The 127,459-nt window shown below is 36.7% G+C and overlaps 1 protein-coding gene across 1 annotated transcript; it reads left to right on the top strand.

Annotated features, from left to right (window-relative positions):
* Positions 1-51,960: 51,960 nt before the first annotated feature.
* On the top strand, positions 51,961-85,776 carry LOC140141807 (uncharacterized). The gene is made up of 3 exons (XM_072163670.1): positions 51,961-52,734; positions 72,156-72,354; positions 83,253-85,776. Exons 1-3 carry the CDS (start codon positions 52,188-52,190, stop codon positions 83,521-83,523), a joined length of 1,017 nt encoding a protein of 338 aa, XP_072019771.1. The 5' UTR covers positions 51,961-52,187; the 3' UTR covers positions 83,524-85,776.
* Positions 85,777-127,459: the final 41,683 nt, after the last annotated feature.

Below are 127,459 nucleotides of genomic sequence, written 5' to 3'. Positions count from 1 at the left end.
AAGAGTTAAAAAATATCAGACGATTAGTGACAATAAAAGTACGGTAATTGAATGCAACATTATCTTGCATAATTATAACGGCTCACTTTAATACTGAACAATTCTGATTTTGGAATGTACCAGTTTATTGATAGCGAACCCCGAAATTTCACTTGGGAAGCTGAGTAGGGTGACTGATCAGATGTGAAAATCTATCAATTGTGCACACATTAATTAAATCAGAGTTTTAAGCTTAAATACAATATCCAGAGCAGGTGGTGTATGACGTGCAGTCCCTAAATTCAGTAAATTTTCATCGTCAACCGTGTAATTGAATGGGATTATTTTGAAATTTTAAAACGCTTGAAATATCACAAACAAATAGGCCTATGTTGATAAATAATATAAATACAAGCTAAAACCGTTGGGGTTCGATAATGAACCCCACAAAACTAACCGAATATATGGAAAATGCCATACGGCCGGGCGGTTTCACGAGTTGCCGGCTCGATCATGTCATCCGCCGCCTGATCCAGAGTATGCACAATGGCATGGACTACGGGGTAGTCGGGGGGGGGCAGTGGGCACACTCCAACGTTGGAGGTGACGCGTATGTAGGGCTATTAAGACCCCCTTTTCAGCGTCGCTGTCACCCAAAGACCCCATATTTTTTACGAACACATGTTCTGTCACCCAAGGTCTACGGTATAGGCCCTCAAGTTCAATTTAACAAAACTCATTTATCACTGTTTTTTTACTTATTTTGAACAATCTGAATTTTGAAGCCATTTAGAACTAGAAATTCGATTTCGAGGTTTCTGTGGCACTGTTTCGGCTCTCACCATCACCCCATACCCGATTTTTTTACATTTTGTCTCACCGCAATGCCAAAAATCATGCTCTCACCCAATGACCCCATATTTTTTACATTTTGCTCTCACCGAATGCCCCTTAGTGCGAAAGTTCCAACCCTACACCTATATCCGTTTCTTATTGAAGTGCCCCCCCCCCCCGGGGGTATGTTCATGGGAGTTTCCACTTTTCTGCGGAATACCCGAGCGGAATAGGCCTACTACATGTAGGCCTATTTGACTAATATATGTCATCGGGTAGGCCTACACGACATGCCAATTATTCAGCAAATTCCTTCAGCGGTGTCCAGGGTTAAGACCAACCTTAACGCAAAAAACGTCTTAAAACATTTTAGAAGGGTATATTTTGGGGTTTGGTCATGAAAAGGTTTTGAAACGTTTTGTATGAAAATACACTACAAACACATTAATTTTTTGTTAAATGTTTTCAAAATGTTTATAGTTTAGCCTAATAGTTTACTGTTTAAGATTTCTAAAAAAAGGCACGAGGTAGGCCTATACGGTAACTTTTGATTATTAATTATTAATTACTTATTTTCTTTATTTTGAAACTAGTAGTGCAGGGCAACATCAATGAAACATTTTGGCACTGGTTGATTTCATACATTGATATACATTGATAATAATGCAGGGGTGTTCTTTGTTTGTTCATCATCATAGTTAGGATGATCAAAGTAAGAAAGTAGCAAATTAATGTAATTAAAATGTCATTTAGGAAAGAAAATGTAAAAATATCAAATAATATATTTTGCAATTCTCAATTTTGGATGCGAGAGAGAAACAGTAAACTCAAAATCAATTGTGAAGGGCCTTATGAAACATTTTTATACCCTTAAGATGGTACTACACCCCGTGATAAATGTTGTGACTCTTTTGCATTTTTCTCAAAAAGTAACTACACACTTTTTTAAAGCTTTTTTGGTCAAAAAAGGTCTAAATTTGGGGGAAAAAATCCTGGCTACGGACCTGCACTGGCAATAAAAGTTATGTATATTCTCGCTGAATTACTTCACGGAAATTTCAGTGATTCAAGACAAGTGGTTCATTATATAATTATGTTAAGAAATATAAATGAAGCTAAATGAGGTACATTCTAGCGGTAGTAGGCCTGTACCTCTTTTCTTATCATAAATAACGTAACGCTTGTCTTGACAAATTATAACTTCGAAGTCCTATACTCTATCTACTTCATAACACACACAAAATAGATCAGAGAGGCCAGCTATATCCCGGGGGGCACTTCAATATGAAATAGATATATGTAGGGCTGGCACTTTCGCACTAAGGGGCATTCGGTGAGAGCAAAATGTAAAAAATATGGGGTCATTGGGTGAGAGCATGATTTTTGGCATTCGGTGAGAGCAAAATGTAAAAAATATGGGGTCATTAGGTGAGAACATGACCTTTTTTTTTAAATGGAATCTTTGGGTGAGAGCCGAAACAGCGCCGAAAATCGAATTTCTCGTTCTAAATGGCTTAAAATGTCATTGTTTTTTCAAAATAAGTAACAAAACCAGTGATAAATGATAGTTACTGTTCAAATTGAACTTTGGGTGACAGATCAAATGGCAAAATAGGGGGTCTTCGGGTGACAGTGCATGTGTTCGTAAAAAAATATGGGGTCTTTGGGTGACAGCGATGATGAAAAAGGGGTCTTAACAGCCCTACATACGCGTCACCTCCAAAGTTGAGTGCCCCCCCTTAACGTGGGACTACTTTTCGGCGTAGTGGTAAATAAAGCCTAACAATTCCCGCCGATTACGAGCTGATCAAATTATAAACTGGTAAATATTAATATTAAATATGCGCCAAAACATTATTCTGGACATGGATATGGACTTTAGCCTCTAAGCATAAAATTAACTTTGACCCGGACGGCGTATGCGAGTCATACTAATACTGGTAGTATCTATAGCTTCAGCTCTCTTGGCGAAAAAGACCAGTTTTAAAAGACTTTATCGTAATCCTGATGTGTTCGGTCGTGGCAGTAGGCCTTTTAAATGTCAGTTCTATGTCAACCTGTAATCTATAATAAATTACTGAGTTTTTCGAGTTGGTAAGGCTAAAAACGTCTACGTTTTACATTATTTCGGAAAACGGATTTTTGCGTTGCGTAGAGTAAAGTTATCCGCACCCCAATAAAACGTCCAATTTTGTTTTTGTTTATGTTAAGGGTGTCAAATTATGTTAATTAGTTTCAAAGGCACTATCAAGCAACCTGCGAGCTATGCACTGAGTAAACACTGAGTAAACAGTCACAATACATTACAATACAGTCATGCTGTTTAACATGAACACCTGCAAATCCTATGTCTGATCTGATCCAATGCTGAGATTGGGTCACTCATACCATTACACAGGAGAATCTGACTTGAGTAATTAACATGCATTGTTTATTCAACTAATTTGTCAACATTATCATGTCAGTGTTCAAATAGTAGCCCAAATGGGGATGGGTGACTTTTGAAGGTCCCCCCAACTTTTGACAATTTCCTGTCCCTTATAGCGTGTTTCTATAAAGCATCCGAAATTTTTCCAGTGAAATTGTTCACCAGATAATAGCGAAGAATGACAGCTCTGTGCAAAATATTTAGGCCTATGTTGAACGTAAGTGTCCTACAAAATTGTAAATTTATATTGATTGTTCTGAGACTGCACTTCAAATTGCGCTGCATCAGGTGCAAATTGCACCACAACTTTCAAAATGGGTTGCACCCACCCCAAGATAACAAAATTAACTCAAACATTGAAATTGCACCTGACCTTCTTAATTGTAATATGACAATATCCTCCAGCGGGGTAGCTGGGATTTTTTCCGGGGGGGGGGGTGTGTCAAGCCTGTATGGGGCTGGTGCCCGAATCCATCAAACCTTTCTCTTTTTTCCCTGCACTAGGGGGGCAGGGCCCAAATAGACAATTTTTGCCAGAGGGTAATTGCCCCCTGCCCCCCCCCCCCCCCCGGGGGCAGCTACGCCACTGATATCCTCTCACCTCACTGATCACATTAGATAGAACATTAAAAAAATTATGTAATATATCAGTACCACAAAAGACAGTGACCGCGAAAGACTGCGACCGTGAAAGACGGGTGACTGCTAGTATCAGATAATTTCTCGGGCCGCTATCGTCCGTTCACATAAAGAGATTTGTAGTTCTTACAGCGTCGCTTGATCATAAAGCTACACTTTATTTGATACCGTTTCTGGGTTCAAATAATATGTGCACGTACCAAATTGAGTTACGGACTCTTTAATTTTGTCTCTGCTGTTCTTTAACAGAATAGATTCATATTATGGCCACTTCAAATCCTCAGTGCATGGGTGATGGTGCACAGAAGGTGGCAACAGCTAATAACACTTTTGGATTGAAGTTGTACCAGGTTCTTGGTTCAGAGAGAGATGACAACTTGGTGTTTGCTCCTCTAAGTATCACTACATCACTTGCCATGACTTACATGGGAGCAAGAGGTAATTACCCAGCGAACTATGCATATAATTGCCTAGACCCTCCCTCGGGTCCGTGGAGAACGACTGGTAATGTAGATTACATAGCATTAAAAATCAACCCAATCAGCGCTCAATGGACTTTCGCGTTCACTTATAATACGAGTATATTTCTATATTGCTGCATGGTTGACTGTGGTGGGTGTAATTAGTGGCGTCGATTTGTGGATGAAGAGGAATGGGTTTTGGCATTGAAGAAAATAAGGGGGGAGTTGGCATTTTTTTCATAGGGCATTACGTAATTATTTATTGTTACATTATCCAGAGATGGAACCGAACCGAGACTGGGGGCCAGTCTAATAATTGCCAGAAAATGTATTGAGCATGTTGAGTTAAATATAAAGGTAAATGCACTGTTCAAGTGTACTAGTGTACTTCCCCTCATATTCGAAGAGTATTCAGTATCGAAGTTACGTAATGTTACTATGTCAACGGGATCACGCGCTAGAGTAATGAACCACGATCGAAATGATCACCACATAAAGTATATGGCACTCGAAGGCATACCAAAGTAGCGTGATCCGGTAACCAAGAGAATTACGTAACCACTTCGATGCTGAATAGTAGGGCACTGGTGTGTATTTAAGCTGGGATTTAGAGCTATTTAGGATTAACCGGTTGGGGTGCACTCCAACTACTTCAGTGTAGTAGTTGTAGTCATTGCTCCTACAATATACATATCTTACTTGTCACCAATGCGCTATAATTTTTGGAAAAAAAAACAGGCCCAAAATTGGCCAGGGGTGTACCGGTGTAGTACCCCCTTAAGCATGAGACATGCCTGGCCGCTAATTCAGGTGAATACGATAGTTATTTTGTGTGATGTGTCTATAGCAAAGGCAATTAGTATTAATATGTTACAGCTTGTTACTAAAATGATGGTGACCAGTTAAATGTGTCAGGATAATGACATGCTACTCCATTACATCTTTTTTTTAGGAAAAACTGCAGATCAAATGGAGGAAGTCATGGCTTTGGAACCACAAGCGGATCGCCACTCTGGACGGGTGAGAGCCTGACTCTCCCAAGATGCAGTAGGTATGTCACAAGCTTTCAGACTGGATTTAAGCAGGAATAATAGACAAAGGGATAGGCATCCTAGTCTGCTGCCCTCTTTCGAAATATGTATCCTAGGTCTCACAATAGGCGGATTAGCGGCCATTTTGTCTTCGACATCACGTGTCCTTATATTTTAGTACACAAATATATAAGTTAACAGGTTTACTATTTTAAAATTATATTTTGAGTATACAATATATTCTGTGAGTAAATAGATCAAATGACGATGATTGTTTAGGTATTATATGCTTGATAGAATTAAACTGTTTGACCAGCTAGTATTCTCCTCCGCCGTCAGTGTGATTCCAGTCACTCCACGTACCGTGTTGCGAAGGTGGAGGAGTCTAAAGCTGTATTGACGAACACGCATGCGTTAAAAATATGTAGCCTAGGTCGAACAATAGCGTGACGTAGTTTCCGGCATTGTTCCTATGCACTTTCACCCTCCTGATTTAAGGACATCCTTGAATCTCTTGTGTTGACCTCCTCGTGAACGCTGACCATTGACTAGCTCGCCATAAAACAGGGCCTTTGGTATTCTGCTATCATCCATGCGAACAAGATGTCCAGCCCACTGGAGTTGACCTTTGATGAGGATTGCCTCGATACCTTCCGATTCACAGCGCTCAAGTACTGAGGTGTTTGGTACTCTGTCCTTCCATGAGATACCACAGATTTTACGAAGGCACCTTAGATGGAATTGGTCAAGGTTTCTCACATGCCGGCGATACCAGGTCCAAGAGACACTTCCATAAAGGAGGGTGGATAGCACAACTGTTCTATATACACCGAGCTTAGTACTGAGTCGGATGCCATGATCAGACCAGAGTCTGTGCTGCAACCGTCCGAAACTGGCACTTGCGTTGCTAATTCGTGAAGTGATCTCGTCATCAATGCAGGCATTCTGTGAGAGGAAGCCACCTAGATAGCAGAACTTCTGCACAACCTTTAGTTGATCGTCGCCGATCTTGATGACTGGGTCTATAGGTGGGCTGCCTGGCTTTGGCTGGAACATCACTTCTGTTTTCTTAATGCTTATGGTAAGACCATAGCGTGTGGCTGCTCTAGCAAAGTCATTGAGAATGCTCTGTAGATCCTCTTCGGTATAGGCAATCAGGGCGCAATCATCAGCAAATAGTAGCTCACGCAGAAGTGATAGAGACACCTTTGTCTTGCCTTTCAGGCGTTGAAGGTTGAAGATTCCACCATCGCTTCTAAACCTGATCATGACTCCTTCGTTACAGTCCTTGAAGGCATCTTGAAGCATTGCAGAGAAGATGATGCTAAACAATAAAGGGGCCATAACACATCCCTGCTTGGTACCATTTGACACTGGAAATGCTTCCGATGTTGTCCCCAGGTCATATATGCGGGCCATCATGCCATCATGAAATGAGCGGATTATCTTAACTACTCTTGGTGGGCATCCTATCTTCACAGGCCTACACGACTGACAGAGTCGAAGGCTTTGGTGAGATCAACAAACACCATATACAGGTCTAGATTGTGTTCCCTGCATTTCTCCTGGACTTGTCTAGCTGCAAATAGCATGTCTGTTGTGCCTCTGCCAGCTCTAAAGCCACATTGACTCTCTGGAAAGGTGCTCTCAAGATGGGTAGTAAGACGATTGATGATCACTCTGGCGAAGATCTTACCAGCGATGCTTAACAGCGATATACCACGATGGTTGTCACAAATGCGTCTATCCCCTTTGTTCTTGTAGAGGTGTATTATCAGAGCATCCTTGAAATCCTGTGGAACCTCACCTTCTGCCCAGAGTTCTTTGAAGAGCCACGTTAGCTCAGACACAAGCTTATCTCCACCATATTTGTAAACTTCTGGGGGAATGCCATCCTCGCCTGGAGCTTTGTCACTAGAAAGCTGTTTGATCGCCTTTACTGTTTCTTCAACAGTAGGTGGTTGGTCGAGCTCTTCAATTACAGGGCTTTGTGGTATTTCTGCAATTGCCTCCTCAGAGATTGTTGACTGGCGGTTGAGCAGCTGGTTGAAGTGCTGAGCCCATCTCTCTGTGATGAGTGACGGTTCCTTGATCACAGTATGTCCATCAAGGTCAAGTAGTGGACTGGTAATTACATTCTGTTTAGTTTTAAAATTAGGACGGTATACGCTGCACTGAAATCGAACACGCACGATTCCCACTTATTCCCACTATACTACTATACGCAGGTATACGGCCTTTTCGAATAGTGCCCTCTTATGTGACCCGGTACTATGAAATTACCTTGCTCGATTTAAGCTATACGCGTGCACCTACAAAACGTGCACCGTATACCCGAATAGTATACTTCTATGTGATCGGGGCCTTATGTGACCCGGTACTATGAAATTGCCTTGCTCGATTTAAGCTATACGTTTTCACATAGTATACTCCTATATGAACTCAGCCTGATCGAATGAGCGTATTTCGTATAGCGAATACCGTATACCGTATACTTCTATGTGATCGCAGCCTAAGACGACGAAAAAAACCCTGTTCTACGGGCGGACGGACCTTTCAAGTAGGGTCGGTCGGTCGGCCTTTTTTTCTTTTTTTTTAAATGACCCCAAAAATCACCCCAATCTGTAAATAATTTGCAATTTGAGAAAATACAAAATTGTTCCTGAAATTTTCGAAATTTGGGTCGGTATTCATTTGTACAGGAACATTTTTTTCCCAATTGGTTCAAAATCTGGACCGGTCGGGCCCGCAGAACAGGGTTTTCTTTTTTCGTCGCCTAATGGCTGGGGTATGAACGTTTGCACAGTATTTTTTGTGGGACAAGATAGCATACATTTGGAATTACATTCTGAATACGAAGAATATCCTTCTGATATCAAATAAATTTGATTTCTTGAAATTCGCGATATAATACAAACTTTGTGGCAAATTATTAAAAATTGATATTTTTGACATTTAACAGTCCTCGAAGTAAAATTTATGAATCTAATGAAATTTACTTAAAGTGTATGTAGCTGTGAGGAAAAGTCGACGATCATTTGGAAAGTTTGATCTTTCGTATTGAAGATCTTAATTTTTTTCCCAAAACACCTGAAAAATTGAGGCCTTTTGGGGAAAGAATGTGCATCTTCAATACGAAATGTCAAAATTTCAAATGATCGTCGGCTTTTCCTCCCAGCTAGATACACGTTAAGAACATATCATATATAAATTTTACTTCGAGGACTGTTAAATATGAAAAAGAACAAAAAATATCGATTTTTAGTAATTTGCCATAAAATTTGTATTATATTGCGAATTCAAAAAAAAAATCAAAATTATTTGATATCAGAAGGACATTCCTTGTATTCAGAATACAGTTCGATATGTCCCACAAAAATACTGTGCAAACGTTGTTGCCAGAGCCCTTAAGAGGGGTGTTGTCTTTCTTTAAGTTACACATTTTCACGTTGATAGCTCAACACGATTAACATCAATAGTTGACTACATGATTATAGGGTTGTGCGTTGTTAATTTCCGTTAAAATGTGCCTCAATTACAAAACATTCGACTCAAATACCGTAGAAACCCGTCTATAAGGAATAGAAGCGACTGTGATGATAGCATATTTCACGCTAGCGCCCTCCACAATATTATATCATTATGGAATTTGAGCAAATCATTTACCGACACAAGCAGGTATACAATGTATTATTTTATCTTTATTTCGCATCTCACGAGCATAGCTCACTTGGCAAGGCATAAGACTTTGGTTCTTCAGATCGGAAGATGGTGAGTTCGAGCCTCATCACGGTCACACAAACTTTTATAAACAAAATATTGTTCAAACTTTTCATTTATATTTTCTTGCATTTTCTAAAGACTCCTTTCGTGATCATTTTTTTTTTCATATTTAGTTTAATTTATTCTATTGTTTTTCTTTTATTGTTTCTTTTCTTTGTCTTTTTTTCTTGTTTAATTTTATTTTTTCTTTATTTTTCTTTGATTCATATAATATTGGCAGGATAAGGAGAGGAGGGAACTAAAGACCCATTCAGTGATTTGCTCATCCGGACGATCGTAAAAATCATCAAAATTCACCTTTGTCATTGTCATAGATGTGGTAACATAGCCTGCTAGTGGTTCAGCAGAAAACCGTGTGACACATAATATACATTTGGCTACATTTTTTATTATACGATAAATACGAATTTATTAAACATGGTAACAAATATTCTCTGGCAGATCGGTTATACGATGGAACTGGTAGGCATAGGCCTATTATAAATTCGGGATATTAAATATCTTCCTGACGAGACAGATCTGCGCATGTGGTCAAAGACGATTCCTTACTAGCCACAGACCGTCCGCTGGAATTAGTTGAACATGAACCATTCGCTATGGCTGTTGGTCGGACCTCTCATCTCTCCACATCGATTGTGACCTATAATCCCCGACATTGCCCTTATGAACTCACATCCTCCTGTTTTATTCAATACGCTGGCGAAGTTACGTAATAATCGGATTAACTACCATAGCAATAGGTGAAAACAATTTTGAATATACCGCGTTATACACTGATACGTTCAGGCGGTACCTCTTCATTGAACCATATCATGCTGCACCTGTAAGATCTTTGAAAAGACCAGTATTGTATTCAATCTATGATTGCAGACATACACAGTACAGGTGATGAGTGTAACCTGCTTGTAGCGCAGCGCGATATGTTCAAAATTGTTTTCACCTATTGCTATGGTAATTAATCCGATTAATTACGCAACTTCACCAGCGTATAATGGCCGAATAAATTCTGACCATCACTTGGCTTGTTGGATTCGTCTATACTACAATTCGCTGTCGAAGTGACGTAATAATCGCAATAACTACCATCAAGCAGATTGCACTAATCACCCGCGTATGTCACCAAACATAGATTGAATACCACTCTTTTCATAAATACTAATCTTACATGGCGAGTGATTAGCATTTCTTTGACAACTATGGTTTAATGCATAGGTGCCACGTGAACGATGAAGTGCAGGGCTATATATTCGAAATTGTATTCATCAATTGCTATGGTAGTTAATCCGATTAATTACGTCACATCGACAGCGAATAGCCTATAGTATGGGTTCAAGTGGAACAAAAATAGTGTATGTCCATTGCTAGCTATGGTAATTAATCATGTTAGTGTTTACATCACTACTTCGGTGAAGACAAGAGAAGTGTGCTTTCTCTACCAACGCCTGTGATATAACAGGTGCAAGCGAAACAAAATTGAATGACCAGAATAGTTTCCTTTGTCAGATGAATTGATTGAAGTTTTTGAAGACACTCTATTCTTGATGGGACAATAAATTCAAATATGGAATAATTATTATTCCTCATCTATTTTTTTTTATTGAAAAAACTGCAATTGTGGCAACAGAACAATATTTATTTTGATTTCATTTCAAGTAGAAACAAAATCGTGCTTAAGCCAAAAACGCACCCTACCTACCATTCCTCAAGAATTGGGATGGCACAAAGGTGCAACATAGGTTTTTATTGCAAAGACGAGGACAGACAAGTAGTTACAACACATCTGTCTAACCGTGGGTTTCGCTATTATTTAGAATAAATGCTTTTACTAGTTTCTATAAAACCACAAAATTACTAAAAAAAACTATAAAAAAACTAAAAAACACAAAAAAAAACACAAAAAAAACACACCTAAAATTAAAAAGTAGAAAGGTAGATTTGAAGAAAGATAAAAAGAACATGTCAAAAGTTAAAATTAAACGAGAATGAAAAAACGGAACCGGTGCCCGGACCATGCTCTCTTCAGCATGTCTTCAGTTCCAAAGTCTGACGCTCTATCAATTGAGCTATACGATCCTGATATACGAAACAGTCGTTATTATGTCAATACAATTGATTGGTGTTACAACATACTTAGATGGAATGCATAGCCACCCAGTGCCAGTATATATTTGCTCAAACTCCAAATACAACAAGCAACCAATTTTATTGAGGGCGTTTCTTAGGTATATCCTTGTAGACGGGGTTTTACGGTATACAACGTGAAAATGTGTAACTTAAAGAAAGACAACTATTGGAACCCCAAAATAAGTCAATGTTGATCACAAATGCTGGACCCTTTTAAAATAATTTGAAATTATATAAAAAAAAGTTGAACAACATTTGAAAAGAGGACACAAACTTTTCACCGAACTCATTTAAAAAAAAAAAGGCCACCCGAACGACCCTTCTTGAAAAGTCCGTCCGTCCGGGTTTTTTTTCCGTCGCCTGAACAGCGCTGTTTTTAAAAAACAGCGTTTTAACAGTGTGACTTGGGCAAACTATTGTGGAATAAATTGATAATGCAATATTTCATGCAGGGATGGTAACTTGAATTAAAAGTTTCAGTGTCGATTCAAAACTTTATTTCTATATATCTGCGACTCACACAATCCTAGCAAGTATATATACGTTCACCGTAAATCTTACCTATCCTTTGATACTGCATGTGGCTATAGCCAAAATGCTGGTAGACTTGGTAAGTGTTATATTTCCTCCACCCCAAATACCAAATCAATTGTTACTCGATACGTCCTTGTCATTTCCCAGCTCAATTTCCTAACGACAAAATGAAACATCACATCGCTTGTTGTTTTTGTTACGACCAAAACCAATTCCGTTTTAATCCTTTATTAATCGAATCGGTATCAAAATTCCTGAACACAAGATTCATATTATTGGAATAAACCCGAACAAACTCTCCCTAAAGCAAAACCGACATGGAAATAAGAGAACCCAATGCCAAAACTCCCCATCAGCAAGATAAATCCAATCATTGAAGTTTATTAAAAACCAGAAAAAAGGGAATTTCGAAAAACAGTGCATACTTCATTCTAAAACAATTAGATCATTTGATAGCTTTGGAAGAAGAACGAAGTTATAGGAGCCCCTTGTTATGCTGTAGGGGTGGACTTTTTGAATGCAGAGGTGATAGCGTCCCAAACTAGGGAGGTAATTTCATCCCGTTGTATCGCTTTATTACGCGACGCTTAGATCAACATTGGCGAAGAAGACGAGACCAAAATGGATGAATTTGTTAATGTCACTATGTCTGGGTGATGGATGCAGTCTGGTTGGATGTAGGCGTGGTTTACAATTAAGTAATGAATCCTCAAAGTTTTTCTTTTCTTCTTTTAATAAACCGATTGGTGGTTTTCATTAAAGTATGTTCGTAAAGCTTATTACATTATTTTATAAACTTCAACTTGCATGGCTTATTTGAAGATTGTATTTGGATCAGTTTAATCATTTCAGGTATTGTTAGAAGTAAACACATTTCTACTCCCATTTTTTGAAGAAAAAATACATTTTTTGACAAAAAAAATATAAACAGTTTTCAGATTTAAGTTTTCAGGTCAGAATTTTAGATTATGACTATTTTATTTATCAACATTAAATTGCGAGAAAAGTGCCAGCTTGAGACAGTTAAAAAAATCAATCTTGTATAATCTTGATATTTTGTTCATTTTAGGACCTTATCATAAATTTTGTTGTTGTTGTCGTTGCTGTTGTTGTTGTATGTTGTTATGGGAAAACAGAAATAAATATCATCAGACTATTGATTTATGTCAAATTAATCATGTAATTCCCCAAACACAATGCTTCCGTAACATTTTATAAACAGTGGCTGCCAGATAAAGCTTATAAAGTAGACCTATGCTATGATAACAATTTCATAACATTTTTAAAATTAAAAGGTGCCACAAAACATTACAGGTAAAATGATGCTATAAGGGTTGACAAAAGAGTTTGCTTTTTAAACTTGCAACAAATACACATTATTACAAGAACATTTTGACTACATTATAAAAACATTTTTTGATACAGAATGTTTTAAAACTTTTAATAATCTTAAAATCTTCAAAAAAATCTTTTAATAATCCGACATTGCGCTATTCCAGTTGAAATCCATAACCCCCTATGGAAGACATGTCCTTAACCTCCCACACAGGGAGTGTGAATTTCAAATGGGACTACCTGAATGGGTGACTCCATTTGCAAATGGAATATCCTATTTAATGTTAAAACGTTTTGAAATTTTTGAAAAACAAACTTGTATTTGTTACAGGTACGGCAAGTGCCCTTGTGCCCAAACAGAATGACATCAATCTGTTTAAACGAAGTATCGTCTCTACGCTCTTCCTGATAAGCAGAACTTGAATAATAGTTTTTATTGAGAACATCCTGCCTTAAAACGTGCATAGCTATGGTAACACTATCGGGGGTTCATCGCCCCGTCTACCGTAGATAGCACGAATCTGCCATCCTCAGATCGCGCTGGTTGTGCATTGATAATCCCATGGTACACGGCCAGATCCATGTGAAAAAACAAGCTTCAGAAAATGTCCCATTAAGATGAGAGATAAATTTCTCTTAAGAGATTCTTAACTCACGCTATGTTGACACGATTGATTATGTGTTACAAAAGGACTGTTCAGTACAGTGAATTGACTATTATGGTGTTTTGATGAAATTGAAGAGTATAGGAGACGTGAAGCATAATTCATAGTACAAGTTTAAGAAGAATTATACAATAGATAGAGAACTATAATAGTGTTCAGTCGCTCACACTGCCGGTTGGCCCAGTATAAGGTAGTTTTGCCAGAAACTGGAGATTCGTCAATGACAGCCATCGTCAAAATATATGCGTGTAAAAGGACTCGGTTATATCAAAGTTATGAGCAGGAACAGGTGAAGAGGATAAGGAAATGGAAAAGGAAAAGGAAATCACGAAGAGAAAATAAAAGTTTAATGTCCCTTTCCGAGTCTTGTCTCGTTTATACAGGCTGTAACAAAATGTTTTTTATCCATCCGTTTTTGGTGTTTTGGAAACGTCTGCTTCTTCCAACTGCATCATTAGATCCACTATGTAAAATATAATCTGGTCATTTTAAGGGGGTACTACACCCCTGCCCAATTTTGTGCCTATTTTGCATTTTTCTCAAAAATTATAGCGCATTGGTGACAAGTAAGATATGTATATTATAGGGCAAGGACTACAACTACTGCACTGGAAATTTTATTTCAGCACAGACAACAGTTGTGGAGTTACAGTCAAAAATGAGGGAAAACAAAGATTTGATCAATAAATCAATAACTACTTGCCTTAAGTTGCTGAATTTTCAGTGCAGTAGTTGTAGTCCTTGCCCCTATAATATAAATATCTTACTTGTCACCAATGCGCTACAATTTTTGAGAAAAATGCAAAAATATGCACAAAATTGGCCAGGGGTGTAGTACCCCCTTAAGTAGATCCAATGCTGGGATTGGAAGGAGCTGGCTTTTCAAAACACCAAAACGGAAACGATCAATTTGATACCCATATATGGGTTTCTCTTCTCTTCGCTGTCTTTGCCTGCTGTTTCGTCTGTATGTATGTTGGTTTTTTATCTGTTTCTCTTTGTCTTTGTGTGTATCTGCCTGGACTCTGTCCCTGTCTGTATCTAAATCTCTCTTAGGCTCGTAACCAGGTGTGGGTTTTTTTGGGGGGAGGGGGGTGGGGGGAAGGGGGCTAATTTAGTGGACTTGGGCGGATTTTGAAAAGTGGACCTTTTTTCAAAATGTGGACCTTTTTGACACCCCCCAAAGATAAAAAAAACCCCACATTTTCTCGCTCGCTGCACTCGCAAAGGGGCTTTTTGGCGATAATTGAATGTCGTGCAAGGCGTCCACCCCTCCCCCTCCCTGGTTACGGATCCGATCTCTCTCCCTCTCTCCACTACCACTGACTAACCATGCATGCTAACTGTAGTTTTCTGTTTACTTCAGATGTGTAACTCGTTTAAGACACACTGTTTTTGTATATTTATATATTTTCATTATAAATACCATACTAAGTTGAAAGACCTATAGGTCAATAAGTTCTCAACCCTAGTATTATATCAATATATAGCGGTCAATTAAAGCAAGCAATCAATACCGTACCCTTGACCCTATAGATAAATCGTGATGCTCTTATCCAGCAAACTTGACTATTAAATATCTAATAATGGTTATTAATAGAGAATTAATCACAGGTGCAACTAATTTATATGGATTTGAAGTTTATATCAAATGTGAATTTTTATAGTTGAATTATTATATATTATATAATTGAATTTTTCATTCGCATTGATGGTAAAACAATTTGTTTTGTTTTCATTCAATAAGGACACAAAAACATGTACTGCGCCAAGAAAGTATCCTTACACTTGGAAAAATAATCACAATTTCCAAACTGGACAATATCGGGGTAAATTTGTTTTTTTAATAGATGCACTACCTAATCCGACACATTTTGACACCCCATTGAATCCAATGTGACTTCAAGAAGCAAAGTTACAAGCATTTGATTAGACGAAGGTCCAGTTTTAAAAGTGACACACTGGTCTATTCAAAACTCAACCGACTATAGACATCTGGTTTGAGAGTGGTAAATGGTTAATTTGTGTGTGCCTTTAATTTGAAACAAAAGAAAACGGAAACAAAAGAGCTGACAAATAAAAGGCAAGTTATGAAAAGTACAGAGAAGTAAAAACTAAATAAATACTGCTTTAAATAAAGCTCCATTGAAGAAACTGTGTAGTCTCTTTGTTGCGCTTGTTGGAATCTTTTTGCGCCTTGTATGGACCAGTTTGTCACTTTTAAAACTGGACCTTCGTCTATTCAATTGCTTGTAACTTTACTTCTTGAGGTCACATTGGATTCAATGTGGTGTCATAATTTACAGGATTAGATAGTGCATCTATTACAAAAACAAATTTACCCCAATATGGTTCAGTTTTGAAACTGTGATTATTTTTCCAAGTGTAAGGATACTTTCTTGGCGCAGTATATTTACAAGATAGGTAAAACAAACGTCATCACTATATCACCTGACCTTCATTCTCTTGAAGCATCTTTTATATAATATCAAATCGAGTGTTTTGATATTTTGGTCGCTTTGTCATTGATTTTTGTTTTAAACCCAAGTCTACTTTAACAGATTTCGATTATTTGTTTTGCTATCTACAGTGCAAAGTTCACATTATTTATCGAGAATATTGAATATTGAATTTGTTTTATTTATTTTATTTGTTTTACTTGTTTTCTTTCTTTCTTTTATTCGTTCATTCTTTCACTTCTTTCTTTCTTTCTTTCTTTCTTTCTTTCTTTCTTTCTTTCTTTCTTTCTTTCTTTTCTTTCTTTCTTTCTTTCTTTCTAGGTGTCGTGCAAGTCAACTGCAGAAATGGTTTTGCTTAACATTGTATACTGGGAGGGGAAACAATTGACATCAATACGTTGAAACAGTGTCAAAATGTTGTCATCGATTGCAGAACGTTAAAGCAGGTCTCTATAATCTACTGCAGATATCATGGTAAACCGATTCCAGTGAAATATGCAAGTAACGGAAGATATGGGATTGCAGCACGTTAAACCAGATCTACTAATCTACTAAAGATATCACGGTAAACCGACTTTAGTGAAAGATAATATGGGATAAGCTTCATGTTGCCCTTTTATGCTATCTACTGAAGATAGCACGCTAAAATATCGGCAGTTTCTGTAATCTAAGCTTAGCCTGCTGCGGAAATCGCGTTAATATTGTGACATTTACCAATTTTGTTAATTGTTGAGTGAATGTTTTGCTTCATAATATGGTACAATATATATTTCCTAACTTAACAAAAACACCGAATGAAAGTTGCAACAACATGGTTATATCGTTAAAATTATCAGATTTGAGTTTGTAATCCTAGAGTTAATTACATGAAAGTCACTTGCATGCTTCAACTGAGGAAATCACGGCAAGCTGCTGTTACCTGCATATGCATACGTAAACTATAATCAACACTATTGTCTGTGTCGTGCTATCTTCTGAAGATAGCAGCTGAGACTAGTATATACTAGTCTCAGATAGCAGTAAATAGCCCAAACGTAGTTATTGCCTGTCACTGATATCGACAGTTTTTCAATGTGATAACGCCAACCCGGAACATAATTTTACCAGTTAAATTGTTTCCAAAATGCTATCTTCCGAAGATAGCGAGATATTAAAACTGCCGGCTTTTTATGCTACATGTATATTACCAACCTGATAAAATTACGAATAGGATCTTATCTGAAAAATATGTGTACCTTAGATATCAGAGCTTTTTAAAATTGTAATCTGCAGAAATTCTATACACACTGCAATAATGACTAAAGCATTATCAGAAAAACAATTTCGATTTCATAAAAAAAGTAGACAAACCGACTGGTTCCATATTGTGCAATTGTTATTACACGCGGTCATATTACTCAAACTCATCTCATTTTCAACAGCTTTTTTGATGTAAATGAAGATGTCGGTATCAGTAAAGCTAATTAGGGTTGACAAAAGTACAACTTAGCAAGTGAAATGTGATCAATGGTTCACACATTCAATACTCATCATCACCCGACGAAAAAGACAGAATCAGTAACCTATTTTAGCATCATACCAATCTCATTATTTCAATTTAACTGGTAATTTAAAGCCAAATTTCTAGAGGGTTTATTTATACAGTCCATACTAATAATTTTATCATTACAATGTTTGTCAATGTGCTTCAACGCAACATTACGTCCTTCATTAACCTGAACAAATGAGTCGTGGTATCCACTTACTACTTTGCCGCAAGTATTTGCACATATACTTTTTCAAATTTCATGCTCACATAACACATTCAATAATGTTATTTAATGAAACACAGAGTATAAAGATAAAATTGTATAAGCAAATTTTGCTAATCCCTATTGTGATTATTTGTCGTGTGTGAAAAGCTGCAGCGATGGAGTCAAGTTTAGATCAACGGCTTGGAGCGGGGGACGTACTCACCGTCGTCTTGCGCAGTTATTCTGCCGCGGGGGCTACGCTCCAAGTTTGTTACATGAAGGGTTGGATTACATGAAATCCGTAATAACGTCCTGTTAAGTAATAAGTAGCGAATTTTGATAAGCTGTATATGGTATAGTTGAGACCTCAAGCATCATTTGCCGAGTAAAATTACATGTCAATCCTTCACGTTTATGACGGAATATGAGAGTACAAAAATAATACAAGTTCAATATGCTTATTGCGTTTCCCTATAGAGACAAACATTCCCTGCACAATTTCATACAAAAAGCTAATGTTAACTACTATAATGAACTGTAATAAGCACAATTTGTTCCAATCAATCAATTTTACTTTTAAAAACACCATCATTTCATCATTTTACACTACTTTGTTGTTATCCATAAAACCGCTGTATATTATACGCGTGTTTAGGTCGATATTGATGTTGATCCAGCTTCAGTGTTAAGCTTATGCTTAATTGAATGCATTCACGTGCCTCTGTGCTGGGTGGGACTGCTCAACACGCGTCACTATATAGAACTTTTCCACCACCCGGTACAGGTGGATCGAGTTATTAAACAGCATCTTTAAGTGGGTGCTTTTCTTGTTTTGTTTGATTATTCTGTTATATATTACACAGAACAATACGTTGATTTGTTGGTATTAAATTAATAAAAGTGAACGATATGAATATGTGAAATGACAAAAAGAAACTGTTAATATACACTTTGGGGGTCCTCTTTGACATGGAATTTTCTTTATTAATAGTAGACTTTATGAAAACCGATCCATTTAATGTCTTCCTTTTCGCTATGATAAATCCATTCTTATATAAAATCATATGGCTAAGGTTGATGCTATACAAGTACATTATTAATGTATGGAAGTTGATACTTTATGTGCTATCTTCAGTAGATAGCATGACAATTGATATCTTACCGTCAATAACAAACATATGAGTCGAGAGTTCACTCTACTCATTTCAGTAGATAACGTAACAGTGCAATTTGCTATCTTCAGTAGATAACACTAACACATCTAATTTACTATCTTCAGTAGAAACTATATCATGTATTTATGATAGTTGTTGATAATTTAATTTGCTTTCTGTAGATAACATGGCAGCTTAATTTTCTATCTTCATTATAATATGACAAGAAGGTCTTTTTTGCTATCATTAATAATAAATGACAGATAGCAGTCTAATTGGTTAGTATACTAGTATGTCAGGTAACAGTGTCATTTGCTATCTTCTGTAGATAGCATGACAGTGCATGCAATTTACTACATAATGTCAATTAACAGTCTAATATGCTATCTTCAGTAGATAACATAATGTCTATTAACAGTCTAATATACTATCTTCAGAAGATAACATGTGTCGAATAACAGTCTACTTTGCTAAGATAACATAATATCAATTAACAGTCTAATTTGCTATCTTCAGTTGATAACATAATGTCAATATGCTATCTTCAGTAGATAACATAATGTCAATTAACAGTCTAATATGCTATCTTCAGTTGATAACATAATGTCAATTAACAGTCTAATATGGTATCTTCAGTTGGTAACATGTGTCGAATAACAGTCTATTTGCTATCTTCCGTAGATAACATAATATCAATTAACAGTCTAATATGCTATCTTCAGTAGATAACATAATATCAATTAACAGTCTAATATGCTATCTTCAGTAGATAACATAAAGTCAATTAACAGTCTAATATGCTATCTTCAGTAGATGACATAATGTCAATTAACAGTATAATTGCTCTCTTCCGTAGATAACATAATGTCTATTAACAGTCTAATATGCTATCTTCAGTAGATAACATAATGCCAATTAACAGTCTAATATGCTATCTTCAGTAAATAACATAATGCCAATTAACAATCTAATATGCTATCTTCAGAAGATAACATAATGTCAATTAACAGCCTAATATGATATCTTCAGTTGATAACATGTGTCGAATAACAGTCTAATATGATTTCTTCAGTAGATAACATAATGTCAATTAACAGTCTAATATGCTATCTTCAGTAGATAACATGTGTCGAATAACAGTCTAATATGCTATCTTCAGTAGATAACATAATGTCTATTAACAGTCTAATATGCTATCTTCAGTAGATGACATAATGTCAATTAACAGTATAATTGCTCTCTTCCGTAGATAACATAATGTCTATTAACAGTCTAATATGCTATCTTCAGTAGATAACATAATGCCAATTAACAGTCTAATATGCTATCTTCAGTAAATAACATAATGCCAATTAACAATCTAATATGCTATCTTCAGAAGATAACATAATGTCAATTAACAGCCTAATATGATATCTTCAGTTGATAACATGTGTCGAATAACAGTCTAATATGATTTCTTCAGTAGATAACATAATGTCAATTAACAGTCTAATATGCTATCTTCAGTTGATAACATGTGTCGAATAACAGTCTAATATGCTATCTTCAGTAGATAACATAATGTCTATTAACAGTCTAATATGCTATCTTCAGTAGATAACATAATGTCTATTAACAGTCTAATATACTATCTTCAGAAGATAACATGTGTCGAATAACAGTCTACTTTGCTAAGATAACATAATATCAATTAACAGTCTAATTTGCTATCTTCAGTTGATAACATAATGTCAATATGCTATCTTCAGTAGATAACATAATGTCAATTAACAGTCTAATATGCTATCTTCAGTAGATAACATAATGTCTATTAACAGTCTAATATACTATCTTCAGAAGATAACATGTGTCGAATAACAGTCTACTTTGCTAAGATAACATAATATCAATTAACAGTCTAATTTGCTATCTTCAGTTGATAACATAATGTCAATATGCTATCTTCAGTAGATAACATAATGTCAATTAACAGTCTAATATGCTATCTTCAGTTGATAACATAATGTCAATTAACAGTCTAATATGGTATCTTCAGTTGGTAACATGTGTCGAATAACAGTCTATTTGCTATCTTCCGTAGATAACATAATATCAATTAACAGTCTAATATGCTATCTTCAGTAGATAACATAATATCAATTAACAGTCTAATATGCTATCTTCAGTAGATAACATAAAGTCAATTAACAGTCTAATATGCTATCTTCAGTAGATGACATAATGTCAATTAACAGTATAATTGCTCTCTTCCGTAGATAACATAATGTCTATTAACAGTCTAATATGCTATCTTCAGTAGATAACATAATGCCAATTAACAGTCTAATATGCTATCTTCAGTAAATAACATAATGCCAATTAACAATCTAATATGCTATCTTCAGAAGATAACATAATGTCAATTAACAGCCTAATATGATATCTTCAGTTGATAACATGTGTCGAATAACAGTCTAATATGATTTCTTCAGTAAATAACATAATGCCAATTAACAATCTAATATGCTATCTTCAGAAGATAACATAATGTCAATTAACAGCCTAATATGATATCTTCAGTTGATAACATGTGTCGAATAACAGTCTAATATGATTTCTTCAGTAGATAACATAATGTCAATTAACAGTCTAATATGATTTCTTCAGTAGATAACATAATGTCAATTAACAGTCTAATATGCTATCTTCAGTAGATGACATAATGTCAATTAACAGTATAATTGCTCTCTTCCGTAGATAACATAATGTCTATTAACAGTCTAATATGCTATCTTCAGTAGATAACATAATGCCAATTAACAGTCTAATATGCTATCTTCAGTAAATAACATAATGCCAATTAACAATCTAATATGCTATCTTCAGAAGATAACATAATGTCAATTAACAGCCTAATATGATATCTTCAGTTGATAACATGTGTCGAATAACAGTCTAATATGATTTCTTCAGTAGATAACATAAAGTCAATTAACAGTCTAATATGCTATCTTCAGTAGATGACATAATGTCAATTAACAGTATAATTGCTCTCTTCCGTAGATAACATAATGTCTATTAACAGTCTAATATGCTATCTTCAGTAGATAACATAATGCCAATTAACAGTCTAATATGCTATCTTCAGTAAATAACATAAAGTCAATTAACAGTCTAATATGCTATCTTCAGTAGATGACATAATGTCAATTAACAGTATAATATGCTATCTTCAGTAGATAACATAATGCCAATTAACAGTCTAATATGCTATCTTCAGTAAATAACATAATGCCAATTAACAATCTAATATGCTATCTTCAGAAGATAACATAATGTCAATTAACAGTCTAATATGCTATCTTCAGTAGATAACATAATGTCAATTAACAGTCTAATATGCTATCTTCAGTAGATAACATAATGCCAATTAACAGTCTAATATGCTATCTTCAGTAAATAACATAATGCCAATTAACAATCTAATATGCTATCTTCAGAAGATAACATAATGTCAATTAACAGCCTAATATGCTATCTTCAGTTGATAACATGTGTCGAATAACAGTCTAATATGCTATCTTCAGTAGATAACATAATGTCTATTAACAGTCTAATATGCTATCTTCAGTTGATAACATAATGTCTATTAACAGTCTAATATACTATCTTCAGAAAATAACATATGTCGAATAACAGTCTACTTTGCTAAGATAACATAATGTCTATTAACAGTCTAATATGGTATCTTCAGTTGGTAACATAATGTCAATTAACAGTCTAATATGCTATCTTCAGTAGATAATATAATGTAAAGTAACTGCCTAATTTGATATCTTCAGTAGATAGCATAAAAATGTCGGGTAACAGTCTAATTGTCTATCTTCCGTAGATAGATAACATATGACAGTTAATAGAATAATTTGCTATCTTCAGTAGATAACAATTAATGACAATTTAACACTTTCAATTGATGCATTCGGCAGACAACATAATGACAGGGAAAAGTCTTATCTCTCTCTCTCATAATGACTGCGATTCGACTCTATAGAAGATGCTGTTTCGAGCCGCAAAGAAATGTTCACTTAAAATGCCAATAGCAAATGGCTTTGACAAAATAGTAACAAAAACGTTTTACTCAAAATGAATTATGATTGGCTCAATAAGACCTACTGTAATTAAATACTAAAATGACAACGAGATCAATAATTCATTTCATAAGACCATGCACACTAAACCTAAGCCATAATACACAATCGTCTATAACCATGCATGCAGCAATATAAAATGTAACCTTTTCAAGTTACACTCAGTCCACACGACCAACTACAAAAAATCGAGCGAGAATATAACCTTTTTAAGTTACGACACTCGCTTCTTTAATAGCCACACAGTTGTCACACTAAAGTTGTATTAAACTGCCAACTTAACACATACGGTATAGTATTTCTTTCCATTAACCCACCATAAATCTATCGGCAAAACCGTAGAGATTACTAATCGAAACGTCAAGATAGGCACTGTGATGGTAGTGTCCATATAACGGGCACCTGATTCAACAGTGCGTCTGTTTTTACTCTCTCTCTCCTTTCTCTCTCTTTGCAACAAACGAAGTTATTCTTAATGGAGTGCTTTTCAAGGGGAATAGCTTGCTCGTACTATTGATCAGAACTGGGAATTTAAACCACCACTTCAAGTAGTAATACTCGCTAGTCAACGCTGACATTTGCTTTATGTTTGCCATAATCATTGTATCTTTTCAATATCACTCTTAAATCTAAATTATAGGCTTATATATACAATTATTTATCTCATTGTCTTATATGAAATTTGATTTTTAAAATGCATACTGGATATTCGAATTTACATAATTGTTATTTCAAAAAAAGTTTCAAATATGATCATTGATCAAGTAGACAGGCAGGATGCAAACAACATGAACAACATTTCTGACAAAATCGGTTAACGCATACATCGGGATAAAAAAAAACTAAACGGAAAACCGATAAAAATCTCAGTCCATGCAAGATCATGTTTGGTCTAGCTATTTAAGATTCAAGTGTGTCATGCGTCTACTATTTTCTATTTCGCATTTAAAACACTTACACACGAGCTATATACATAACAATTTTCGACGTACATTTTAACAATTTTCTGCATTACTTCAAATTGCCTATAATCTAAACCAGTATACTCAGTTTGTCCACATTTCTACATTATATTTCATGCTGACTTCAAATATAATCACGAAAATGCAAAGCTAGGATATTTTACATCTCTGATTTTATTTTTCAATCAACTGTCAACTTCGCCTCGCAAGTTACGGGCTAATACATCAATAATCGTCCCAAGTTGACGAGTAGGATCGCATCCAGCTACTTGTAAATGATCCTACTTCATCCAAATGGCTTATTAGTCATGTCTTTAAAGACTTAGGTGATAGTTTTACACTTGAAGATGCGTAAACGATTTTTCTAAAGATTTACTAACTTTGATGGGTCGGTTTACCATGGCAACCGATGGTTTTAGGGTGTTTTTTAACGGTTTTTAACGATGATATAAAAAGATGTTACGTAGAGGTGATGATCTCTGCTCTTCTCTTTTGCAGGCTATTAGTTACAGGTCGAAGGAATTTGATTATGTGAAAATGTCACAGGCTGTTTACTCAAAACCTAGCTCATGTCTTTCGTTTTAAATATAGTAATCCACCACCAATGTGGCTGTCCCACAAATGGGGGGTTATGAGCATCGAGTCAGAATTGTTTCTTATACCTCCCATATGCATCCTGCAGCAAAACTACTATAACACTCAGTCATAAAGGTGTTCAGAAGGAAAGTCTGCATTTCGTCTCTCCAGAAACACGTTCGTTCCCATTAATTGTCTCTCAATTAACAAATTATTATACTCTCTCACTAGGGTCCACAACATCAGGGCAAAGTTCTTTAACCACAATACATTTTTACATTCATTGAATGACCATAGAAAATTTGGGTACAAATAACGGTTATTGAACAATGCCATTGAGGCCAATGTGGTCCATAGTGTCCAAATATAAAAGAGTGAAAATACCTCTTCAAGAGCCATGATGAGTGACCAGTCCGTTTTGGTGAGAAAACCTCACTCTTACAAAATGAAATGTTATTAAGGTGGTACTACACCCCTTGATAAATTTGTGACTATTTTGGCATTTTTCTCAAAAAATAATAACACACTGGTAATAAAGGTTATGTACCGGTATATGGCAAGGAATACGGTACACTGGAATTGTACAGTGACTCGAGACAAGCGGTACGTTATTTATGATCAGAAAAGAGGTACCGCTATTATATAATGTACCTCATTTCTTAACATATATAATGAATGTCTTGAATCACTGAAATTTCAGTGAAGCTTAATAGGATTCCTTGCCCCTATAATATACATAACTTTTGTTACCGGTGTGTAATACTTTTTAAGGAAAATGCAAAATTAGTCACAAAATTTATCAGGGGGTGTAGTACCACCTTAGGCCTAAAGTTATGAAGTCAGAAACACATCTGACGATTGCTCGACATGCACTCAGCGGCAGCATACTATGACGGCATACTATAATTTCTTATGAATTCCCGTGTTATTTGACGTAATTTACTTTAGGACTGAATTTCCACCTCAAGGATTGTGACTTTACAGTCAATTTTATTATAAAAAGTGAAATATCTCCCTAGTTTGGTACTTGTTTGTTTTGGTGTTCGTTTGTATGTTTATTTATTTGTTTGCTAGTTTATTTGTTTGTTAGTCTATTTATTTCCATGGATGTTTATTGTTAGTAAAGTTAGTTCATTTTTGTCATACTCGTATCTTAAAATTCCCAAATTGACTTTTAAGTCACAAGCAAGCAAATAAACTAACTTCATGAATGAACTAACAATAATTAAACTAACAATCAACAATAGAGAAACAAAAAACTTACAAACAAATAAATAACATATAAACACGCTAATAAACACCGCAACAAACAGACAAACCTCAAAACACCAATTTACTATCTGCATAAGGGTTCATACAACTAAATCAGATCTGTGAAGCGGATTCCATCACAAGTTCATCACGGGATGGGGTGGGTGGGCACCCGTCACTTAGGAGATCCGTTACTCTGAAGGCCCGATATTAAAAAAAAAAAAATCCGTCAAATTCTGAATAGCGCGCGGACTTGTTTTCATTTAAAATGACCCGCTAACCAGAAAACCCACTAATCAGAAATCCCGTGAATCAGAAGGCCCGCTACTCAGAAAATATTTTCTGAGTAGTGGGTATTTTCTGAGTAGCGGTCCTTCTGATTAACGGGCCCTTTGCAGGGTTAGGGTTAAGGTTAGAGTTAGGGTTAGGGATTAGGGTTGGGGTTAGGGCTTAGGGTTAGGATTAAGGTTAGGGTTTAGGGTTAGGATTGGATACAGCCCGCTAGTCAGAAAAAATTCTGAGTAGCGGGACTTTTACATAAAATTCAACAAAAAGCCCACTATTCAGAAAGTCCGTTATTCAGAAGGCCCGCTATACTCAGAAAATTCTGACTAGCGGGCCTTCTGAATAATGGGCTTTCTAAATAGCGGGTCTTCTAACTACCGGATCTCCTGAGTGACAGGCTGCACCCGTTTGTCACGCCTATTATAGTGCCATTGAACTTTGCACAACAATTGAAAATCATGTTTTAATAGAACTCGTGTGATATTTAAACATTTGAAAAGAAAACGCGAATTTTTGAGTGATATACGATTATGTGCGCATGAACACACGAGGTCAAAACGCGGTTAGAAGTCGGGTGTAAACATGCAAAAATCAGACCTTAATATATAGCCCTAATTTTCTCAAAAAGAAGACATAGGCCTAATATGTTTACAGACTTCTTTTCTAATTAAGATGGTAACATGTATATTTCAAAGTTGAAGGTAACTCGACTTATGACCAAAACGCTACCCATATAAAATGGAAAGCTATTTTGTGGTGTGAACCCATGCATAAGACACAATAATTCACCCATGCCAACCGCTATGAATAATCAAAGTTGAAAAACAATAATTATTCGGTTTGTTTTTTATTTATTTTTTATGTTAAGTTATTTTCTGTTTCAACATAAAAGTAAAATAATACATTGTAGATCATTATAGATATATATGTATAGCATACTTATTGTAAACAATAACGATATATGAATAGTATTTCATGTGATAATATTATGTAGCCTAATAAATGTTCATGCACAAAATATCCTGATTAAATTTACCAGTCACAAATTATCTGTTTAAGGAAAACTGTTAGACCATGTACCGGCCCGTGGATGGTGTTGGTGCCCGGCTGGTTTAAGACCATGTGCCGGTCCGTGGATGATGTTGGTGCCCGGCTGGTTTTAGACCATGGGCCGGGTCCATGGATGTATTGGTGCCCGGCTGGTTTTAGACCATTGCTGATCATGCAAGTGACCATGCATATTTTTCTCAAAAAGATAACAGTTCCATTCATACACATATTGTGCCTTCCAAACTTGAGCTTTACCACCTCCCCGCCGGTCAGAACAAACAAAAATCGCCGATAATCCCCCTATTTTGGGCAAAAATGCAACATTTTCGAATTTCCGATTCCCTCTGATTCTCCACTTTGCACTCCCATTGCCCACTCCCGAAAAAAACAACAACAACAACAAAAAAAACCATCCTGGTGCCGTTCGATGAATCTTTATGTGTTTGCATATCAGGCTAGCCAACTTTCACAATATATTCCAATCTCCCAACCAACCCAACAGCGATTCACTTCAATATTAGGCTGCACACACTATGTTTGCATGTAGGCCTAGGAATGACAAATTAAGAATATTATACAATCAATATTATAAAACTCTTAAAAATCTTACGAACGTGCGTGTTTGTTTGGTTTTAAAATTGAATTATTCACTTTGTTATTCCTGTTGGGTATGTATGTATATAATGTGTAGGGCTGTATGTGTGACGGCAATATGGGCAGTTTTATGAAACATAACTTTCCAACCGTGGACGTTACTGCAACCGAGGACCGTCCCAGTATAACCGAGATGTGCAATTGACAGCAAACAGCCTAATAATGCATAAGTCTATGAGAGTGGGTCTCCTATTGTTGAAATAGTTCCCGGTCGTTAAGTTAACTCCCAAAATATTGTGCATATTAGGCCTAGGTTGTCTTAAACGGGTCAATGTCCCCGGTTAGGCGCTGAAAAAAAAACACGTCCGCGTTTGGATAGGTAAGTGTATACAGGGCTCCGCTTGCCGGCAGAAACCTTTATAGGGGTGTGTGTTTGAATTGCTATTACTTCCGAGGACTTGGCAACACACCTGCATAATGAGGATCTCGTGTACAACGAGGACATATGGACACGAGTCCTCAAGACGCAAATATTGTAAACGGGCCCTATACTCAGCTACCCAATCTTTACCTAACGGTTTCTTATGGTGACTATATTTCGACATTACCGATTTTATATCAGGCCTTGACATGATAACACAGAGCGACAAAAAGAGGACTTTTGGGAAGTGTTGTCATTTTCAGATCCTCGGAAATACACGTAATACATGGTGGTGGTGGTGGTGGTGGTGGTGGTAGGTGGTGGTGGTAGGGGGGACGCAAGGTCATGGGTGACAGGTGAATTTGTCTTTATATGTGTGTTACTCATGTTACTCTGGGTCACCTGTATTTTGTTTTAATTTTTTGTGCTTTTGCCTGAAAAATCAATAGGAAAGTGTGTAGTTTGGGTGGGTGGGGTGTGTGAGATGTAGGGGTGTGTGTGTTGGAGTGTCGATAGGGATTTATGGCATTGGAGGGAGAGTGGGATGTGTGGAGAGGATGTTGGGGTATGATATGTGGGATGTAGAGTGTGTTGGCATTGGAGGATGATGGTAGGGGTGAGTGGAAAGGATGATGGGATGGGGTGTGTGGGCATTGGAGAGGGGGTGGGTATGTGGAGGGGATGTTGAAGTGAGGGTATGTGGGTGTAGAGGGTGTGTAAGCTGGGGTGTGTGTAACTGGGTGTACATTTGTTATAAATGTGTTTTTGTTATTCTCATGTAAAGGTAGGAATTTGTTAATGTGTTTTTGCCATGTAAGTTGAGGGAATAGAACAGGGTGATTTGTACGGAACGTTTTAAGTGCCATCAGATAGCAAGATAATTATCTTGACAAGATGACATAATATTAGTATTATGTCGTCATTTACATATATTATTTGTAATCATGTCGACTTAATTATGATTTTAAGTCATGTTGGAAAGATAGAATATAATTATTAGCAAGTCGACTTCTCAAAAAGTGTATATCGTCATGGCGAGATAAATTATATTGCCAAGCCGTCTTCACAAATATATATGTCGTCATGGCGAGATAAATTATCTTAATATAATAAATTATCTCTTGAAAATAAATTATCTCTTGATAATAAATAATCTCTTGATACTAAATTATCTCTTGATATTAAATTATCTAGAGATAATGAATTATCTTGAGATAATAAATTATCTTGAGATGATAAATTATCTTGAGATAATAAATTAGAGATAATTTATTATCAAGAGATAAACAGCCACACAACTGCCGAATTCAAGAATTAGACAGCCGCAACTGCCGAATTCAAGAATTAGACAGTCGCAACTGCCGAATTCAAGAATTAGACAGCCATAACTACCGGTATCGAATTCAAGAATTAAACAGCCACAACTGCCGAATTCAAGAATTAAACAGCCATAACTGTGTAATTCAAGAATTAAACAGCCCAAACTGCCGAATTCAAGAATTAGACAGCCGCAACTGCCGAATTCAAGAATTAGACAGCCGCAACTGCCGAATTCAAGAATTAGACGGCCGCAACTGCCGAATTCAAAAATTAGACAGCCATAACTATCGAATTCAAGAATTAAACAGCCACAACTGCCGAATTCAAGAATTAAACAGCCATAACTGTGTAATTCAAGAATTAAACAGCCCAAACTGCCGAATTCAAGAATTAGACAGCCCCAACTGCCGAATTCAAGAATTAGACAGCCGCAACTGCCGAATTAAAGAATTAGACAGCCATAACTATCGAATTCAAGAATTAAACAGCCACAACTGCCGAATTCAAGAATTAAACCGCCCTAACTGTTGAATTCAAGAGATAATTTATTATCAAGAGATAATTTATTATCAAGAAATAATTTATTATCAAGAGATAATTTATTATCAAGAGATAATTTATTATCAAGAGATAAACAGCCACACAACTACCGAATTCAAGAATTAGACAGCCGCAACTGCCGAATTCAAGAATTAGACAGCCATAACTGCTGAATACTTTAAGAGATAATTTATTATCAAGAGATAAACAGCCACACATCTGCCGAATTCAAGAATTAGACAGCCGCAACTGCCGAATTCAAGAATTACACAGTCGCAACTGCCGAATTCAAGAATTAGACAGCCGCAACTGCCGAATTCAAGAATTAGACAGCTGTAATTGCCGAATTCAAGAATTAGACAGCTGTTAGACAGCCGCAACTGCCGAATTCAAGAATTAGACAGCCGCAACTGCAGAATTCAAGAATTAGACAGCCGCAACTGCCGAATTAAAAAATTAGACAGCCGCAACTGCCGAATTCAAGAATTAGACAGCTGCAACTGCCGAATTCAAGAATTAGACAGCCATAACTGTTAGACAGCCGCGACTGCCGAATTCAAAAATTAGACACCCATAACTGCCGAATTCAAGAATTAGACAGCGCAACTGCCGAATTCAAGAATTAGACAGCCATAACTGTTAGACAGCCGCAACTGCCGAATTCAAGAATTAGACAGCCGCAACTGCCGAATTCAAGAATTAGACAGCCGCAACTGCCGAATTCAAGAATTAGACAGCCGCAACTGCCGAATTCAAGAATTAGACAGCCGCAACTGCCGAATTCAAGAATTAGACAGCCGCAACTGCCGAATTCAAGAATTAGACAGCCGCAACTGCCGAATTCAAGAATTAGACAGCCACAACTGCCGAATTCAAGAATTAAACAGCCATAACTGTGTAATTCAAGAATTAGACAGCCGCAACTGCCGAATTCAAGAATTAGACAGCCGCAACTGCCGAATTCAAGAATTAGACAGCCGCAACTGCCGAATTTAAGAATTAGACAGCCGCAACTGCTGAATTCAAGAATTAGACAGCCGCAACTGCCGAATTCAAGAATTAGACAGCCGCAACTGCCGAATTCAAGAATTAGACAGCCGCAACTGCCGAATTCAAGAATTAGACAGCCACAACTGCCGAATTCAAGAATTAAACAGCCATAACTGTGTAATTCAAGAATTAAACAGCCCAAACTGCCGAATTTAACAATTAAACAGCCCTAACTGCTGAATTCAAGAATTAAACTATCTTTCCGACATAAATGACGACATAATACTAATATTATGCCATCTTGTCAAGATAAATACTGAGTATCTTGCTATCTGAAGATTTGGTTGGTGGGTATGAGGTATTGTATGTGAGGTGTGAGTTGGGGAAATGCCTTTTGTGTGTGGATGTATGCAAAGCAGGTGGGGTGGGTTGGTGTGGGGTGCGTGTTGGGGTGAGTTGGGGTGAATGTGTTTTTGTGTGAATGTATGCAAGGCGGGTGGGGAGTGTTGTGTGGGGTGTGTGTTCTAGAGGTGTGTTGGCATTGGATGGAGGGTGGGAGGATGGAGGGGGTGTTAGGGTAAGGAGGTGGGTGTGGGGGTAGGGGTGGGAGTGTGTGTGCAAATTTAGAGTATTAATGAGAGGGTGGTTTGATTGGTGGGTATAAGGTATTGTATATGAGGGTGAATGTATTTCTGTGTATGGAGCGCGGTGGTGGGTGTGTGGGTGGGGTGTTTGTGTGTTTAAGGGGTGTGTGTAGGCATGATGGGAGTGTGGGGTGGTGTGAATGTTCTACGGGATTGTTCGCATGGGAGGTGGGGATGTGTGGGCGTATGGAGGTGAAGGTGTACGTTTATTATTTTGTGTGTTCTATGTGCGTTTTTGTACGTTGTTATCGGCCTGCAATCGAGGACGTTGGCCAGGACACGCTTCACAAAAATGCGGACACATTCCAACCGAGGACGTGTAATTGCCGGAAGCAACCACAAGACATATAAGTACGTAGAAATCCATTTTTAAAAGACCATCCTTGAAAGACCATTTGTTTTTTAATTGCAGGTATGGGGTAGAATCCTCCCATCCCTTGAATAGTAAAAATATGAGACGTCCTCGATTAGACGGAATTTGGAACATGTTAGTACATGGATGTCCTCGTTTGACAGTGTGATCATCACATACGTCCTCGTTTGCCGGAAGATAGGCCTACATGTTTGGTTCAGGGTGTCTTGGTATGTATTTGTGCATATACATGTATGAAAGTTGGTGGGTGCAGGCATGCGTAAGGGGCTGTGCAAAAATTACATTATGAGTAGGGGGGTAAAATTTCCGAACGGCCCGCCAAAAATCGCTTGCTCCCACCCCTCGGCCTGACAAAAACCGCTCACCCCCCCCCCCCGCTCCGGCCTGCCAAAAATATTTACCCCCCCCTTAAACATGCTAAATTTTTGGAATCCCAATTTCATGCCCCTCCCCCATTTTACCCTCCCCCGGGTTCATAATTATTGCACAGTCCCTAAAAAGTAGTGTTTCGTTTACTAGGCCTACATGCAATCAAACTGGCTGCCCTTTTTACAAAATATCTGAAGTAAAATAAAAAACAAATAAGTAATTACATATCCAACTCTATACCTTAAATTAAAAAAATTTCCAACTTGCACAATCATTTTTATCGTGCACAAATCCCCACCCATCCCTATCCGTTTACTTCAACCCGCTCCCCTCCCATCTTCCACTTCCCCTTCTTTCTCGTTCACCGCTTCCTCCTCTTCAGTTTCTTCTTCCATCTCTTCAGCAATGCAATCCATCCTATGCACCACCGACTTGCTTTTCAATCTCCGCAGTCTAACGGTGCCATCCTCTGCCTCGTATGTATCCAAGTACTGCTCCGCCAACACCCGTGGGGATTTGGAAACTTTCTGTTGTGGCAGTATACCTCTGCCATTTTTGGTGCCCCGATCACGTGATCCTGTTTCTTGCTTGACCATAAAGCGGCGCTGGGTTTCTTCCGTTTTCTCCATAGCATCGAAGAGCTTATAGTACTGCATGAAAAGACCACTGAGTTCATCCCTAAACCAGGACGTCTTTGCCACCACACGTTTTGTCAAGAAATCGATAACAGCTTTCTTACTCATGTTTGGGATACTTGGAAATGGTTTGTCGCAGAGATTTGCCCATTTACGTAGCGCTCTATCCGATTGGTTAATTGTACATCTGGCGACAGACCTGATGGCTCGGAGATCTGAAAGAACATCGGTCTCAGTGATACGGTCAAGCAAGTCCTCCAAGTCTTCTTCTTCATCACTTGAACTTTGATCTTTACCTTCGTAATCCGAGAGGTCACTTTCGGATGAAGAGTAAAATTCATCATCGTCATATCTGTTATTGTACATGGCTTGACGCGATGTTGCCCCGTCCCTATCAGACAAAGATCCGCTGTCGTCCTCCGAAAGCAGGTCTTGCTTCAAAGCACCCCGGGTCTTATCATCGACTGCAGTGGTAGTATCAGAAAAGGCATCACTCACGTGACCCTCGTCATCCTCTACAGAAGGTAATGTGATGCTGTCTGATGGGGAGGATACACCTTTCTTGGTAGAAAAATCAGGCGATTCGAGTTCTTTCAATAGCTTGGAAATATCGATATTATCGGACCCTTTTACTGAATCCGCAGAAGGGATTGCGACACTATCTGAGGTGGAGAGGCCATTCTTGGCAGAACTATCAGGAGATTCGCGTTCTTTTATCAAACCGGTGATGTCAGACCCGTTTACCGAATCCACAGAAGGGATTATGACGCTATCTAAGGAGGATGTGCTGCCATTCTTGCGAGAAGAGCCATGAGATTCGAGTTCTTTCGTTGCCATCATATCGGTACTGCCTGATGTTTTTATTGAATCAGGTCGAGTCTCTCCTTCGATTGGAGCACCAACATTATCGTCATTTTCATCATTTGAAAATGGGATTGCGACATTGTATAAGGAGGAGAGGCCATTCTTGCGAGAAGAGATATGAGGAGATTCGAGTTCTTTCGTTGCCATCAATTCGGTATTGACTGGTGTTTTTACCGAATCAGGTCGAGTCTCTCCTTCGATTGGAGCACCAACATCATCGTCATCTTCATCATTTGCGACATTGTATGAGAAGAGGCCATTCTTGCGAGAAGAGATATGAGGAGATTCGAGTTCTTTCGTTACCATCAATTCGGTATTTTCTGTTGTTTTTACTGAATCAGGTCGAGTCTCTTCATTGATTGGAGCACCAGCATTTGAATATACATCATCTTCGTCTTCATTCGCAGATATAATGACGATACTATCCGAGGAGGAGGGGCCATTCTTGCGAGAAGAGGTTTGAGGAGGTTCGAGTTCTTTCATTGCAATCAAATCGGTATTGACTGGTGTTTTTACTAAACCAGGTCGAGTATCGTCATCGATTGGAGCGCCAGCATTTGAAAAGCCATCGTCATCAGCCTTTTCATTCGAAAATGAGAATGAAGAGATATGAGGAGATTCGAGTTCTTTCGTTACCATCAGTTCGGTATTGTCTGTTGTTTTTACCGAATCAGGTCGAGTCTCTCCTTCGATTGGAGCACCAACATCATCGTCATCTTCATCATTTGCGACATTGTATGAGAAGAGGCCATTCTTGCGAGAAGAGATATGAGGAGATTCGAGTTCTTTCGTTACCAACAATTCGGTATTGACTGTTGTTTTTACCGAATCAGGTCGAGTCTCTCCTTCGATTGGAGCACCAACATCATCGTCATCTTCATCATTTGCGACATTGTATGAGAAGAGGCCATTCTTGCGAGAAGAGATATGAGGAGATTCGAGTTCTTTCGTTGCCATCAATTCGGTATTGTCTGTTGTTTTTACCGAATCAGGTCGAGTCTCTCCTTCGATTGGAGCGCCAACATCATCGTCATCTTCATCATTTGCGACATTGTATGAGAAGAGGCCATTCTTGCGAGAAGAGATATGAGGAGATTCGAGTTCTTTCGTTGCCATCAATTCGGTATTGTCTGTTGTTTTTACCGAATCAGGTCGAGTCTCTCCTTCGATTGGAGCACCAACATCATCGTCATCTTCATCATTTGCGACATTGTATGAGAAGAGGCCATTCTTGCGAGAAGAGATATGAGGAGATTCGAGTTCTTTCGTTACCATCAATTCGGTATTGTCTGTTGTTTTTACCGAATCAGGTCGAGTCTCTTCATTGATTGGAGCACCAGCATTTGAATATACATCATCTTCGTCTTCATTCGCAGATGCAATGACGACACTATCCGAGGAGGAGGGGCCATTCTTGCGAGAAGAGGTTTGAGGAGGTTCGAGTTCTTTCATTGCAATCAAATCGGTATTGACTGGTGTTTTTACTGAATCAGGTCGAGTATCGTCATCGATTGGAGTACAAGCATTTGAAAAGCCATCGTCATCAACCTCATCATTCGAAAATGAGAATGAAGAGATCTGAGGAGATTCGAGTTCTTTCATTGCCACCAAATCGGTATCACTCTCTTCATCTAGAGCATCAACATTATCGTCATCATTCGCAGTGGCAGGAGGAACTACGACACTTGAGGTAGATGAGAGGTTTTTCGTGGAAGAGGTCAGATGTGGAGATCCGCTTTCTCTCGTTAATTTCTGGACTGGGTGTCCAGCTGCTGATGCCAAATCAACAAGAGTATCAAGTGTACCAGACTCGCATTCTTCTTCAGGCATCACATCGATATTTGCACCTGCTCCTGTCGAAGGCATGTGAGTATCACAGCAGAGAGGCTTGTATTCCTCCTCTGGCATCACATCGATATTTGCAGCTGCTCCTGTCGAAGGCATGTGAGTATCACAGCAGAGAGGCTTGTATTCATCCTCAGGCATCAGATCGGTGTTTGCAGCTGCTCCTGTCGAAGGCATGTGAGTATCACAGCAGAGAGGCTTGTATTCCTCCTCTGGCATCAGATCGGTGTTTGCAGCTGCTCCTGTCGAAGGCATGAGGGTGTCACAGCAGAGAGGCTTGTATTCATCCTCTGGCATCAGATCGGTGTTTGCAGCTGCTCCTGTCGAAGGCATGTGAGTATCACAGCAGAGAGGCTTGTATTCATCCTCTGGCATCAGATCGGTGTTTGCAGCTGCTCCTGTCGAAGGCATGAGGGTGTCACAGCAGAGAGGCTTGTATTCCTTCTCTGCCATCACATCGATATTTGCAGCTGCTCCTGTCGAAGGCATGTGAGTATCACAGCAGAGAGGCTCGTATTCCTCCTCTGGCATCAGATCGGTGTTTCCAGCTGTTGTCTTTACAGAAGCGAGTGGCATCACCTTGGATGATCGGCGCTTAAACATGTTAAATCTACGAAGACAACTGCGGTTGACCTGCAAGGACTTGGTGGAACTATCTTCAGACGTTTCATCATCATCTGGAATTTGAAAAGGCTGTAATGGAAGAAAAAAATGAAAATCGCAATGTTCGTATACTAGTTCAATGTAACAGAAAGGTGCATTGGGAAAAGAATGCAGTGCACTTCTAAATATTAATACATTGATCTTCCAGGAAATGAGTCAAGGAAGCCAATGATTACATAAACCTATATTTCCATGGGTAATGTGGTTCTTGAATTAAGGCCAATGATATATCAAAACAGTGTCGGGCATTTCCTCCTTCTCAAGCATGTCAAGCAAAATCGTGCACATGATGCAAAATGACACCCTTATATCAAACATTAGGATCTCCTTTAGAACCCATACCATCCCTCCTGTGTGTCAGCTTTATTTGTCTCAATATTTGAGTGCAAACACTGCTAGGTTACGCTCCCCTCTGACCCGCCTTAATGAAGATAAAAGAAAACTATGGGATGGGTGCAAAATACAGAGTTTGCTGCATGTATACGTTACCCATCTTTTAAGAGGGGGTTCGAAACGATGTTTCTGGAAAACAGAAACTGAATTTAGAACCATTTGAATAGATTGAATAAGTTAAGCTAAATACACTGAGCAAAATAGTTTTTGTTTGAAGGAAATCGGACATACGGTTGTCAAGATATACATGTTTTTAGTTTCTTTGTATTCTATTGTTTTTGCCAATATATTGATGAAGTTAATGAGGAAAATTGGCATAATGTGCTCATGAATATTCATGTTTGCCAATATTATACCAATATCTTATGAATAAACCTTCATACTACTTTTATTTTATATGATTTTGACATGAAACTTTGCCAATGTGTTTCTATGGCCTAAAACATAATTAATAAGCATTATACTTAAAGCTAATTAATTATGCAAATATGCAAATTAGATGGGCGGGAAAATCACATGTTAAAGGTTTAGGTCATAGAGACACATTGGCAAAGTTTCAGGTCAAAATTCTTAAAGGTCAAAGTAGTATGAAGGTTTATTCATAAAATATTGGCAAAATATTGGCAAAAATTAATATTAATGAGCACATTTTGCCAATTTTCCTCATTAACTTCATCAATATATTGGCAAAAACAATAGAATACAAAGAATCTTTCAACAGCAATATCTCAAAAACCGTTTGTCCGATTTGGCTCAAATTTTGGAATTAAGATTATTTTGCATATCTCTCTGCAACAAATCAGTGCTGTGGTGATTTATCGGGATTGCTTTTTATTTGATTTTTCATGCAATAGGCCTCTTGGTTTTATTGCTCTCCTTTCATATTTAACTGCAACCCTGATTTACCTCCGCACTGTGTTATATCTTGCTGTTATATTGTTATTTGTTTCCACTACCTGGATATTCAACTCTTAAAACATCCAGTTATACTTGGTCTATTTTATCAAATTTTGCAAAATTACTTTCCAACATTTATGCTCCACAAGCAGTGCTTGTTTATTCTTGCTTTAAATAGTAAGTTTGTAAAATCATTCTCAGTTGTAACTTAAGTTGTAAGTTTAATTTTTGTAGTTTATTTAAGATCTTTGATCAATCGCTGTTCCATCGTGTATTTGATACACATTGATGTGCTCAATTGTAATTTTACTTAACTTTGTATAACTTTGTTATACAAAGTTATACTTGTGTTATTATCTGTTTTGTGTTTTATGTTTAATTTGTCTAACGGACCCAGATTTGACCCATTTAAATTCAATAGTACCCTCAACCCCCGCATACCTCGACCTCTGATGATAACTGTAATATTGACTCTATTCAAAGCCCCCATTCAGGGATATAAAGGGATAGGCATCGTAGCTATTACGTAACACACCGAATGATGTAGTTTAACTCTAGACAATAGGCGCCATATTGCAGGAGGGTTAGAGTTCATAGAGGAAACGTTAAAGGTTAGTAGATTAGGTCACCCAGGCACATCACTAATGTGTTTCACGAGTTGTAATACCGACAGGTAAAAACATTGATTTTGTAAAATTCTCCCGATTTTTAAAATTACTAAATAAGGTTAGTACTTCAAACCATTCTTTGATGAATCTATGCAATATGACGGTAATTTTGAAACATCTAAGAATCAATCTTAAACATCTTCATGATATTCATTTTTTGCGCATGGTCAAAGCATGCTCTTGCGCTATCCACAGACTATCCGGTGGAAACTTCAAAGCAACGATCATGCGTTAATATTTACAAAATGGCGAATGATGTAGTTTAAGTCGAACAATAGCGTGACCGGCGTGACGTAGTTTGTGGCATTGTTCCTATATGCACTTTCACCCTCCTGCCCCATTGTAGCTACTACCTTTGTGACGATCTCAATGACAAACTAAAAACCGCGCGCAACAGGTGTGAAGCGTACGTGTTCTCCCCCGTTTGGCTGAAGCGGACTATATCATGCTCTCATCATACAACGTGAAGGACAAAATACGTTTCCGAGCAAAACGTTTTTGAAGGATATGCTACTAGTAACGGAGTCGATACTCCTCCACTGTTATCCCTCAATAGCCCGATTCCATTTGAAATTGAAGTTAAAGGTTCAAACTATTAAACTGTATCTTTAATAGTTAAGAAGGAATAACTATTATAGGATAATAGCTGCTCTAATCCCATACGCCACTATGTGAAACGGACAATTTGGAAAATCACTCTACGCCACTATGTGTTGCGACCGACGAATTATTACATTACAAGTTCACACTTGTTGCAATTTTTTTGTGCGTATTTCTCCTGAAAAAGGAGAAATGGTGTGGGTAAAGTTCAGCCTCGTAGGCCTACGTGTTCTTCCCCCGTTTGAAGCGTACGTGTTCTCCCCCGTTTGGCTGATGACGTAGGTAAATGAAGCGGGCACTACCCAGCAAACACAAAAACGTTTTAAAAACGTTTTAAATAAGTTATATTTTGGCTTTTGGTTTAGGTAAAAACGTTTTAATAACATTAAAATGTCGGGTTATATAAAGGTCATGATAACGTTTTAAAACGTTTTGTATGAAAACACACTACAACAATATTTTTAAATGTTTTCAAAAAATGTTATTGTAAACTATTTTTGCAAACATTTTTGCCAAATATTGTGTCAATACTTAAATAACATTATGTTAAAATGTTTGAACCCAGCAAACACAGAAATGTTCTTAAAATGTTTTTTTCAAAACCTTTTAATAACATTTAAATGTCGGGTTATATAAAGGTCATGAAAACGTTTTTAAAACGTTATTGAAAATATTTTGGGCAAACATTTTTCGCAAAATATTTTTTCAACCCCAAAATAACATTCTGTTTAGAATGTTTTGTATCAAGTTTTCAAGAATGTTTTTGGAATGTTATTAAAACATTTTATACCCTTTATATAACCCGACATTTAAACGTTTTCTGTAAAACATTTTTGTTTCCTGAGCACTATATTATCAAAAAATGTTTTTTTAATGTTATAAAAACGTTTTATACTCTTAATATACCCTTTATATAACTCGACATTTAAACGTTTTCTGACAACCTTTTATAACCTTTTGCGAATGATGTCGAAAATGTTTTGTGTTTGCTGGGTATATCATGCTCTCATCATACAATCACAATCACTTTTGACAAGTTTGACATTAGCAACAATGAGTTGTACTATCACTTACCATAACAATGCTGCATAACAATATGCACACTAATGTTCTCATTTCGGGAACAAAGTATTGTTACTATGCGTTTGCTTTGTAATATTTCATCCAACTGAAACTATAGCATTGCAATATACAGGGAAATCAGATACATGAGTTTGTGGACTTAACACGGTTTATATGCTCGTCTCAGATGAAATTCTAAGCTCAAATTATGTATTTATTTTTTAGGCCTAATATTTCCCATGATATTGAAATACATATGAATTGTAATATTATAATTGTCTAACATATAAAAAAAGAAGCGGCTGATTTTATCCATAAGTTTAAAAACCGTTAAATTTGTAATACTTAATTTGACATTTTTTTCTGTGAACATCAACAGTATAGGCCCTACGTTCTGTCCATTGAGAGCGTTATAGAGTCCCTTTTCTCAAAACGGGCACATCTCATTTCATGACGTCACCGTTTTTCTACGCCAAATCTGTCTCGTTCGAAGGAACTCACTGCTTAAGTTGGTTTTTGCGGAATATCAATTTTAAACGTCTTATTTTCTCAAAAAAGGAGTCATTTTCATTGTCCTCATAGTATTAGCTTGCCAATGATATGATGTTGTTTTTGCAATAGACCTGCCCTTTAAGAACTTAATTGTCACATTTTTGGCATGGTACAAAGTCGTCCGTTAATGTTGTTATAATAATTTGTTTAATGTTCACATCTTAGCAGAAAGCTTTCAAGCAGTCCTAATCAGGAATGTAATGCTGGTTTCATACTTTCCTACCGCTTGCCGCTTTGCCGCTCTGAAGATGATTTTACTTCACTGCGCAGTCGCACCAGAAACGCTAGCGGTGTCCAGCGGCAAGCCGATATATCGATCACTCCATCGCTTTGCCGCGGCGGCTGCACCGCTGTGAGTTGAATTCAAGTCAACTCGAAGCGGTGCCGCTCTGACGTTTGAGAACAAAAAACGATTTTGGAGCGATGCTGAGCGGCAAGAGTGGCTTTCAGAGTCATGCCGCTGCCACTCAGCATGCTCAGTGGTGTGCCACTCCGCTTGCAGACAAGTGCAAGCGGCATGATGAAGCGTCACGCCGATCAGCGGCAAGCGGCAGAAAGTATGAAACCAGCATAAGGTGGGTTGCGTCTTTTGAAAGTTCACTATTTTTGGCTGCTAGTTTTCAAAGCGGCTGGAATTATCTTTATTTTACCAAAAACAAAACCAGTTATTTGGACTAATGATATTCCGGTTGATACAAAGGTCCATGCCTTTCATTAAAGTAAAAGTCCAGGGGCTAAAGCTGGTTTCATACTTTCTGCCGCTTGCCGCTGAGCGGCATGACGCTTCATCATGCCGCTTGTACTTTTCTGCAAGCGGAGCGGCACACCGCTAAGCGGCAGCGGCATGACTCTGAAAGCTACTCTTGCCGCTCAGCACCGCTCCAAAATCGTATTTTGTTCTCATACGTCAGAGCAGCACCGCTCTCGAGTTGATTTGAATCCAACTCCCAGCGGTGCTGCCGCCGCGGCAAAGCGGTGGAGTGATCGATATATCGGCTTGCCGCTGGTCACCGCTAGCGTTTCTGGCGAGATTGCGCAGTGAAGTAAAATCATCTTCACAGCGGCAAAGCGGCAAGCGGCAGGAAAGTATGAAACCAGCATAATGCTGTTTTCATAATTTCCTGCCGCTTTGCCGCTTTGAAGATGATTTCACTTCACTACGCAGTCGCACCAGAAACGCTAGCGGTGACCAGCGGCAAGCCGATATATCGATCACTCCACCGCTTTGCCGCGGCGGCAGCACCGCTGGGAGTTGAATTCAAGTCAACTCGGAGCGGTGCCGCTCTGATGTATCTTACTATAAATAGGGAAATGTTGTATGTATGTATCTATCTATGTATCTATCTATGTATCTATGTATCGTGTATAAAGGCTCCGTCAGTTTCGATCCAAATGTCGCCAAATTCATACGGGAGATCGAGGAACTTACCGAGACGGTTATGCGAAAATTTGGTTGAAAATGATCAAGAATTGGCTGCAAAAACAGTGAAAATATGGGTAACAACGGGGTTTTTGTTATGAAAATCGGTTACCAGCCTACGCGTCACTGCAGCTGACCGGCAGCGCGTCGGCGACGCGTGCGTAATGCGCATTGCGCAAATGCGCGCGTAAACGGCGCAGAGCCACACGACTTGCGAGCCAGAGCCTGTCCAGTGAACATGATAATATGGAAAGAAGGAAAAATAAAGGACAAAAAGGTACATGGACGGGTCACGGGATACCGGGTGAACACGTCCGCAGACACGCTATGAGAGGACGTAATAAATAAGGGAAAATATGTGTGTTGTATAAACAACATGAAGCGGTACTATAAAGAAAAATAAAATGAAAATGGGGACAAAAAGGTACGAGTAATTAGGCCAACGGGTTAAAGTAACTAAATGAAACGGGAACGAAACAAAGAAGGAAAGAAACTAATCAGGAATTGTAAGAAAAAAATAAGCTAAAATAATGAGAACAGAATTAAGTAAAAAACATGGAAACGGGAAAGCACAAGCAGCAAATAAAATAAAAAAGATGCTAAAAGGAAATGTAAGAAAGAACAGATTTAGAAAATAATGATTCAATGATTCTACCTGTTCAGTATTTCTCCTGTGAACGCTCCCATTTACTCATCTAGCGGGGACCCGCGCGAAGCGCGGGTATCCCGCTAGTGAGAACAAAATACGATTTTGGAGCGGTGCTGAGCGGCAAGAATGGCTTTCAGAGTCATGCCGCTGCCATGCACTCAGCGGTGTGCCGCTCCGCTTGCAGACAAGTGCAGGCGGCATGATGAAGCCTCACGCCGCTCGACAGCGGCAAGCGGCAGAAAGTATGAAACCAGCAAAAATCTGATCTCTTGAGATATGAGTCACATGACTATATGATGAAATTTTAGTGTAAAATGAAGCATGTAAGGTAGAAACAGTGGCGGCACCAGGATTTTAAAAAGAGTGGAAATGTGGACCCAAAGAAAACGAGGGGTGCAAAAATGTATACGATTTGGCATTGTTTGCCCCAAATGGTCGGATTTCGGTAATTTTGTTTTGTTCTGACTAGGGCAGGTAACGGAGATGGAAGCCCAAATGTTGGAAAATACCCTTCCCTCCGTCGGCACTGGATAGAAATGATTGAACTCGGGAAGGAGGTGTCTGTAATCTTAAATGGCATTTTACAGATATCTGATCTGATTCACCAAAACGCAAAATCATGATACCGTTCAGCAAATTACTTCAGCGGTGTCTGTCTCTGTCTGTTAACAATTGGCATTGTGTCTGTCTCTGTCTGTTAACAATTGGCATTGTTTGCCCCAAATGGTCGGATTTCGGTAATTTTGTTTTGTTCTGACTAGGGCAGGTAACGGAGATGGAAGCCCAAATGTTGGAAAATACCCTTCCCTCCGTCGGCACTGGATAGAAATGATTGAACTCGGGAAGGAGGTGTCTGTAATCTTAAATGGCATTTTACAGATATCTGATCTGATTCACCAAAACGCAAAATCATGATACCGTTCAGCAAATTACTTCAGCGGTGTCTGTCTCTGTCTGTTAACAATTGGCATTGTGTCTGTCTCTGTCTGTTAACAATTGGCATTGTTTGCCCCAAATGGTCGGATTTCGGTAATTTTGTTTTGTTCTGACTAGGGCAGGTAACGGAGATGGAAGCCCAAATGTTGGAAAATACCCTTCCCTCCGTCGGCACTGGATAGAAATGATTGAACTCGGGAAGGAGGTGTCTGTAATCTTAAATGGCATTTTACAGATATCTGATCTGATTCACCAAAACGCAAAATCATGATACCGTTCAGCAAATTACTTCAGCGGTGTCTGTCTGTTATCCTAAAGGTCTAAATCAAAATCATGAAACAAATTTCTTTCTGGTAAGGACCCGAAAAGATGGACTCTCGGTCTTTTCGTAATTTTTTTATCTCCCGCAAATGGGTCATATTCAATTTTGACGATGATTTATGAAAGTCCCGTTTCGGAGCATATTAAATTAGGCACTGCTGGCACGCTGGCAACCCAGCAAAATCCACGAATACTCTCTCTTGTAATTCAGTGAACCATTGAAAAATATTTCCCTTTTTTCTTACCTCCACACGACATTCTGTACGACGCTGGAAGAGCTTTCTTACTCTTACTGCCATCCTCCGTATCCATGCAAAGCCGGGTCCAAAGCATCCCTTAGACTCTTGATCTGTCACACACTCATCTACTCCCTCTATCTCTTTCCAGGCCTTCCTGGCACACACTTCGTCAACCTGATAAAATTAATGTTTGTGAACACCGAGGTATGAAATTTGTTCATTGTATTTCTACAATTCTGGGTTCTGGCTACTTAAAAACACGTCCAGGTGTGGGAAGAATGAATTGATGGACATGATAAAGCATTTCCAAACATATTTCGCGTTATAGGCCTAGGTCTAATAATAAATTGAAGCAAACAATGATTGTACAAATCTTCTACATCCAACAATTCCGTTATTTCATGTGTAAGTAATAGTCTTATCGCCGAAGACTCATCTGCATTATACCATAAAATTAAAATTAGCATAAGCAATTTTAAAATTTAAAACTCTTCTTGGAGTGTTTAGGAGGATTACCAACCAAGATAAGCAGCAAGTTAGACAAAATAGTGACTTCTAGACCGCCCAACTGCAAGGAATATTCCAGATGGAACTTATCAGATACCGAACCGTGACAGTGAAACCGTCTTCAACATGAATGTATTCATTAAAGTTAAAAAGTAAGGATGATTAATTTATCATTTTACAAATTATGATGATCAATAAAAGTTTGCAACTATTTCCTTTTTCCAAACATTTTGCTAATAATTATCTTATAAACTAAAATCGAAAAAAGAAAGAAAGGAAATCATACTTACGTAATCACTCATGCTTCTTATTATTTGTAAAAATGCACTAACTTAGGCTATATAAACTGAAATATCAGCAAACAATAGTTGTAAGTTGAGAGACACCTATGCAAAATCCACAAAGTGAATTTACATACTGAAGTGGTGTTTACAGATGGTATCCAGCGGCGATAATTGCGATTGCGATGCGCGTCCTGCTGCTGGGAGATGCGTAATTTTTACGCAAAATACGGGAGAAGACGCATCGCTTTACGCGCATGAAGACGCGTCGTTATTTGATGTTAATTGCTGACGTTACTTTTCACACTATTTGGTAAAACATTTTGCAGGCAATTTTTCTTAATAACAACTTTTTAAAACTACGAATTAATTTAACATTTTGGTAAATCTGTGCTTATTATAGCTGGTCCATTTTTGGAGGCACATCTAAAACAGTGCAAGCATATATCTCACGATTCAAGATTATTTTGTCTTATTTTAATTTGATGTAGGCCTAACTGTTTTAAAATAAGTAGGCATCATACATCAAAGTTGTATCTTAAATTACGTTAATATGGACGTTTCAAAACCACAATTTCCAAATTTATTTTTACAGCTTTCTAATCCTTGATGACCACACCCACGAGCGCACGTACGCACGCACCCCACGCTTGGCGTAACACACTACACCCCAAAGGCTCTGGTGTAAGATAAGTCGGTGTGCAATTATTATTCCTCAATACCACCTTGGCTATTGTGTTATTACATCTTTTATTGAACAATGATGACCATAAATTTGACCGGAAGGCTAAAATTTAGTAAAGTGTTCAGAATCAAAAGTGAAAAGGCTATCCTATCATGTATTTTCAATTAAAAATTGAGGGCTGTGACAACGTTGGTTAACCAATGCCTTAAACTATGAAAGTGGATACCATGCAGAGGTGGACATGAGTAATTTGCAAGTTTTGTTTGACACTTATTAATGGTATAATATTACAAGTGATGTGATTTACATGTAAATTACGTGATTATCTTGAAGTTAATGAATGATATTAAAATATTAAAACGAAATCCGATATTCGTGAAATTTGTCATTAATGTATGAGGAGGAAATAATTAACCGCTTTAAAGATATTTTTATTTTAATTACGCAGCAAACACAAAACGTTATATAGAAAACGTTTTTAAACCCTTTTAAAAGGGTATAAAAAGGGTATAAAACGTTTTAATAACATTCAGAAAACATTTGCTGCAACTTGCTGCAAAACATTCTAACATAATATTATTAAGTGTTGACAAAATATTTTGCAAAATATTTGCCAAAAATATATTGCAATAACATTTTGACAACATTTTAAAAATGTTGTTGTAGTGTTTTATTTTCATATAAAACGTTTTAATGGCGCCTTCATAATAGTATAAACCGGCATTTAAATGTTATTAATGTTATTAAAACGTTTAGACCATAACCAAAACGCGTTAAATACATGTTTAAAAAAACCTGTACATTCAAACAATTATTAACAAAAGGCTAACTTTTGTTATATACACATTTTCTTTATTCATTATTATACCTTAAATCAGCTTGTTGCATGTCACCCTTGACTTTAGCCGATGGTAAGACGATCGTCGCAGGCTAGCTATACCAAAAAAATGCGTGCATTTTCAAACGCACGTCTACCGTAGATAGCAGTGAGGAATTCAACGGAGCAGTGAGTGCTCTATGGACGTAAAACTGGACGCGTTGGCAATAACTCTCCAATGTGCTTTTAGAATATAATGATGACAGCGATGACAACCTTGATGGTGATAATGATGATGACAGTGATGGTAATGGTGAGGATGATGATGCCGATCATCATCATCATCGTCGTCATCGTCATCGTTGTCAGCATCGTCGTCGTCACCAGAATCATCATCATAATCATCATCGTCATTCTCATTGAACTAGAGGGAAGTGTATAGTGATTTAACAAGTTGACTTTCCATGACCAGCAACTCTTTTTTAATTGACCTCTTTAATAATATGTTGAATGATTGCAACCGGAGAATTCGATCAGGGCCAGTTGTTAAGGAGGGCCAAAATGTCAAATAATAAGACAGGGGAACAAAGAGGAAGAATTTAAGACCACCAAAAGGGGTTATCCTTAGTGTAAGAGAGCACGAAATAAATTACTAATAGGATTAGAGTTAGGGTTAACATTAGGGTTAGGATTTAGGGTTAGGGTTAGGGTAATGGTTAGGGTTAGGGTTAGGATAAAGGTTAGGGTTAGGATAGAGTTGGGATTTGTTTGGTATTCTCTTACACGAAGGATACACCGAATGGTATCGCGGAAACCATAAGTTCAAGTCTATGCGTCTTTAGGTATTCCACCAGTTACCAGACACGCAACATGTATGTATTCATGCCTACGGGGCCCGTATGGTTACCTTGTTATTACTTAAGAAAAATAATAATTATCTGTAACATTCATGGGACAAATTTGGGTCGTCCCAACATGCATTGCGAAATATGGTATGATGTGCGATGTAATATTTGGAGAACATTTCGGCAAAAACAAACACTATTTCAGTCCAAAATCAAGGTAAAATTGTGTGTTTAAGATGAAGAAGAAGAAAAAAAACGAGATTCACTTGGCATTCTGGTCACTTCTACCGATAGATGGAAATGGACAGTCCGGTAAACAAAACCGTCTGGTGGGCACTCCTGACACACTGTCACCCGCCTGATACGTTACTCTCGTAAAAAGCCGATGGATGATTAACCCTAATGCACGGGGCTATATGGAGAAACTGGTTTTTAGGGCTCTCATCCAAATGCTTTTGTGGGTGAAGATGTTTGGGAGAAGAAAAGAAGACGAAGAACAAAGTTCTTGTTGTCCTTTCTGCTCGGTTTTGACCCCTCGGCTTTGAAGCACCTTGCCCGTGATAGCCAGTGATAGCGAGCCACGTGTGGTGATCTTTTCGTGCCCATATTATTGTATGGTCTAGTCCGACGAGTAGGACCTTTTTTTCTTAAAATTCTTATTAATACCAGACTATGTTCAGCCCAGACTATGAATGACCACATATCTCATATGGCGCAAGCAAGACGAGTCGCGAAAGTCCAGTGACTGCACCACCCGGGTTTTTTTTTTTCGGGTGGGCGGTTAGTGGACTTTCGCGGTCAATCTTTCTTGGGCAGAACCTGCATGAGCAGTGATGAGTACTAGTTGGTAACTGATAACTGAAGAAAGGAGGAAAAAGAATTAAAGATGAAGGAAGGAGAAGATCAAACTAGAACAAAGACAGAGGAAGAGGACAGGAAAGAATAGTTCCAAATATTATCGCAATTATCCTTTTTCCACCAAACCTATACTTCGATGCCTCAGCACACTTTGATCTGTGGTTCAACATACCTGATCATCGCAAAGCATCATGGTATAAATAAGCCACTCCTAATGGCAATAACGCGTGCTACAAGCTTACCAGAGCCAACGACTCCTATTTCCTGCCGTCTCCTATTGTATTATATTCAACCATTATGGAAAATGGTAGTTTTAGTATGTAGTACAAAGCGATTTGACAAGAGTAAAATTTCAATTTTACCTATCACGTAACGCGCAACTTAGCGAGAATAAGATTGGATTGATTGAGAACTTAACACCAAGATGTGCTCGTGTTTGACAGTAAACTGTGTCATGTTAACACATGAGCTGTTTGCATGTGTCTCCATCATCATCATTATATCATCAAAATTAAAACTTTCTATCATCTGATCAAGTACTTGTCATTAAAATCACACAAGTAACTCGTATTAAATTGATATTAGTCAGTGTATTTAATTACTGTATATGATGTATTAATGGAAGAAAATAAAGCCAGGAGGCGATGTTAAGCTTACGACTTGAAAATGAGGTTTGTGTGTCTGAGACAGCTGATATAAGTGGCTCCCGAGGCGTATTTTAGTGATAGTAAGTGCGGGTATACAAAATATTACTCCTTAAATGGGTATAGCATAGCATTCTCTATACTGAGTGCAATTTACACAACTCTTAAACCTGCTTAAAACACCAATTTTGAAAGAACCACTGAACTAATACTTTGAATGTTAGTACTAATGACGTATTTTATTACTTATTTTATATATAATAATCAAATTTCAAAATTATGTGATTTTGATAATATTTTCAAATAATTGACAATGTGTTAAAGACAGCGTGATATGGGTTAAATATAGCTGTATAGTGGTGGAAAACGCTTTTAGTTTTAGGGTGTGTCTATTAGCGGAACACAGTTGACTGTGTCATGTCTGTACAACAATTTTTATAATAAAAGCCTGATATGATGGAGTTACTAACACAAGAAATAAATCGTGTGAACCGCTTCAAGGACCCAGGTGCTAGATTTTTCGGTGAAGAATAAAGACAATCAAATTATCAAGTAAGAAGAATCGCTTGACAAAGATGACAAAACATCAAAAATGACTTGGTGTCTTTTAACTTCAAGTCACGTCACCGCTGATGAAAGTTGATCACAAATGATATTTTAAGCCTCAGAGAAAATCTGTTCTAGGCACTATGGATTGATTTATTTTATAAATACTGCTCTTAATTAAGTAGTTTGCTTAACAATAACTAACAGCGACTAAGTAAATGATATAAAGCTCTAATAAACATTGAGTTTTATAGAGTAAACTTACTTCAGAAATTAATTGGAAATTATAAAACTTCAATAATTTAAAAACTTTTTTTTGTAGATGATCAAGATTATTATCATTCAAGACAGAAATTAGCTGAACAAAGTTAATCTGATACCAGAATTAATTAGAATAACTATTGTATGATATTTTATACCCCTTAACATTCTGCGTTTGCTATAATTAAAGCTTCAGGTATACATCTTAGAAATATCTTCACAGTATAGTACGCGCCCTCTCTCTCTCTCTCTCTCGTCTTCAGTAGATAGCATTGTATGAGTGGTTAAAACCACTCATACGCGTACAATGAAATCCCCATGGGGAGATTTACACCTACAATTTGAATATGCTATATTATGTATTATGTATTATCGATATTACATATTTGCTATTATTTTACCCCTTCTTACATTATGGTATATTACACTACCATAATGACGGTCCCATAGAGATAATGTTCAAAATTTGTTTTAGGAAACGTTTTTTTTTTCTCAGGAGCGATTCAGTTCTTTAGCGACAGTTATAATGGTTGCCCGATCTCTCTGGCCAGGGAAAACAGTAGGTTGACCGTCATTATATTTAGGACATGCTTCTCGAAGTAAATTATGTCTGGGACTCGCATACTATCTATGCAAAATAATGCTAGAGTTTCTTGACAAAAACAGAAGTAAAGGGTGTTTAAAACCATTTGATTGAAGACACGGTTATTATGCTATTCAAATTTGAGCCAAAATAGCGCAAACTCTGCTTATTTTTATCTTTGATTTTAATTAATTGGACAGCCTTTTGTTTCTATAAAACAAAACAGGCATTAACTCTCTTCACGCGGGTGTCGACTGCAGACGACAAGTTTAAAAAAACCAAATTAAAATTCAAAAATTTCAGTAATGTAAATTTTCATGACCATATTTGGATTAATCATGCAAAATGCATTAAAATGAGTACAAGCAAACCTAGTATTGGTCCAGTAGTTTTTAAGATAGCCCTTGATATTTTGAGAAAATATTTTAAAACTTCAACTTTTTCCGTTGAAGCGCATAGCTAGCACGCAGAGCATTAATATAGATTGCGATCATCATGATCATGCAGACTTCAAGTTGGTGGTGTGAAATCACTCCACATTTATAAAGACTGTTTTCTTGGTTAATAACGTTAACAAAACTGACGGACTATACGCTTATAGTTATCTGGCAAAATATATTTATCATACAAAAGTACCAGGGATTTTATACATTTTACGTTGATTAAACATACTGTATGCTCAAAATGAACATCAAATAATCTTTAAAGGAGAGCCGATGTTCATCTAACCATATCTGATTTGAAAATAATTTCAATTTGTAGGGTGTAATAATCAAATTCAAAAAATAAATTTATTAAGCGAATCTTGCGACCCCAAAATAATACATTTCTTCAACTTCAATTTGACACAAATTTCCATTGCAGAAAGGGTGTTTTAATGTGTTTATGTTCGTATTTATATCACCCATATAACAACTAATGTAATAATATAGTCATTCAACATACTCAAATTTAATTTTCCTCCTCAAAACGCCACAAATGTTGACGTTATGGCTATAATTATGACAACCGCAACTCATGCAAGAATTATGAAGGTCTTTATTGCATCATAAAGAGAATCTCTTTCGGATTAGTGACAATTTGTTCCACCAAATTAAGTTGATATAACAAAAATCCTACTAATAATCCATAAAATACACCTTTTTCATGACTCGATTGAGCGCACACAGAGGCCTCTTGCGATTTCGATTTAGCGAAGCAATGGTTTGACACTAATTTGGTGTAGTCCTGCCGACTCGACTAAACATGGTGCGCGTAACACCCATTTTCTCATGCGCCAATGTTAACATACACACCTTATAATTAGTGCAAATTGGCATCAATTTATATCTATTAATGCATGTACGTTGCGTTGTATCCTCTTCATCTCTCCAAAAGCTTCTGCTCCATGTCACCAGCATCATCATATGCCCCGAGACGAAGGTATTGATTTTTCGTCCCAAGCACACTCATCAGCGCTGGTTGGTCGGGTGGGGTGGTTAAGGCATGCATATTTGTTACAGTGACAATTTGTTGTATAGCTAGTTATTGGGTGGTGGTGCACTGTATTGAGGCGCGTGGTGTATTTGATCATTATCATTATTGGCTTACTTACTTAATCATCATTGCCCATAAGCTTTCTTAAAGACAAGTGGATATTCAGATGGTGGCATTTGGCAGTTGGTAGCCGATTGAAGTGGTAGTCTCTTGAATGCTGGATTGATTGCAGATTTATATACTTATTTGACGTCGAGGGAAACTTTGTTTTGTTTCATGTTGTTAAATAGAAGTTCAGAGTGTGCGCCGGATTGCACCTGTGGAGCTGGAATGGATCCGAATGGGGATTGCCGAGATCAGGATTTGGACGCTAAATCATGCGATAGCTGCGCAGATATGACCCCAACACACTCCCCTTCACCGTGTGCTTCACCATCCCCATCAGAACATGCTGTATCATCCGCAAGTCACATCAAAGCATCTTTTTCAATAGCAGATATTTTAAGTCCTGGACATTCAAGTTCGTCAGACAGTTTGAAAGATAGGGAAAGGGATGAAATTGAACGATTAGAAGCTATTGAACATGAACTTCCATTGCAAAGATTGCCTATTGAAGGGGCATCATCACCACTGGGACATGTCGTAAGACCCACCGCAGTTAGGGATGGTTCTGTAGCCGTTCCTACCGCGGTATCACCTGCACAGTGGTGTGCGGCAGGTGCATCAGCAGCTGCAGCCTATCAGTACTGTTACGGTGGACAAGGTTTAGCAGGTTGGCCTTCTGCTTGGTGTCATCCAGGATTCGGCAGACCTCCAATCCCAGGTAGGTACTATATGGGTTCCCAGGTTCGATTCCTGAATGTATGGTTTGTGGGTCGTTTCATAAAGTTGTCGTCATAAACTAACTGCAAAAACTGTGTTTAGCCACTGAACACATTCTTGCCTTCACTTTGTAAACATGTTTAGAAACTAAACATTACGTATCAAATTCCTAAACATCAGTGTTCAATGACTAAATATTATCCATCATATCAATACTCTAAACATGTTTAATATTATATTAAACACATTTACAAAGTGAAGGCATGAATGTGTTTAGAAAAGTGTTTAAATGCTATAAACACTGTTTTTGCAGTGCATATTATGTGGTCTTTGTTGGGTTTGAAGGTCGTAATTTTATAATTATGTGTGAGCTTGCGATTTGCCGAAAAGTTTTACGCTTTGCGACTTTCGCCTTAAAATACCGTTGATAGCATGTCACGGAAGAGTGATTTTCAAAAGAGGAATACGGCGAAAATCGTAAGGCACACGGTATATAAGGAAAAATCGCAACCCATTATAGGCTAAACTATAACTTCCACTACACCCCTCGATAAATTTGTGTTTTGCATTTTTCTCAAAAACTAATAACACACTGGTAACAAAGTTATGTATATTATAGGGGCAAGGAATCCAATTACTACACTGGAATTTCAGTGACCCAAGACAAGCGCAAGCGGTTCGTTATTTATGATAAGAAATAAGGTACCGCTAGCATGTACCTCATTTCCTATCATATATACTGAACCGCATTGGATTCCTTGCCCCAATAATATACATAACTTTGGTTACCAGTGTGTTATTATTTTTTGAGAAAAATGCAAAAAAAGTCACAAATTTACCACATGGGTGTAGTACCCCCTTAAACTTTCTCAAAACGTATTCAAAGTTTGATTAGGACAATATTTTTGTCAATATACATCTAAAACATATTTTAAAAGGTTACATTTCGTTATTTGATGTCGCTTAATAAGATAAAGAGATCATATTATTCATGTTAAAAATCTCCGTATAACGACATCAAACCGAATAATATCATATTTTCATCAGAATTTAAATGTTTCATGAATTAGAAAATTTTTATCTCATCAAATTTCATTCTCTCAAATTAACAAAAAGTTTCGAATCTGCTTTGTATTAATGCTTCTTGACTGAAAATGTTCATTTATTCAGCTGAAGCAGGGGTTATTTGTGACGTGTCATGTCAGAAGGAGACACTTTTGGGCAGGATCGTAAATGCATAGCCAAAAATCTGCCCGGGGTGATTTTTTCACAATTTGGGTTTGTTGCGAATTTGTGATGATATTAATGTTAACAATGTTGCCTGATAGTTTCAGACCGGAATATAACTGGAATCTTGTATTTTTTGAGACATTTTTCAAGGTAATTCCTACTCTCAACATTGTCAATAATATTTTTAAAGGTCGATATCTCAATTTCCAATTTTATAATATCATAACTTTTCAAGCATTTCCAAGCCTTTTCCAGTAACATTCACAACTAGAATTCCAGTCATTTTCAGGAAGCAAACCTGGAAATCCAGACATTTCTTTATTGGAAATTTACTCCTAGCTCTATAATAAGGAATGTACACTTATTTTTTGGAACAGCTCAATCGAGCTATTAGGGGAAGCAAGGAGGTTGGGGTTAAGGGTAGAGTTGTAGATTCGAGTTATGCGATTTGGACTCGAGTCAGACTCGAGTCGCTATATTTGTGACTTGTGACTTGACTTGTACTTACTAGCATTGACTTGCGACTTGGCTTGGACTTGCAAGAAATGGCTTGTGACTTCTTCACTTGGACTTGCAAAAATGACTTGTTACCAATGCAAGTCAGAAGCTAGTCTAGTGGCCCCATAATTTGTGTTAAAGACTGAACTAAATGACCTGAGACTTGGCTTGGACCAAATGACTTGTAACTTGACTTTGACTTGCAAAAAATGACTTGTTACCATCTCTGTAATTAAGGGGAGAGTATATGTTTCTCAGTGAGTTCATTGTACATTATATTTTAAAATCAGAAAAAGGACAGGGACGCATATCACGCATTCGAAGTAAGAGCCCTGTCTGCATGGGTATGACTTGAGCACTTTTCATCTATCGAACTTTTTTGTTCATATTTATCTAATAGAAGCACACTATTCAATTTGCACACATTTTAAGCACCATGATGAGACGAATTGAACTGTAAACGCTGTATCTTTGCAAAATACTTTTAAAAATAATTAACTTGTCAAAATAAGAAAAATGTCTCCTCGATGACTAAATGGCCAAATAATTTACTTATCATAGAAATATCTGGATTTCCAAGTCTGCTTTCTGAAAATGTCACTTGATAAAGCCTGGAAATCCAATTTAAATGAAGGAAAAATCATGAAATGTCCCAAATGAGCTCTCAAATTGAGGAATTCTGATTTTGAACTATTTTTCTGTATGGATTTTTTTCGCATTTGGACACTTTAAAAGTCTGGATTTCCAACAATCATGACTGGACAAAAAGTCCAGAAATCCGAACTCCTCTATAGGGGGTGTGTATCTATTTTCTGGAATAGCCCATTTTTTGGAATCGTATAAATATAGGACAGAAAATAAATTCCAGCTGTTAAAGTACTATGAACCATGAGTTATACTTTATAAAGTGTTATATAGGTTGATCAATAATCATTAATTTAATCATTCATTTCGAGAAGTAAAGTAAGATATGGATTCTACATAAATTATCATATCCTTGAATTATGGTGAAATGTTTATTGGTATTACATTTCAACATGATGTTGAATTGATTTTCAATTTTGGAATTTATTGGCGAAAAAAAGCATTGAGCATGGCGAAGTTGAATATTTTACGATCGTATTTTGTTGAATTATTGAGCCTTTTCCAAGGAAAGGATAGCTTTGATTTGAAATCACTCCAAGGATATAGGCAGATGGTAGAGGGCATATTTTACAAAAATAACAAATATGGGAGAATCGTACAATTTTTGGTAGGCTATATGTGACGGTTTTTTTGAGGAAAAATAAATAAATAAATAAATAAATAAATAAATAAATAAATAAATAAATAAATAAATAAATAAATAAATAAATAAATAAATAAATAAATAAAATATAAACACAGATTTTATAACATTTCACACTACACGGTGTTTCACGCAAAGGCGATCTTCCGTGTAGTGAAATGTTATAAAATCTGTGTTTATATTTTAAAATAGCTCTACCATTTATTGGTAGGCCTATCTAGCACTGTATAGCTGTCTCTGATACATCTACTTTTTAAATAAATAAATAAATAAATAAATAAATAAATAAATAAATAAATAAACATATATATAAATAGCAAAAAAGAAATTAAATTAAAAATTAAAAAAACAATGCCTATACAATGTACTTTAATGTTGTAACTATTTCCTCAACAGATTTTGTTTGTTTCTAGGAAGCACAACTTCCATCACAAATGCTGATTAAAAGTGCATTCCAATCAATATTAGAAGTTAACATGAGTGTAAAGTGTAAATGCTAAAATCGTTTAATTAAAATGCACATTGATTGTTTACATAAGACTAGGCAGATAGATAATTAACAATAATGCTTTAAAACTGACATATTGACTAATTACGTTTTGTTTCCTGATTCAATTCGTATACTAGGCCTACATTATAATAACCCATTAAAATCTGACAACGTCAAATGGCCACCTATAGCCTATATAAAGGTTCTATTTGATCCACACAGCTATTACAAAAAAATGGGCACACCAGTCTTCATTGCTTCATTCCAAACTTTGTTTCCCATTTAGATCAGCCAGATGTTGTTCTGTGAATAAAAACGCTGTTGTTATTTTGCCAGTCACATAGGTTGGACTCGATTTGGACCCCGCTGGGGTGGGGTGAGAGGGGGGAGGGCATTTAAATGACCATACGGGTGCGCTCCCCGGAAAGACCACGTGTTTTTGAACCGCGCAGTTCCGAAAGACACCTGAATTGTGCCAAAAAAGAGCGCTGAAAGATCCCTGGTTTTGATAATGTCAGCTCCAAAAAGACTTCTTCGCTCATTCCTCAAATGTCTGGTGCTTTTTCTTTTCAGGCGATTTTCAACCAGAAAGCCAAGAAGGACCCTTAATTTTGACCGTTCGCAGCTCCGAAAGACCCCTTTTACCGGTACGCCATCAACTCCCAAAGACTCACCATCTCCTAATCCCCCGGTGCCCGAAGATCGCGTTAAATGGTAAAACCATTAAGGGTTCTGTGAGGATCAGCGAAGAATCCGTTTGACACTTTTTGTCTTGCTCTCAGTGTCAATTCTAAATCATCCTCCCCACCCACCAACTAGCTGAACCAATACATTTAGGTTAAAAGAACCTCCCCACCACCCCTCCCCTTTCTTCAGCCCCAATCTTCCAAATTAGGGAATCAGACCAATACATTGGCGTGGTTGTTTAATAGCTTTATTAATAGTGTATTTCCAAATAGATGTTTAAATCCATCATGACATGTTCGACCCAATCCCTGGTCTATGCACTATTATTAACCTTTCCACTGCGGAAGTAATGATACTATTATTTCGATTGATATGTAGGATCAATACCTGTTTTGGACAAATCAAGTAAGATGATAAATGAAGACAAATAATCATAATAGTATAGTTTTGGCTCATTTGAATCAATGTATTTATACATGAAATTTTGACAGAAGTTAAAGTGGTGTGGTCCGATTATTTCATGTTCTGTTTTCTATCTTAGATTGAGGAAAACAACATGTTTCCAAATTTTGAATTGTATCGCTCAAGCGATTATGAACCAAAAACGTATAGTATATTAGAATGCCCCACTTGAGTGAATTGTGGTATAGTACACCCACTTCCGATGTGTTGCCACAATTCACCACGTTTTGTACACACTATCTAAACTTAAACGAAACATAGAGCTTTTATCTGATACCAAAATTTCAGTTTTGATGGAAAACAAATGGGATACGAGGCTGTCGATCGGGTCACATCCCTTTAATGCTCTAGTCTATGTGTGCAACACAATGGAACCATCGGGGTTCGAACCCGCAACCTGCCAGGCAATGATGAGTCGAAGTCCACTGCGCCACCGTGCCCTCTGGACTGATGGGTTATGTCAGTTTCATTGTTCCTTACCAATCTTGTCTCGCATGCGTAATTATTGGTTTTACCAAACTAATGTCAAAAAGTTATACCATGCAGCATGCTAGCAGTAATATGGTTAGCCTGGGTCTGGGCGAATCGATTTACTTCGCCCTCGTGTCGGGACATCACACAGAATGTCCAGATCACTTCGTCACACTCTACCGGTGACCTGTGAGAGATCGAACATTTTTACACGCATTCAGAGTCCAGTCACTTTGGTCAGAATGTACTTTTGAAGAGTCAAATATTGTCTTCATGCGGCCTTGAAAATGTATGGATAACATTAATGTTATGAGATAGCATTATGAGATTTAGGCCTAATTTTCAAAATCAAAATACCCATAAATGTAAAATAGTCCAACAAGTTTTATTAATAGTGTATTTCTATAACTAGATGTTTAAATCCACCATGACGTGTTGGACTTAATCTCTGGTCTATGTACTATTATTAAGGGGGTACTACACCCCTGTGGTAAATTTGTGACTATTTTTGCATTTTTCTCAAATAATAATAACACACTGGTAACAAAAGTTATGTATATTATTGGGGCAGGGAATCCAATTACTACACTGAAATTTCAGTGACTCAAGACAAGCGGTTCAGTATATGATAGGAAATGAGGTACATCCTAGCGGTACCTTATTTTTTATCATAAATAACGAACCGCTTGTCTTGGGTCACTGAAATTCCAGTGTAGGAATTGGATTCCTTGCCCCTATCATATACATAACTTTTGTTACCACTGTGTTATTATTTTTTTTTTTTTTGCAAAAATAGACACAAATTTATCGAGTGGTGTAGTACCCCCTTAACTGCACTTTGAACCAAATAATTCAGCTCGTCCACTACATTGTTAGTGTCTTGACTATATAGCTAATTTTGGTATTCATCTTATAGCACAATGTTCGTTATTTATACATATAGGTAATTGAAAAATGCTATATGTTGGTAATTGATCAAATGAAAACTTCCAAAAGTTTATTGATACAAACATTTCTCTTAAATTTAAATGCTTTCTGAAGAAAGACCGCGAAATTGATTTTTTTTTGGGCTTTATCATCATACAAACGGATTATGTTTCTAAAAGCCGAACACATATTAAGTTCAGGCATTGTTTCGATTATACCATCATTTTATGCACACTGTCGTTCACCCATAGTTTCACCTATAAAATATATATCATAAATTAATATTTTGATATATTTTGCAATCAATTGACGATACTTTCAGTACAATTCTGAATAGATTAAAATTAACGGTCCAACTCCATGATGAGTTAGTTGAACATTGGACAGGGAGGACGAAGGTCCTTGGTTCAAACCCTGCATTTACTATAATTATGTAATTCATGTCCCGCGCAGTTCATAATGATAAACTGGGTTATAGACATGGGACCGGTAGAACGAAGGTCCTAGATTCAAATCCAGCATTCATCATCATCAGTCGGCTGCGGAGCAGACGACTACAAGCTTTCTCCAACTATTGCGATCTTGGGCAAGTGAAACAATTTTGTTTGGCTGCAGCATCCCTTCAGTATCTCCCAAGAGGTATACGGACATACTGTATTATGATTGTTTATCTTATAGATCCATCATACATGTTGTGTTATTTGTAGGCATGAGTTTGCATCATGGGATAGTTGTTATTTAAAATATTTATTTTATATAAAGTCTTTACGATTCATTAATTTAAGACCTAATCAATCTGTTAAGATAGCATTACATTGCATATGCCATTCGTTATATCAAGGACCTGTACTTTTAGGCAACACAACAACAGATAATTAATGATTTTATATGACTTAATTGTCACAAACCAATATCTCAATTGCTAATCCTCTATTTCACACGCTTCTCGCTTCACCAGTTGTCCTTGCAGAGACAAATAAGAAATGAAATAAAATAAATAGCTATAAAGTATTATTTATTAGTTTTGATCGGTCCAAATCTGACATATGGCATGACTGCTCATGAATAACGCAAATCCATTTTTTTTCTACCAGAAGAAAAACTTATCGACTTGGAACATACTAATAGTCATAATTCTTTAGATGCTATACAAATTCTTTTGTAAACGCTTTAGATAATTTAATTGGCGATCGTTATACACAATTCGATAATATGGTTTCGGCGTGAACTTTTCCTACACTTATTATATCATATGCGATAAAGTATAAGGACTTTTCACACTGCCCACCCTATATATTCTGATTGGCCCGATAGCATACCATGAGCTATTGGAGAACTATATTTCCACCTTGAAATAATTGATTGGATGATCTTTACCCTTAATCCCAACTTTGTGTGTATTTTTTATTTTTTGCATTATAAAAAATTTGTTTTAGTATATTATGCACCTGGGTTATTATAGATTTATTCAAATCAAAATCAGAAGATCCGCTATTCAGAAAACCCATTATACTCAGAACATTCTGACTATATAGCGGGCCTTCTGAATAACGGACTTTCTGAATAGTGGGCTTTTTGTTGTATTATATGTAAAAGTCCGGGGTAAAAGTCTGACTAGCGGGTTTTCTGTCTAGCGGGCTGTATCCGTAACTCAGACCCGCTACTCAGAATGTCCACTATTCAGAATTCTGACTTGTTTTAATCATTTTAAAGAACTAAGTTAGCCCTAGCCCTAACCCTAACCATAACCCCTAACCCTAACCCTCACCCTCGCCCTTACCCCTTATCCTAACATAATCCTAACCCTGAGAACTGGGTTTTTGGAGTGGCGGGTTGTCTGAATAGAGGGTGTGATTCTGCAAAGGGATCGTTAATCAGAAGGCCCGCTACTCAGAAAATATTTTCTGAGTAGCGGGCCTTCTGATTAACGGGTTTTCTGATTAGCAGGTCTTCTGGTTAACGGGTCATTTCAAATGAAAACAAGCCCGCTATTCAGAATTCTGAATAGCGGACCTTCTGGGTGACGGGTTTTCTGAATAGTGGGCCTTCTGAGTAACGGGTCTTTTGAGTGACGGTTGCCCCCGTGCAAAAGACGTACTATATACATGGTGTCCCAAAATGATCAGTGTTCTACACTCTCGTGAATGCATGATATTTTGAAGCTTTAACATCAATATATCGAGGGGGGTAGTGCAAAAGGGTACCATCTACAATAGCTGGCAGGTACGTGTCATATTTTAGATGTGTGCAATATAAAATATAGAAATCGTCAAAAGTCTATGGGACAGATATTGCAGATAGTTTCTATCATGCCGTACTATTTGTTCTGACAAAAACCTTATTATTTTGGCGTCCATCAAATGGTAAGACAGTTTCATACAAACTAAACAATTAAAGTGTTTCATTCACAATCGTTGATTAAGCACCTATTTACAAAGTATCCAATAAAACGATCTGATGTAATCAAAAGGCACACCTTGCGCTATTCATCATTTTTAGCATTTTAACAGCTTATTATAAGCAACCCATGAAAGTTAAATACCTATTCTTTCCTTCACACAATTAAGAAAAGAAATAGCCTTAATTTGTTGCCTTTCTCGACACCTCAAACTATATGCATGTTTTAAGCCCAGTTGGACTCCTCGAAAAGGTGGCAAATATTAAAAATGTCAATATATATGATCTAAGAATAGTATTCCTAGTCATCAATACTTAGATAGAGATTGAAAGAATTGAAAAGAATGTTAGAAAATAGATTACTAAAATGTAACAAAACAGTGGCAGTGCTATGCGGGGGATCATGTGCCGATACGAACGCTCAATGTAGATAACATAAAATCAATGAAATGAAATGCTGCCGTTACATTTTCAAATTTGTGGACGACCTTCAATTTTTGCTTTTACCGACATCAACTTTTTAAAATTTTAACTAAAAATTAAGGTTGGTCTTTACGCCAATTTAATAAAATGTTTTAGAGCCGCTGATATCTTTTGCTTAACTAGTGATGGGCCAGCATTTTAAATCCAAGTTTATTCTTGCCGTTATACCAGATAAGGAAGTTGCAAGAAACCACTTAGGCTATTATAAAATGCAACGCTCATTTTTGTGAGGTTTATGAACTGACGACAATAACATTTTATGCAATCAACTGCCTTTGAACGATCCAGGCTATAGTAAGTTGATTTTGAAAGGGAAATCTTTTTTGTTTTTCTTCTTCTTCCTTTTCATTCAAATTAGTTGTGAGCTCTAAAATTATACGCTTTCAAAAAACTTTAAAATGATAATGTGTATGAGCCCCGAGAACGTTACCCCTTGCCAGTGTTTCACGCTTAAAATGAACATATATAATACATTTAGTTCCATATATTTCGGAGGCTGCATACGTCAAGAAAAATCTGTTCAAATATTAGGCATGTGCAAAACTTGTTTATAACACGTGCCCTTAAGTTGCCTATAAAATGGACTAAGAAACGCGATAAACGCATCCTTTTTCTTGTTACAAAATGAAACACGTGGCCCAAGAAACTCGATAGCATTACCCTGTTTCTTGTAACAAAGGGAAGCACCTGTTTCTTGTAACAAAAGAAAACGCGTGTCATATTCAGAACCATTTCATCATAAAAAAATCATAATTAATAGGCAGTGAAAGGGGTGAAAAGCAACGAGCGTTCTTGGTGGAAATATTTGGCGCAAGACGTCACTGCTTCAATTGGCGAAAAAAAGCTGTTGACGTCGACGTGCAAAATAATTAATAACATTTGAAAGCAATTTTAGACTTCTACGCTACTCAAATTTTACTCACCGGAGCTCGGAGCGCTTTCACCGGGTCAACCGGCGTCTTCATCGGATGTTATAGCGTTTGGGTTTAGTGAAAGGTTTTATGGCGTCCATACTTTTAAACTTGCTGCTAAAACGTACAAATTTTACCAAAATGCTCGGATCTGAAGTTGAACATGAAAAATGTAATAATAGTGAGAGGTCAATATCTAAAGTCTGTCCATTGGCATAACCAGGACACTTTTAGAGGGTGCAAAGTCGGGCAAAGTGAGCCAAAGGGAGCAGTATAAGGAGGAAAATTTAACGAAAATGTTCAAAAATGGAAAAAGTACAAGAACACCTCAAATAGTAAATCTCAGGGCGGCCAGCACCCCACAGACATGACAGTGGGGGAATGGGTGAGATGGGGGAACTTCTCACAGGGACAGGAATTAAGATGCCTCTTTCAAAAGGGCCTTTGCCACCTGGTTACGCCACTAAGTCTAGCTACAGATCATAGAATTGATGAAGAACGTTATATTGCTGGTGAACTTCGACTACTGCTATTCAGTGTTTTTGAAACCGCGCTCAGTGACAGTTGATTTACCTCTATACTGTTTAAAATCTATTCTCATCACTAAAACAAACGTGTTAGGACATTAAAATACAACTGTATAAATTTTAATTCCTGAGTGATTACTCTCAAATGGGTAACAAATATCAATATAGATTAATAAAGCACACATTAGGCGGCAGTTTTATTTGCTAAATTTATCAAAATAAGTAAGAATATAACTTATACTGAGGGAAAATGAATGGAGCATCGATCAGGGCTTCATCGGCAAAGAGCTTCTGAAACAGCTGTATAACTTACGCTACTTGGCTTCACACAGTCGATACCGGGCCCGTGTTTGCTTATAATTGCAAGATCAACATTGCTAGTCAGCTTAATTCCCCACTAACTTTTTGGAAGTAGATGGATGTAATATTAATGATGCAACAATGAAGGAAGGAGACCAATATTCTGAATTCAAATTTTGTTATAATTATTCCTACGTTCTTCTTTGTTTCTTATGCCCGTCATCCACTGATGGGAGGTTTGGATAAGTTGGGTCGGTTTTGCTCTCTCTTATCACCCTCTATATTTTTCTTTCTTTCTGTTGATTTACCTTTTGTCTTTTTGTCTGTGTGTCTGTCTGTCTGTCGGTCGGTCTCTCTCTCTCACTAGGCTATATGTGTCTTTCTGTCTTGGTGTTGTTTTACAACTGTATTTCTATATTGTCTCTCTTTCTATGTCTATATGCTAGATCTCCCCTCCCCCTCTCCCCTCTCCCCTCTCCCTCCCCTCTCCCTCCCTTCCATCCCCTCCCTACCCCCCTCTTTCTCCCTCTCTTCCTCTCTCTCTCTTTCTCCCTCTCTTTCTCCCTCCCCTCTCTCACCCTCTCTATCCCATTTCCTCCCCTCTCTCGCCCTTTCTATCCCACTCCCTCCCCCTCACTCTTCTTCTTTCTGAATCAGCTGATGCATGACAGTGGCTGTACTCGTTGCCATTGCATACCCCGTTTTTGTTTTTGCTTAGCATATATATTTGGGAATTTTCATACCGAACTTAATCCATTTGCAATATTACATTAAGTAATCAATAAGTTTATTTTTGTAGCTATTGTTTCTCTCATTATTTGTTGTAATGCTTCAGATAGACAGTTTGACTGAGGAAGATACAATCGAAAAACATAACATAAGAAACTGGATGAACATTTTTGTACAAACAATGTACCAGATCTAATTGAGTGATATACCATTCTAAAATTGAGATTTCATTGAATGACATCAATATTAGTAGCTTGTTACAATCACAATTGATACTTTTAACTCTAATAGCCTCATGTAACATATGTCTATTCATCAAAATTCTACAACCTTTTCTGCAACTGCACTATCTAGAATTGAAATCGATCAAATTTCATTAAATGCGCGAATCGGGCAATTTAGTGTTAATGCTGCATTCAAATTTTCATCTAACCCTATTAGTCAACTACACATCAGATATAGCATTTAATAGTATTCACAAAATACTAATACGGGCTTGGTATAACAAATCATACTATCTTTTCAGGCTATTCCACGTGTATGAGTATGCATAAAATCTATATGGCTCGCATTGAATCTGTCTATTCAAACTTCTACATTAATGGATCTATTGGTACTGACTGTGTCATATCTGGAGGGGATGAAAATACTATGGCCACTGTAAAATAAACTTCATTACTGCTATTTTGTAGCCCAAATCCGCCCACGGAGAAACCTTCATGTTTGACTAGCTGGTCGCTGGCTATTATATTATATTCAATTAAGGGTATTATAATTGAAGTAGTAGTTGACAACAGCAAACTCCATTACGCAGGGTTTAGATGATTTGTCTGTGTAACGTGTCTTAAGGGCAACGTTAAGTGTAATTGATAAGGAATAATATGCAGAGAGTAAGCGGAAGAATCAGCGCATATGAACAAACAATGACAATATTTTAAATCAATACGTTATTGTAATTCCATGGTGCTTTAATTATATCTGATTAATTAACATCTCTTTAACTTACATCATCAATCAGTTTTGTTTGTGATCTTTTGTTCTCTGTGTTGGATCAGATTTTTTCTCGAAAGAAATGAACTGCCTGCGGGTGTTATTTTAAGATAAGTGTGTTAGATCACCTTTCGATGATGAAACAGTTTAATATTATCATTGATCACAAGTGAGGAATATATGATTAATTACTAATTAGAACGTCCGAGAATTAATTAATTCATTCTTTCTTTCTTTCTTTTTTTTTTTTATTACTTATAATCTTTATTCAGGGTAGGCCCGAATCAGCTAACCGCTGGTCTTACCGGGGCCCTGCAATAATACATATATACAAATTTAAAACAACATAGCATAAAATATTTAACTTCAACCACCATATCAACATAACATATCAACCATATTATAACAACAATATAATAAACTCAATACAGTGAGGCCACCTGCATAAGCACCACACAAAATATTAATTAGTGCTGTTTAAAGTGATGTCTTTTATACATCTCCTTAAAAGAAAGCAAATTTAGAGAATTTCTAACACATAGATCAATATGGTTCCATACTTTAACACCACTATAACTAAAAGAATGTTTAAAACACTCGATATCATAACCATTATTGAGTGGTGGAAGAGCTAGCTGACCAGAAGTAGCTTGTCTAGTATTACGATCATGGTTATCACTTACAAAATTGAACTTCTTAGATAAGTACTGCGGTGCTAGATTATGCAGAGATTTATATACCATAAGAGCTTTAAAATACTGATTGCGGACTGAGAGCCGCTCCCATCTAAGTTCATTAAACATGTAATCCGAAGGAGTGAAAAAGTCAACACCTAAAATAATTCGCGCACACCGTTTCTGTAATACATCAAGTTTAGCAGTGTCATTTTTAAAGCGACCATACCAAGCTATGTTACAGTAATCAAAATGTGGCTGGACTAAAGCTTTGTAAAGAACATTAAGAGTGTTTATATCCAAGTAAGGTTTTACACGACGTAAAAGAGCAATCTTACAAAAACCTTTTGGATAACGTTCTTAACTTGCTTATGCCAATTCAATTCATTGTCAATTAAAACACCCAAACATTTCATATTATGTACACTTTCAAGTTCACAACCATTAATCATAACAGAAAAATCATTTCTTTGCACATTCTTAAGTTTAGCACCTGTACCAAGTAACATAATCTTAGTTTTGTCAGTGTTGAGAATTAATTTATTATTGTGCAACCACACCATAAGGGCATCAATATCAGAACTTAATTTGTTAGAAATGTCACTGACATTATCACCATCAACAGACAAAGTGGTGTCATCAGCGTACATAGAAATGCTACCATGCTTAATTACATCACACATATTATTGATAAAAATTATAAACAACAAAGGACCGAGTATACTGCCCTGAGGAACACCAGTATTGACAGCGAGTGACTCAGAAATGGACCCTTTAAAAGAAACTTGTTGCGTCCTATCCGTTAAATAGGACCTAAACCACTTAACAGTGTTCTCGGTAGAACCAATGCCGTGCAATTTATTTAACAAAATATCGTGATTGACCGTGTCGAAAGCCTTACGAAGATCTATAAAGGCGACTCCAGTCAGTTTACCTGAGTTCATATTACCAAGCCAACCATCAATCATATCAGTGAGAGAAGTTTCAGTGGAGTGAAATGGTCTAAAACCTGATTGATGCTGATTAATTAGGTTATGCTCACTGAGATAAGAGTAAACATGCTTATGAACTGCCTTTTCAATTATCTTACTAACACATGATAAAATGGAAATTGGCCGATAGTTGTTGGTGTTATTCAAATCGCCCCCTTTATGAAGAGGCACAACTTTAGCAGCCTTCCAAGCATTTGGAAAAATACCTGTACACAAAGACATATTCATTATGTAGGTTAGACTGTCTACAATGACAGGCCTGGCAAGTTTAAGTAATTTACAACTAATATCATCAAGACCAGTTGCCTTCTTAGTATTCATACTAAGAATTTCATTGTTAACAAACTCACGAGTAATATATGGTAAATTGAGTTTAGGTATTATTACCTCAATGTCATCCCCACAGTCTGAAATATCATCAATATTATCAACACAATTTGTATTTACATCATGGACTTCAACATTATCTTCAACATTATCAATCAATTCATTAGCAATATTGGCAAAGTAAGTATTAAAACCATTACACATGTCATCATTAGAAGACAAAACTTTACCATCTACAACAATAGATGACGGGTTTGCAGATGATTTAGATGGAAGGATATCATTCAATGCTTTCCACAGTTTATTAGAATTACCAGCACCTTGACTTACAGTATGATTAAAATACTGCTTTTAGAAGATCTTAACATTGCAGTTACTTTATTACGGCAAGCCTTGTATGCATCCCAGTCTGATTTTTCACCAGACCGTACAGCTTTTCGATGCAAAAAGTCACGGGTTGACATGTTCTTTTTAATATTACTGTTAAGCCACGGCGAGGGAGTAGCTCGAACCGCTTAGTTTTCTTTGGCATGTGTTTGTCAACAACCTCATTAAACATATATTGCCACAAATCAAAAGCATCATTAACATTATCACAATTCTCAATATCATACCATGGAACATTTAATAGATCATTAATGAAAACATTCTCCTCAAAACATTTGTAGGAACGATACTCCATTGTTCTGTGAACACCTTTTATCGGCTTGGCTTTTCTAATTCCATATATCATAAAATGATCACTTATAGCTGTTTGGATTACGCCACAATTAGTAAACAATTCAGGTTTGGAAGTGAATAACAGATCAATTATTGTACTACTATGATCCGTAACCCTGGTTGGAAGATCGATCATCTGCTGCAATTGATGCATATCAGAAACAAATTTCAACTCATTTACTTCTCTAGAATTAACATTAATAGTAAAATCACAGTTAAAATCACCAAGGAGAACAATTTCATTGTCTCCTGAAGAAACATTAGATAACATAACAGATAACTTATTAATAAACTCAATATCTTTCCCATTTGGATTATATACGGCACAAATAAATATACTTCGTCTATTAGGAGGTGATAATTCAACACAAATACATTCAATATCTTTATCAACACATAAATCATCTCTCCTTGTAAAATTAAAAACATCATTAATATACAAAGCGACGCCTCCTCCACCTCTGTACCTGTCTCGCCTCAGCAAATTATAACCAGGAAGGTGTAATTCATTGTCACTTATTGTGTTATCACACAAGGTTTCATTGACACAAATTATATCAAAAACATTTGTACACATGTGACGAAATTCGTCAATCTTACCAATCAGGCTATTGATGTTGATATGCCCAAATTTGATACCTTTAGAATGAAAATGTGGTATTTTGCCATGATTGAGTTGAACATAGGCAGACGAATTAGTAATATTACTGGCAACTTCAGTAACAAGGTCAGTATTATTTTCTTTAGTTGTTACAGAACATGAATTGACATAAAGATTATCATCATCAATATACATAGTATTATTATTGTCAGAAGAACTCAGGCTAACATGATCATTAGTGTCGGCACCCTGGTCATGGCCTACACTTCAATTTGAAAATACACTATTTGTCTTACAGTAATTTGCTTTGTGACCAAATTTGTGACATTTGTGACACTGCAGTCTTTCACGATGGAAGCAAGTATCAGCGTTATGATTTTTCAACCCACATTTGTGGCATCCTGAGTACATTGCGTGACTCCCAACTTGACCATATTGAACATTAATGTCGCGATTGGCATGTCTTATATTGTCCCGTTTCAATGCCGCCGAATAAGTTTGCCGACCGTGGCGAGTTATTGAGAGGTTTTCATCCTGACTATAGCGTATATCATTGTTTTCACCTTGTCTTATATTGTCACGTTTCAATGCCGCCGGAAAGGGTTGCCGACGAGTCATTGAATGACTTTCATCATGTCTGTAACGGACATCCGTGTCGCGATTTGCATTGTTTACACCGCGTCTTTGATTGTCTCGTTTCAATGCCGACGAATACGACGTTTGCCGACGAGTTTTTGGGATTACCGGTTCCCAGCGCAATGTCTTTTGCAGGCTTGGAACTGCATCAGCAAGGACATCAATTAACAACTTGTCTCCGCTATCGCTAAGATGGAGTCCATCACAAAGTCTAGTTTTATCAACAGTGCCGTTTTTGTAAGTCATATCAGGTCCAATGTCCACAAACCCACAACCAAGCCGTGTGGCAAGATCTTTGAGTCCGGTGTTATGCTCATCAATCGCTGTAGGTTTCTTAATACGAGGACAAACGGCCGAAATATGCACTTTGGTGGTTGGCGCTTTAACCATGAGGGAAGTTACGATTGCCTCCATGGCAGCTGATGATTCTTCGACACTCATTCCTCGAGACACGTCGTTGGTTCCGGCGTGAACAACAACATCAGTATAAGTTGCGATGTTGTCTAAGGAGTCAATTTCTTTGAATATATCTGAAATTGTTGCACCACTCAAACTTGTTACTTGGGCATTTGAGAAGTCCGAGTCCTTGATATTACGGAGGATTGAATCACCGATTATCAGTGTCTTATGTGGACTCTTGGGTTCCGCAGTTTGTTTTGTTTGGGTGGTCTGTATTTCTTTCATTAGCTCTTTCAGTTCACCGTTTTCTTTGGTAAGTGAAGTTTGAGTCTTCTTAAGCTCCGCATTCTCCCTCTGCAGCACATTCTGAGTTTCCAAAAGGGATTGCTGATTAGATTGCAACTTGGAAACTGCGTGCTGAAGGGTGTTGACAGTCTGGTTAAGCTTTTTTAAGATTACATTAATGTTGCTTTTACATTCTGGGCATGTCCATTTGGTTGATTTTGCCGGCTGTTTTTTCAAACCAACACAACTTGTGTGGAAGTCTTTGCAACAAGCAATGCAGGTACACTTTGGTTGGTCTTTCTTTCTTTCTTTCTTTCTTTCTTTCTTTCTTTCTTTCTTTCTTTCTTTCTTTCTTTCTTTCTTTCTTTCGTTCGTTTTTTCTTTCTTTCTTTCTTTCTTTCTTTCTTTCTTTCTTTCTTTCTTTCTTTCTTTCTTTCTTTCTTTCTTTCTTTCTTTCTTTCTTTCCTTCTTTCTTTCTTTCTTTCTTTCTTTTTTTTTTTTCTTTTTTTCTTTCCTCCTTTCTTCTTTTTTTTTTTTTCTTTCTTTCTTTCTTTTTTCTTTTTTCTTTCTTTCTTTCTTTTTTTCTTTTTTCTTTCTTTCTTTCTTTCTTTCTTTCTTTCTCTCTTTCTTTCTTTCTTTCTTTCTTCTTTAATGCAAAGCTTGCTTGCTTCCTATATATTTTATGTTTTTTTTTCTTTCATGCTTTATATCTTCTTTAACTTATTTTCCTTCATTTTTATACGCACATGCGCACATCTCCTAGCAAGACCCATCGTATCTAATTTCTAATTTTCTTTCTTTCTTTCCTCCTTTCTTCTTTTTTTCTTTTTTCTTTCTTTCTTTCTTTCTTTCTTTCTTTCTTTCTTTCTTTCTTTCTTTCTTTCTTTCTTTCTTTCTTTCTTTCTTTCTTTCTTTCTTTCTTTCTTCTTTAATGCAAAGCTTGCTTGCTTCCTATATATTTTATGTTTTTTTTCTTTCATGCTTTATATCTTCTTTAACTTATTTTCCTTCATTTTTATACGCACATGCGCACATCTCCTAGCAAGACCCATCGTATCTACTTGGCCTCTAGCCATTAACTAAAGCCATTGCCCCTGAAATAAACCAACTCGGCAATTTAGTTAACTATAGCAAAATTATCCGTGTAAAATGAGACTTAATATATCTACACTACCCCCTATTTGAATAATATCCCCCTGGGGTACGAACTGGCCGGCCAAATACCTCCACTCAAACCATTCAATCGCCACCACAAAATCGTGAATAATTTTCATTAATAGATACAACTCATGGAATGGCTATTGATCTCTGTATTTGAGTTCAAGACATTACGATGTAGTCATTTGATTAGCTACAAGCAACGAACAAGCATAAGGTTAGGAGGGAGTTGAATTCAACTACTATACGTCAATAAGAAAGGGCCTAGAAGCACCGTTTATTAGGATTTTATTGCGCTCTTAGGTAAAACAAAACCTATAGTAACTTTATCTCTTAGGCGGTATTCGTGTCATAAATACACATATCTATTGAAAGACAAATCGATTTGAAATAAATGTCAATTTTGATACCTCACGGTTAATTACGATATAAAAGGAGATTATTCAACTACGCACAAGTTGTATCTATCAAAAGTATCTCCATTTTCTATCATTATGAAACTTTTTATCAGTGCTTAAACTTGTAATCAGTGTACGCTTACCGTTCCCTGCATCACCGAGTAAGACGGAATTCGTTTTGCGTGGTAACGCGGTGTACGGTAAGCTTACTTCTTACACGCTGCTTGCTTGCTTAAGGATGGAGAGTAACATACGTCGTGTAACAATCTAATAATTTGTTGCATTTTCAGACATGTATATAGTAAAGGAACAACCTTTTGTAAATTAGGATTTTTAATTTTGATTAATTCTAATACCTGTAGTTTCAAATCAGTTAAAAAGTAATGTGAGAAATGATTAGCAAATGGAAAAACATTTCCAAACATCCACTGCTGATCTGCTGTGGTTAATATATTATTACCTTAGTTAATTTACTGTTACCTAGTTATTACTGCACAACTAAATAGGGGCCTACGTACAACAATATTACAATAATGGTACCCTATTATTTAATATCAGTTATATCTTGTATATAACTCATAATACTGTCTGCCTTTTGTAGAACTATGTACGGTACCTTGTATGCGGCAATGCTATCCTGTTTTGATATTGACCTTTCAGCTTTGCATCAATACTTATATATCTATCTATTATCTCTATAGATAATTACTGACTTGATGTTATATTTAATATAACATGGAAAGAATAAAGAATAACATAAAAGAATAATCCCGTGGAAAGAATATATTAAGAACAGATTAACTTACTCTCTGAATTTCCAACTTATTTTTATAACATTTCAGGCCCTAAACCAATCGGTAGAAGACCTCGTAAACCAGGAGTAGACCGTAAACCAAGGCAGGCATACTCTTCTAAGCAGTTGGAACGACTTGAAGATGAATTCAAAGCCGACAAGTATCTAAGTGTGAGCAAGCGATTAGAACTATCATTGGCCCTTAACCTTACTGAGACGCAGATTAAAACATGGTTCCAAAATAGAAGGTAGGTTTGAGTTTTAACCCCGTAACATTGCTTCTGATTGGTCAATTATGTGATATTTTCACTTTAATCACCAATCAGAATGGAGCTTTGCAAACAATTCACCCCAATTTTTTGGGTGATGGTGAAATTATTCTAACAATGTTGCTGATTGGTTAAATTGATACTGAAAACCTCTGTTTGACCAATAGGCAGATAGTTCTCATGGGGTTAAAATTTATCATTGCACACAACCTCACTCACACCAACCAAGCCAACATATACCCACAAACACCCGCTCGAAACACACTTGCACATCCAACCACATAGCCATTAAAAATACCTCACCCACACCGCCACCCCCATGCATCCCACCCACACATCCACAGCCCTCCACACCCACCCGTTACTTATTAGGCCTACACAAAGTTATGCACATTTGTTTTATTGAGATAAGCGATGGAAAATGATTACATTGTTTAACATGTTTAACGCATAGTGAAATGGAGGACAACCCCTTTTTGAGTGTAGAATTTTCACTCTAAAAGGATTGAAAAAAAGTAGTCTGTATACTCTCAAAAGAGTAAATATTGCCTAAAGAATATACTTTCTTTCATTTTGGAGTGTTTTCCACTCAAAAACGGGCTGTCCTTCGTTCAACTCCTTGAAAGAGTGGAAATTCACTCTTTTACATTTGGAGAGTATCTTTACCAGCTAAGTTGGGTAACGTATAAGGCTAACAATTCTGCATAATTATGACCAAATATTTAAAAAGTCGTGTCAAAGAATTCAATCCCGCACGATATATCTCTATGAAACGCAACGGCACACCACACATCACACGATTGACTCTGATATAGTCAAACTCACTCCATCGATTTCCCGCGTAAATCATATGAGCAAAATCGCGCGGGAAAATGCTACTCTCAGTAACATTATTTGACAATGCTATTACTATACAGCCTGTATAATCCGTCACAGTAGCAGTTAATCAATTACCGGATGATATTAGGAAATGGCTTATTAATTATGTCATTATTCTAAAACAAACTTTGAGCGGGAAAAGAACGATGCAATGTAATGGAGGGAAAAAACAGACGAGCGCTGAGACTATTTACACGAGTGCGCTGAGGAGATTTTATTGATTATTACTGCAGGGGAATAGCCTTCATTTGGAGGAGCTAAAGCGATACAAATTAAGCTCTTCTTGCTGTAACCCATCCCTTGACATCTTTTATTAGGTAAAGAGGGTTCAATCTTCCATTTTGATGACCAGAAACATCTGTAAAAGTCTTTGCACACACAACCCCCTCCCCGACAAAGATTACCTCTGATCGAAAGTCTACGCCTTTGTATACAACAACGTCCCAACTTTACGAAGAATTTTTGAGAGGATTAATTTTAGGTATTTTATCTCTCATAATTATATTATGCTCTTATCTCGTTTTCATTTAATCTATCACGAAAATGCAGATTTTATTCAACCTTTTTACACCGAGACTGAAACAGTTCTAATTGTGGTGTTTGAGTTAACTTGATATGTCATATCACAGAGACCTTTTTCATTTTATATACGTGGAAACCTATTTACTACCTGAAATTTTACCACGTATTTTGAACAGATTATTCACTATAATGTAGACATAAACATACAATATGTTCAGTGGCAGCAGTTTTTGTACTTCAATACTTACAGGCCGTTAGGGACAATGATGTCATGGGTATGTGAGTATCTGCGCTGTAAAGCAATCTTAATCGATCTCGCCCAACACTAATTACTATATGATGGTATTTTGCCTAAAACCCGATGATGTTAATTTAAACGGCAGTAAGTGTACCCGACTAACACAGAATTCAGCCCCAGGAATCAGCACATGGAGCCAATTGAAAACGAATTACATGGCAGGCATATGATCATTAAACCGGGTGGATTTGATGGGGTAAAATGATGCACTAATTTACTTAAAATGCTCTTGGATGTTCTCATTGATTTCTCTCGACAAAGCTGGGTTTTATGTTCTACCAACCACTCCTCTTACAGCCCATCTAATCACATGAATTAGCCTATAGATGTTCTTACGATGGTATAATGGAAATATTGGGTACATACAGGAAGTAACTTTTGAAGCAAATGATTGGAAACTGTCTTAAAACATGATTCTGTAATAAACTTCTTAAAGGCAAATGTCTATATGGAAACACAGAATTCTAATGTATTATGTTCGGTCAACGATGAACGCAATGGAATTTATTATGTGGAAGACCAAATTACGTTGTCATGGTTGTTAGAAAACAAAGCAAATGTATTGTAATTGGTCTCACTTAACCCCATGAGTATACCACTTGCTGATTGGTTAAACGAATACTATTATGATTTATTGAGCCAATCAGCAACATGGTAAAAAATGATGGTAGGGTTGAGGAGGCTTATACTTTAATATTAATTATATTTTAATTGGTCACTCAGGTGAGTATACCGTGTAACTAACTAATCAGAAATGCTGTACTAAAAGCAGTAGTTCTCAGGGAGTTAATGGTTGATTGTAGGAGTATAGTCTTATAATGAAAGACAGAGATAAAAAAAAAAGACAGGGCAAAGGCGCGCCGTGATTGGTTACCGACCTGCGCAGTACGGCATTTTCTGTCTAGTTGTCAGAATTTCAGTTGCGATTTAGTTTTTTTTTATCTCTGTCTTTTATTATACCATAATTGTTATTTCTCAATGCCAAAACTATCCGTTGCTGTAATCTCAGGGACACGATTATGGGGGAGGGGGTGGACCAAAAGCCAATGAGGCCAGCATTGACCATCCCCTTTAGAATATGAAGCCTAAGAAGGCTATCAACAAGACAAAACACTAAACAATTATACCAAACAGCTGTAATATTTCAGCTAAAATTAGCACAAAAATATTATCTTAAGGAAGCGCTGCCGTCATGTATAAAAACAGCACATAATTAGGGCAATTAAATCTTCAAACTGTTGATCATCGCTTATACTGAATTCAAGTACCTCACGAAATCGAGCTTTTAACCTCCCCGCGACAAATAATCGATGCGATAACTATTGGTCGCCGACGGCTGCTTTCGCCTTGCGTGCTTGTAGGGCTCGTCTCAGTTTGTTAAATTTCATCAACAGTGCTGTAATTTGGTTTACCCTTAAACTACCAGGATGCATTCGTTTGATCTTACCATTTATAAGCGTGATGATGATTTAGATGGGTTTGGAATGTGTCCTCTTTTTAAAAAAAAATCAAGTAATTATTGTTTACTGTTAAGCGCGCACCATGTATGTCATTTACAGACATCATTATTGTCATTATCACCCAGATGCAAAGGAGTCAACAGCGTAGTTTTACCACACGCCGGGTGCCCAAAATTGGGACAAAATGTAAACATAATTCGATAATGTTTTGCTTGACTTTTTATTTCTTGTAGGCCTATATTATATCTATGGAAACAGTAAGGTCAACGCGAAGTCCTAATATACTTTTTAAGAATCATTTTTCTTTATTTTCGAGTACAATTATAGAACTTTATTATTTCAAAATGTTCGAATATAGCATAAGTGTTTCGCTGGTCGTCAGTACGCGCGTTAAAAAGGCTAAACCAACGCAAATGAACAAATAAGAACTGTTAATGATGGTTGAAACCCATCAGCTAAAAGGAAGAGGATCTTTTACCAAATAAGCAGCTACATAGATGTAGTTTTCATAGCTCAGATGAAGAGGAATATGGTCTTGCAGAGCTTGGAAGTATAAAAAAAACCGTAGTCCCCAAAGGCACTAGTGAAATCTATACGAAATGTGGCTTAAAATGTGTCTAACTGTTTAAGAGTTGGTGGATGTTGCAAATAAACCGATCTCAACATATGTTTGATGGGTAATTATACAGGGCTTCAAGGAGGGATACGTGAGACGACTAAACTATATTACTGCATCAGTAGTCATCTCACTAGGACCCACAACATGCTCATCTATCAATGCACAGTTCTTTGACCCCAATACATCTAGTACATTCATTGCACGACCTTTGAAATTTTGAGTACAAAAACTCATACTCTAGAAATTGAGCTCAAATGTTGCACTGTGATTGTTTAATTGAGGTTATTGGACTATACCATTGGGATGAGGCTATCGTGGTCCATAGTGTCTGCGCTTTAAGACAAACCATGTATAGTAGCCACCAAATTTTAAATTGCTATATCAGATATTCAATTTCAATATTGAAAATTGTGAGATAACAATGTGCCACTCATTATGTTTAGATTTGGACCAATGTTAGCCACAATTGTAATCATTTACATATACAATGTATGTTTCATTATATATTTCAAATTTGGTACAGAAATACGAATTTCTTTGAAAACTCAGATTTGCTGAAATTGGAGAATATTAAGAACATGCTTTAAACAAAATCTATAATGCATTTCAAGTTTAGAATCATCAACTCTAAAAGAGTATTTGAGTTGAATAATTAATTGATCTATAGTGGAGTTCTTTTGGATAAAGAGAAATATGTGATTGCTCAGAATTAATGATTGTGATGAAAACTTTTTCAAAGTAATTGGTGAGAACGCTCCATAGGCTATTCCCGTTGAAATACATATACCCCTATGGAAGACATGACCTTAATCTCCCACACAGGGAGTGTGGATTTCAAATGGAGTCAGTTGTTCAGGCATGGAAAAAGTAGATCTTACTATTTCCATGGTTTAGGTAACCCCATGTGAAATTCACACTCCCTGCGTGGAAGATATCTTCCATAGAGGTGTATGGATTTCAACGGGAATAGCCCAAACGGTGAATATAGGGGTGAATGATTCAAAGAATTCACGCATATTAATTGAAAGTAAATTTTGCTTTATTCCGTTTTAACTTATAAAAACGGAATAAAGCAAAATTTACACAAATTGATGTACGACCATAATGTCGCTTGGGCTGGCGGAAAAACCCCGTGTAATTGTGAGATTTTACACTATCGCATCTGTAGAACCATGCAACAGTATATCTTTCCGTATTCTATATGCAGAATAAATAAAAATTGTTTATTGTATTCCAGAGGACAGAATTACCAGCTCCCAATGGATATATTTAGAAGTGACCATGTGAAACATCTTTCCATAATTTTAAGGGTCAAAATAATATAGCGCAATCAATACTTGCACAATACAATATTATTTTATGAAATAGACGAATTAACCACGATTGTTTAAACAAAATCACGTACAATACACTCTCAAATATACCTATTTAAACATGAAGAGAATCTGTTATGAGGGACATTTATAGGAATCTATTCAAAATGAAGAAACTTTAGGCGGACATTGGAGATGAAAAAAGAGTGGGTGCATGCATATTTGGGTGACAAGATAATGCCACCCAGAGCCCCACTTTTTTCATTTTAAATGACCTCCTAAATTTGCTTAATTTCGAACAGTCAGGTGTCCCTCGCCCGCGTAATAGATTAATTTTGAATAGGTAATTGTGAGTGTACTCTATGCAATAATATGCAAGTGCATATACAAACATTAAGTTTCATAATTTATTTATTTGCATTTTTTTACAAATTGAATGCAACTCGTTAAATCATATTAATAAACTTCAAACTTTATGTTAAATTAATAGTTGTTTGTGGTATTGAAACAGGCATCACGTTAATGACATCAGTCGTGCAATGTGTCACGTAGGATATAGTATTGACTACGTTCATTACTGGTCATGTTGTCCATCTCAGTAAATAGAACATGGACCCACGGGCATTAAATAGCCTTTATCGTGCCCTTAATGTACTTCAAAACTCCATCCAGACATGCCATAAACATCTTTATACACAGTATCCCAATAGTGGGATATAAAGTAAGTAGCCATTTGGTTAAGCGATAAGTAAATGGTAGCTGATCGAGCCAATGGGGCTAAATTCCTATTGGGTATAAGTCTGGAGCCTACCAGCCTGAAGCCAAGTAAACGGACATGGAATGGCTGCAGAGGTTGGGTAAATTGGCTTCTCTGAAACTATATATAACCAAAGTATTTCCAAATTAACTTGCCCACACTGATGTAATACCGTAGGCCACAGGATGACTAAATACATTCCCACAGCACATTGAGAACATGTATAGTGTGCACCAAATCGGAGGAGCCAATACTGAAATGGTATTTCAATTGCAGCAGAAGACCTCAAAAAGTTTACTAAGAGGCATGCTATACTTTGATCAGCTCGTAATCGGCGGGAATTATTAGGCTTTTACCACTACGCCGAAAAGTAGACCCACGTTAAGAGTGATATAGTTGATCTGCCTGGTCTATATTTTGCGTGCAAAGTAGACAGAGTATAGGACTTAAGTTAATAATTTGCAATACTTCTGACGAGATGTCACAAGAAAATTCATATTAATCCGCGATGTTATAAGGCCCGCCGATTACGAGCTGATCAAACTATAGTTGAAGATAACGGTGTGTCTCTACATGGAAAGGTATCGAACAGGTGGGAAGGAAGTAATGTATTGTCGAGGATGATTGGTTATGAAGAATCTGATATACCATTAACATTGTTAAAGGGGCATTTCGTAATCCCATCTACTATTTCCATGGTAATCCACAGCCTCGTCCTCTCACTTTTATTATAACATGTCTTAAAAGATCTTTATACCATCGGAAACCGCTTAGCCGGCTATATGATATATTTGTGTGCAAAAACAATTCTTGCTGATTTATGCGCTTGGTAAAAATAATCGTCAAATTTGTATTTAAGTTCTGTTAACAGAACACATAATCCTGCAAAACTCGCAAACGCAAATTCGAATCAACTGAAAATTTTAGAATGAACTTTATTTTGTGGATATCTACTGAAACATACCATAAAACGAGGATGCTATAATCAAGAAATACTCCTTAAGCTTATGGAACAAAATGAAACGATTTCAGAATTAACTTATTACCAGATGGATTTACCAAAATTCAAATGTTGTGCCTGTTGCAATGCATCTTGGGATTAAAACATTTCTCTGCCATGACACGAATGCATGTGGGTTTCATCTGCAGATAAACCCGTGTGCACGGGATAGAGGCAATGCAACTGGTTGAAAATTTGGCGGTGATTTGGCGATGAAACTTTTTCTTGGCGTTTTCCTCCCGACCCATAGGAAGACAACGCAAGGAGCCTGTTGGTCTCTACCACAGAGATGTATTATAAGAAATATATCAGTTCCATGGTCGCTACTAATCAAACGGCGATTGTCGTGGAGTGTCATCTTTCCAAAAATCCCTCGAGGTATCATCTTAATTCACGATATTTTCTGTTTTTGCAGAAGTGGAAATTGCTACACGATCGCTCTTTTTGCCCATCCTTGTTGTTGTTACATTTGGGTTTCATTGCTCTGTGCGCGTATGCAACAATTTGGTTTGATGATTTTGAAATAAGATGATTTTTGAAGCCCGCAGGTTAGAGAAAGGTTGATTAAAAACGAGAAAGGGGAAAGAATACATAATTTGAGTAATTAGATAATTTGTCGAAACACGGTACAGAGGCGTTTTGATTGACAAGCGTTAAAAGAAGAAAAATGTTATCATGGTTATTGCGAATTTTTAACTTCTTGCCTTACGCTATCATGCATATTGTTTATTCGCTGTGCGAGGTACAACTATAATAATATGTATCATATATTTTTACGCTCAGGTATACGTTGACGTGCACTTCAGAAAAATAATTGAAATATAACTTGGGAAACCTACATTTGAACGGTTGTAATGTATTACAATGTTTGGCTTATAAGAAGGAGTGTCATTACATTTGTTGTAAATGGCGACACAAGATGCACAATTTTATTGCATTTCTAGAAAGGGTCTCGAGTCTGCATGTGCTCTTCCGCTATTCGTAGATGATACACCAGCAGTTCTTGTCACATTCATTGAGGTAAACAACTCACACACACCCCGTCCACATCACAGACTCGCACCCATGATGTCCCCATACACCCCACACTCAGCACCCACTGCGCACACCCCACACTGAGAGTCGCACCTTAGCCCTCCACACAACCCCACATGTATTGCAACATCCCCCATACAACATAATACGGCATACGCTCCGTAAATACCCCACAGCTCACCCGCTTCATATCCCTACACCCTACCCCATTACACACAACATGCATTACACGTCACGTGCGCACTTCAACAATTCCTTCAACCTTATTTAATCATCTCTTTTGCAACCATGCATGTAAAGTGTTGCAAATGTTGCACCTCTTTACGCAAGCACCTCGTTTCAATTAACTACTCATAATAGTCCTTTACAAACATTCACGGCATTAAATTTATAGACATACAAAACCACTTTCAAATCGAGTAAACTACTAAAAGTATTGACAACCTAGTAAAAATAACCTTATTATTCCAACTTACACCTGGACCGATCCTATACCAATGTTCATCATTGGAGCCTATTTTACACATTCAGTTCGTCTCATCGCTCAATTTCCATCCGAGTTAATTGAAAAAAGAAAGCCCCTCGTCTACTGCTTATCTTATCACCGGATATCCCCGTACCCGTAAGGTCGCTCCTTAAGGCAGAGTTAATCAAAGATCTTTCAATTTCAAATTAATATGTATTTGATACACAACACCAAATTCAATCTGTGTATCGGCGTAGTTTGCTCGATGTTTGCCGGCTTTTGATGCGGTGTAATTGGGCATTCGCACCGTTAGCAAATCGCTACGGACTGCGGGGATGATTTAGTTACCTCAAATTCTTGTGTAGTACTTTGATGAGCCTATGCATGAATATGGGTCTTGGTTTCTGAAAGAGATGAGCTCAAAACAAGTCTATCATTACCATTTACATAAGTTTAGTTTCTCAGTATCTCCCATGTTTATTTGCACCTAATGTAGTACTAGTTTTCTTCATATTTGAACAGTGATGCAATAGATTAATCTCTTGAACATTAAAATAACATACAATATGTTTTATTTTGAAAGCACCATAGACTGCATGAAATGTGATAACGTTCCCAAATTCATTTGAATTTCCCCAACCAATTTCTTGCGAGGATATTTCTGCAATCTTCAGTAGATAGCATTGCCGTCAACACAATTATCTTGACTCATATATATATCTTCATTATGAATCATCATTACATTATAGAAAATTAAAGAGAATACGACAGTTCTGCTATCTTCAGTAGATAGCAATGTCGTTAACACACTAATTATCATGGCACAGATATACATCCATAATATCATTACATTAGAGTAAATTAAAGAAAATACGGTAGTTCTGCTATCTTCAGTAGATAGCAGCGTCATCAACTCAATTATCGTGACACAGACAAACATTCATAATACAGTACAGTAATTTAAACTGAATACGACAGTTCTGCTATCTTCAGTAGATTGCAATGTCGTTAACACACTAATTATCATGGCACAGATATACATCCATAATATCATTACATTAGAGTAAATTAAAGAAAATACGGTAGTTCTGCTATCTTCAGTAGATAGCAGCGTCATCAACAAATTTGATCATAAAATAAACTCACAATGTACTACCTTATACTATTGCATTTAGTCAAGTTTAAAGAATATTCTGCTATCTTCAGTAGATAGCACCATCATCAATCAAATTTATCATAACATACCTTCACAATGAATGACTATACTTACAAAGAATACGGTGGTTCTGCTATCTTCAGTAGACAGCAGCGTCATCAACACATTTGATCCTAAAATAAATTCATAATGAACTTCCTTATACTATAATGGTCAAGTGTAAATAATATTCTGCTATCTTCAGTAGATAGCACCATCATCAACCAAATTTATCGTAACATACCTTCACAATGAATGACTATACATACAGAGAATATATATGGTGGTTCTGCTATCTTCAGTAGACAGCATCGTCATCAACAAATCTGATCATAAAATAAATTAATAATGAACTACCTTATACTATTACATTTGGTCAAGTTTAAACAATATTCTACTATCTTCAGTAGATAGCACCATCATCAACCAAATTTATGATAACATACCTTCACAATGAATGACTATACATGTGGTAGTAAAGTAAAGAGAATATATCTGTTATCTTCAGTAGATAGCACTGTAATCGACACAATTATCATAACACAAACATGTACCTTCATGGTCATGATAATGCCATTATATTATAGTAAATTAAAAGAATACGGTAGTTCTGCTATCTTCAGTAGATAGCACCACCATCAACCAAATTTATCATAACATACTTTCACAATAAATAACTCTATACATGTATTATCATTTAGTAAAGAGAATACTTTTGTTATCTTCAGTAGATAGCATTGTCGTCAACTCAATTATCATGGCACAGATATACATTCATAATACCATTACATTAGAGTAAATTAAAGAAAAAACGGTAGTTCTGCTATCTTCAGTAGATAGCACTGTCGTCAACTCAATTATCATCACACTGCCACACCTTCATAATCACGATAATACCATAAATTAAAGAGAATACGGTAGTTCTGCTATCTTTAGTAGATAGCAGCGTCATCAACAAATTTGATCATAAAATACATTCATAATGAACTACCTTGTACTATTGCATTTGGTCAAGTTAGAGAAAATTCTGCTATCTTCAGTAGATAGCACCACCATCAACCAAATTTATCATAACATACCTTCGCAATAAAAAACAACAACTATACATGTATTATCATTTAGTAAAGAGAATATTTCCGTTATCTTCAGTAGATAACATCGTCATCAATTACTAATATTATCATGACATACGCTTGTATGAGTTATCTTTCATTATGATTATAGTTATAAGTAAATGTCACCAAATGCAAACTGTGTATCAAGTCATCTAATTAATTAATTAATTAATTAATTCATCCTCTTCTTTTGTCTCTTGTTTCTTTCTTAACTACAGAACCAAATGGAAGAAGCAGATGATGGCAAGACTGAAGATCGCTCAACGCCAAGGTTTATGGGCCTCTCCGTTCCTTCCACCTTGGTACGCTACTCCTCTCGGCCCATATCCCGGTGCTGCCTACCCAGGTGTGCCAGGATCATACATCGCTGCAGCTGCTCCCCCACCTGGATTCCCCCACCATGAGCCAGGTAGCCCTCCAAGCGGACCCCCTCATCATGCACCGCCGCCGATGATAGCCCGCCCAACAGCTATTGTATCTACTCCATGACTCGAAAGTGACAAAATATTATTTCCAGGTGATTTTAATCACTGTTGATTTTACCAATGGTGTTGGATCACTTTATTAATACTCGATTCATCAACTGAATATTTTGCAGACTAATACACTTACGTCAGTATTTTGTATAATAAATTCTTGTATATGACGGGATTGAATGGCGTACATTTCACCTCGTAGAAGAATTAACTACAGCAATTTTTGTGAGCTCGAAAGAAAAAAATCAACTTCACCAACATTTGCGCAACACCTTCTTCCAGTTGCGGGATCAATTGCCGTCAAACAATTAATGAGTATTGAACAGTACTTGCATCAGTTTCGGTTTCAGACCCGTTTGAAACACTATAGTGGACTTTGATTTTATCCCCTTGCCTCTGGACACAGTTGAATTAAGGTGACCACAGGCGTGGTCAGTTAGTTTGGACCTTAAGGGGTTACACGTGGACTCGAAAATTGGCTTATATAAATAGTGCCAGTGGAGTTGGTTAAAATACAACAAAGTCGATATTTTTTGTTCTTTAAGATCTGGTTACCTATTTAATGTACGTGGTTTAAGTGGAATGGCTAGTGGTCATCGGCCACTAAATGATTTAGACCACTAATGTATACAACTAACATGTAAATTAACGTTGCTGGTCAGTTTTTATTCCAATTAGGAAGCTGACCACCGAGTGACCAGTAACCATTGCCAGGGTGATTGCTAACGTAATATATCACAACTTGCAACAGAATAAGTGGTATATTTACACCAATTCAAAATCACGACGTACAATATAAGATTGTTTGTAAGCATGATTTGCATACATTTAGCATGCTGTTGGTATTATGGGTAAACAACATATCTATACGGTTACAGCTCGCCAGTCCTATTAAGGGTCATTAGTCCAAAAACCTAATAAGGTTCACTAAATGAACCCTAATCCTTATCCTAACCCTAACTCTAACCCTCACCCTAACCATGACATATATAACGCTAGCCTTAACGCAAGTTAATAACTCTCAACCCCTAACTCTAACCATATAACCCTATTCATAACACTGTCCCTAACATAACCCTAAACCTTAACATAGTCACAACATTTACCTTGATGTAAACCCTTATCCTAAAGCTAAAATGCCCTAAACCCTAACTATAACCATTTTTAATTCGGACTAATGACCCTTCGAACCAATGGGGTGCTCCCCAATTTAAAAGGAATTTTAAATCATAAATAACGTTGTCATAATTTAGTTTGGAATCCATCTACAATTATTTTGTGTGCTTCGTGTATGTAGTACGATATCCTATGAAGCAATCAAAGATATAATAAATCAATTCGAATAGTGTTGTGATATCCCTATAATTTTATCAATCTACGCAAAAATATTTTATACAGAATAACTTGTTTAATGTATATTTCAAAAAAGTACTATATCATAACGTGTAAATTGGGTTCATTTAATTTCAGTAGGCAAACCATATGTTCACTAATCCTGATTTTCTTTACTAATGCTTTGCAATAACGTCATCAAAAATACACAATATTTTCAAAATTGGTCTTATTTAACTTTACCCCGATGTACGACATTCATGCAAAATTATAACCCAAAATAGAATGATTTTAGTACAGAATATTTAACCCAATTATTATGAATGCCCTATGTTAAAGCAAATAATTTTAAAGAAGAAAAAAACAAAGCATTTCAGTCCTATGCTTGAGTCAATTGCGCTATTCCAGAAAATAGATGCACACCCCCCTGTAGAGGAGTTCGGATTTCCGGATTTTTTGACCAATTATGACTGCTGAAAATCCAGACTTTCAAAGTGTCTACGAACAAATTCAACAAAAATATTTCTCAATCGAAAATCCTAAATTTGAGGACAATTCTGTGATTTTATAGACATTTTATTGCATTTCCAAACTTTTTCCAGTAACAATGGCAACTGGAATTCCAGTCGTTTTCAGGAAGCAATCCTGGAAATTCAGACATTTCTTTTATTGAAAATTTACTCCTCTATCGGGGTGTGCACTAAGTATTTGGAATAGTACATTTCAATCTACATTCCGGCAAAAATCGGCCCATGTAGCTGAAAACCAAAGACAGGTGTGTCTTTATACATAACAATAATAATAACAATAAAAACAATATGTAAATATTGACAAATATTTTGATAAAACGATTTCACCAAATCTTAGTATTTTCTCCTATGTGCAATGTAGTGTCAAGTAATGTATATGATGTTGAATGTCAAATTTTCTGATGTATAGTTATATCAAATGTACGAAAAATAAAATATAGAACCAATAATATTCCATGTAAAATGATCGAATGAAAATATCTTAAAAATTTTTGGATACTTTTATAGCTGTAATCCTTTTGTTTTGGAGTGAATAATTGTTTCACTTCACATAATTCATTTCTCAAATCTGACAAGAGTGATTTTTAAACACTTCTGGATGACATTAAGACGAATATCTTAAGTTATGAAGCAAACCTTTTTAACATTTCGTTTGATTTCATTTGATTTCAGTTAATTTATACACTTTTCTGTTTGAATGATTCAGTTTGAAAATATAAAGTTAATTATATCGAGAGGGTTGAGAGCCAGAAAGCCATAACTCACAGAAAATACAGTCCATTAATCATGAAAAAAAAAAAACAAGAAAAAACAAAAGAAATTTTGGAGGAAATATTGATTTTTGAAGACCAAAGCAAAGAGAGATCCTAACTTGTTTGGTATGAAGTTTAAGGGTATAAAACAAGAATTTCAAATCTGGAATATCTCAAATAGTTACCGGTACTTTGCCAACGTTATGCTCATTTTGTGAGAGCTGGTCATAGTGAGTTACGGCTTTCTGGTTCTGAACCCTCAATATGCTATTACCGTATGGTATCAAAATTCTATTTTCCCGTAGTTGTTGAATTGTGCAATAAATATTCTATTGTTTTGTTCGAAACAAAGTATCAAACTGCTTTTAAAATGTACTTTGTATAATTATAGGATACAATGTAAAAACGTCTATATACTATAACTTCATCAAAAAACAAATAAACTGTCAAAAATAAATGTAGTTTTACAGAGCTCATAAAGGAAAATAACGAAGACAAATCCCTTTGAAAATAGCAGCTATAGGTGATTAACTGGGAATCCGTAGAATTAAGGATTTTAGCCATATGGTTATTTTCGTGTTATTTTCCTTCACGGGCTCTGTAAAATTAACATAGTAGGCTATCTACTTCAGCCTAGCACTGCCCATGACCAATATTAAGTAATTTAATTTCTCGTTGCACATTTAAACACTGAGTGAATTACAGTAGACTACTGTAAAGCTAAGCAACTTGAGAATTATCAATATTCTTTAATACCAAAATGTCAAATCTTTATACAGTTTACCGAACAGCGCTGGCATGTATACTGCCAGATATTTCCATACAGTTTACCGAACAGCGCTGGCATACTGCCAGATACTTCCATAAAATGACGGTAATCTGGTTAAATTGTAAAACTGACCATTTAAAATAAAGAATTCAATTCATTAAAAAGAGCGAGTTGTATCTTCAACACTATACTTTAAATAAGAAAGTTAATTGCAAAAATTAACATTAATGCAGCTTATGCCACAATTGAATGTGAAATAGTCGACCATTTCTATCACTTTCATTTGCAATCAAAATCGCGTTACTTGATCATGTTGATTATATTCAGTTTCAATGTACACTAATTACATGAAAATTAAACCCATCGTCATATCTGTATTATGTAATATATATTCTCTTTTAAAAGAGGAACCTATTGTAATCTTTTTGTATAATGTTGTATATAAATCTCTATTATAAAAAATAAACTATAGATATCACGTAAAAATGAGCTTTGTGTTGTATTTTGTCTGAGTCGTTAAGGCGTTTCACTCATTAGGGTCCCCATAAAATTACCTTTTTGTCTAATATCCACTCGGTCTAATATCATTTAGTCTAATGACCATTTACGTCTAACACTCATTTAATAACCAAATTGGTCTAATAACCATTTAGTCTAATAAACATTTAGTCTAATAAACAGTTGGTCTAATAATCAGTCTAATAACCATTTTGTCTAATTTTGTTCAGTTGCCATTTCGTCCAGTTGCCATTTTGCCTAAAAATGAAGGTATACTAGTAGCAAGACATACCATAGCATAGTCTTGGTCAATGCGGGAGGGCTACGTTGGTCTGCAAGAACATGTGATGAGAAATTGAACCTTCAAGTCAATTAGTTTAATTAATTCAATAAATGAGCAACTGATGATATAAAATCTAAAATGGCATGTGTTTTGATCAGAGTGCACATAACAACCGGGATAACAACCAGCATACAAATGTGCTGAAAACTAAACATAGACCATCACCATGTCCCACACATCAGCGGTAACAGTTGATACACCACATCTTCCTTCATGTTATACCATTCATTGGTTAGAGGACCAATTGATTAGTAGACTAAATGGTGTTTGTAGACCAGATGGGTATAAGACCAAATGGAGATAATTGGTGTCAGATCAAATGGTTATTAGACTAAAATGGTTTTAGACTTCATGGTTATTAGACTAAATGGTTCTTAGACTAAATGGTTATTGGATCTCATGGTTATTAGACTAAATGATATGTGGACATACTGGTTATAGTCTAGATCACATGTGTTGAGACTAATTGCATTTAGAATGGTATTAGACCAAAATGTAATTGTATATTTGATCAAGTCATCGGGCATCTTTGTGACTCCGTGGAGCAAAATTAGTCTTTTTCCCCAATGGCTGTAAATTTATGTTTATCAAAAAACTGCTCAAAAGTCGAGAGTTTGTGTTTGAGTAACCGATCAAAATATAAAAATGTCAATTTTGATCTCCGGTCATGAAGCTATATGACCAGGCCTAATGACCTTTTCGGTAAATCCCACAAGCCTTTGCGAATACACCTGAGAACTCGTCATTTTACGCCACGCCGATTTGCAATGCGCAGTAACGATGCTCGATAAACGATGTGCGCATCGGCGCAGATCGGCGTGACGTTAAATGACGCAAGTTCTCAGGTATCACAAAGGCTTGGATTTACCGAAAAGGTCAATTGATTTTCTTCCTTCAAAATTCATAAAAGTTAATTTTTAGCTTAAATGCCGATAGCACTGGTAGAAAGGTTAAGGTATTTGACTCTTGTGGGAGAGGTTCCTAGTTGATCCTGGGCGAAGCCACAATTCATAATCAATTATCCACTCTCTCATAAACCATTGAAATACGTGACAGATACAGTGGGTGACAAAGACCTCGCAGTCAGTTCTAATCAGGGTAACGCCTGACTGTTCTTACACCATGCTCTGGGCATCAGAACGTTTGAATGCTGAATGTTTTTATCCAAGAACTAAAAAACTAATTAAAAATACGAATATCTATAGAAATCCAGTCAAGTATGAAAAATCCGCTGGATCGGAGCTTCTTTTCCTTTGTATGAATAAAAAATAATCCGATGTAAGTTCAACTGCTAAATAAAAGCTAAACAAATTATAAAACTTGATTACTTTTGGATGTAGGCTATACCTGAAAATGCTTTTATCTTTCAAAGTTAAACTTCATGTACAATTAAATCAAAATTCCCAAGTTTTTACGCTTATGATACAATCAACAATACCCTACAAAAAGCGTACAATACCAAAACTAAAAGCTCTTAGTTGTAAAACCTTTCAACCTACTTGAATGTACAAGTATTCAAACTGATAAACTGAAAGAATAGACTTAAACTTCACCATTTATAGCGCACAGATTAACCCTGGGTTGTAGACTATGTAATAATGAGTATAGAAATTCACGATGGTTGCTTGTCTTTTTCTAAAACACTCAAATATCCGTTAGGGATAGACAAAGTCGATGGTCTTTTCTGAGAGATAGAGAGAGATGAAAAGGTATACTTGCCGACATAAAAACGCGTCATTCATGGACACATCGCACAAGCTATGTGTGTTCTAGAGAACTCAAGTGACGCATTAACTTTTAAGTCCTTCTCTCCTCCTCTCCCAGTCGGTGGCGTAGCGTCATAGGGACACGGGGTGGGGGTGGGGGTTTTGGGGCACGTGTCACCCACTCGCACGTGTCACCCCCCATCATGGTCGGTGCCCACCCTCCCCCATATGATGATCCACACTACGCCACTGCTCACAGTCTCTCTCCCCGTCTCCCTCCCACCCAGGGGTGGACCCAGATTATTGAAACGGGACCACTCCTAAAATAAATTCCGGCTCGCTTCGCACACCTAAAATTTACGCAAATTGTGACTCGATTTGACCTGGGAGTTGAATAAATTTGCCCATTTTCAAATTCGCCTAAAAATCACGAAAGGTTTCACCCATTTTTTCTTTTCTCTATATCCACCGCTCTCGCCTCCTCTCTCATCTTTCCTTTTTCAGAGATATTTAACAATTTGTGTGAATTTCAATTTTTTTTATTGAAAAGTTGCTTTATAAGAACAAAAAACGTTTCAACATTTGAGGTAAAAAAAAAGGGGTAGTGTGGATTTTAAATGGAACAGCCCAATGTGACCCAGATATATGCCCACATGTTGTTAAAATTTCTTCCATAGGCCTATAGATTATTGGTTCACGTACGATTCAAAGAGCTCACGGTTCATGTCTGAAACAGGTGTGTCTCGTTCTTTGAGCCTCTTTTTATGTATTTGAGGAACTAGAAACGACAAAATAGTTCGCTCAACATCAACTTAGCGAAAGATAATTGAAATGCCTAAAGCCCGTGTAATTATATTGGTAGATTCACTGGATGCAAAAACGGGCGGCGTTAAAAGGTGGGTGGTAAGCCAAACTAAATGGATTTCTTTGCCTGTTTTCTAAACAGTTATAGATAGGGGAACGATATGCATGGCCTAAACGGCTACTTTTCAGCAACTTTTAAGTGATCTTACCGACGAAGCTATTGTTGAAATTACACGCTGAGCTCAGGGCAAAAAATGTGTTCAGCACTAATGGGAGGATTGCGGCTATACAGCACTTGACTTGACGCGTGCCTATACGGACAAATTTACCCTGGTACAAAAGCAAGCAAACAGGTGAATCAATGATCACTTATTGCATTCTACGCCACTATATATTCCACCACATAAAAAGTCATCAAATAATTACGATTTTACCAAATTCAACAGATCTATATACCAAGAACCACTGTACTGAGACTAGGGTTGTTTGGACTCGTTTGGAAGCATTTTTCTTGTGTATTCCAAATATGGCGATGAAAATTTAACAATCTGAAATTTTTGAAATTTTGTAATTTTTTACAAATCTTGTGAATTCGACACACGATGAGGGAGGGTTTATGCTCGGCATCACAAGCGCTTTTAAACCAATATTTTTGGAATAACATTTTTTGGATCAGGAAGAAGTGGCTCCGTAATGGTTTGGATAGCTGCCAGTGTCTTTCTTATTGATAAAATTATTGGTTTTGACAAATAATAAACAAAAGAAAACATTCGGCAAACTCTACATTTAAGTGCAAGAATAGCTGGAATTAAAGTGTATAACTTAATTTTAGAATATTATTCAAGAACATAATTGAAAAAAGATATTATTTTAGCCCGATTAGGTTAGCATTATATTGATTTGAACCGCGCCTAGTTGTATCGTATCGAGCCGACATGACACGGCAACAATATGGGATTTATACGTCATGGCGGTCCTGGTGATGGAAAACGCACTTTGCAATCGCACACTTTACAAGTGGTGCACACTTCGTACGGTTGGTCTTAACCCTGGAATTATTATATAGAAACCTTTGGACCTCATAGCTGCTAAACTGCTGGTATAAAGTATATAAAAGTTTTAGAATGACAAGGTCACAATTTGCCCAAAATGCTCAGTTTTGGAGAAAATCTATTTAGAAAAACGTGTTTTTTACCCTTCGGGCAACATAACAAAGTCATTTGTAAGTAAAAAAATAAAAAAATAAATAAATAAATAAAAACCAGATACAAATATCTAGGACACGTTTTTTAAAATGTTTTTTAAAATGACCAACTTTGAGAAATTTTACCAAAAATGGTTGAAAATGCAAAATTTAGCAAAAAATCATAAAAAGCTCGATTTTTGGGCTGAATATTTTTAATAAATGTTTTTGAATGTAATTTTAACGTGTTATATCCTGTATACACCTTTTATATAACCTCACATTTAAATCTATAATGTGTTAAAATATTACCACAATGGGAATATCAAACTTACAATAACAAGTCCTCAAAACATATACAGGGTGTTCCTGAAAGAACTGTATCATCGAGAACTGACTTTTTTCGGTATTTTAACGAATAAACCAAACATTTAAATAACCGATGTGGTTGAGGAATATATCAGCTATCAGATACTTTTTAAATGTTGACAATTGATCGCTCCGTTTTTGAAATAATTTTTTTACTAAACTAATATCTATCAATATCAACAGACGCGTCCAGACGCCTCATGCGCTGATGATGGGCATCGATTGAGATTTGAATCCGTTGAAAGACTTGAAAATGAGGGAGTTTCGTAAAATTCTTATATTTCAAGAACGGTGTGGTCAATTGTCAATAGCTGATTAATTACTCAACCACACCACTTATTTAGTTATGTGACATGCTATTTGAAATATCGTAACAATTATTATGATTAGCGTTTCTAAATTCCGAGAAACGTACCTTGAAATCGGGTTAAGTTCTTTTTGGACCATCCTGTATCGATACATAATTTTGGAAATTATTTATTTCCAACAACAACAAAATCAAAATTCCAAACATAGCGCCATCAAACGTTTTCATATAAAGTTTCAAGATACGCGAGGTTTGTTCTCTCGCAACATATCTTTGAGGGCGCAAATCCAAATTTTCAATTTAGTCTTTATTGTAGATGTTAGTGCTCAGAAACAATTATCATGACAGGTTGCAGGTTGTGGTTTTGAATATCCATCAAGCTAAAACTATAAATTAGCTCTCGATAGAGGGCAGGGTTGAAAGAATTAAGGAAATTAGGTGATAAATAGTAAGGGGAAATGACATATAAAGGTTACGTTCACCTTGATTTCATGCTGTTACATTAAGGTTATACTATGGAAGACAGCGGCCTCAACCATCCTAACCCTAACCCTAATCATAACCCTAACTCTAATTGCTAGCCCTGGCCCTAATCCTTAACCCTTAACTTTAACCCGAATTCCTAACTCTAATTCTAACCCTAACCCTGGCCCTAACCCTGATCCCTAACCCTAATCACTAACCCAAACTTTGATCCCTAACCCTAATCCTAATCCCTAACCCTCTTAACCCTAACCCTTATCTTAATCCTAACCCTAATTCTAACCCTATAACCGCTGACTTAAAATAGTAATGACTGTAACAGAAGGTAACCTTAAGGTTAGTAACTATTTTAAACTGTTGCGATTTGGTAGCAGCATCTTGCGAATGGCAGTGAGCTTTGGCAAAAATGGCATTGATCATTTCATAGCGAGTGTGTATCAAAATATCACAGATATACTAATTTTGTATAGGTCCTCGAGTTATGTTGTAAAGAGGACTGAAACAACTACACTTCTGTAAAACGTAGGCCTACATAACCCATTAACAACAATAAATCAAGCAAGTTTTCAAAGTATATAATTTGTAGAATGAACTTTTGCAAAACATCAAAGTGTTAGTTTTCAATAATATATTGATTTAGATCATGAAAATCGATTTTATTTTTGCTGCTTCGACCAACAAATTATACCCAGTCTACCCTTAACAAAACAGCATTAAACATCATTTAATTGCATTCGATAGAGGGCATTGTACTAAATTGTGATTGTACGCTTGTGGTGTACAAAGCATTTGACTCGGTACTTACATGTAGCCCTCCTACTCAAGTAGTTACCCAAAGACGAGCGACTGTCTCCAGTTAGTGGTTGAGTAATAGCGCCACCAAGTGATGAGAATCCCAAATGCTCTATGTAGTAATTTTCAAGACTTTTCGATATTACCCTTTATCTGTAGATGTCGCTATTGATACTTCAGGTTGCGGGATTGTGTGAGAAATTTCAAAATTCCTACTCAGAAACAATCCATCGTTTCAAGTTATGAGTGTTTCTCTTTTGTTCAGAAACCAAAAATCAGGGGATTAAAAAGAGGGGCAGAACTTTTCTGCAATCATAACATCTAAAGCTGAATTTATACTACATCGCTGACGGGATCGCTGAGTGACAGCGATTGTTTTTTACCCAGTGAGGTAGATCGCTTTTTGCTGCGTTGGGGAAAGCATAGGCCTAACTACCTCATTGGTCAAATACCAGTGATAGAGTAATAAATTTAAATTACAAGGGACACGCACTAGCACCATAAGTATAATTTATTATAATAGCCTATTGTCATGATTATGCTAAGCTTATTATCGGATACATATCCACCTTTGTGTATGCATTATATATAGTCAGCCTCTCAGCCACGCGCAATTCAGCATCGAAGTGGTTACGTAATTCTCTTGGTTACCGGATCACGCTACTTTGGTATGCCTTCGAGTGCCATATACTTTATGTGGTGATCATTTCGATCGTGGTTCATTACTCTAGCGCGTGATCCCGTTGACATAGTAACATTACGTAACTTCGATACTGAATTGGGAAATGGTGTTCACTTTGTGTTTGAAGTCGATTCTAGACCAACATTTTCCGAGGAACACGATCCCGGTGGGCCTTTTTTGAAAAAATGTGCCCAAAGTGCCCTTTTCCGGGGGTGCTCCCATTTTAGGGGTCCAAATTTGTTTTTTAAGTATTTTCTGGCCAAATATGGTATATTTGGTGTCTTTTTATAATTATATGTTTTCGAGCATGGAAAATCTATTCTGATAGTTTTTAAAATCAAAAATAGCTGCCTTCTGCTCAAAAATCCAAAATGGTGCCCAAAATGCCTTTTTCCAGGAGTGCTCCAATTTTGGGGGTCAAAATTTGTTTTTAAGCATACTCTGGCCAAATATGGTATATTTGGTGTCTATTTATATGTTTTCAAGCATGGAAAATCTATTCTGATAGTTTTAAAAATAGCTGCCTTATGCTCAAAAATCCAAAATGGCGCCCAAAATGCCCTTTTCCGGGGGTGCTCCCATTTCGTGGGTCAAAATTTGTTTTTAAGCATTCTCTGGCCAAAAATGGTATATTTGGTGTCTGTTTATATGTTTTCGAGCATGATACATCTATTCTGATCGTTTTTAATATCATAAATAGCTGCCTTATGCTCAAAAATCCAAAATGGCGCCTAAAATGCAATATTTGTCCAAATTGAAATATTTCCCCATGTATGAACATTTTTAAAATGATTTTAGTACATATTTGCATTGTGTGGGGTACAAAGATCACAATCAATCTATTTTCAAAATTCAAAATGGCTGCTGCATACCCAAAACTCAAAATGGCCTCCAAAACGATGTAGTAATGTGGCCAAAAGAAAACAATGTTCCACAACTTTAGTGTTGAAAATTAAGTATTAGTTTAAATATAATTATGTAGTAATGTGTTGGTAGCAGTTTATGAAAGCTCAAAATGGTTGCTATTGGTTTGAAATCATACTAGTAATGTCCGTCACATAGCTCATAATGACTGTTTGTACTAGTATATGATAATGATCTTTGGTTCAATTTGCATTTTCTTGATTTAAACTTATATTACAGCTCCCTTCAAAATCCAAAATAGCTGCAAGAACTGAAACACCACCTAATAGTGACTTGCTGTTCGCAGGTCATTTTGATCGCCATTTTGAACACCAATTACCTTAATTACCGTTACATTCAAGATGGCCGATAAAGTTTATTTCGTATTTTCCTATTTCATATAGTTATTAATTGTCATATTTACGAGTCCTCTTCTGAACTCTCTTCACTCAACGAGACTTCTTCGTCCTCTTAATCTTCAGAGTCGCTGATCAGATCATATCCCCTTAGTTCTGTTGGGATTTCTGAAGTCGGCATGACTGCTTCTGGAGGTTCATCCCCTTCCTCCTCTTCCACCATCTATCTCACGTCACCTCATCTTCATTTGGAAGTGCCGAACCACGGTACCAAACGGGCTTAAGAACATCATCATCATCAAGTTCCCGGCCGTAGTATAGAGGATTCTGTTGTTTGAACATACCAACCAGGCAATTAACCATACAGTTTACTACAAAGTTTGCAGGTTGGATGTGGCATTTCATTTATTTACCGTCAGGGGAAAGCCTCTGAGACGGGGTTACCTTCCGCTTCTTTCCATTTCCACACATTCTCATTGCATAACGACTATCCCCTGCCGTCTCGTCCCTCCTTGGCCTGTTGTAAACTATGTGAAGTATGAAGACTGTAACTTCATTAACATTGGCTGCAGTTCCTTCAAGGTTAGATAGAAGTTCTAGGCTTTCTGGATTCTGTTGTATCTTGGTAAAGGCTCTCATTTTAGACCGGCCATAGAAAGGTTGCATGAAGTCGCTGCCTGTTACTACATGAAAAGCAGGTAGGCTCTTGCAAATATCTCTTCCAATGTGATTTGCAAGAGACTTGATACTTGATATCATGGTACGTTATGCCTGCTCTTGGCAGCCTGGTCCCTTGTCTGAAATACAGGTTCTTAGCAGCATTTTCTGCTACAAATAGCAACAGAATAAATACATCTGTGTCATCAGCTTCCACACAAGTATTATGTGTTGCAGTAGAATACACTACGTGGAAAGCCAGGCGAGGGTCAGCTTCTCTTTGATAGGAAAACAGCTCTGGGATTTCTCGCATTACTGACTCTGGTTCTGACGGAAGGCAAAAACACACATGACCCTTTGTGACGAAATGCCACACCTATACTACGGCTGGGAACTTGATGATGATGATGTTCTTAAGCCCGTTTGGTACCGTGGTTCGGCACTTCCAAATGAAAATGAGGTGAGATAGATGGTGGAAGAGGAGAAAATGCAAATTGAACCTACGAACATAATAATATACTAGTACAAACAGTCATTATGAGCTATGTGACGGACATTACTAGTATGATTTCAAGCCAATAGCAACCATTTTGAGCTTTCATAAACTGCTGCCAACACATTTCTACATGATTATATTTGGACTAACACTTAATTTTCGACACTTAAGTTGTGGAACATTGTTTTCTTTTGGCCACATTACTACATTAACATCGTTTTGGCCGCCAATTTGAGTTTTGGGTATGCAGCAGCCATTTTGAATTTTGAAAATAGATTGATTGTGATCTTTGTACCCCACACAATGCAAATAAGTACTAAAATCATTTTAGAAATGTTCCTACATGGGGAAATATTTCGATTTGGAAAAATATTGCATTTTAGGCGCCATTATGGATTTTTGAGCATAAGGCAGCTATTTTTGATTTTAAAAACTATCAGAATAGATTTGTCATGCTCGAAAACATATAAAGAGACACCAAATGTACCATATTTGGCCAGAGAATGCTTAAAAACAAATTTTGACCCCCCAAATGGGAGCACCCCCGGAAAAAAAGGCATTTTGGGCGCCATTTTGGATTTTTGGGCATAAGGCAGCTATTTTAAAAACTATCAGAATAGACTTTCCATGCTTGAAAACATATAAATAGACACCGAATATACCATATTTGGCCAGAGTATGCTTAAAAACAAATTTTGACCCCCAAAATGGGAGCACTCCCGGAAAAAGGCATTTTGGGCGCCATTTTGGATTTTTGAGCAGAAGGCAGCTATTTTGATTTTAAAACTATCAGAATAGATTTTCCATGCTCGAAAACATATAAATAGACACCAAATATACCATATTTGGCCAGAGAATACTTAAAAACAAATTTGGACCCCTAAAATGGGAGCACCCCCGGAAAAGGGCACTTTGGGCACATTTTTTCAAAAAAGGCCCACCGGGATCGTGTTCCTCGGAAAATTTTGGTCTAGAATCGACTTCAAACACAAAGTGAACACCATTTCCCAATTGCGCGTGGCTGAGAGGCTGACTAATAATGTAGATCGGACATCAATCACGCTTGGATGGTAACAAGACTGGTGAGGCATGGGTGATGGAAGTATAAGCGTCGTAAAATTTTTAATTTACATAAGCGATGTATAACCCCACACACCCCACCCACATACACACCGCACCCCTCCCCCACACACATTCTCTCTCTCCCCTCTCCTCTCTTTTCATTCGAGCAATTCGCCGTAGAAGTGATATAATAATAGGATTAACTACCATAGCACTTGCATGTTAAATTTTTTGAATATATTGTGTTGCACTAGTACGTTCACGCGGTACCTCTGCATTGAACCATATCATGCTGATCACTCGCACCTATGATATTAGTATCTTTGAAAAGAGTGGTATTGTATTCAATCTATGATCATGATGATTGCAGACATACACAGGTGATGAGTGCAACCTGCTTGTAGTGCAGGGCGACATATTCAAAAGTTGTTTTAACCTATTGCTATGGTATTTAATCCTGTTACATCATCACTTCTACGGCGAATAAACAACTTGAATAAAAGTCAATTAGCCTATATTGGAACTAATCTTTAATCGACCCTCCTGTGTGTGATATGCATATGAATAGACACTCGAGTGTCTATTCTTTTGTAATCTCGATGAAAATATTTCAATGGTCTATATTTTTTCACAAGGAAATAATCCTAGGATTATTCGACCAACTAAACCACTCTTTCACATGTAGATCGACTTGTTCGCCTTCTCTGCTCGTGCATATTGCACTGCGAAATTTAAAAAACTTCGCTTGTATACTTTGATCAAGGTAACTTTAAACCTGATATTCTGCGGCCACACGCATTATATAACAAACTGAAATTAAAACCGAAACTGCTTTCTACAAGTTTTAAATTTCTAACAATAGGTACAGACAAAGGTATCGGTAAATACGTCAGTCAAGAGCTTAGGCAGGCTAATAGGAAACCACGGGACCAAAACCAAAATCAATCCTGAAACTCATAACTTGAAACGACCGAATGTGATGACCACTGGTGACTAGGTTTAACCAAAGATGCTATAATAAACATGGAGATAAAATATATAGATTACGTAACGCATTGTTCCTTTGATGCCGATTTGATTTGCCGACAAGCTATTCATTACAGCCTTAATGTACGATTTACGTCAAATTTTAATTAATTTTTGTTACTCTTTATTCAAAATGTTGAAATAATATTAGTAATAACTACCGGGAAGGGTTGCTGTCCATTATAAGCTAAAACAACAAGATAAAGTGAAAGAAATCCCACTGGTTATTTTGGCCATTTAACATGCAAATCTATGGGAGGACTCATAAAGTCATAATTATGATTTTATGTCGAACTTTGCTCTGTTGACCTACAAAGACAACAAATTTGGCCGATTCCATTTAGGTGCAAGTTGGGACATGTGTAAACATTACAAATATGCAAAAAATCAGGTTGAAAAAAATTAACCAATTTCATATTATAAGATCGTACATTATGGCTGTAAGTGAACCTTTTGTTTTGGACAAAGGGGTTCCGCAATTAAATCGGTAACTGACCTGACAGCGTATTAACGTTTTACGAGATCAGCAAGTGATCAAAAGAAAGTCATGTGAACGCGCCCACTTTAGGAAGTGGTACCTTTTGTTCTCATATAGCCCAAATGTGTGTTTGAATCGTCGCAAGCAAAAAAAGCATACTTCAGCCGTCAGATGCAGTTATTTACCACCCATATTATTTCAGGCGCATCATTTAAATAAATTGAATAAATTGAGTCGCTGATCGAGTACCCGTTACAATTTTGGCAAGGCTGCCATGTCTACTATGTCACTGTAAATAAATCGCAGTATATTTTGTTACAGGCCTATTAATTAAAATAAAATACTTTATTTCATCGATATTCTTTCATTTGATTGGTAGATTTTGTATAAGACTTGAGACAGTTCTTGAATCTGATTGGTAGATTTTGTTTACGTAGGTAAAACTTACCCAAATTCTCTTATTTGATTGGTAGATTTTGTTTCATACGCAAATTCTTTAATTTGATTGGTCGATTTTGTTTACGTGCGTAAAACTTACGCAAAATTTTTCATTTGATTGGTTGATTTTGTTTACGTAAGTTGAACTTACGCAAATTCTTTCATATGATTGGTAGATTTTTTTGGCGTACGTAGAACTTGTGCAAATTCTTGATTTTGAACAGATATCAATACGAAGGGTTACTGGAATATTCAAAGATCTTATACGGAAGACAAAAACGAGCCACTGCATATTGTATGGGGAGAAAATTAGAGTGCAGAGATTGACTTTTGAAAGCAACTGACTGAACTGAGCAATATATAAATCTATGTAAAGCAAAATCGTCCCACATTCAGTCCGACCCCTTTAACAAGTTTATCATTAACAATGACGTACATGTATTATACTATTTACTTATTTTGATCTTTATATATTAGTGTCAAAATACAATCTACCCAGAAGCTTGGTTTCAAACTGCGATTTGATATGACTTGAGACGAATAACTAAGCCCTTGAATCCCCGGCACACCAATAAAGCTAACAAACCGCCAATGACTTTACAGCTTCAATTGCTTGTTACGTGAAGACTATATCAACTTGGCGGTCAGGTTTGAAGTCTAAATTATTGAGGCGGACGTTTACTTGGTGTTATTAGGCCACGCATTATTTCATTATTATTGTTACGAGATCTCTTTGCGTATTGGCTGATTTGAGTCACGTGATCTTGCATCATGGCGGGATATCATTCTAGAAGTCAGCTGTTGGTACACGTTATAAATCACAAATCAAAATGTTTTAGGGTTGGTGAAAATTAGTTTGTCAAGCGCTTTGATAGAAGTAGAATATTAGATCAGCTATTTGGGTTACTAGGACGTTAGCGCATCTTTTGAAATCAAGCTTAGCATTATCTATTTTTCTCATTGCTAAAAGAATCCGACAACTAACCATAAAGTTACAATTGATGGCCCGGAAATGCGATATCAATTGGATTTAATTTGGTTTACTCAATTGAAATTGTTTGAAGTCTTCAGCATCGGAAAGGTTATTTTAAACATTGCTTATGTATTTACTCACAAGTATTTGAACAGTAACTTATAAAACAAAGGAACAGAAAAAAAGAACAATAGTTACATCTTACCAATTAAGATTAAGGATGTTTCGGTAACGTAAGTTTGATTTAATGCAATCGTAAGTTCACAGTAAACACAAAAATGTTTGTTAAACGTTATAAACGTGCTGTAAGCGCGTCTTGGTTTCGGTGAAAACGTTTTAATAACATTTAAATATCGGGTTTGATAAAGGACATGAGAACATTAACAAAAAAACCCACATTTTTATACATTTTATATGAAAAAACAAAAACAAAAAACGCTGCAACAATTTAAAAAAAATTTGTCACATATTATTGTGAAATGTATTTTGGCAAACATTTTTGCAAAATATTTTGTCACCATGTGTGGATTAAGTTTTCAAAAATGTTTTCTGAATGCTATTAACCCTTTTATACCCTTTATAAAACTCGACATTTACACGTTTCTGTAAAACGTTTGCTGGGTTACATCACATAATAAAACCGAACTTCCAAAGGGTGTACAATATTATTGATACGCACCTTACAGTCAGTTCCAAAGAGTACTCGTAACTTTACGACAGTACAGTGGGTATCAAAATAAAGCAAACAGTTTGAAAAATGCCATTATAAAAAGTATGAGCTATTTGTTCAAAATGCTCTAGTTAATAGCTGAAGCAACAGCTTTTCCTCCAACAACTGTGCAAGACTATCGTAAGTGCTGCACTAGCAAATAATTAGTCCTGTACTCATGGTCTTGCGGGCAACAGCAACACTGTACTGCACTTTCGATGTCATTAATTAAAACATAATTAATCAATTGGACAACTTGGATGTATGTTTTCATACAGTTCTCTCCTTGTATTCTACCGACGATTTATACTAAAATGTTCTTGTTGCCAATCCTAATTACGAACAACAAGAACATTCTAGTATAAATCGTCGGTAGAATACAAAATCATCGTAAGTAATGTTATTGTAAGTAATATTTAAATCCGGCATTTAAGGATACGATACACGATTTACCGACAAGTTACTCATTTCGGAATGCGATCATGAATTTTGAAGAAGAAAAAAAGTTTCCACAGGCTTCGATGGGACTCGAACCAACGATTCAACGCGTCATTGATTATCAGTCCCGTTCTTTACCGCTCGGCCACGGAGGCAGATTAACAGCAGAGTGTAATAATAAAAATAAATCTCATAATGCTATCTTTAGCCTTTTGTTTACATAAAAATCAGGATGCATTTTGTAAAGATAGATTGGCCGTTTTATGCATAAATAGCACGAACGTTTGGAAAAGGCCTCAAACAAATAATAAAGACACTGATACGATGATGGAATTGCATAAGTTGGGGAATATCTGCGTCGCAATGTTTTGTTTTCATTTTAGGGGGCTCTTTGATTTCTTCAAATATTCTTTTATAATGATAGAGTGAATCACCTGGCCCTCTAAAATTACGCACAAAAGACCGCCTCCCCTTAAATCATGTTTTATGGGTGCACGCATAACATTATTTTCATTATAACTTTTAAACAAAGAGAGAACTATAATAAGAAAGTGTATCCAAATTGTCCAATTGATTAATTATGTTTTAATTAATGACATCGAAAGTGCAGTACAGTGTTGCTGTTGCCCGCAAGACCATGAGTACAAGACTAATATTCGCTAGTGCAGCACTTACAATTGTCTTGCACTGATAAAGTTATGCGTATCCGATTTCAAGATCATCGTATGCAGTACTTACAATGGTATTGCATTCTGAATGAATGAATGAATGAATGAATAAATTGTTGAATGAATGATAATGAATGAATGAATTAATGATAATGAATGAATGAATGAATGAATAGGACTATCGTACATTCGTAAGCAGTATTTACGCTGATCTTTCATTCTACACACAAGACTATCAGACTATCGTAAGTGGCACTCATGTTCGATAGTCTTGCAGTAACAGCAAACAAACTGAACTGCACTTATGATATTGTTATTTGTTGTTTTTCCTTTATTAAATTTAGTTAATTATTAAATAATCTATTCGTTAAAGAATTTAAGCACATGCATATTCAAATATTTACAGATCAAAAATAATTTTCATTTTGTAAAACACAAAATTGCTTCTCCAGGGAAAAAAAAACCCCTGTACTTACGGAAGTCATGCATTATGCCGATGAGTTACGTAATATGTGCAGCTGGCGAAGATTAGATTATTATTTGTAACTTTATGGCACTTACAAAAACAAATGATTTGATTGTAATGCAATCTGCCCAGAACTGAATTCAATACGAAATACAACAATTATAGGTTTATAGATGCATATTACTATTACTTGTTGAGAGTGAAATCGTACAAATTAATGTACGTAGCCTATACTAGGATGTTCATGTGTATAATTCATGAGCACCAGAGGGGCCAGTGCATTAGATCAACATCTCAGTGCAAATGTACAGTGTGCAAATGCATCATTTTGTACAATTTCTCGAGCAATACTTGAAATACATTAATACACCGTTTTTAACCAATTTCATGCACGAGAAAAAAATCCCGTGACTTTTGTTATTTTTATAACAAAATTCTCACTAAAAATGTTGGAAAATAAGAGTAAATATAAATGCATCAAATCACAAGGAAAATGAGTCCATTCTAAGCGACGTAAACGCGTTAAGATAGCATACGCGTTGATTGTGTAATTGCACGGGCGGACACTCCGAATACTAGGCGTAACTTTATCATGTTTATCAGTGCAAGACTATCGTAAGTGTTGCACCAGCGAATAATTAGTCTTGTACTCATGGTCTTGTGGGCAATAGCAACACTGTACTGCAATTTCGACGTCATTAATTAAAACATAATTAATAAATTGGATAACTTGGAGGTATAGTTTCATACAGTTTTCTCTTAGTTGTTTAAAAGATATAATGAAAATAATGCTTAATCTGTTAATTATGCATGCACTCATAAAACATGATTTAAATGCCGGGTTTAAATGCTACTTACTTACGATAACAGTACTTACGATGATTTTGTATTCTACCGACAATTTATACTAGAATGCCCTTGTTGTCTAATTACTTACGGACGTATCAATCATAAACCATCTTTGTGAAAAGACAATGCGTCGTAATTTACAAAGTGACTGGTGTAATAAAATGGACAACAGGATTTGAGCCCAAGATAATTGGTTTAATCAGTAGAATATCTTTTAGGAAAGATGGTACAAAGATATTTCGTTTATCCCTCTTAATAAAAACTGCTGTAACATAGGTCAATTTAAAAAGTATTATGTGTATTATAATTATTTTAGTTGTCGCATACGTCTTAGTATCAAATTATAGATTACAGTTGTATACAGATAACTATCACATTACATTGGTAATAGCGATAATAACCTGTCTAGCTGATAGAATGAAAAAGGCTCAATATGTCAACGACATCACTGGCTGTAATCTCTCCGAACATCCACAGAGACAATTAAAATTGCCCCTATTATGCACTTATTAGGGCTTCTGTCGGTCAGCAATTACAAACATATCAGCAAAAACTGTTCAGACTAGACAATAAGTTGGGCTAGCCAGACCATTTACCTTTATCTAACTATTAATAATATCTACCTGACCGACTGGTACTCGATGTGTCCGTCAGCCACTTCTGCAATAACCTAGTCTTCCTGTATATGCCTTGCGGGTACCCCATGGGTACCATGTGGGTTCCCAATGGTACTCCCCATGACCATTGGATCTCTTGGAGTCATTTCAAAAATCAGGACGGATTTCTTATTAATTTTGCCATTAACTGCTTTTAAAGATTATGTTTTAAACCACGACGTAACTCCCAAATACCTTTTCACACCCTTAGTGTCAGCTGAGATCAATATAATGGATTAATGGTTTATAAAGGGTACGTGTAAGGTTAGTGAAATGGTCATCAGGCGGGTTAGGAAGAGAGTGCGGATAATAATCCGGACTTAATCCAAAGTGACAAACTATTCCTTTTCACTAGTCGCGGTGAATAGCAAACTTTTGCAATAATTGAATCACAAGAGAAGAGAGCATTCTCATAGGTTAGTAATTCCAGAAGCTACTTAATCAGATTAAGACAATATGTCAGTAATTTTTATTATTTCGAAGTTTTAGAGGCCTGAGCTTAGCAGGATCTTTATTAAAGGCCGTTGACATTATTGAGCCCTTTTCATTCTATCAGCTAGACAGGTTCTTATCGCTATTACCAATGTGATAGTTATCTGTATACATCTGTAATCTGTTTTTTGATGCTAAGATATGTACAACAATTAAAACAATTATATACTTTTTTACTTTTTTTAAATTGACCCATGTTACAGGAGTTTTCATTTAAGAGTGCTAAACGATACATCTTTACCATCATTCCTTAAAGATATTTTACCGATAAACCAAACATCTTGGGCTGTCACTTTTTAATTTTTTAAATCTTTGATAAAGATCCTGCTAGGATCGAAAGCTCAGGCCCCTAAAACTTCGAAATTTTACTTAACAAGCTATTTTTGTGGATAAGCAGTTTACAACAGCTCACACTTTTTAACTCTTTAATATTTATTATGTCAGAAGAAAATAAAGGAAAAGGTGACCAACCCGACCAGAACGTCCACATTCTGATCACCAAGGATCAGAGTGAGATAATAAAATAAGTAAATTCTAATCTGCCAGAAAGAGAATAAGGGTGGTCTTATAAGGCAAAGGATAATTCGACCAGAATATTCTTATAGGTTAAATACTACTACAGTTAGAGCTGGGCAGTGCTTGAAAAAAAGTCAGGGGCTATTTTTCTTACATGGCATCTGAAAAAGGTGCTTAAAATCACTGAAAATACAAAGTTGTATAGCCCAAAATATGCAAATTTCAGAGTAACATGCAGAAATTACATGTTTGCAACCATTAATTGACAGTTTTGATGAAAGGTTGCCTCAAATTCACCCACTCCACATCGATTTTCACACCAACTAGCCGGTATACTTAATTTAGTCCCAAAAAGGAGGGTGCACTGTAAAATTGTAGTCTTTACACTTCAGTGGTTTCAAACAAAACACAAATTTTGGTCATTTGGGGATTCAACCTTCTACTCTTAACTAATGATAATGTCTTTTCACTGTAAGAGTTCCATGTATGAGAAAATCGTGCTTGAAATTACCTATTTTCAATTTTAATAGAGAATTAGTGGTATTGAACCTATAGCACATACCAGAAGCAGCCGGCCTTGCCCATCTTACATGACATGGCAAACAAGGTAAAACATAAGCTCTGGGAAAATAAAGGTAAAATAAAGAATACCATAGAGATACTTTTATAAGTATGTCTTATAGATTTTGATGATTCTGTGATTTTCATATGTCATGTCCTTGAAGCCCATTTCCTAAAGCCTGTTTACAAGTATTAACATTTTACAAAGCTATGTTGAAAGCATGTAAATCGTTCTTCCTGACATCAATTTCTGATCTAAAGGTGCATAACCAATAGCGGATACCCAATACCAAGTGAAAAGGACAAGATAGTAAGGATGAGCTATCTTCCATGTCATATTTAGGATGAGACTTCACAGGTAGCTAATATCGAGGATTACCTTTTCAATCACTCAAGTATCAGAACGTTGCTATCATTCTACCGACAAGCACAGTATATATCCGTTTCTCTATCAAAGTCCGCTCCCCAATGACCAGTTAGTAAATATAGTGCTTCACGCTTACTTTACTTCAGAGGTCTTAAATGTTCAACTTTGTCAAGATTTTTGGATTGTAAAGATGAGTAAGCTCTTGGGCTGCCGGCTGAATAGGACTGGCTCTTAAATGTAAACTGGAGATCTTATGATATGCAAAAGGTTAATTCCTTACGATTCGTATAAAATCATCAAGAGCTATCTTGTAAAGTACTAATCCTTTATTGTTCTATAGTCTTTTGTATTTATAGTTTGTATTGTTTCAAGCATTACTGTTAATGGTAAGTTCTGGAAATCGTTTTTAAAAAAACAAAAAAAATGGCGGGAAAGTGTCGTCTGCTTTGAGCGTGCACAGGGTTATATGCCTCAATGATGTGCAAAATTTCAAGCTCTGACTATTTAAGGATCCACAGAGAATCGTAAATCACAAAAAAATCTATATCTCCAGGAGAAGAATACGGTACCCCAGTTTGATGAAACAGTTTTTGAAATAAGAAAACAAGATTTTTTGAGTGGCTGTCAGATGCAATTATATCGTCAATGAGTCAAACAGATGTAGTCATGTGGCAATGACTTTTGTTGCTTGGAATGTTGATTAAACATCCTGAAACTTTCCTTAGCGAATTTCACACTGTTAATACACGCCTTCATTAAAAAGGTGTTAAATGCGCGGTGCACAATTGCTAAAATTCTATCACAAAAACGGTAAATGCAATTTGGACGTATGCTGTTTACATGAAAACAAACAAACAAACAAACAAACAAACAAACAAACAATAAAAGATGATACAAAATGCTGACATTTGTGTTGAGCCGTGGAGTCTTAATCGCGATTATAAACCATCCTTTCTTTAATTAGTTTATGTTTAAGACCATGAAGACGCTTTGACGAAATTATGAAAGTACTTTTCGAAGAAAAAACATTAAAAAAACCCAGAAAAATTAAGGTTTTTAACTGGTTCACCGTCAGACATGAAAATTTCAAGCATTCGTGAAGAACTGTCTGGCTTCTTCAGGGCAAACTATGAGGAGTTATGAGACTGCCCTTATCTACAGAGTATTAGTAGGGTACTTGATCAGCCACAAGGATATTGAAGATATGGTGGATATCAGAGTCACTAAAGAAGTGCCCATTACTAACTAAAAGATTTGTGGCTCTGAAAAGAGTAGTTCATAATTATACACAGGTCGCTCCAGGCTATAATGAAGATAGTAGTAGAACATGCAAAGATACACGGGATACTGTTCAGCATCTCACGTTTAGAATCGCGCAAGAGTATACCTCTCTTCCTCTGAAGGACATCATCTCATGTATATTGACGCCCTCTGTTGGTCAATGTTACATAAAGGTTGCGCGTTGCTTTCTTGCCCTGCGGGGCCATTATTTTATTGGAACTCTATGGGGTTTCCGGTCACAGCCCTGCCGGGCGTGCGGCCTTAATGTGACCTGCTGGGGACCCAGTATCAACAAAAAACATCAAGGCCCCTTAATTTTCCTCATTCTTCAGGCCCTGCCCCCTATCAGAGGCTTATTTACAGTTTAAGCGTGATCGCTATTGTTTTTGAGTGCTAGGAAGAGAGTAACAGTAACAGTATTGCATGTTCTGCTACTCAAATTGGGTGCATGGAGAACCAGTTGCAAACTTCAATCTGTAATTCAGAGAGTAATCAGTCAAAATAAACAAAATGTGAAAAGAGAGGGAAAATCTTTGCAGCTTTGGCGAAGAGCTTTACACATTTGCATTATTTGAGGGGGTCAGTGATTGGTTCCAGAGCTTAAGTCTAAGTCAATATCAGGTGCATGTATGAAGTTATATCAAAATAAGTGTTTATAGTGATAAAATGTCCATTGTAAAGAGACATTTATCGCAGGTTTGGTGGAAGTACTACAGGTTGCGGAGAGCTTTGGAAGAGTCCTGCACATACGTTGGGCGTTGTTTGACATAGAGAGCGAGAATAGATTCCAGATACATGTGTGTGGCGATATAGAGTGTTGGTCAGAAGTAGAAAGAGACAATAGGATTTCAAAGAGTCTCTTTTTTGACAGCATAATATAGAAGTTGACGATCTGAGGACATGGGGTTCTTTCCTGTTTAATGAGATCTTTGCAGTTTTGCTAACAACTTAATGATTTCTACTTCTACGTGAATTCTGGGTAGACCATACATGGTATCACGCCCAGCGGTGCAACTTCACATCCGGTGCAGAACAGACAAAATCACAAAATCACTCCCACCGATGACGATGATAAAAATCACAAAACTCACGACGAAGGGTGCAAAATTATATACAGTGAAGACTTGGTGCAGGACTAGTTGAGTGACGCAGCTGCTGGAACAACTGAGCCCATGTACAGCTCAGATTGATCACTGAAAACCAGCTGCTGGATCTTGGTTTTGAACGTTTGGCTTGATGTTGAATTCACTATAGAAGCAGGGAGTTTGTTCCATACTGGTATGGTTGCTGGGAAGTAGCTGTTCTTGTATACTTCTGTTCTTGCTCTGATGATCTTGTACTGCTCCTCATGCGTCCTTCTGGTTTTGATGGAGGGTGTGTCTTGTGGTATGTAGTGATTGTTAGGAGGAGTGTGATTATGTACATGTGCTTCCATTATTGATACGTTGTCTGTTGTCGACGCAGAAATATTTATCCCACACTACAGCTACCCAGCCTTATGGGCACTTTTTATATCACGGTTGGCCTTAAGCTTTCTGAGAACAGATAACTCATTTGATTCATGTTCGGATTGTAAGTATCCATTTATATTTATCCCTACCCCTAAGTTTATGGCCAGTTCATCGCGAAATTTACTAATGTCCTTGTCTTATTTGTTCCATTGGGACGTCTATGTAGATCATTTGGGTTGTAAGTTTTCAAACGGATTTCATCGATTGGACTTTCACACTGAAAGTGATATTTTAGACGCAGTCTGCGATAAAATGCTTCAATACCCTGACGAATGAGATTATCTCTCAAACCAAAGATTCGTCATTGCGTTATATTGCTTGCACAGACTGACTCAAGGCAGCAATAGCTTATTCCATAGTTCCCAAACATCTCCAGGTACTATTACGTGGTCTACTGTCAATGTACGTTAGTAGGTTGATTGACCGGGATCAATATGACTGCACCAAGTTGACGAGTAATTTGCGCCGAAAGCACACCATAGTACCGGCGTCACAGGAAAGTTAAGGCTCTGTACGCCGCCACACAAAAAAGGCACATAACTCTAAACATTGGCATAACTTTTGAACTTATCTGAAGAACGGCTGGACCAATACTGGGCATGTTTGTACTCATTTAAATGCATTTTTCATACTGAATCCAAATATGGTCAGAAGAATGTCAAATTCTGACATTTTTGGAACTTTTGTCAAATTTGGGGATATTTAATGAACACAGGATCAAAGCAGACGATGTTAAAAGGTTCGGAAAGATGATCAATCCCAAGCTACCGACTTTGCTGCTCGGGAGAATTCCACTTAAAAAGCTGTTTTGCAAATCTTCATTTTTATCTGAAATCAAATCGGTTTTTTCTTGTCAATGATAAGTGGCAAATCAATGAAGAATCTTGTATCTTTTTGCATATTTTTTGCAATATTTATATTTTTTCCAACTTGCTAGTGTCCTATAGTCTTTACAACATTGTCGGATGCAGATAAAAACTGCCGACATAAGCGTGCTATATGAGGGCATAATATTGCCTGTTTGTTTCGTCACACATTCAAAAATTACCATCTACAAAAAAAAATGATTGGTACAGTTGCCAGAGAATATAGACTAACTGACACACCGCTTTATATGTCACCTCTCGGATCTAAAAAATGACCATAGGCTTATTGTGTACTACAGTTTGATTAGCTCGTAATCGGCGGTAGTTGTTAGGCTTTTACAACTACGCCGAAAAGTAGACCCACATTAAGAGTGATATAAATTTATTAAGTTAAAGAAAGTAGGCAAACGTATATAGGACTTTGATTAATAATTTGTGATACTTCTTGTGAGATGTCACAAGACAATTCTCAAAATGAAATAGATTGGCATTAATCCGCGAGGTTATAAGGCCCCCCCCCCCCGATTATGAGCTGAGTCAAGTGAAGTAAAGATAATACTGAAGGAAGAAAGAATCAGTATTTTCAATAAACATTCTATCTGATGAATAACGATCCTTAATTGGTTCAAAGTAATCTACCTTCTTCAAAACAATAATTGCCTGCTCATGATTGGATATTTTCTACATCAGGACGTTCCATTACCATGATTACCGGTCATATTGATCAGATAGCCAAGATTTTAGTCAACCTTATAATTGATTTCACATGTTTGTCCTATCCTCTAGTCGGGAAATGAAAAAAAGTTCATTTACTTGATCAGGACTTGAACCCATATTCCTTCATTTGACCAATATCATTTGCAAATCTGTCGCAAATGTCCTTAACTGCTCATTGCTATGGGCCTGACTTACTCGTTATTAAAATTGGTACTCATTAGTTTCCAAGACTCCCATAACATAATGTTTTACTTGCTTATTTCGGGTGGTCTTCGTTTCCCGAACCACGACAACTTCCATTATCCTTCTGTCCTGCATCTCAGTTCCCAAGTCAGATTTTCCAGCTCAGTGTCCTTGAGCGTGTTCACACTATCCAAACCAAACATATCTCTGGCGTTAAATTTACTGGGCAATGAGAAAATAATCTGATACTCTCAGTTTTGATGAGGAAAGTGAGGAATGAGGCTGCCAATCTGGCCATACAACCTTTGAGCATCGTGATGAGAATCTTATAAGAAAGACATGCGTCAAAATGTTCAAACTTCTGAAAGTTTACAAAAAGCAACTTTCAAAATATTTTACCAAAGCAAACACGTACAAATGTTTTGTTTTATAATCGCTATGGAACTTTTATTGACATTGTTAATGCATTCAATATGTTATTGGCATTGTTTTAACCCAGTCAATATGTTACCAATCTAGGTGGCTGTGTTACTTTGTCTCTTACCTTGGCAATAGATATCTTGGGATATAGGTATAGACTTTCAAATCACAGAGCACAAAACAATGAGTAAAGTGATCACCTGATCAACTACGTAAATATCACTTGTCTCAAAAAGGTTGCATCCAGCGTGAATATTTTCTTTTTTCATTTGAATGGTCATGATTTTGACTTTGAATTTCATTGAATCGATGGAACTGATGCTGATCAGGCAAAATGTTTGTAAAATGCTAAATGCTTCCATAATACGTACATAAAACTGCTACACATTATATTATGTTATGTTATGTTACAATTATGTTATTGATGTTTTGTTTGTATTATGTACTAAATATATTGTATTGTGGGCCTGTGGCCTTGAATTACATGATAATAAATGAACTGAACTGAACTGAACTGAACTTATATTATGTGAAAGGAAGACAGAATATGGAAAGTGAGAAAGCAATTTCTTGTGATGCGTTAGTAAGTAGTTCGGCTAGGTTCTACAATAAGGTGAGGTATAATCATGGATGAAAGAGATAACAGACAGGGTACACTCAGTCAAAGTCTCAGCATCACCCGATAATGAGGGCCGATTGTTCCATAAATTGCGACAGGCGAGACTGCTACGCACTTACCGCGTATTTTTATGGTCTATCGCGAAATCGCGAAAGCACGCAACCCTCTATCGCATATACATGTACGCGAAGGCACGCAACGCTGGCGTGATTGTTAGACACGGCCCGATCGAACAATCGGCCCTCATGAATATGCGAGAACTCACAGCATACAAAGCACGGGGACTTTGACTGGTTGTATGTGGTATGTTACTCTTTCGTCCATAGGTAAAATAGCCTATGGGAAATTCCGTGAATATGCACTGTTCTCAAAATAATCAGATGGTGTATGACAGGAGTAGCGTACAATACTTATTCTAAACTTGTGCCAGAAGTTCTGGTCCAAAAACAACGAGTGATTAAAGACATAAAAGACATTCCAAAGGAGTATTTCTCACTGACACGATAATGGTAAATTTAAAATCACATCCATTCACATTCTAGTTGAAAACTGTAGCCGTATATTCTTGCTTTTGAAAAAAAAATGTCTAGGTCTATATCGATGTGACTGACATGGAGTTGAATGTATCATTTATTAGAAACAGTGTCTACTTCCTACGCTCCTTAGCTTCCAACTTGACAAATGTCACGTAAATTGCCCCTGGTATTAAACCCTTCAAGATACGAAGATATGACATAACAAATTTGTGTCAACATTTAACTTTCTTAACTCGCAAACTTCAACAAACTCGACAATTTTACATCCTCGATGCCAGCTTCAGGCTGTGCTATTTCGATATATCTGAGGTGCGAGCAAGTTTATCAACACGTTTATGTTTAGACACTTATACTCACGTGGATTAGTAGACTCAACAAATGTTGTATATTTTCTCTCTTAAGATTTGTAAACGGAAATAATGCTACTGTATAACTTTACGAAACAGCATTTGAAGTCTTTTTAAAGATGATAAACATGATAAACCTATTAATTTTCTGCAGTAATCCTATAGGAGAGTAGTTTGACTTTATGATATTGATTTGTGATATTGTTTTACATCTTGTCTCACTAGACTGTAAATTAAAATGCAACTAATTACTTAATATCTGACCTTTTTTTATTTGAATCAGATATTTCTCAAATAAATTGGCAAAAATCAAATGGACTAAAATGGACTAACGTTTGCGTAAGAATGTAAGGTTATATAAGATTTTTACATATTGGGTATGCGACAACGTAAAACAATAGATAGACTCCTAAACAAAAACTTTAACTTATTGCACATTTTCTTTGATTGTTATTATAATTTGTCCACAAAGATGGTCGCAGACAAGCTGTTCCAGGTACTTCTGTATCGTCACTTTGGATCTATAAATGAAAAAAAAATGACAATCAATAAAAAATGGTGCACATTGTCATCAATCGAACGATAAGCTTCATAAATGGGTACCCACCAAGGAGGTTATATAAACATGGAGATTTAGATTACATAACCCATTGTTCCTTTGTGGCTAATTGATATGCCGACAGGCTATTAAGAAACGTGATACTATTGTTTCGAACAAAAGTGCTCAGTATTTATAAACTGACCCGACAGCAGTTGAGTATCAATTAATGATCACAACCAAAGTCATGTGTATAAGCACACCACTTTGAGAAAGTGATATTACACAGCCGGGGTGGGTGGGGGTGTGTGTGCTTGAGTTGCCCCAACTTGGTTGCAAGCACATAAACCCTCCACAAAATCTCAATGGTCACGTTCCACCTTATATTGGACACTCAGTGCCACAAGCTATATAAGATTAATTCGGGCACACACTCCGGGTTAACATGTTTTAAATATCTTGTCTTTTAAGTGCAAACGACATATTCGCACCCATTTTTAAGTGCAGAAGAGATTATTTATTACTCATTAGTAATGATTATTTAAAAGAATACTTTTTAGATACACACATTTCATACGGATTGATATCAAAATTGATAGTAATTGCCTTCTGAATATCAAAATAATAACAACATGATTATTCCTCTTTTGATGTAACGTTACATATAACAAGAAATCTCCTATCTTTAATTTAAACATTTTAAAAATTTAAAATTCATATTCAACTATGCACAAATTGAGATTTATTTCGCGATCATAATAATTCATCATGTGGGAGCCTCTTATATATATATATAAGTCCTGTGATCATTGAGCGTTTCATGGAACTAAATCAAAGCAAAGATCGTTTACAACTCGCAGTGTACCGTCTGCTTTTCATATCAAAAGAGTTTCTAGATGATGATGAAATATAAATATATAAGTAATTAACAACCCAATTTATCTCTTGGGATTAATTCCCCCGGAAACTCATCTTGATTATAGGAAGAGGTGTTTAACTTAAATGACATAAAGACATCCTGGTTTTACTATTATGTGCATCTCTCTATCCTATTTTGTCTCTAATAGCCAAAAATGGCCTCCATTCTAATGCCGTAGTTCACTGAGCTCCATTCAACGATCATATCTTACCAAATAACCTCAAGTTATGGGGTACGAGGTTTGGTACACAATACATTCAAAGGTCATATTATGTATATACAAGCATATTAGGGTTAAAGAACTTGGCCTGGCAGATGGGATTGTTAGCTATCCTAGCGTATGGGTTAACAAATCTGACAAGTAATGGACATGGTTAAAGACCCATGACTTCGTAATAGTCTAATGTTTCTCGCTTAAATGGCAGGTCGATTAAAAAAATTGGCCACAAAGCTCCAAAAATGAATATTTTGTTATTTATTATGCTCTTAATTCTCAACTGATCTGTCATGTGTCTTCAACTTGAAATCTGTGCTGACAGACTCATTAGTAGAGAGACATAATAGCATTGAAAAGGTATAGAGAGAGTAGCGACTGCCGGGGCCGTTCCAGAACCGATTATCATTCGTCCCCCGTGCCTAAAGAGCCCCAGCAATTTGACACTTTTCCTGTTTGAAGCGCTATAGCGATACAACTACTACGGATTGAAAGCCACGCATTTGATTTCATCGTGATTAAATAATTATGACCTATCATATCTTACTTCTTTGTATTTAAAAAATATAAGATATAATAGGTGTAATATACGGTACAAATGACATTTGTTTCACTCGAGGGCCTTTGTAGTTAAATATACACGAGGTTTCACCAGGCTCTATTTCGCCTACTCGACGCATTGATTGAGCGCTCTGCAACACTGAGTGGTAATTATTTCAGACCATTGATTTTTAACAAGCAAGGGACTTTAATTGTTTCATCGGGGCAAGTGCAACGATTTCGTCTACTTTTTTTCAAATGTTTCTTATACAGTTTATGGCAGAACATAATTCCGTTGAGGATTTCCCCTTATATAACACAATAATTGAATCATATTGCAATACTCAATTAATAATTTCCCCTTTCAACATCTTCAATTATGCGTGGAAGCAATTAGTAGAAGTTACTTTGTAAATATTTAATGGAATTGAGGAAATAATTAGCGCATGTTAAATCGATCCATTTATTTTCTTACATATTGTATCACCACATATATATCCTTGTCGGGGTTTAAAGGAACTGAAAATAATTATCATCTTTCTATTTTGTTTGCTTTTTTTCTTTCGTACTAATCTAGTGCCACAAATCACTAAAAAGGCTGATATAGCATTTACAAAATTTAGATATTCTAGCATGAGAGGCCAAAACGTCAAGTAATGTGTTTTGACGTTGAATTAATTTGAATATGTCAAATTATCTCACGTTTGTAAGTAGTTTCATTGCAAATAATTCTAATCCAAGCAAATTAGCGTCTTTATTAGCGTTTATTAAAATCTGTGGATTATCTATGCATTGTTTTATACGTCGTATATAGCCCCTTTCCTCACAGCAATAGCGGTCCGGATGCATTGACCGTGGACCCCCTGCGTCTGGTAAGTGGACATTGGTAGACAATGTTGTTACATGCATTAAGGTAACATAATACTCACAACTTTTGCTCATTGTTGATGATGAGGTGGTATCAATGCAAATTAGCTTATTATCCATTATTATCCAGAAAGTTGGTAACATGAAATAATTTTATTGCTATTTTATTGTTATATTGTAATAACAGTAGTTTTTGTAGCTCGACAGATTAAGTATAATCATGCTACAAACTAGGAACAAATCATTCATGTAAATTGAGCTATTAGTCTTAGCCGATTGGCAACAGCTAAAACGTGCAGTGACTTGACCTCATGGTAAAATATGACATTTATATCACTTCTGTCACAGATGGTTCTGGTCTATGTGTCTTCATCCGCTGAAGCTTACCATACAAAGTTTAAAAGTTATCACCTTTGTACATTTAGTATTTTTGTATTTCCTTTGTTGATTCCAACAAAGTGATGATTTATACGTAGCTATCTAGGTCATGTTCCAGATATTGGCTACACGACACTTAAAACCCAGATTGAAATGAACTGATCCATGTTAACCTACACTGTATTGATATCTATTGATGTATGGGTCCACTCTGTGACGCTTAGAGAGTCAGAGTAAATCCGGATCTAATTCGGAACGCAAGGAGCATTATGCATCGCGCACTTCTGCTTACAAATGTGCAATTCTAGATTAATTCAGATTCAAAGTCGTCGTTGGAATAGCTCCTGGTGTCAGCATCTTCATCTTCAAGCCAAGAAAATGAAACCTCCCATCATCACCCTCATTATCATCACCTCCTCACCACACTAAGTATCACAATCAATGAATCATCCTCGAAGAAAATATTTGTTCTTCTTCTCAACAGAATTGTAACGATCAGATTTGTCACCCTTGAAGACAAGAAATCGTACTATCTGTCTGGTGCCTTTACTAATTAACCCCTTGCGTACCGTATATATTGACAGAATCAAAAGATGACAATTTTTCAAAACTTTTGTTACACAAATTAAAGAAGTTAAACATTAAATGCATTTGGAATATAGAATAACAGCTACGATAATTAAAAATGGTTCCTGGTGTACCATTTTAGAAAAATATCACCAGACAATACTATGAAATGTTTTGTTATACTAAAACAAATAGAGGTTTATACGTATGAGAGTAAGCATTAGCAAGATTCGTGTGTTAAATATTTGAGCACTTCACACCTCTCGCCGTAATCACTGTAGTAATAGAGATAGCAACCAAGAAACAAGAGTACAGATGATTTTATAGTCCAGTTGTAAGCAATGAGCGACTGCTCACTGACCAATGGTGGAAATGGTTCATCTTGCCCTACAATGTATTGCTACATTCATTGGCTGAAATTTGATTGCGTATTGCTAGCAGGCCGAGTGGAGTCTAAATTGGCGTTAAAGAACTCGGCCACTGACCCTACCTACCTTATGGCAGGAGAATACAAGTTAACTACAAGACAGCTCAGCTTGAAACCAGTGCAACAATTTCACCGGCATCACGGGCATGGATTGCTATCTAAGGACACTTAACTGATGTAACAAAGTGTTTAAAATGTTGTTTACTGGAAGTCACGATAGCTTATTTTCAGGTCATTTTGTTCATAATGTTCGAACAACCACAATCTTTAAAAAAAATATTTTTTACCATAAATTTATATTAAAAGAAATCTGATGTTACTAATAGTAATACGCGGATTTAGGGTTTCTCTACCGGAAGTCAATTTGTTCCGAAATTCCTTCCCACAATGCAATATGCGTATTGCATAACAAAGAATATTGATCTTCAGTAATACTTTGATTTGAGATGTATTGTCTACCAATCGGCGTTACATTGACGTCACGTCATCACGCGTACCTGCTATACGCGCCATATACACAAACGAGGTTCTAATCCTATCAAGTAGAATACAAGAACGCCATTTATAGTTCGCATTTAAAGTTGAGGATCAGAAAATATATTCTATTTTCTCGATTGCCCATTGTCCAGAATCGCGCTCCCTGGTTTGTTAAAACACAACACGTGAGAGCCCCTTATTCTGCATTCATACACTCCCAGATAGTGAGAACCAATCAGAGCAAACGTTATAGCAAAACTAAGTGCATAAATATTGTATAAGTGCATGGACTCGCCCTCCGCGTAGTACGTGTACATGGTGTAAGTGCAGCGTTTTGAACGCGTTCATTTTTCTTGCGGGTAGATGCATTACACAGCCGTGACGTTAGTCACGGCTGTGTCTTTTTTCTTACAGGTTCTTTCTTCTTACAAGCCGACGACGAACGTCGGCTTGTACTGTCTTCTTCGCGTTCTTCTTTCTTTACAAGCCGACGACGAACGTCGGCTTGTACTGTCTTCTTGGCGTTCTTCTTCTTTCTTTCTTTCTTCTTTCTTCTGTCGACCACATTCGTACGTATAACTCAGTCACGGGTTGACTTATTTTAACTAAACGTTGTCAGAAGGACCGTTGGCATTGCCCGCACATGTCATATGACTTTGAACTACGTGTGACCTTTGACCTAGATAAAGAGGTCAACAATGTGATTTTTCTTCAAAATGTATCTTCTCCTACAAACAACATGCGATGATGACACGGTTTGGTCACATGACTCGCCTATGGTCGGTGTATATACGGTGTTCATTGATAAGGGGTCAAAGGTCATTAAGGGGTCATTTCCGGTTACAGTCTGAAAAACTTGTAAATAATATTCAAAAATCACTGTCTTTACAAATTACATAGCAGAGAGTCGCCATTAGCACACATGCATCGCTACTAGCCAGGGTCTTTAGGATGCCTACAGTTTTGGGGTCAAAGGTCATTAAGGGGTCACTTCCGGTCAAAAACCAAAATTATCAAAAATGTTCAAAAATTTTTTATCTCAAAAGATAAACAGACCAGAATAATATAACCATCATACATGAATCAGTGTTCCCTGATGTATGCATGGTATTTTTATTTTGGGGGTCAAAGGTCATTAAGGGGTCACTTCCTGTTTTTAGCTGAATAACTTCAAGAATTTTTATCTCAAGAACTAAACATGCTAAAATTTTTTAATTAAAATTGGAACAATGCATTTTGTCGGTGTACGTAAGGTTTTTTTTCCATTGAAGTCAAAGGTCATTAAGGGGGTCAAAAGGTCAATCAAAAATTTAAAAAAATCAAAATCCATGTATAAGTTCCGATTAAGCTGAAATTCACCAGGAATCTTTCTTATGACATCCTAAGCACAATGCAAGAGCAGTTGACCCCATCCGTGACCCAGGGGTCAAGTTATAGGGGTCAAAGGTCAAATTTAGTCGGCTTGTTGTCATGTCTCGCATGACTTTCTATATAGCTCTTGTTCTTTCTTTCTTTCTTTCTGTCGACCACATTCGTACGTATAACTCAGTCACGGGTTGACGTATTTTAACTAAACGTTGTCAGAAGGACCGTTGGCATTGCCCGCACATGTCATATGACTTTGAACTACGTGTGACCTTTGACCTAGATAAAGAGGTCAACAATGTGATTTTTCTTCAAAATGTATCTTCTCCTACAAACAACATGCGATGATGACACGGTTTGGTCACTTGACTCGTCTATGGTCGGTGTATATAGGGTGTTCATTGATAAGGGTTCAAAGGTCATTAAGGGGTCATTTCCGGTTACAGTCTGAAAAACTTGTAAATAATATTCAAAAAATCACTGTCTTTACAAATTACATAGCAGAGTGTCGCCATTAGCACACATGCATTGCTACTAGACGGGGTCTTTAGGATGCCTACAGTTTTGGGGTCAAAGGTCATTAAGGGGTTACTTCCGGTCAAAAACCAAAATTATAAAAAATGTTCAAAAAATGTTTATCTCAAAAGATAAACAGACCAGAATAATATAACCATCATACATCAATCAGTGTTCCCTGATGTACGCATGGTATTTTTTTTTTTTTTTTCAAAGGTCATTAAGGGGTCACTTCCTGTTTTTAGCTGAATAACTTCAAGAATTTTTATCTCGAGAATTAAACATGTTAGAATTTATTAATTAAAATTGGAACAATGCATTTTGTCGGTGTACATAAGGGTTTTTTTTTCATTGAGGTCAAAGGTCATTAAGGGGTCAAAAGGTCAATCAAAATTTTAAAAATCAAAATCCATGTATAAGTTCCGATTAAGCTGAAATTCACCAGGAATCTTTCTTATGACATCCTAATCACAATGCAAGAGCAGTTGACCCCATCCGTGACCCAGGGGTCAAGTTATAGGGGTCAAAGGTCAAATTTAGTCGGCTTGTTGTCATGTCTCGCATGACTTTCTATATAGCTCTTGTTACACAGCCGTGACGTTAGTCACGGCTGTGTCTTTTTTCTTACAGGTTCTTCTTTCTTTCTTTCTTCTTTCTTTACACAGCCGTGACGTTAGTCACGGCTGTGTCTTTTTTCTTACAGGTTCTTCTTCTTCTTTCTTCTTTCTTTCTGTCAACCATTACATTTGCTCTAGCACTCACATGCTTACATCGATTTTGACCTAACTTGGTCACAATGATCATTGACCGTGCTCCTACATGTCATATGAAACTTGTGGGGTCAAATGTCACGCAGGGGTCATAGGGGTCAAAAACGTGATTTCAACTCAAAATACATCTTCTCCTACAAATTACGTAGGACAGTGACGCCACTTGCACACATCCATTGTTATTATCCAGTGTCTATATGGTGTACACAGATTTGGGGTCAAAGGTCATTAAAGGGTCACATCCGGTCTAAAACGAAATACTTTCAAATTATTTTATTAGCTAATGAAAACATAGGACAGTAACGGTATGTTCACATATGAGTTGCAGTTACCCAATGTATATGTTGTATTTTTTTGTTTGGGGTCAAAGGTCATTAAGGGGTCACTTCCGGAATAAAACGAAATACCTTTAAAATGCATCTTCTCCCACAAATTACGTAGGACAGTGACACCACTTGCACACATGCATTGTTATTACCCAGTGTCAATGTGGTGTACACAGATTTGGGGTCAAAGGTCATTAAGGGCCACTTCCGGTATAAATCGAAATATCTTCAAAAATTTTATTAGCTAAGAAAAACATAGGACAGTGATGTTATGTTCACACATGAATTGTTTTTAACCAATGTATATATGGTATTTTTTATTTGGGGTCAAAGGTCATTAAGGGGTCATTTCCGGTATAAAACGAAATACCTTGAAAATGCATCTTCTCCCACAAATTACGCAGGACAGTGATGCCACTTACACACATGCATTGTTATTACCCAGTGTCCATGGGGTGTACACAGATTTGGGGTCAAAGGTCATTAAAGGGTCACTTCCGGTCTGAGACGAAAAACATTCAAAATGTCCCTTCTGCCACAAATAACATGGCAAAGTAATGCCACGTGCACGCATACATTGACATTAGCCAATGCCTATGGGGTTTTCATATATTTTGTTGTCAAAGGTCAGTAAGGGGTCACAACACGGCTGTGTTCGTGGTCTTAGACCACAGCTAAGTCTAGTTCTTCTTTCTTCTTTCTGTCAACCATTACATTTGCTCTAGCACTCACATGCTTACATTGATTTTGACCTAACTTGGTCACAAAGATCATTGACCGTGCCCCTACATGTCACATGAAACTTGTGGGGTCAAAGGTCACGCAGGGGTCATAGGGGTCAAAAACGTGATTTCAACTAAAAATGCATCTTCTCCCACAACTTACGTAGGACAGCAACCCCACTTGCACACATGTATTGCTATTACCCAATGTCTATGTGGTGTACACAGATTTGGGGTCAAAGGTCATTAAGGGGTCACTTCCGGTATAAAACGAAAAACCTTCAAAAAATGTTTTTAGCTAAGTAAAACATAGCACAGTAACGGTATGTTCACATATGATCTGCAGTCACCCAATGTATATGTGGTATTTTTTTTATTTGGGGTCAAAGTTCATTAAGGGGTCACTTCCGGTATAAACAGAAATACCTTTAAAATGCATCTTCTTCCACAAATTATGTTGGACAGAGACGCCACTTGCACACATGCATTGTTATTACCCAGTGTCTATGGGGTGTACACAGATTTGGGGTCAAAGGTCATTAAGGGGTCACTTCCGGTATAAAACGAAATATCTTCAAAAAATTTTATTAGCTAAGAAAAATGTAGGACAGTAACATTATATGCACACATAAATTGTGGTTGCCCAGTGCATATGTGGTATTTTTTAATTTGGGGTCAAATGTCATTAAGGGGTCACTTCCGGTATAAAACGAAATACCTTTAAAATGCATCTTCTTCCACAAATTACGTAGGACAGAGACGCCACTTGCACACATGCATTGTTATTACCCAGTGTCTATGGGGTGTACACAGATTTGGGGTCAAAGGTCATTAAGGGGTCACTTCCGGTATTAAACGAAATATCTTCAAAACATTTTATTAGCTAAGAAAAACGTAGGACAGTAACGGTATATGCACACATAAATTGTGGTTGCCCAGTGCATATGTGGTATTTTTTAATTTGGGGTCAAAGGTCATTAAGGGGTCACTTCCGGTATAAAACGAAATACTTATAAAATGCATCTTCTTCCACAAATTACGTAGGACAGTGATACCACTTGCACACATGCATTGGTGTTACCCAGTGTATATGGGGTGTACACAGATTTGGGGTCAAAGGTCATTAAGGGTCACTTCCGGTATAAAACGAAATACCTTCAAAATTTTTTTATTAGCTAAGAAAAACAAAGGACAGTAACGGTATGTTCATATATGTATTGTGGTTACCCAGTGTATATATTTTTTTTTTGGGTCAAAGGTCATTAACGGGTCACTTCCGGTCTGAGACGAAAAACCTTCAAAATGCCCCTTCTGCCACAAGTAACATGGCATAGTGATGCCACATGCTAATGTACATTGACACTAGCCAATGTCTATGGGACTTTCATATATTTTGGGGTCAAAGGTCAATAAGGGGTCACAACACGGCTGTGTTCGTGGTCTTAGACCACAGCTAAGTCTAGTTCTTTCTTTCTTCTTTCTGTCAACCATTACATTTGCTCTAGCACTGACATGCTTACATCGATTTTAACCTAACTTGGTCACAATGATCATTGACCATGCCCCTACATGTCACATGAAACTCGCGGGGTCAAAGGTCACGCAGGGGTCACAGGGGTCAAAAACATGATTTCAACTAAAAATGCATTTTCCTCCACAACTTACGTAGGACAGCAACCCCACTTGCACACATGTATTGCTATTACCCAGTGTCTATGTGGTGTACACAGATTTGGGGTCGAAGGTCATTAAGGGGTCACTTCCGGTATAAAACGAAAAACCTTCAAAATTTTTTATTAGCTAAATAAAACATAGCACAGTAACGGTATGTTCACATATGATCTGCAGTCACCCAATGTATATGTGGTATTTTTTTTATTTGGGATCAAAGCTCATTAAGGGGTCACTTCCGGTATAAAAAGAAATACCTTTAAAATGCATCTTCTTCCACAAATTATGTGGGACAGAGACGCCACTTGCACACATGCATTGTTATTACCCAGTGTCTATGGGGTGTACACAGATTTGGGGTCAAATGTCATTAAGGGGTCACTTCCGGTATAAAACGAAAAACCTTCAAAATTTTTTATTTGCTAAGAAAAACATAGGACAGTAACGGTATGTTCACACATGAATTGTGGTTACCCAGCTATATGTGGTATTATTTTATTAGGGGTCAAAGGTCATTAAGGGGTCACTTCCGGTATAAAACTAAATACCTTTAAAATGCTTCTTCTTCCACAAATTACGTAGGACAGTGACGCCACTTGCACACATGCATTGTTATAACACAGTGTCTATATGGTGTACACACATTTGGGGTCAATGGTCAGTAAGGGGTCACTTCCGGTATAAAACGATATACCTTCAAAATGCCCCTTCTGCCACAAAAAGCATAGCAAAGTGATACCACGTGGACACGTGCATTATGACATTAGCCAATGTCTATGGGGTTTTCATATATTTTGGGGTCAAAGGTGATTAAGGGGTCACCACACGGCTGTGTTCGTGGTCTTAGACCACAGCTAAGTCTAGTTTATATTTGTGTCTGAGACAGTAAAAACGTTTAAATAATGGTAGAAGCGCATTATTTACGCTTTTAATCAGTGACAATACCCACAGTTAATCAGTGGCGTGTCCGGGGGGGGGGGGGCTTTGGGTGCTGAAGCCCCCGCACTTTGTTAAAAATCATGTAAAATCAGCCGTTTTTTGGCGATTTTAGCCATTAAGCCCCCCGCATAAATCTGAAAGAGGGGCTGAGCCCCCCGCAGGAAAAGATCCTGGACACGCCAGTGTTAATGGCACCATTGTTATGAATAGCTTGTCGGTGTTTCCATTGGTAATAAAGGCACAATGGATTACGTAATGTGTTTAGAAGTTTGGGTAAATACAAAAAAAGATTCAGTGATTAAGCTTTTGGGGCTTGGTAGTTAACTGAGAGTATACACAAAACTTTAGTATAAAACCAGCATGGGCATTACCGTGTGTTTTTAGTTCATTACCATGATAACGCGTTTTCCTTTTAGATGCTATACAAGACCAGTTTCATGTAATTATTTATGATGTACATTACAGTAGCAAATATGCCCATCGTGAGTCGTTTTACTTGATTTGCTCATGATTTGCTTGTGAAATATCCACTACGTGCACACATTCTTACACTTTTCTTATTTAAAATTTGATTTTAAGTTGGTATACTTATAGAATGAATAATAATTCAACAGTTCATGGAACAACTTAGTTGATTCGACGCAACATAACACATGACAACTCACAGCACATACATGTACGTTGTTGCAACCCTGCCAAACTTAATAAGTTGATGCAACTCAAATGATCAAAATGAGTTAACCTAACTTAACATCTTTCGAATTTGTCAAAATGTGACCACTTCTCCAACTGAATGCATCTATTTTGGCCCAGTCGAAATCTCATAGGCTGGCAAATTTCACTATACTTGTGTGTCTGTTGAACCTTTTGATGTTTTTATCTCAAGTCCCAAGGCATGTCAGGGAGCTCAAATAGGAACAAAATATTTATGCTGAAAAAAAGGACAACCCCACCTTCAAAACATTTTTATGGAGATTATCCAAAGCTACAATTATGATGCTTACTAGCTTCAGTTTTTAACCGTTTCCGACGTACCAAATCTGTATTTGCTTTAACGAACATATCTAAACATTCAAAAATCACATTTTCATCAAATAACTTTAATTTTGTAGCATAGATTTATAGATTTAAGAGTATAAATATGAGTAATTTCAATATCCTGGCATGTAAGATAACAGAGATGTGATGATGGAGGTAGAACTATTTGAATGACCCTCGTATGAAAGTAAACAATTCAGTTGTAATAACCCTTTCAACTAAGTACTCTTAAATTAAATCTATGCTACAAAATTAAAGTTATTTGATGAAAATGTGATTTTGGGTTGTTTAGATATGTTAGTTAAAGCAAGTACAGATTTGGTACGTCGGCTAAAGTTTAATAAGCATCATATTGTAACTTTGGATAATCTCCATAAAAATGTTTTGAAGGTGGGGTTGCCCTTTAATACTCAGCATAAATATTTTGTTCCTATTGCTAACTCAAGATCGTTTGAATAAGTTACTTAAAACCATATTCGTTGACATAATTATTAAAGTTGAGGCAACAGATCACCTCAAAACTCTTAAGTAAACCCAGCAAATAATTCTTTGAGTGTACCATAAACTAACAATTTTTCTTGAGTGCCATATTTGATTTGCCACCGCGATCATATCACATCATATGTGTTAATAAACGTATATGTTACTTAGAGGGGGGTAATTGTGTTGACACGTTTAGCAAAATTCAATAATCACCGTCTATATTTTCATCAGGCCCGGGCGTGTTTCGCAGGATACTGTGTTTTTAGGCAACCGACACCGTGTTCCCTACGCGGTAATTCCTGGGTAATCTCGCCTTGCAGGGGTTCGCCGGCTACTTGAAACGTACCGTATTACCTTCCAAAATTAAGATACATTACACGTGGTTAAAGAAACCAGGTTTATGTGCCGAACCCGCGTGCCATCGCATAATTCGTAATGAATAATAGTTGTGTGTTTATACAAAGCTAAAGTACTTTTACCTCAGCTCAGTTTTAAGGCGTTGAATTGAGATGACTTGTGTGTCGGTATTTGTCAGAGACGCAAGATAGTCAACAAATTGTTACAGAATCTATTCAGAGGTATTTTGGGAACGTGCGCGTGGCCGATCATAATAATTTGAGCAACCGTTGACATGATCATGATTGAGGAATGAGGAATAAAATAACAGAAAATCGCCACAAAGCTTTGATGTAAAATCTTACTTGTTCTTTCTTTTTGTTTTGATGCAATAGACTTCACTTTGTTACTTTGTTTTTCCACGCGAACTTAAACTAGGACATTGGTAAACAATTATGAGAATTTTCAGATCAAAACGAGAGTGAGTACAATCTTTGTATAGCGCGTTCTGACTCTTTCATAGCCAGGCCTTTCTCACTTCTTTTTTACGGTTTATTCTCACATTTACATGCCTTTAAAATCTGAGACGGTAACATGTCTACGCATATAATACTTGGTATAAATTGCACACATCGGATCCAATCAAGCTAAGCTAATTTGCAGGTGAGATCCGTGTTCGAGCCCCGGCCGTTCCCAACGACGGTGCATTTGGTTTCCAGTCCATACTCACTACCACAGGTTTTCTCCGGTTCCTCCGGGGTTCTCTTGCTTCTAAAAATGCTAAATCTGGACTTTCTTCCATGATTATGACGTTGCGGACCAATTTCCGTATTTGATATGATCAAAGGGTATCAATGACCCTGAAAATAAATGCACCGGTGTAATATAATGGCTCAAATAGCCCGAGTAGCTGAAAGCGCCAACGAAAAAAAGAAAAGAAAAAAAACACACCAAAAAACAAAAAACAACAAACACACCCCCCCACACACAAAACACTGAACAACGAATAAACCAATTAAGTTGCGTAAAGGTCATGAAACAAACCTCACACGTGCATACTTTTCATCTTTCATGTTAAAACATTCCAAGCATGGTCCATTAACGATTAAATTAACTGTAGTAATTACGCATACACAAATCAATTAATATAAAACATATATAAGATAATAACACAAGGATGGAAGCCATTATTGAGTAACATATTAACCTGAATGCGTACATGAAAATCATAAATGGCATCAATCAACAGAAAAATTGTATTGAAATAATTATGGCCATCTTCTAATCATGTGAGCAGGCGCCGATACATGAAAATATTTAAGTCGACGTCAAAGTACTATGATGTCAATACAAATTATTGTATCGCTAATAGGGATATAAGTATTAAGTCCAAATTTTTAAGGGCCGCTTTGTACCCAAGATTGTACCAGTCCTGTCAAACATATTGAAACCTGGGACTGAAACATAACAAAGAATTGGGCCTGAAATCGCCTAAAACATGTACATAATTAAGGGGGTTTATACTAAGAGGTGTTATTGGGAGTGCAGAATGTATGTCATGCGCAGAAAGCGGTTCCTATGGGCCTGGTTCTTCTCTCCCTGATCTTAAGGCTGATGTTGGTTTACTTCCAGTTGACATTGAGGACAGACTCCTGTTCATTTGCAATATTTGGTGTGACGGTCCATGCTTCACAACCGTGGAGAAAGTTGCAACA

The sequence above is a fragment of the Amphiura filiformis genome, chromosome 20, assembly GCF_039555335.1.
Source record: "Amphiura filiformis chromosome 20, Afil_fr2py, whole genome shotgun sequence".
NCBI classification, from domain to species: domain Eukaryota; kingdom Metazoa; phylum Echinodermata; class Ophiuroidea; order Amphilepidida; family Amphiuridae; genus Amphiura; species Amphiura filiformis.
This window is presented reverse-complemented; position numbering and strand designations above follow the sequence as displayed.

Bases quoted from the DNA above. Each gene is read 5' to 3' on its own strand.
- LOC140141807 (XM_072163670.1), top strand. From the start codon at position 52,188: ATGTTGTTAAATAGAAGTTCAGAGTGTGCGCCGGATTGCACCTGTGGA. The intron at 52,735-72,155 runs GTAGGTACTATA...ATAACATTTCAG, and splicing joins CGGCAGACCTCCAATCCCAG to GCCCTAAACCAATCGGTAGA. The intron at 72,355-83,252 runs GTAGGTTTGAGT...TCTTAACTACAG, and splicing joins ACATGGTTCCAAAATAGAAG to AACCAAATGGAAGAAGCAGA.